This window comes from Phalacrocorax carbo, chromosome Z (assembly GCF_963921805.1).
Source record: "Phalacrocorax carbo chromosome Z, bPhaCar2.1, whole genome shotgun sequence".
NCBI classification, from domain to species: Eukaryota; Metazoa; Chordata; class Aves; order Suliformes; family Phalacrocoracidae; genus Phalacrocorax; species Phalacrocorax carbo.
This window is the reverse complement of record NC_087548.1, coordinates 68829487-68962214: the sequence shown is the minus strand read 5'-3', so window position 1 is coordinate 68962214 and position 132728 is coordinate 68829487. Positions and strand designations below refer to the sequence as shown.

Below are 132728 nucleotides of genomic sequence, written 5' to 3'. Positions count from 1 at the left end.
TGATGCTACGTGGTGTGCTGGCCTTCTCCCACAACTTCTGCACCAGGCAGCCCTGCATCTCAGCCCAACCTCGACTTCCCATGCATGAGGCCAGTGTCACCGCAGTCCTGGCCCTGTGAAGAGGTGCCAGGCACCCCCTATCACCCCGCACCCAGAGGGCTCCTCCTTCTTCTTCTGGAGGAGCATTTGGACTGGTGCTAAGGGGCATGCTATTATGCTCGCTCCAGCTGTCCCGCACAGTCTCCAGCAGTATTTCTGTGCCCCCTTGGTGTCCTCTGCTATGCCACTGCTGTGCTAAAGGCCAGCCCCACCTTGCCAGCCTGATCACTGCTCTCCTCTGGTCCAGCTGACAGAAGCAAACACCCCCTAACCAGGAAACCACTGACTTGGAGGTGCTGTGTTCCATAATGAGGGAAACACAAGCAGGAGAAGCTGGCTATCTGTATCACTGAACAACAAAAAACTGGTCTGTTAAGTGCAAAATCCCTGTTTGTTCCCCCTGGTTACCATTACATATCCTTCTTCTACTCTGTAACAGAGTAAGTCTGTAAATAAAATGCGCTCTGCTCAGTGCAGTCCAAGGTTGATTCATGGAATGATAGATACTGCGAATGCCGCAGGAACTGGTTTTGTAGGTGTTTATTTCATTGAATAATGCAGAGAGGTCTCTGGAGCTCAGGGCAGGGGTAACCTCAAAGTTAGATCCAACTCTGCTGTTAAAGCATTTCCCCGCTTTCTCCCAGCAGGGCTCCTAATCTGCTCTATGACCTTGTTATGAAGACAAAACTTTACAATGTGTAACTCAGTTTAAGATTTTGGGAAGAGTGTGAATTTTCCAGTCCATGCTGCAAGTAAAACAATTCAAAATCTGCTTGCGTGCTCTGTGACATAACTGGACAGGATGAGCAGGCAGTCATGGATGTAAAATAGAAATTTTCAAGGTGTGCAGAGCAACCGATGGCTTGGGCAACAGCATGACATTCTGGAGGCACAGGCAGGGAAGGTAATGTGGCAGTGGCACTTACCCCTGCAGAGCCCGATGACTTTGAATTCCCCAGGGACCAGATGAAATGAGCACCCAATATCAAAATGTCATCCACTGCTAAGTTAACAGGGATCCCACACCTGTGCATCGCAGCATGGGAACAGGCACCAGCACCTCCAGCACCAAAGCTGCAATGGGCCTGGAAGCAACCCCTGGGAGAGAAGCTGAGAGCTCATCTGCACTGTCCCAACCCAGAGACCCCACCTTTTGGTGCAAGGCTGGTTACGGGACAGAAAAGCCACGAACCCTGCAGATTCCTGCCACAGACCAGCATCACAAAAGTCTAAGCACTGGAGTCCAGCCTGACGTTCCCTCAGAGGCCACCAAAACAGAACCATTGCCTTTCAGCCCAGGAATTTCCTTACAAACCACTGCATTGGCCCAGGATGCAGCTCCTGGCAAGACCTCTGGCTGTGGCGAACTCCCAGGTTTCATGTCATCCTCTTCCCCTTCCATGAGCACTGCTCAGCTGATCAGAGAATCAGTTCAGCTTCTGTATTTCTGTAAGTTACACTCAACCTCAGAAATACTTCAGTTATCCAAACAGTGCCATTGCAGGCACTTGGGATTTGCTGGGAGCCAGGCCCTGCTAACATTAGTAACTGTTAGGTTGCTCGGTATGCTTAGTTACTTTAATCTAAATAAAGGGTACCTACAAGGAGGCTTAACCCACACACAAGAGTAAAATATTTCTCTTGGAAATTAAGTCCTTTTGGTTTTTTTCTAATCTTTTTTTTTTAATTATCACATTACTAAGTGCTTATGCTACACTCCATTCTTCACTATACAAGTACAATAACTCTCTTTGGTTTTTTCCTTTCTTTCAATAAAGCAGTGTATTTCATCTTCCCGGAAGGCTCCTCTACTCCCCGACACCCACTCAGAAGACTGGCATATAAAGTCATTCATGCTTGCTTCTGAAAGCTGAGGTTCAATTTACCAACAAATACTTGAGTGCATCATCACAATTATTCTTTAATGAGTTTCAAAGATCAAAGACACATCAAATAATTGCTGAGGTTTGGCAACTTAATCCTAAATTAGTTTCATATGGAAAAAAAAGCGCCTTCAACACTTCCTCCCAGTGCATTAGCATTATGTTCAGGTTGAGAAGGCAAACTTTAGGGTGGGATTTAGGATGGCTTGCCATTTGCCTGGGAGTGTAGCCTGAGGAAAAAAGAATGTGAAATAACAGGGAGTAGTGTTAAAGCACAGTAGATGCACAGCAGATACTCCCCCATTAACTTTCATGTGAATGCTTACTCCAGAGCTAGGGTTCTGTAGCCTAGGTAAGTTTTCTTTGCAAATGGACTAAACTAAGTACCGCCAGTGTAATTTTTAGTGTGGAACATGATCATCCAGATGGGACTGTAGCATGGAACAGCCCGCTTCAGTCATTACCCTAAAATAACACATTTGGAAAATCCTCTAAAAGGTAAAATTACAAAAAGAGCTGCATCAGTCCAATATGGAATGCTTTTAGGAGAGCACCACAGAATTAAATCTGGCTGTTCAGTATCTGCTTGCATAGGGAGCATGACCGAAATATCTCATCAGTGTTTAGTAAATATGTTTTCGGTGGTTGTGGTCAGTTAAGATACTGCATAAAAAAAACCTCAAGGTGAATGGAATTTCACTGATGGAAGTGAAGTATTGAGAGCCTGGTAGCATTCAAATTAACATTTCATAGTAAGTCCCATTGAGTAGATTGCTTTTGGTGCAACCACAGCTTTTAATTAAGGTCTGTGGTGAATGAGGCAGTCTATGTGCTGAGAGAGCAACAGTGGAGGTACTCTTTGCACACAGAGCAGTAGTAGAGGATTACCCACTCTTGTGGCATCTAACTGTTGTGCTAAGAAACAGGATAAAAAGAAACACCAACCTGTCTTCTTCACTTATGTTATCCACATCTGCTATGTTTAGTGTGTGTCCTATTTGTTAGAGCAACCACTGAAGTAGATCTTAATGAAGGCTTAGTTGTATGGAAAGATTTGGACTACTTGCAAAGGGGCAAAAAAGAGACCTTTTTAAATAGAAATAGTATTGCAGTGCCTGGTGTGAGATGCAGTTTAGCTCCATGCTCTCACTTCCGCTAGGGGTCAGAGTATATTCTTCATGATGCATTATTCTCTGCCCTCAGAGGCAGGAAAATATGTCAGAAAAACATCTATCCTGACTGTGCCATACTGCAAGTGATCTGGTCTGGTCAGGAAGCCTTGGAAGAAACTGAGTGGAAGTGTGGAGAGCAACATCTTGTTTAATAAAAACGGCATGAGAAATATGCACCTTCAGCCTGTTTGCTGAAATGGCCAAGGACAATGGATCAAAGAAAGGGCATGAACAAAGCAAGCTCTGCATCTTCCAGCGGTTTGCAAACAACAGGTTGCTAGCTAAATTCCAGAGATAAGGAGCTGAGAAACAAAAGTCAAGCATCTGCCAGGAGGACCAGAAAATATAAGTATCAAGCTATACTGGGAACATGAATTGAATGGTGACTGGGGAGTAAAGGGGCTTCCCCTTCACAGAAATGATATATATAATTAGAGAATTTTATAATTATGTGATTCTGTACCTACACCCTACGGAGTCCATGTCCATCATATGCCACATGGAAGATTCTTGGATTATGACTCCTGTTTTTATTCAGAATGTTAATTTTCTGCAGGAAAATAGAGAAATCAAAAAGCTAAGTACCAGTGCAAACATTTTGGGAAAAAATAGGTAATATCGAACAGTTAATCAGTTGTGTTCAGGCGTAAAGATGAGTGAAGTATTATCGACAACATAGCTTACCATTAGGGTGCAGCAAAGGAATTCCTACTGCTTCTCTCTGCATCTTTAATGCTCTTTAAGCAAAACAAGCATGTATTGGCAGTATAAAATACGGACCTCTTTTCAAAAAGCACATTCTCTACTGCTTTCTATAATGCACCAGCTGTTATTTATAGCTAACATTGTTTGCTTTTGATATGGGTGTCAAATGGTTAATTTCAAAGTGACAGAGAATGTTCCCATTTTCACACCTCAAAGAAATTATTAGAACTTACATCAGTAGTTCTTTGACATGAATATGGAAAGGGGTAATAACAGGAGAGAAATAAAGACTGGAAAGTTATTAATTTCAGTTTGAAAACAAGTTTTTCTATCACCACCCTCATACTTTAGAGACATTAGTGAGATTTACTTCCAGATGCTTCCTTGCCCTCCTCCATCTCCATACAAGTAGGAAGCAGAAAAGAAGCGAGCCTCAGCTCTTAGCTTCTGCCCTGAACCTGGATCTGCTTTCCTCTCAGTTCTGGAAAAAAAAGTTTGGCACAACCTTCTACTGTGACTGAATGAGTTGTCCAAGGGTAAAAATGGTATTTTGCAAATAAGGCCTAAATAAGCCCTGAAAATAATGTCAGCACGTGGATTAAATGTACACATAGGTGAATGACACGTAAGGAAAGTGACATATTTTCTGCTGCTGTTCTTGTATCTTTCATTAGTAATGTAGTAGCTTTTATTTGTTATGAAAGCAAGACGTTAACTGCTCCATATAGGTACAATTACTATCCACAGGGACCCCAGAGGACATATGTTAATGCAGAGCCTTCACTAAGCTAGTAAGACATGTCCAGATGTTTTTCCCCCTCAGAAGTCAGCAACCAGGGATACAGGAAGAGCAACACTGTCCTTTCTACTTAGTGAAGTCTTGTGCTGTTTGACGACTGCGAGTGTGCCTCTTGATTTAGAGTCCAGGCACTGTTCTTCTCCCAGAGGCTTACAGTAAGTTTTGCACATTCACTCCCTCAGTGCAGGGCTAAAGTGTTGTCTCAGCAGTCTATAAAACAAAAAAGTGATGGTGTGCCTTGTCTGGTGTAAGTCACAACAGCTCCACTAAAAGCCGAGCAGCAACAGCGGTGTAGATCTGATCAAGTCAAACTCCAGATTTTGAGTTTTCAGACAGCTCAAAAATAGTTCAATACTTGGTGAATTAATTACTCTGAGGCTTTTCCGTCATTTATGGGTAGTATATTAACCCTTGCAGAATCTATCCAAAAGGAACCCTTACTTTTATGATAATAGTATTATTTACTTAGGAATGGTTTCCTACTCATCTTACTAACAGTGCCCATCTTGAATTTCAACACATTTTCTTTTTGGCCGAGTTTCCTCTATTTCTAACCTGCTTTTTTTCTCAAAGCATTCCTTGTGGCTTGTTCTCATACTCTTCATTTGGAGGAGCATTACATGATGTTTATTTTTCTAAACAATCTTATTGCAATTGACTTGAAAATTACCTTAATTTAATTGCAAATGACTACAACGGTTCTGACATCACCCTTGTGTTCTACGTAATACCTTCATACTTTATGTCAAACTGCTTTTATGTAATTTCTACCAGTGACAGCTTTAAAACTTCCACCCCAGTTGATTCAGAATACTGGAGCAGTGATATTTAATCCATCCAACAGATTTAGATTTTATATTAATGCTTCTTTGCAAAGCGGAAATTGTTCTGAAATTTGAGGTGTGGCCGTCATCTTTGTGAAAATTTTCTCAGTTACACTTAAGTCAGTGTAACAATGACAATTTGCTCCACAGCTTGCCTCACAAAATCCTTCAGGGAACTCAGAAGAACAGAATCAGCAATTGTTTTTCTCTATCTAGAGCTGCAGAAAGACACATTTAACAAAATACCTAGGCCTCCACCAACCTGGGTTAATACAGTGTTTGAGACTGGAGACCGCACTGATTACAGCTGCATTGCCAAGAGTAGGTCACAAAGGTTCCCTCTTCTCCCTGACTTTTTTTTTTTTTGAATGGTAGGGGTTGGAAGGGACCTCTGGAGATCATCTCATCCAACTGCCCTGTTTGACCAGGCACACCCAGAGCAGGGGGCACAGGAACGCCTCCAGGCGGGTTTCAAATGTCTCCAGGGAAGGGACTCCACAGCCTCTCTGGGCAGCCTGTGCCACTGCTCTGGCACCCGCACAGGAAAGAAGTTTTTTCTCATATCGAGGTGGAACCTCCTACGTTCCAACTTGTGCCCGTTGCCCCTTGTCCTGTCATTGGGCACTATTGGAAAGAGTCCAGTCCCATCGTCCCGACACCCACCCTTTAGATATTTATAGCTATTGATGATATGCTCCCTCAGTCTTCTCTTCTCAGGCTAAACAAACCCAAATCTCTCAGCCTTTCCTCATAAGGGATCGGTCCAGCCCCCTGATCTTCTTCATAGCTCTCCACTGGACTTGCTCAAGCAGTTCACTGTCCTTAAACTGGGGAGCCCAAAACTGGACATAGTTCTCCAAATGTGGTCTCACTAGGGCAGAGCAGAGGGGGAGGATAACCTCCCTCGACCTGCTGGACACACTCTTTTTAATACAGCTCAGGATACCGGTGGCCTTCTTGGCCACAAGGGCACATCACTGGCTCACGGTCACCTTGCTGTCCACCAGCACTCCCAGGTCCTTCTCAACAGAGCCGCTTTCCAGTAGTTCAGCCCCCAGCCTGTACTGGTGCATGGGGTTGTTCCTCCCCAGGTGCAGGACCTTGCACTTGCTCTTGTTGAATTTCATGAGGTTCCCCTGGGCCCAGCTCTCCAGCCTGTCCAGGTCTCGTTGGATGGCAGCACAGCCTTCTGCTGTATCAGCCCCTCCTCCCAGCTCGGTATCATCAGCAAACTTGCTGAGGTTACACTATCCCATCATCCAGGTCATTGATGAATATGTTGAACAGGGCTGGACCTAGCACAAGACCCCTGGGGAACACCACTGGTTATGGGCCTCCCTCCACACTCTGCTCCATTGATCAGGACCCTCTGAGTTCTGTTGCTGAGCCAGTTCTCTGTCCACCTCACTGTCCACTCATCCAACCCGCACTTCCTTAGCTTGCCTGTGAGGATGCTATGGGAGACAGTGTCAAAGGCTTTGCTGAAGTTGAGGTAAACAACATCCACTGCTCTCCCTTCATCGATCCAGCCAGCCACGCCATCATAGAAGGCTATCAGGTTGGTCAAGCATGATCTTCCCTTGGTGAATCCATGTTGACTACTTCTGATAACCTTCTTGTCCTCTACATGCCTGGAGATGACCTCCAGGATGAACTGCTCCATCACCTTTCCAGGGATGGAGGTGAGGCTGACTCGCCTCTAGTTCCCCAGGTCCTCCTTCTTGCCCTTTTTGAAGACTGGAGTGACATTGGCTACCCTCCAGTCCTCGGGCACCTCTCCTGTCCTCCACGACCTTTCAATGATGGTGGAGAGTGGCTCAGCAAGAACACCCACCAGCTCCCTCAGCACTCGTGGGTGCATCCCATCGGGGCCCACGGATCTGCAAGGATCCAGTTTGCCTAGGTGATCTCTGACCCAGGCTTTCTCAACCGATGGTAAGTCTTCCTTTCTCCAGATTTGTCCTCCATTCTCTGGGGGCTGAGATGCCTGAGGGCCAGCCTTAGCAGTAAAGACCGAGGCAAAGAAGGCATTCAGTAACTCCGCCTTCTCTGCATCCTGCATCACCAGGGCCCCTTCCTTGTTCAGCAGTGGGCCCACTGCAGCCCCAGTCTTCCTTTTACTGCTGATGTATTTTTCTTGTTATCTTTGACATGCATTGCTGGATTTAGTTCCAAGTGGGCCTTGGCCTTCCTCGTCACATCTCTGCATACCCTGACAACATTCCCATATTCCTCCCAAGTGGCCAGTCCCTTTTTCCACATACCATGAACCTCCCTCTTCCATGTGAGTTTGTCTAGAAGCTCTTTGCTCATCCATGTGGGTCTCCTGGCTCCTCTGCCTGACTTCTTCCTCCTGGGGATGCACTGATCTTGAGTTCAGAGGAAGTAGTACTTTGGGAGTAACCGATGCTTGAAAACCACTGTTTAATAGGAAAAGGCACAGGAATTGACAAGTTTGTATGCTTTTATTCACTTAGGAAAACAGTACATCTTTTTTGCTAAATCCGCACAACTATGCAGGCTCTTGTAAGCTGTTCTTAAATACCAGTTAGTCCTAACCCAGAATTTACGTGTATGTACAAATCATTTTCAAGTCCAGAATTTTGAACGTGAAGTTGTTCCCACAATGCATCAAAAATGTAAATTAAAGCAAAGGCAGTGTTATTGTTTCTCCTTCCTATTCTTGTAAGCAATCTCCCTGCTATTTAAGTGGAGCAACTCCTCAGTTGTGAGCTACGAAATTCACCATTCACTTTACTTGTGAGAGAGAGAACTCACTGGAATACACCCCACAGGAAGTGGGTAAACAAAGCTCTGGATGTCAGGGCAACTAGAAATAATTACTAGTTAGTACAGGGAATGGAAGGGTAGTGCTCTAGTGTATGCTCAAGGCTGCACCTTTACCAGTCACGAAATGCATGACAGCAAGCATGTAGTATGAAATGGTGCCACTCAAGTAGGCGTTAGTGACTGTGTGCAAGTTCTTTAGGCTGGTACAGCTGCAAAGTGAAAACAGGTAGCTTAGACTGGCCACATGATATGTAGCACAGCAGCCTGAGCTCCAGAGTTTGTTTCTTCTACCAACTTTCACCATTAGTTTACTCCCCCCTTCAGCTGTACTAGATGAGTGACATTTTCTGACAAGAGCCCTGAGCTCAGTAGGGAGTGTTAGTGCAACTGCAATACAAACTATGAAGAGCACAGATCCAGCCTGTGTGCAACGGTATCGTACATCGTGTATGCACCAACAGTTTAAAGAATATTTTGAATATAGGTTGGTTTAGGGTGAGCATGCCCAAGAATTTAGGCCAGATTGAAGTCCTCTACACCATTCCAGCTATGCAGGGAAATACACTGGTGGCCAGCAAAGCCTTCTGCATTTAGTGCAAGTCCTATCATCCCTCTCAATAGGGACAATAATTTCCACTTCTATGGTGCACACCAGTTTTCTTTCTGATGCTCAGTGTAGCGGCTATAGGCTGATCAGAGGTTATACACTTCTGAAAAAAATTCTGCAAAGGCGTTATGTAGCCTGGTGTTGAAGGCACAGTGCTGACAGTCAAGTGACATCGGTTTTACTTGTCTCAGTCTCAATTTATGCTTTGATTTTGGGTACATAATCCTGTTCTGAACTCCCTTCAGTTCAGGTGGCACAGTCGAACAAGTGCTTTTATTCTGCAAGAGAGCTGTACGGCTCCTTGACAGTACACCTGTGTGAATTTCAACTCGGGAGAAAAATCAGGATCTGAACTCCCAGTTCAATGCCCTCGTATTAGTGGCGAATGACATCAAGCCGCCGCTAAACCCCACTTAACCAGTAGATGGCAGAACGTAAATCTTTGTTTTGATACTGAAGCTAAACTATGAAGCTCAATAAGCAATTAAATGAAGACTCAGTTATAGAAAGGCATTTAAATAAATCAGTGCTATGACTAGAAGCAAATTATAATATATTTACTAAAATATGCTGACCACATAATTTCCTTTAGAGGATGCACAGTCAGGGAAGCAGCAGGCCCTCACTTATTTACATAACCAGAACCCACTTTGGTATTTCTAACCAGTCTTCTGGGAGATGCTAGATTGTCTCTTTTCAGACTTGTACTACTGTTGCACAGTGACAATTCTAACAGCTTAGAACAGTTGGGTGTATATGACTGATGATGAAATCTGAGCATGAACTCCTTTGTGAGCTGCCGAACAAATCTCTTTTCCTGTGCTCAGGACAAGCTCTAGGCCATAGCCTGCAAGCTACTACCTCACCAGTTCCCAAACTTGTTCACTTCCTGGAATGAAACACTTCTACTGAGTGGTGAATTAATTTGAAAATATTAATTTATATCACGCTCTGCAGAACATAGTATGTTATATGATGCACCTTTAGGTGCTGCTTGTGGAGACACAGCACTCCAGAGCAAATCTCATCAGGCGATTTTGTTATACTGCAGATAGTCAGGCAAAGCAGGAGGACACATGCAGATTGTGCTAGAGGGACACTTGTTTGGGATGCCTACTTCAAAGGGAAAAGAGCTCTCCGTCCTCTAGACTGACAGCTCTAGTTTACTGCCTTCCCCCCTCATCCCAGTCCTAGCCCAGTTTGAGACCGATTGCAGCAATCCTGCAATTGCTGCAACCTCTGTGATCAGCTGAGACTTCATGGAAGATTACCACAACACAGAAGTCTAAGTGCTGTACATTAAGGCTTTATTGGCTATAATGAGCTGAAAGCTGCTCCCTGGGAATCCCAAGTATTTGTAACTTCTTGATAGGATCAGAATGAGTAAAATATGTTTCGAGGTGCAACAGTGAGGTCAGCTAGGGATTGTACAAAAATTATATGCTCCCTGGACTTCAGGACACTGCTTGGTGAATAACCTCAAAGAACACTCTAGAAAGAATCTGAGGTTAGTCCAAGCCTCTTGTAAATGGATTTCCCCAGTAAGACAGAAAAAACAAAGTACTGGCACACAGTTCCTCCTAATTTAATGAAAAACCCTAAAAAACAGGAAGTCACAAGCACTGGGATGCTCATGACTGCAACATGAAAGGCATTGTTACTCGTATTTGCATCCATCTTTGGTGCAAGAACTGAAAGTAATTTCCTTTAACCCTAATTCAGCATAGTGCATGATTGCCCAGGAAACTGTTGGACATCCTTGCAATCTCATCTTAAAATCAAGAGACCATTTCAGTAAACATCTTCCTTACAAACAACATATCTAATGTAGTAACTCACCTCCTAGCAGTCTTGGGAGAGAGACAAACCCACGAACTTTCAATCACCTGCTAAATAAGCCACACTATTGCAAACTCAGCCCTGCTGAGAATGACAGCCTCAAATACTTGGGCTGCAAGCACCAGCCGGCAATAACCTTCAGACAGCATTACTGTAAACCCTTGAACAAACAGCCCATCCTCCAATCCTACCATGGCCTCTGTGTCCTTATACATAGCCAGCAGGTGCTGCAGCAGTGGTGCCTCTCGTTCTGTGGCATCTTCCCTCCTAAACCCGGGGGCCTCCCCTCCACATAGCGCAGAAAATACAAACCTTGCAGACACTGACCGGGAGAAGTCAGAGCTGACAAATGGATTTCCTGTTTTTGTTGCTGACCTGCTATTTCACTAGTCTTTGATCTCTGCCCAGGATATTTTAGGTCAATCAGATTTTGCAGCAATTGCTTTGGTGTCTAGGTATGAAGGATTTTATTAATGATTCAGAACTCAGTGACGTACATGGGCCTTGAATGTCTGTTCTGTTAGAAACACCACCAAAAAAAATCACAATCTTTTTTTTTTTTTTTAAAAAAAAAGGAAGCGACCCAAAGAGTTATTGCAGGACTTTACTTCACCAAGAGGAACAGACTGAAATGCTTTTATTACTATTAATTAAACACATACAAAAATAATAAGAATTCCTTCAATTAATGAAACATTAAGGAAAACTGTAAGGAAAGCACTAAGAGGTTTTAGAAATTCTCCAACTTCTCATACCACTAGAGTCATCTACTATTTTGTGGTGTCCTGAAGAAAATATGGGCCTTCTCCTTCCACTACCAAACTACAAACATGACTTTGTTCTGAAAAACTCAGTCTTGTGAACCCCTCTGGCCAACATTTTGCACAGAATACGATGAAAGAATGCCCAGTTTCATGCCCAAGTTAACCACCCATTAAAGCAAATCATGTGTTCTAAAAACGCATTCAAATCTAGGAGGACTTAGTGCATGTGAATTACTCCATGAGATTTACGCTGAACAGAAAACAGGCCAACCTGGAAAAGATTTTAAATGATAATTCAAAAGTACTGTATTCTGTAGATGACAGGACATTTATAGGTATCAAGCCAGAGAACAGTAGGTTTAACTACAGAGGGGCCCTAGAAGTCTTAACTGTACCAGTAAAATCAGTAGCAGGTGTGCCAAAGCTAGGATTTCAGTATTTAGTTAAAAGAAAAAAAAACCCTACACAATATATCTTGTTTGCTAGACCCTGAGCTCCTACCACTGATTTTTCCTGGTTGGCAAGTTCCAGCAGGACAGTGTATGGGCAGAAGGATCTGCCAGGACAGGTCAGTGTGCTGGAATTCAACCTGCAAAGAACCAAGACGGCCATCTTGGGCATTTTCTGGGTTTTATCCATCTTTCCGAGCAGGGCAAAGGACTTCCATTTTTACTCTGCATCAGCTTTCTCATTTGAGACCTGCTCCTCTGCAGCAAAGTCAGCAAGTAGCCCTGTTTGCTCTGAGCCAGAGCTTTCTTCAGGGAAAAAAACCAAAACGTTACTGATTCTCTTCCTCCAGCCCCGACTCTCAGTGGTTAGAAAGTCTCCTAGCCACTCTCCAGGTCCCCAAGACCTTCCAAGGTCCCCAGACTTCTAAGACACATCTACACTCTTTTCATGGAAATCCTGTGTATCTTTAACTCTCCATTTCCTATTTATCTAATGATTTCCCTAGAATTAGATGCTTTTTAATTTACTTTATTCAGGCCTAAACCATATGTGGGCATGCTGGACACTGCAAAACACCCCGTAGCGCTCGGTGATATTAGGTCATCTAGGACACCCTGTACTCCGACATTGATCTTCAATGTTAGCATCATGATATCGATCTTGACCAGTTCATAAGTAACACGCTGTTTTTGTCGGCAGCCGGACCCTGAGAGGCAACCCAAGGTCCCTCTCCTGTTGCGCTGCCACGAGGAAGCCGTGCCCCGAGCGAGACCCCTTCGACCACCGCCCCCAGGTGCTGGCCTCGGTGAGGGGGCTGCTGTAGCCCCGCCGAAGCCCGAGCGAGCAAGCTCGGAGCGCTCAGGCCCCGGGTACAGCACGGCAGGGCCCGCGCCCCGATACCCGCCTGGCAGCGCCCGCCTCCGCCGCGGCTCGGCCCGCAGCACAGGCCGGCGCTGACCCCGCCGGGTCCCAGCCCGCTGCCGCCACCCCGCCCACGCCCCTGCCCCAGCGGCCGCCCCTCCGCGCAGGACGGAGCTCCCCCGCCTCGCCTCTCTCCCGGGGCAGGCGCCGCCCATCAAGGGCAGTGGCTCCCTGAGGGGGCGAACCGGGGCCGGGGCTGCGGGCGGGAAGGGGAAGCCCCGCTGAGCAGGGAGGCGGAGAACCAGGGAGGGACGGCAGGCAGGCGGGCGGTCGGCCGACCGGCCAGCCGGCCGCTGTGCCGCCGCGGCCGGCCTTGAGGGCGGCGGGGCGGAGCCAGCCCGCCCCCAGCCCTTCCCTTCCTGCGCCCAGCGGCCCTGACGGCCAGTAGCGGCCGCCGGTTCTTCGTAGCTCCCCGGTGAGTGCGGGCCCCGGCACGGCCGCCCTGCTTTTCCCCGTCCCGCCGGCGGCGGCTTCTCCGGTGCCTTGAAGGCGCTCCCCACGCCGCGACGCCCCCTTTCTACGGCGGGGCCGGGTCTTGCTGCCCGCGGGGGATTGAGGGGCGCCCCTCTGCGAGCGCTGAGGCTGGCGCAGGCGCGGGCCTGGGCGGAGGGCGGGGATCGGTGGCAAGGCAGGCTGGGCCGCGCCGGGGCGGCCCGGCGGAGGATCCCGGTGCCTCCCGGCGGCTGTGGCGGCGGCGCCGGGGCAGGGGCTGGGGCGGGGGCGGTGGAGCGGCTGGGCGCCGCGGGGAAGGCGGCACCGGCCGAGCAGCGCGGCGAGCGGCTTCGTGAGAGTCCCCCCGAGCAGCGGCCGGCTGCGCGCCGGAGGGAGCGGGGCAGGGCGGGCAGGCCCGGGCCGGGCCGAGAATCGGGTCTCGCCGAGACCCCGCTTTGAGGCAGCTCACGCCAAGTGCAGGAGTCGGCTTTTGCAGAGCTGAGGATGCAGAGTAGGTTTAGCTAGAGGAGAAGAGCGGGAGTGGAAGGGAAATTGTGCTGCCCTGTCCTCATCGAGCCAAAGCTTTTTCTTTAATCTTCCTAGTGGAGCAACTCCGGCCTTGTCTGTTGGTATTTCAGTAGCATCTAAATAGTAGCGGGTAGTGTGTAGTCTTAGGTAAGACAGAGAAGGGATGGAAGAAAAGCATTAGAAAGTGAAGCCTGTATTAAGGTACAGTGACTGGTTTTAATAGTTTTGGTTTTTTGTTTTGGGTGACAAAATAACCCATTCACCATTTACGGCACAGAGCGCAGGTGCATGCACTCCGTCTCAGTAAGAGTCATGGAGGTTGTGGCACAGATGCAGGTATTTGCCTTGCAGTCTAACCTGGCTGAGGACTGTGGCTGTGCTGATGCCCAGGTTCAGAATCTGGATTAGGTATATGTTCGGATTAGGCCCTGTGTATCTGTTCAGTGTGTTGCCATGTTTCATAAGACCGCCACACTTCCCTCTTATTTTTTAGCCAGAGGTTGTACTTTGATATCTGTTTTCCACCTCTAGAGCTAGCATAGGTGTGAGGTGGGGGAGAAAGACAGAGGTCTGGACTTCAGTGTTCTTTAGTATCAGCGGGAGACTTGTTCTAAACCAGAGGATCCTCTCCAAACAATTGGAATTGAATTGATATCTCTGAGCACTCAGTGCTGTTGCTATTGTTCAGACTGGCTCATTATCAATCCACAATACTGAAGTAAAGGAAGACCACCCTAGAGAAATATTAACACTGGATGTTTATTTAGTATTGCTTTGCTTAAAAGCAATTGTGCTCCATCAGAATGTCCTAATAAACTTCTGGGGATTGTTAGTTCTTCAAAGAAAGTAAGAGGAATTTAATGTGCATAGAGTAGGAAGTGCAGCTGACTCTTGTGCCCTTCAGGATCTGTGGTGTGTCTGAGGAGTTACTCGGAAAACTGTCAATACTTTACTCATCCTGGGCTTCGTAAGATAGAGGAAATCTCTGGGGAGGTTTTCAGTGTAGGAAGGAGTCTGATCACTTACTGATGCTTTGCAGAGTATATCATGCACACTACTGAACTGAAGATTGTAGGGCTTTTGAACTGCATTTTTTTTTTTGCCATATCACATTTATAATTTGGCACTTTTCTTTCTCTCTGGTTCACTTTAGCCAGAGGTTTTTATAGTAATGGTGGAAGAGCTGAAACAATAATTGCAGAAAACCGCAGAAGAAATATTATTGATGTTTAAATGGTAAGAATAGTAATAAATCTGTTTTTCTAGTGTTTTCCAACATAGACTCTCATTGTAGGATTTCATTACGTGATAGCTGGAAATCGTGTGTGTCCCTGGAGTAACGATCCACTTCATTCACTGGAAGGATATCAGTATATCAGTTGAAGAGTGGTCCCTTTCCTTCTTTTGAAACAGAGTGAAGGTAGAGACGAGTTTAATTTCCAGTTTGTGTGAATAAGGGGTAAGAATTTTTCAGGTTTCTTATCTTCAGCGCTACCTTAGGGAGCAGTTAGTTCAGAAGATTTCCTCTAGGTACTTGTCATTTCCTCAGAGGAATTGGGACATCCCACAATTCTAGGGACTCCAGAAGCTTGTGAAAGAGGGTGTTTAGTTTTGCTTGGGGTTTTGGGAGTTTTTTGTTTGGTTGGTTCCTTTTGTTTTGTTTGTTCTTTTTTTTTTCCCCCCATCCTTTTTGTAGAAAACTGTTTTGAAAAAGTCAGTTGAATTAAAAATGTTTTGTGGAAACTTAATTTGCCTCCCTATGGAACTTGGTTAGTAAACTCTGATAAACAGCTAGTTGGAATTTATGAAATCTTATCAGATGCACACTTGTTCTGATTACAGACTGAAGCCATGGATGTTTGAAAGCTGGATTCATCTATATGAACAGCTGAATAGCTGCTTAGATTGTAGGCAGCAATTTTTGTTGTGAGAAAATTATCTGTCATTATTTCCAGAGCACAAATTCAGGATTTGCCTTGAAATGGCATGAAAAGTTAGGACTCTTTCCCCATGATGCCAGATTTATTTCAAAACAGTAGTAATCTTCTTGTCAGTTCTTCATCCTGAAAGGACTCCTTCCACCTATGTAGCTTTGGTGTAGCCCCAGTTCATATGGCAGGTTGCACAAAAGGAGTTTTAGGGGTGCAGAGGTAGCAGCTTACAGAGCTGGTACAATGGTAATGGTGTGAGTAGAGGGCTGATTCACAATGCTGCCATTTTGTTTCCCCTTCCCAGGCACCTCTGCAGTGTTCCTTCCCCTTCACATGAGCCTTTTGAAACAAACAGGCCAATACTGAGATGTCTTTTATTCCTGCCTACTGAAATTGAAACCAAATTTCAGACCAAACCTTTATACATACTTACAGCGCTCTCTGTGTTCCAGACTTCTTGCAGCGCTTCTGTGTTATCAGTGGGAACATGTTTCTGTGTGTTACACTGGATTTTTTTTTTACTAACACTGAAAGCTGGTTCTTTGTTAAAAGTGGTCCATGCAGCATATTTGTTAACGAACAGTCTAAGACTGCTAACAGGGGAAATAGGCGGCGAGTTTGTACAGAGGTAGGAAGTAGGTTAAAGTTCAGAGTTGTTCTTTCAGGGGGGAAAAAAAATTCAAGGCTTCATTTTTCAGTGTTCTGTAGCCTCCAGATAAGCTTCCCTGTATTCTTGGGCATAATACTACTTATTTTCCGGCAGCAAAATGAAAATTGGTCTCTGCATTTAAACTAGGACACTCAGTGGTGAGTCCGCTGACACAGCATTCCCTTAACACTTATGCCTGCTTTATTAGGATCTGGATTTTGTTAGCTGTAAGGCTAGATTGAGTTCCAGAGGCTGTATGAAGATACTAGATAGATGTGCTTGCCTGCGTCACCAAAAGCTGGTGAGATGTGTACAAGAGAAGTGTTTTAACTGTCCCATAAGCAGTAAGTGAACTGTGTTGACGTGAAGTAGGAGGTAGCATTTGGCTTTCCGGAGGGATGACCTCAGGGACTTCAATATCCACATCTTCAAACTAGGCATGCATCTAAACTTCCAGCTCACTTGGAGCTGGAGTTACTTGAAGAACTTAAAGGTTTGATTTCACAATCTTGACCTCTGAACTAAATCTTCAGTTCCTATATGTGCAATGCAAAGTGAAATTGTCGGAATTCTTATGAGAGCCTGTGAAATGTACAGATTATGGAAATATGCACTCAGTAACCTGTCCAGTTCACTGGAAGGGTAGCTCATTATGATTAGGGCTCTGAGTAAATAAATGTTTTAGTGTGGCAGTCAAAGTTTTAGGCATCAGGAGAAAGCAGTAAAGTCTGCAATCCAGAGTCCCATTTCTCTTCCAGTACAGAGTTCCTCTTGAGTGTTAAGGTTGAAAGCAGCTCTCTGAAACTTTGCTTGGAGAGTGTTTAAAAAAAACAAACTCCTTTACATGTTACTGCATTTTCCTCCAGCATGCAATAATGATGTAGTTTATACCACCAGAATAGTCACTCAGTCATCAGATTGTTAGTGGACTTCCCTTTAAGGATCTATGTGTTAACGACGGATCAGAGAAACACAAAGATTCATTTTTGAAATCTCTGTTAGCACTGAAATCTTGTCATTGACTGCTTACAGCAATGCAGCACTGTGTGTTTATTATATAGTGGCCTTATCTGTCACAGGTAGAGTAAGTGTTAAAAAGTAAGAGCTTCTCTTAATCAAAACAAGAAACCTGTGTTTATTGCAACAGTAGTTGTACTCATCTGTTCTGTGTGCATGCAAAAGTAATTATAGCTAGATACAGTATAAAACAAGACTGTTCTTGTTCTAGTAGTGGTGTTGGACTCCATCCAAATGCTGGGGGTATTTGTGGGGGTTTTTTAAGTTTTTTGTTTGTTTGGGTTTTTTTGTCAGTTTTGTGTGTGGTGTTCTTGTGTTTGGGTTTTTTTCCCCCAGGGTAATTAAAACACTTTTCTTAGGCAATTTGGATATTTAAACTAAAATCTTTTTCCACCCCACAAATATCTGTATTAGTTTCTTGGGTTTTTTTCTAAACTGACTTGAATTATGGGTGGATTTACTTACCAAATTTTACTACTGCAGACACCTGATTAATATTGCTGAGGTTGTCTTTCTGTATCAAAAATGCAGACTTCTGGCAACATGCGTAACGTGGGTATTTTCCTTCCTTGCTTTTCAAGCAGGGCAGGCATATACAGAATATGCTGCAATTCCAATAGGACAGAAGTTCCTACACGCTGGACCTGCTAAGAGGTCTTTGTTTATGGCTGAGCAATCTATAACTCAGGTAAACTGGAAGTAGTCATCAACATTTTTAATTAAGGCCTGTTGCTGAGAAGAATGTAAAACCATGAGAAGAACTATGTAAATTGCAGAGACTTACTTTCTACTGGGGAGCTGAGCAATAGCTCTCAGTTTAAGAGGTGCTGTTCAGATATATATAGATATTCTTGGTAATGTCAGAAAATGCATGCTCAATGTTATCTTCATGGATTTACAACTCAGTAGCCTGCTGCTTTGCTGCAACTCCCCTTAGATTTTTTTAGTTACTTGCTTTTGCAATTTAGATGTGCCTGATCACAGTCCTGCCAGCTTACCTCTCCTTTTCCGTTCCCCGTTCTCAGTTTGAAGTTTCTTCACAGATTTCCTGCAAGTAGTGGCAAGTCTGAGCCTTCCCCCTTTTCTTGATGGCTGATAAAACACCATCTTTGCTTTGGCTGAGTGTAACCTTTTCTAGCATTTCTAGCATCCAGCAGAGTGTTCAGATTAAACTGTTCCTTCGCTAAGTGTGTGCTTCTCAGTGGTGGCTGAGAATGTACCCACTCTCCAGGAAAAAGAGCTCTTGTTACTTGAAATCTGTTATAGACAAGCTAGTAGGTGTTTAGTTTTATGAATAGATGCTTAAAATTAACTCTTTCTGTTAATAACGCAGGCACCCTCGCATAGACAGCAACTAAGAAACCAAAGATGGAATAGAAAAGGCAGTGGTAGAGACATGTACACTTTCCCTGAGTGAGATTGGTATGTGTGTACTAAAATGCTGAATGACTGTGCTTGTTCTGTTCCTACTTTATGGCCTGAAGCTTAGACATAAGTTGTTTAATCCAGAGGCTTTTTTTTCTGTTTTTTCCTTTCTGCAGGTCAAACAAAATAAATCTGTGTCCTTGGTTTGTTGTCAGGTACTTCTATAATAAATGTGATCATTACTAATCAGGAGTCTTTTGTCAAGACTCATGTCATGTACCACAGAAAAAGCGTGATTTACTATCAGTGTGTATTTCAGCAGAAAAGTACTCCATGTGCTAAGGCTTTCACTTATTCTGGATAGTGAGAGATGAGTGGGCTCCCCTAAGATCCCTAAAAATCCCCCAAACAATATTGTTGCTGGTATTGATCTGATACAATAAATAAAGATAAGAGCAGATTTGTTTTTAAAAAAGTAATTTTAATTTTTTTTTAGTGGTGTAAAAGAGATTGTTGCTTTTAGCTGGATCAGCCGTATTCATTTTCACGCTCTCCTGCAGCTCTAAAGAGAGTAGAATAGTATGTTAAAGTGATATCTGGAACAGCTCTGGTGTCTTCAGATTCTCTTAGATATAGTGGGAGCCTAAAGAGCACACCTTTTCTCTTTATAGGGTCTGCATGAGATAATTTCTGCAAGAGCAAAACTACAGGATATATCAGGATGCTTTCTCAATTCCATTAATTTCAGTAAAATTTCAGCTTGTTAAAGTTGTTCCAAGTCACATTGCAGCCTTTAGAGGAGTCTGAAGTAGAGTCCAGGACCCACAGTCAATCAAGAACATGCTTTAAATAATACCTCAGTTACTGAATGGAGTCCTTTTCCAATAGAAGGTGTTGTGATGTGACTGGTACTGTTTTATGTTGGGTGCTTAGAGAAGTTACATCAACTTCAGGTTCAAAATCAACACATGCAACATGTGATTTAATCTCGTGAATATTTTTTAAATGTGATTTTAAGTTACATACTTTACTCCTTTTTGTGGAGATCTGCATGAGACTTTAATGTGTTTTGAGGGTACAGACACCTTTCTCCTTCTCTCCCCTTGGACTTGTGCATACTTCCTACGTCGTGCTCAGTAAATGGTGTGGTCTTCAGGCTGCCATAGAGATACACACACACAGTACAGCCAGTAGGCATTTTTGCACTGATGTTTTGTTGCTAGTAAACATCTGAGCTCTCATAGTAAATGCTGAGTTCGCTGACCCACTCAGTACAGATGAAGTGAGTAATGTTGTACTTGGATTTTGATAGTGCAAATACTTTGTTCAAGTATCACCATGTAAAACTTGTATTGCCAGAAAAATATGAACCATCCTGTATCATCCCTAAGGATACAGACAGTATGGAACAGCTGTTACAGCCAGGGGTTCATTGTGAATGTTGCATGCACAAAAGCCAGCTTCCTTTTTTTATATTTGGAAGGTTATGACCTCGTCCAAATAAATTTGCCCCTCCTGGTATTTATGGTTGGAATCCGTCTGCACTTTTGCCTCTGTGGGGGAGAGAGGGGTGGAGCTGGGAGAGAGAAAAGCCAGAAATCAGGCTTTCTGTGATGAGCTGATATGCGGTCTGTGGGTGAATTCAAGGTGTACTCTTATCAGAGGTGGAGCTAGGTGGCACAGTGCTAAGCAACTACATTGATGTAACAAGGTGAGTGGAAAACAATATTGATAGGGATTGGAGATTTAAAGATCAACAGCATTGGGATGAGCCAGATTATCAGCGTTCACAGAATTGTATTAGTAGGCACAGGAAGGTGTAATATAAAGCTACTGTTTGTCTGTTATAGTTTGTCTGTTTTTTAACTCCCCAGTTAAACCATTTTTATAGATTTCAGTCAGCTGAAACCCCTGGAGAAGTGGGGCTGTGTCCAGAATTGCACAAACACTAAAGAACATGTGTCTGGATAATTGGAGGGAGGGAATAGCTTGGGACAGAGTTGCTGCTGTTTTCCAAGACCAGGATGAGCATGGTTTGTGTGGGTGGCTGGTGGCTGTTACCATTAGAAACCTTTTAATCTGTACTTCTGCCTTCCTGAGGGTCACTACGTGAAACCCCATTTCAGATGTGACCTCCACGCAAACAGTTTTGAGGTTGTTAGGCAGAAGATAAAGTGCTTTCTTTGGTACCTGTGATCAGCTCTTGCTGTGGTCATGCAGCAGTGGCCATGGTCAATGCATGTGACCCTGTGCACTGTGCCAACCCAGGCAGACAGACGTCAGCCCCCCTGCGTGCTGGTCTGTTTGCCTATTTACATTTCAGTCTCTGCAAAATGTGAATAAATAATCAGTGCTGCAATCACAAGTTAATCTGTATCTATTGCAGTGATTGCTTAAAAGATTTTGGTGTACTAAGTCTGCAGAGTATTGCTCCCTTGCATCTTTTTGGTGCATTGAGTTCTGTGCTGTGGCCACCTGGTTTATAATTTACTGTTTGGAAATAGTTTGTATGACTGGGGTTTCTCTGGCTCTGTGAAATTTGCCTCTGCAATGCTGCAAGATGCTGTTTTTTCTAGATACTTCACCTCTTTGGGGGGGATTTTTAAATGGCTTGCAAAGTTTTACAAGTTGTTCATATCAGCGTGACCAGGCAGGTGAAAAGAACATTTGTTCAGGCCTTGGTCACGCCACAGTTTGGCATGTTGTGTAACTGACTGGTGAAAGCAGGTTTGCACTGAAGTATCTCACACTGTGAACTAAAAAAGCTGTGCTGGGAAGAGGGTCATGTCTGGCAAAGAAATGCTAACAAGTAGATAATGTGTCATAGCATCTTGAATTGCTGTGGTGGTTTGCCAAGACATTCACTTGGATGGGAAATGTTACAGATGCAATTTATGCTTAGATGAGAATATGTGAACCGAGTACAGTGGACTTGTTATGGTCATATCAAAGTAATGATCTCCTGCTCTATCTGTCAGGGGACATCCCAGTTTTTTCTGTCTTCAGCTACCCTTAGACTTTCCCATGAGAAGTGGATGTGCATAAGATAAAGTTCTCAGCTTAGAAGGCAGAAAATAAAGCTCATCAGGAGCATAGCTGGCAAAGAGAGGAAGGAAGCAGTTTATTTTGATCACACTCAATTGTTGAAGCACAGAATTTGCTTAGAAGAGGAATAGCTAAGAAAGGTCGTGCTGTTTAAAGAAGATAACACCTAAATTTGATGGGCTTGTGTGCAGGATGGGTATCTGTAAAGCTGGGAAAATAACTTGTAGATGGGAAGGTGAGGGGTGATTATGTTTGGGGTGGGGGATATGGTGTTTGCAGTCTTTTCATTTGCCTACCTTTCTGCCTTCCCTGGGCATTCAACTTTTTATCTAGAAACTTACATTGTTTTGTTTGACAGAATTCTGGATTTTTTTTCTTTTACAGTATCTTGCTGCTTTATACACTGGATCTTCCTTTGTCACAATTTCTGCTATCTCTCCATCTCCATCTAATCTCTAATTTGGTTGCTGTCCTCAAAATATGTGAAATGTGAATATTTCTGAAATCAGGAGGGTTCCTTGTGTCTCTGATAGTCAGGATTTGTCATCTTAGTCTGTAATACTTTCTGGCTCAAGCAAAACTATCGTGTCTTCTGTTTTAGTTTTAGTTGAATTGTTTTTAATTTTGAATGCAAATGCCTGTCTGTTTAGCTTTCGACTGATGCCACTTAAGAAATGGGACTACATTATTGTAGTGGTTCGTGGATCACAGAGGCACAAAGGGCTGTCTAGAAGCAGCATGAAGAAGAGAATAGTGCAGACATTGAACTTCCTTTGTAAACCACGTGGTGTATCCATATTTTTCACAATCTTATCTTTATCAAAAGATAAGATCTTCCTGCAGACCTTTTATCTCCGATAGCATGTTACAAGTTAGATTTGTAGGGGAAAGGCTGTGACTAATGCAGACTGTGCATTAGCTTTTTGTCTGGGACAGACATTGTATGTGGGACAGATACATTGTAGGGTTGTGGGACATGTACTTTGCATGTGGGACAGATGTCGTGAAAATGGCTTTGATTTTTCTTTTATGTTTTAGGGACACTAAGGGTCCTGCATAACCATGAGCAACCCTTTTGTATGGATTGTGGAGCCACTCGATCCTAAACAACCCCTGAAGAAGTTCTTTAATCTGAGCAAATTAGAAGATGTGAGATATGGTATGTCAACAACATAAGGAAAGCATTTTGTTAACATTGATGAACAGAACCTGAAGAGATGTTGCAACATTGCATGGTATTTGGTCTCTGGAGAGAACTGTGAATTCAAAAGATGGTTCTTGAAAACAAAATTTTAGCAAAATTTAATTCCAGAAATGAACTACAAAAATACTCACAAGATCACAGTATTATTTTCTCAACATGCTATGTACATAGCAGTCTTGTACGGACTAGGCAAAACTAAGAGCACAAGTTTTCTCATATACTGCTATGTTACTGTGGAAGGTGGGAAGACCTAACACTGATATGGCTGAATAATCTGGGAAGATTGTTCAGCTTTAAGAGAGTAGTGGCTAGAAAATCCTTTCTGAGGAGGCTTTTTCTTTAACTTTTATAAGTGAAGTGTCTTCCTCTGATACTTCCTGAATGTACTTAGGCATCTTCTATGTGGCATTAGTAAAAATCTTACAGTCCGTGCCAATGACTTAGAGAGTGAGTATCTATAGCTTAAAGCTGTCTGCATAGGGTACTTTTTCCCCTTTCAAAAAGGAAACAGGAAAAGGAAACTCAGGAAGCAAGAGGAGGAATATTTTCTCTGAACATCATCAATGCATATCCGTTGCAGGCTCAGATAGTGTGTAAATGGGAAATCAACCAATGTTGGACTTGGTGTGTGTGAAAAGCAGAGATGAGTCTCAAGAAATACACAAATACTTGTATGGTATTACCAGTCAAATCTGTTCCAGGATTCCAAGAGTGATAAACTCCAGATTCTTCAAAGAAAAAATGATGCAATTCTCACTACCCAGCAGAAAAATGGAGTAACTTAGCAAAAGAAGGATGGGGCAGGGAGGTGGGGGAGAAGATTAAAAACACTCAAACCAATACCAACAAAAATTTACAAAAAACAGCCAAAACCCCCCAAATTATTCTGAACACCTGTGTCCTGAATAACAGTTGTGAGTTTTTTTTATAATAGCAGTAATGAGGTCTCACTATGATTAAGTGACTTTCATATCTCAGGGGCCCTGGGTAGAAAGTTGGGACAAACTTCTCAAGAGTTTTTTTGAATGTAAATATTCTGAGAGGAAATCAAACAACTATTTTTAGAGTGGACCAGGGGAGGAAGGACAGATAAACTTTTTTTTTTCTCACCCATTGCTTGTACTAAAGCCGTCAGCACTGCTCTGATAATATTTTGTATCATCATCTGTAAGTATTTCTATCTTGAAGAAAAAGATGATTAGCAGATGCACAGTCTTAATGCTGTAGAGTTTCATTCTCCACCTCTGGAGAAGAGGAGACTGCCTAGACCACTAAAGCTATGCTTTCTAACATGTCAGGTAGAAAATTATGTTTTTCTGTCGCATTTATATGACTCTGTTCAGTGGCAAGAGTGAGGGGAAACTGCAGAGAAACAGGGTAAGCACATGTTTTCAGAGCATGTTTTCACAGTAGTACTGCTGTGGAGGATGGAAGAGCTGTGGAAAAGAGTCCTTTCAGCAAAGATGTCTACTGTCTCACAGGGACTGAGATAATAAATCTGCTCAAAGAATTGAGTGGAACAGGTCAGTTAGCACTGACCTCCTGACAAAGCTGGAGGCTAGAAAAGGGTGTCTGATAATCTGGGATGAAGCCTTGTGAGAATATGGGGACAGCACTTGAGGACCTGTCTGCCCCAGGCGTGGAAGTCTGCGCTTGCTGATATATGCCTCAAGGTAAAAACTGAATTTGTTTCTTGCCTCTTACCCACACAGAACACCTGCCGTTTTCTATTCGAGTCCTCTTGGAAGCAGCAATCCGTAACTGTGATGAGTTCCTAGTGAAGAAGGGAGATGTTGAGAATATCCTCAACTGGAAAGTGGTGCAACACAAGAATGTTGAAGTACCGTTTAAACCTGCGAGAGTTATTCTGCAAGACTTCACGTGAGTCTGATGCTCTCCAAAGCTAGGAAGAGGTGCTCTTGAAAGTGCAGCAATGCTTAGCTTGGGGTGGAGGGGTAAGCTGGGGGAAAGAATAGCAGTGAAATGTTTGGAAAGACCTTTTTCAGCTTTACTGGATGTCATGCTACAGACAACACTTGGGGAGGCAAAGACTCATGACAAAAGCATTAAATAAAGTGCTTCTGAGATGGAGAAATAAATATCTTTATGAAACTCTTCAAAACAGAGGGGAAGAAATTGGGGAAGAACAGAGGGGAAGAAAAATTGGCAAAGCCTCAGTTGAAAAATGTGCTAATTTCCTAGCTAATTTTTTACCCACTGGCTGTTGTTAATGTTTTAAAAAGTTGGAGCACAGAGGAAGCCAAACTTTCAAGCAAACGTTGTTCCCTTTGTTACTGCACTTCTTTCTTGCCCCCTACTCTCCTGCTGAGTTTTAAAAATTTGCCTTAAGTCTGCAGAGCAACTGCATTCACGAAAAACAAGCTCTTGAACAGGCTCTTGAGTGGGACCTTTTGGAAAAGGCAGCTTTGGCAACTTTCCAGAAGCTATACAACAATTACATTCACATGTCCTGGATTAGAATTATGGAACTTCATAGTCCTGATCATTCTGTAATTATCCTGAGTTGTTCTAAGACTGTAGGTGGATGTTGTGTCTGTTCCTTTTCAATTGTATAACGTTTGCAAGCTGGCAAAATAACTCTTCCACTTCTTTTCTCCCACTCTTGCCCTCCCCAAAATCCACTTAGGTAGCATAACATAGGGTTTGCTATTTTCCTTGGAATACGCATATCCTGGGACAACAAACTGCTTCAAACTGCTGAACAATATCAGTTAATCATGTCAAGGTTCAATATAGAAACAAACAGATGTATGTATGTATAGCATACAAACAGAGAGAAAAAGGCCTGTTAACCTTTTTCCTGAGTCACTTGGAGTTCAAGGGCTTGAAGGATTGTCACAAGATTTGCGAGAAAGCAGAAATGTGAATGTTGGCCTATAGACTGAAAATGTGCTGTTTGAATGTAATTTGTGAGATAAAGTCTTTTGTCAGTGGTAAGTACAAGAATTTGTTAGTAAAGATGAATGGTACACCTTATTTCTGCCTTTCATATTTGTCCAGTGATTTGCCAGGGCAGTTAAATCCGCTTCTGAAAAAACAGTTTTTCAGCAAAGGTGTTCTGCAGTCATGTCATTAGTAATTTAAGAAATCTGATGCCCTGCTCTGTCAGTTTCACTTGAAGTGTGGAAAGTACCAAACAGCCCTAATTATGGGGAAGATTCTCCCGTGCTTTGCAAAACTTGGAAGAGATAACCCTTGCCTTAAAATCGGCTAAATAAACATAGCAATGAATCAAAGAAAGGACGTTGTTGGTTCCTCCCTCCCCCTTTCTTTTTTATACAGACTGGGGAGGAGAGAGAGGAACAGTCCAAAAGAGAAATCAGTTCAAGGTCCCAAAGGAATGCTGACTAGGACTAAGTTTCCAGATTCCCAGCCAAGCATGTTCAACTGCTTCTGTAACTTGACAAATGTTGGTTTTAGCTTTTCATTCTTAGAGTACTCAGGATATAGACACAGTTCTGTCCCTTCTGCTCTTCTGACTTTGTCTTCCAAAGGGTACTATCTCTGCCACAGGGTAATGATCCCCAAACTCAGGGTAAGGCTGTGGTTTGCTTTGTATGGAACAGTAGGTGTCTGTTCTGCATCTCAGGATCTCGGTTGTGTTTGTTTTGTTGGTTTTTTCTTTTCCAAATTGTTTCACCTTGCCTATTTCTCTTCTGTTTTAGGGGGGTACCTGCTGTGGTTGACTTTGCTGCGATGCGTGATGCTGTGAAAAAACTTGGTGGGGACCCTGAAAAGATCAATCCTATTTGTCCTGCTGATCTAGTGATAGATCACTCCATCCAGGTTGATTTTAATAGGCGGTAAGGATAAAACATATCTCTTACTTCTCCATGGTAGTAGGGAAGCTGGATCTGGTTACTGATAATAAAGGTAGTTCCATTGGTGATACTCTTAGCATTTGGACTACAACATCCTAGACTTTAAGAAGTATTTAAGTTAGACTGTTGTATCAGCTGCTGCGAATTAGATGGAAGAATTTTGTTTTAACTGTGGTACATCTCTCAGCAACACAAGCCTGGACTAAATATGAATAGAAACAGGCTCAGTCCAGACCTGCAGTGATCATAATTTTCCGTAATAATACTGCATTATTATTAGTGCTCATAAATAGCTTTTTCCACATGCACTTTTTTGACCCTGAACGGTTTTTTGAAAAAGACAAGCGAGGATGTCTTCTTTCTTCCTTACTTATGTAAGACCTGAGCTGCCCTAGCCCAACTCTAAGGAACTGTTTGCTAGTTCAGTGCCTCCATGCTGAAGAGCACAAGACACTGATTAATATGGCTCCTACAAGTAATAGAAAGAAACATGCTATTCAATGCTCAGCATGCAGCAAAGAGACGAGCACTCACTAGACCCAGAGTGAACCACAAGACCTCTGTGCAGGGGTTCTTCTACTCTCTGTGGTGTTTAAACATGGGCCTCCTGAACTACTTTTCCAAACAGATCCTGCAAATACATGTTTCTCAGTGGTTTCCTTCCATCTTCCAAACTCCTGAACTTTTTTTGGTCTGCAGTTACCTTGCATGCTTAAATACTCTGTGTATTTATTATCCTCTATAGGAGATAGTTATGAGGTGGGCCACTTAAGCTGTAGCATTGTAAAGAAGAAAATTCCTAGAAGGTGTGAATTAAAGAACATAGAGTACTTGCTCAGTGCCAATATTTAGAGGCTTCTTTAGAATAAAAATACTGAACTTCTGAGCAGAAGGATATTGCAAAGCCTGCTTCAAAGAAGAATGTTGCCACACAGTTTTCAAATATAACTTTTTCTACCTTTTTTTTTTATCTGTAGACTAGTAAGGATACAAATTCTCACTGATGCCATTTGATAGTTGACAGGAGAGGAAAAGGGCCAAAAAATTTTACTGTTGAAAAATCAACTCCTTTTAACTTTTTATTTCTAGAGATGTTGTATCTATTCATAATGTTAATGTAACACTAAGGAGTTTAGAAACAGGTGCAAAATTAGAAATCATCTAAAGACTGATCTCTGGGGTAATGGGTATTCTAGCACTAATTGATTAAACTAGAAATCTAACCTTTTATCTTTTTAATTTGCATCATATGATTTTTTAAGATCTTTGGGAAACAGTGTATTTCTTTGTGAAAAAGATATGATTTCATCCGTACCATGGACAAAATCAACTATTTTAATTCTTTTTCTGTATCATTTTAATAACATTAATTTTATGTTACCAGTAGTATCTGGGACTTCATTTAGATGATTTTTTTGCTAATAATTGCTTTTTGTCACAGCCTTATTTTATTTTTGTTAGGGTCTTGTATATATGGAGAGAACATTGGCCAGCCCTACGCTTCAGTTCTTTCAAACTCTTCAGGCAGCTGATTCAAGAGAAAAGTTTGTTAGCCCTGTCTGCTTTGAAACACAGGCTTCAGGCAGCACTGTATCCTCAGCGATAACCTCTTTTTGACTGAAGTTGCAGGGCACTTGTGTTCCAGTTCCCTCTACTGCTTTTTTGGTTGCTTCTGATTTAGGTGTTGGAAGCATAGCTCTTAACATGTAGTGTACATTTTCCCAAGCTACGAGTTTTAGGCCTGCCACATATATAATATGCAGATTAGCACTCACATTTGAACCAGACTTCAGGTGTTACCTCTTAAGATTTCTTAAATCTTCCTCATGGTTGCCTGCAGTTCGTAGGTGCAGTGAAATTACAAAGATGAGATTGATCAGCATTAACATTAGCTAATAACTCTTCTTTTCTATCAGCCTTTGTGTGTATCTGATCAGACATAAATTTCGGGTGGATGCTTTTGGTTCTGACAGCTTATTATTTTCACTTGCAGACCAGACAGCTTGCAAAAAAATCAGGACCTGGAATTTGAAAGGAACAAAGAAAGGTTTGAATTCTTAAAGGTACCGAAAAAATTAATCCTATTTGCTTGGAGAAAAGTGCAATGAACCAAAGTTCTTCCAGTGCTCAAATGCATTGAAAATTTTTCACTCTAATTCCTTCTGTTTCAGTGGGGCTCTCAGGCTTTTAAAAACATGAGGATTATTCCACCAGGCTCTGGGATCATTCACCAAGTGAACTTGGAGTACTTGGCAAGAGTGGTGATGGATCAGGACGGCTACTACTATCCAGACAGTGTAGTGGGCACTGACTCGCACACCACCATGATAGATGGTTTGGGAGTGCTTGGCTGGGGTATGTGCAGTAGCATATTGTGAATAGTCTGTTGTCTGATTAAGCTGTGTTTCATACTCTGGTGAGTTGACCCTGGCTGGTAGGTTAGCACCTACCTAAGTCACTCACTCGTTCATGGAGGAAGAGAATCAGAAGGGCAAATGCAAGAAAGAATGCATGGGTCGAAATAAAGACAGTTTAATAATTGAAGGGGCAGGGGGATGGGGGAAGGAGATGAAAGCAAGTGATGCAAAGACAACCAGTCAGTCCCTGGGCAATGGCTATTTTGAAAAAATTCCCCCCACCACCCACCTGCCAGTTTTAATGCTGAGCATGATGTAATATGGCATGGAATATCTCTTTGTTCAATGTGGGCCAGCTGTCCTGGTTGTGTCCCATCCCAGTGTCTTGCCCACCCCAGCTTACATGCTGAGGGGCAGGGTGAGGAACAGAAAAGACCTTGACACTATGTGAGCATTGCTCAGCAATAAAATATTGGTGGGTTATCAACACTGGTTTGGTCACAAATCTAAAACATGGAACTATGTGGGCTGCAGTAAAGAAAACTTATCTTCATGCCAGCCAGATATAGTACACAGACTAACCCCAAATTCAAGGAACCCGATAAGGTCTCTTACAGTTATTTAAGACTGTAACTAAGCTCCCTGTTCTGGTAACAGCCTCACATGATTTCTGGTGCATGTGTTATTGGTTTTTTTTTTTCTTTTATACGTTTTGTATTCTGAATTTAAATCACAAGGAAGCAGGCAAGTAAAATATTGTGTGTTAGTCATTTGGGAAGGCAAGGGAGTTGAAGCATCACTGAACATTCATTTACTCTTTAGTCACTTAAGCTGCTTTCAAAGGGTTGCCTTACAAAAAGTACTGCAAATGCTCTGTTAGACTGAAGATGCTGAAAGTTGAATCTGAGTGAGGTAAATACGGCCAGAGGGGCCATTGTGAAAAAGCACTATAAAGTATGCTGTATTACCAGTAGTCTGCAGGGTATATGTTACAGAAGTAAATACAAATAATACATTTTTTGCTTGTAGTGGCAAACTGCAGTGTTTGAATTATTGACTAAATAGGTATGAAATGAAAGTATTTGCAGTCATGCCACACATGGTAGCAACAGGTGGTTTGGCATACATAAACAACTATTACAGGCAATTTATTCTAGCTCAGTATTTGTTAAGCTAAGCAAAAGGTAAAAGGAGGTTTGAAAGTGGAAGAGAAACATGAAAGGGTATTTCTACAGGCAGAAAGTTATAAAACTGCTGCCTAATGCCAAATTGCTAGTAAAGGTCATGGGTTTTTCAGATTGCATATGACCATGACATCTTAATAGTTTACCTTATTAAATTAGCGAAATGAAGTAGTCACCTAAATTGCATTCCTGTAATCCTGAAGGTGTGCTTACACAAAGGTTCCCACCTGCACAGGCCCAAGCCCTGTTGAAACTTAATAGATGTAAGGAAGATATTTCTGCTTAACAAGTAGCTTTTCTGTAAGTATTCTTTAGAACAGTCTATATTCTCTACTCCAATAATCTTTCCTTCCTTCAAAATAACTTTTAAGTTTTTGTTTGGTGACCAATAGTCACGGTCTGCATACATTTCACTCGCAGCACACCATGTTCAATGCCATCCATGTCTGTCATTCTTTGTTTATGCATGACATGTTTAAGTCATTAAGTAAAACTTTTACATCTGTTATTGTAAAAGTGAAGCATCCTCAGAGTAAGTTACTTAGGTTTACCTAATATCCTATCTAATGGCTGAGGAACAAGGGTGAAAGTATGAAACGGAAAGAAATTAAAAAGCCCAACCTTGCGGGAACTGAAGCAAGATGAGGAGCGCTTCTTAGCAGAAGGCTAAGCCCTCTGGCTGTGTGTGTGCTCTCTCCTTTTACGTCTTATATTGAGTAATCATCAGTCAATTGTACTTTATGGGTTTGTCTTTGACATGTTACTGTCTCTCTGAATAGCTGGATTGTATACTCTTGCTGCGTACAGGTGTAGGTGGCATTGAAGCAGAAGCAGTGATGTTGGGCCAGCCGATCAGCATGGTACTTCCTGAGGTGGTTGGCTATAAGCTGCTAGGAAACCCTCAGCCACTGGTAACATCCACTGACATTGTGCTCACCATTACCAAGGTAATGAACATGTCTCCTGTTTTGCCATTACTGCTGGAAGCTATGTATGTTCTGTAGGACAGAGCCACTGTACTGTATGCTTAGGAGCCCTGTGTGTGCCTCCATATAGTCATTTTAGACATTTTTTATCACTCACTGTCAGTTGGAATCAGCTGCCCGAGGACAACTGCACATTTGCCAGGCCAATCTGTTTGCCAGAAGCCAGATGAAATAGAACAGAGAGCTGATATCTCATGGCCTGTTCAAAACCTTATGTGCAGGCCTGTTTTGAAACAACAGTGCTTGTAAAAGGATCTTTTTTCCTCTGCTGCCTCAAAAGAAACACGATGACTTTCTTTTTTGAAGTCCACCCTTAAAATAAGGCAATGTAAAACCTGAAAACACACAGTAAGCACTGCAGTCTGATTTCTTTGATCTGCAGGTGTTTGGCTCACATGTCATATGTTCATAATATGTTTATTCACTCTGTGGCTTGTGAGTGAATTAAGAGTATGAGTGGGTCAACACTAATGTTGGAGGTCATAGATCTGGTACACATGTTCATCATGGGATGCTGTGTCTACAGAGAGCCTCCAATGGGGGAAAGCCAGTGCTTTTTTATGAGTTCATCCAGAATCTGTGTGTGTTCAGTCATTTACAGTTTGATTCATGTACTTGTGCAGTGCATTCTTCCTGTTTCCCCATCTTCCTGGGTTTGCTGGCTAAAGATCCCACACTGTTCTCCTCTCCAGAGATCATCATGTTGAGAAAAATACAGTTGTTCTAAAATAGATTCTAGTTTAAATGAGAGGAGGAGCAGGTTTAGAAGGAATACATCCCTGTGCTTTATCTTATTACTGAAACTTTACATCTCTGTGTCCCTGTCTTTGTGACTTAGTTTACCAAAGCTTCCTGGTTTCAAATGGCTATAGAAATATTAAAAAAAGGTTTATCTGAAGTCGAAAGCTGTATTCTGTAGCATACATGCTTAGGCCATTTGACACCTAGCAATGACACAGACACCGTATTTTTATAACAGCACCTTCGCCAAGTTGGAGTAGTGGGTAAATTCGTGGAGTTTTTTGGTCCTGGTGTAGCCCAGCTGTCAATTGCTGACCGAGCCACCATTGCCAATATGTGTCCAGAGTATGGAGCAACAGCTGCCTATTTCCCAGTGGATGAAATTAGCATTGGTTACCTGATACAGACTGGTGAGTGTAAGAAGAGACTACAAGTTAAAGGTGTCATTTAAAGCAAGGACTCCAGGTCTATAGAGTGTAGTCAGCAATGTGGTTGAATGTGGTTGAGCCTTCTGAGCTTGAATGCTTTTTTTTTTAATCAATACTTGCTTATTCAGGCTGTTTCTTGCTCTTAGGTTCCATGTGTACGAAGAGCTGAATTTTAGACTATTTCGCAGCTAACTCTCTGCTTAGCCCTGCCCAAACCTGGCTTGTCCAGATGACAGAAACAGGAACCTAAGTTTTGTTCTGCAAAAGCCACTAAGTCTGCTCAATTGCTTTGTTTCTAGTGAATCTCTAATATTTGTGCTGAAAGGGTCTTGTCGTGCAATGTACAGTGTGAACAGTGAAATAGGCTGTTATGCATATTTTCTTTTTCTGTCACATAGTAGTTCCTTAGTTTCGTTTGCATTTTGTTTTTGCTATATCTGGCTTTCACCTTAGGCCGTGATAAAGAGAAAGTTATGCGCACAAAGAAGTATCTTGAGGCTGTGGGAATGCTAAGAGATTTCAAGAACTCATCTCAGGATCCAGACTTCACACAGGTTAGCATCTACCCTGTCTTCTGGCTCCTTGCTTTATGACCTGCCCTATTTTAATGTGACAATTGTCTGTTTTTCTAAGAAACAGTCAAGGGACTCCTTTTCCTTTGGCTTGGTCCACACAGCTGTCTTAACTTAGGGTTCGGTAGAATGAGTCAGCTGGCTCCCCAGGTGTGAAAACTTGGGCATAGGAAGTCCAGTCCAGACTCAAATGCAGGTATGAAGACAGCATGGACCTTACTCTGTGTCCAGGAAACTCAAGAATATTCCTGGTTTTCTCTACAGTAGAATTTATCTTGTAACTTACATTCAGGGTTGCATGATTATTCAAAAGCTTTAGTAAATACAGAAGGATGCAGCACACTATAAAAACAAAGTTGAAACATGGGTGCAGAACAGCAAAGTATGATAAGCTCTTTTCCACAATAGACTGAATGTTTTCCCCAGGGCCAAGATGAACGCTCTGCTTTGGTGTATGCCAGTACCAGGATTTCTTCACATCATTGTTTTCTGAGGAGGACTCTGCTGTTAGCATGTGAAAGGACATAATTCTCAAAATCATTTATATTGTTCAGATGCTTTAGTCACACACTGGGTTTTCAATAACTGGCGTACTTTTGAGGGCCATACATGGGAGCTGGTGGGACTAAACGTGAAACTGTTCCTTTTCTTCTGATATTTCCCTTCTCACATGTCTTTGATAATTTCTGCAAACAAACATAAAGATGTGCAGGCTTAGCCTTGGTTCAGCTGCAGAGGTAAGCATATCAGTGGCTTAACTGGCTTCAACTTGTCATGCAGTGGTTAACTGCTCTCTGATCCTCTTATTTAATAGGTTGTTGAGTTGGATCTCCATACTGTTGTGCCTTGCTGTAGTGGACCAAAAAGACCTCAGGATAAAGTTGCTGTGTCAGATATGAAGACGGACTTTGAGACTTGTTTGGGAGCCAAGGTAGGGACTAGGAACATTTGGGCATACAAACTAATGCATGCTTCTGAAAGTTGTCTAGTGTTCAGAAACTACATTCTGACGTTAACTTGTCTGTTGTTTGTTTGCCTATTGAGAAGTAAATGAGGATGTTTGAATGCAATTTAGATGATGACATCAACAATGGGTAGTTCAAAATTGGGGTGATGCTTCTCTCACTTGAAGGTGTTCATGTCCTGTTGAACTAGCAGTTCCTTCTGATTTTGGATCAGTCTTAGGCCTAACATGGTTTCTACATACACTAGGGATTTCTGGACTGGTCATGATGGGTGTTGTTACTAGAGTGGACCAAGTAGCTACTGCACTGAGCTCTGTGCTAACTACCTAGCTCTTCAGCTTTCCAAGCAGGTTATGCCCTGAGCTCCACAACGTGGTTTTGTATTCAGTACTGAGTCTGTTGAGCAGATCAGAAATGCGCGTGTCTCCATGACTATTTGATGCTGGTGGTAAAGACAGGAGAAAAAAAAGATTTCTTTCTATATCATCCAGTCAAAAATGGTCATTGAAAGAAGAGCAAGATTTTAATTTGAATTAATATGCCCAGACACTTAAGTTTCCAAAATCAGTTTGAATCCTTATCTGATACGGTAACTGCTCTTGTTAAAGGCAGTACAGAACTGTAGTGATGTAAATCAAAAAACTTAAACTACAAGGATTCTCAATAATTCTTACTCTGTTACCTGTCCTAGACTCCATTAAATGACCTTATGCTTTCAGACCTCTAAGCGTAACTTTTTATGGTGTGAAGAGTGCCTTCTTGCTCTTTGTTTGTTTTTTTTGTTTTTTTTCAACTGCCAGGCTTTTGCCTCTCAAGTCAGCTCCTAGTATGTTTGAGCTGTTTGATATTGACAGGTTAAAAATTTTATGTGTTACGGCTAAAATCTTAGGACTAGATTCTGTAACAAGACTATATGTGGTCAGGAATCTGTATAGTATGGGAGCAAGAAGCATCTGAGCAATCTGAAGAAGGATATATTTGTGCAGGAAGAAAACACAGGATAGACCGCAGAAGAATAATGTTTGTCCACCACTTTAAATAACCAGAGATGCAAGTGTTCACCACCAGACCTAAAAGTGCAAGCAAGGGTGTCACTGACAGATACTTCTCATTCATGAAATTCCCAGCCCGTAGTAATTTCTACTCAAAGTATTTATATTAACCACATACTTTTGGTTCTTACTTTCTCGTCTTGCAGCAAGGATTCAAGGGATTCCAAATTGCCCCAGACCGACACAACAGCACAGTCAAATTTAATTTTGAGGGCTGTGACTTCGAGCTTGGTCATGGTTCAGTAGTGATTGCTGCCATTACAAGCTGTACAAACACCAGTAACCCCTCAGTTATGTTGGGAGCAGGTAAGTTTATTTGCTTAATGTGGAGTAGTTTCTCTATAGCTTTGGCTGTGTGTCCTAAAAACAAATACAACACTGGTGTAATTCTACATGCACAGTGCTATTTTTGTCAAATGGATTGCTAAAACTGAGCTTAGTCAGGGTAGCAGCAGAAATTCTGGAAATGGTAGCTAGAAACATGGGTTGAAGACAATGTATTTTTCCTGCAGAGGCTTCTCTACAGGGCAAACTGGAACTGAATTAACCAGTACCTCTGACACCTGTTCAAATGCACAGAAGCTGTTATATAGGGCTGAGATGAGGCTATAGAAAGACAGAGCCACAAGAAGAGGGAGAGTGAAGGACCGTCTGTGGGCTTAAGTCTGAAGGTGCTTTGATCTGGCAGTGGAATACAAAACACACACTTAGCTAGAGGTATATTAAGTTGTTACAGCAAGAGTCTGAAGTCATGTAGGGGGTGCATAGAGGAGGAAAGTTGTGTTCTTGGGGATTACCATCTTTCAGAGCCTTGTCATTTACATCTTTACTGCATCCAAGAAGTGGTCAGAGGTGGACATTATATCCCCCACTTTATCACCGTTAAATACCACAAAACAGTTAGTCTGAGCAGGTTGTATTAAATTTCAGGTCAGGAGGTTGTTCATTTTGAACGTGGCTAGTCTGGGCAGAAAATTTCTCATTCCAAATGCGTGTTTCTTGCAACAAAGTATGAATGAAGAGAGTCAGCTCAAAGGGTTCCGTCTATACTTGCCCAGTTCAGCCCTCTTTCCCAGGTGCCTGGCTACATGCTCACATATTTATTTCTCTCCTCCGCAAACATATACATAGATGTTATCTGTCACTGTAAGATTATCACTGCATTAGGGCTTCCAAGTCTGTCAGACTGTTTGTAGGATACAGGCTTATTTCCTACAAAGTTTGGAAGGGATGTGCAGTGGGCAATGCAAGGGCCCTTGACAAAGATAATTACTTACTGGTTAAAGTCAAGTAATTTGTCTCCTTTGTTCCTGTGTGGTGTCGGGATGATCTCAGCATGTGGACAGCCTCTGACAACAATCGCTTTGTGTTTAGTTTGTTGATCTGATATTTGTCTCCTGTTCTTGGGCTAGCATCTTTCTTTGGGTACTGTACAATACAGGCAGCTCACCCCCTTTCCGGGCACAAAAGGTCTCTTAATTCCTAGCAAGAGGGACAAAGTCCATTGTAAACCATAATTTGGGGTGGACGGGAAGTTCCTTTGAGAGGAACAGAATTAAACAAAGTTCCTCAATTCACTTGCCCTTGACGGGACAGCCAAATCAACATACTTCTTTCCTCAGGTCCATCATGATCACAGAAATAGAGCTGTATTTCTTCCTTCCAAGGATCAAGAAGCAGGTTTCCTCCAGGCAGACTATCGCTGCTCTGTCCTATTCCCTTAGTTCTAGATGGGTGTATCCCTCAGTTGTGCCATCTACTTAGGATATAGTTTCCTCAGGTGTTTGGCTCCCAGGCTAATGGCATGCATTTTTAACTGTTTCTGTGGCAGTGGGGATGCTCATCTTTAAGCCCGCTTGGCTTAATAGCTCTATGGGTTTGAAGTGTAGAACATTCTACAGATAAGAGTAAAGTTGGTACTTTGCATTCACTAATACTTAAGGCACAGCAGCCTGAAGAATGTAATCCTAAGGATCACAACGTATGCACTCAGGTTTAGTGGGTACTCTTACCTTTGTTGCCTTTCTGTACAGCAGCGCTTATGCTTTGACCTTGACGAGGAGGGAAGTAATTCTGTCAGTCTGCGGTAACTGTACACAATAGTGTTGACAACCTCTGAGATACCCACAAGAAATGTTTCAGAATAGGGTTTGAAACGAAAGTAAATAGAACATACAATGCTCTCACACTAAATAACCAAGCTAAAAGAAATAAAAAATATGAATACTGTTTCAAACTACCACTATATATCCTGTGCACCAAATGACGTACAGGGACTGTGTGTCTGGGGATAGCGAGTGTATGCTGTAGTAGCCTTGACAGCCTAATCTGGTTTTACAGAGGTGTTGGATTAAGGTTGCTCAAAGGAATCTAGGTTCTGACATTTCCTTGCAGGTTTTTAGAGTTTGACTTTGCATTCTTTTCAGAACTGGTGTTGTCAGGAAAAGAAAAGCCAGCACTTTCACACAGGCTGTCAGGCTCTCAGGTCCTAGGATGATAATTTATTCATGGTCACCATTTCAAAAGTACCCAAAAGCTCCAGTTTCCACAGCTTTATCTGCCAGCTAAGGAGCCTCAGAAACTTCAGGAGTAGGACTGCTTTTTAAAATTTACCTTTAGGTCTTCAAATTAATCAGTGTAGGCCTTCTCATACAACACAAAAGTAGAGTTATCCAGCTCATGTCTAACAGAGCTGGCAAACAGCTGGCAAAAACAAACCTGTCTGATGATCTTCCAGTTGGAGATCATGTTGGATCTAAGCAGAGCTGCTATATATTTTCTTATCTGAGTGGATGTGTGAGAGAGAGAATGACACATGAGAATGTGATGTTTTGCATAGTTTGCATAGCTGCTGCTTCTTTTATGTCCGTCCTGGAAAAGGACCGGAGGGGGCTTGTTTTCTGAATATTCATCTATGTATGGACAATTCATTTAAAAGGAAGAAATTCAGGATAAATATGTTTCTGGTAACACATATGCTCCACTAAAACATCTCTATGCATGTTATAAATCCAGGAGTGGTAAAAGAGCACTCCTGCAATAAGCTGTAGATTGTGAGACAGCTTGTTTGTGACAAGGGCCAGAGCTGGTGCTCTCATAGCCATCTGCTTCCGAGGGCAGCAAGTCATATGTTGGCAGTTATTTCAGCACTGGGTCCCTAGACCACCATAAGTGGGAAGTTAACAATTCTTCATTGTGTTCTTTGTGGGACTCTTGTCTTATGAATAGTGTTCATTTAACATCTGAGTTTTGAATGTCTATGTGCTGACCCAGTATGAGTGCATCTTGTTGAATGCAACTTCCAGGAACTTTCCAGTGGAGCAGAAATTGCAGAGTGGATCAATAGTTCAGTGGGGCAATTGAAGTCTAACTGGTTATTCTGGGATTAGTGCTGTTGGTTCACTGTACCATTTAATTGCTGAAAATGGAGCCTTTTCTGGTTTTTCATTATTTAATGGTACTTTTGTTGACCTGTGGATCTATCAAACTGTCCCTATTCCAGGAAAATCTGCAATTATCCTTTGCATTTTTCAGGATTGCTTGCTAAGAAAGCTGTTGAAGCTGGTTTGACAGTGAAGCCATACATTAAAACTAGCCTGTCCCCAGGAAGTGGGGTTGTCACTTACTATCTGAGAGAGAGTGGAGTTATGAGTTACCTTTCCCAACTAGGGTAAGACTGCTTTTCTTACTGTTGTTCTATGACTGCTTAACTAAAAGCATTGACAGCAAGTGATGAGACAGAATAACTCTTTCTCTCTACAGCTTAAGATATGGCACGTACCCTACGACAAGATCCTGCATGAGTTAACAGATTGCTGTTGTGCTGGCTGACTGTGCCAGCAAGGGAAAGGTCCCGTTGCTTGCTGTAGCTTCTTGAAGACTTGTGTTCTTAAACAGGAAAATGGCTTATTTTTCAAGAGTAGTGGTGTCAAAATAGTATAGATGACACTATATCATTGTTCATCTTGCTAGATAACACATTTCCCAGATCTTCATTCTGTGTGCACAGTCAGTGCAATGATAAAATTTGAGCATTCTCAAAAATGCTATTTTCAGCAGCAGTTCATTTGTTAAAACAGTACATTTTCAGAAAGTAACCCTAACCAACTGCTAAGGGGTTAAATGTTTTGCTCCAAAATAGCTTTTTGTTCACTGATGATTTTTGTGCTCTGTCTAGGTTTGACGTGGTGGGTTATGGCTGTATGACATGTATTGGCAATAGCGGACCCCTGCCAGAGTCTGTTGTTGAGGCCATTACACAGGTATGCAGCTTTTCCTGTGCACCTTATTTAGGTAAGCTGTTCTCTATTGTGTACTGTTCTGAGCTCTGTTACCCTGCCCACTGACTCTTCTTGGCTGTGTGCGAAGTAAATTCAGTCTATATTTTCTTTTCTATGGGAAGTGCTTTGGGATGGTTTAGAAGGAGACAGTTCTGTGACTGTCCAGTCATTGATGTTGCATCACGGTGCAGTTCTGCAGACCTGCTGGGTGTGTGGAGTCTGCAACCACCTCAGTTACCTTTGTCTCAAACTCTGTTTTGCAGGGAGACCTCGTAGCAGTGGGTGTGTTGTCTGGCAATAGGAATTTCGAAGGGCGTGTCCATCCCAACACCCGTGCTAACTACCTAGCCTCCCCGCCACTGGTAATAGCCTATGCAATTGCAGGGACTATCCGGATCGACTTTGAGAAAGAGCCTTTGGGTAAGACAGTGTCAGGATGCTTCTTTCCACAGTTTATAAACTAAACTGGCTGGCATTAAGCTCTTCAGAAACATTTGTCCTAGGGAGATGCTTCAAATGACTGAGTACATCTGGGATACAAAGCAATTGTTAAGAAACAACAACAAGGAGTCTGTATGATGGAGAAAGGGGAAAGCCAAGCCTGACCAATATTCTAATTCCATGGGGGCATCTTTTTCATAGAATCATTAAGGTTGGAAAAGACCCTTAAGATCATTGAGTCCAACTACTAACCTATCACTGCCAAGTCCACCACTAAACCATATCCTCAAGCACCACGTCTACCCTTCTTTTAAATACCTCCAGGGATGGAGACTCAACCACCTCCCTGGGCAGCCTGTTCCAATGCATGACAACCCTTCTGGTGAAGAAGTTTTTTCTAATGTTCCACCTAAACTTCCCCTGGCACAGCTTGAGGCTGTTTCCTTTTATCCTATCGCTTGTTACTAGGGAGAAGAGACCGACCCCCACCTCACTACAACCTCCTTTCAGGTAGTTGTAGAGAGCGATAAGGTCTCCCCTCAGCCTCCTCTTCTCCAGAGTAAACAACCCCAATTCCCTCAGCCGCTCCTCATAAGACTTGTTCTCTAGACCCTTCACCAGCTTCATTGCCCTTCTCTGGACACGCTCCAGCACCTCAATGTCCTTCTTGTAGTGAGGGGCCCAAAACTGAACACAGTACTCGAGGTGCAGCCTCACCAGTGTGGTAGTCTCTTCTGAGCAACCTGACCTAGTAGACTTTCTTTGAGCAGATAGTTCAGCTGGACAACCCTTGAGGATCCTTTCCAACCAGAATTATTCTACAAATTATTTGGGAAGGCCATTGGAAATCACAAAAGAAGGCATATGTACAGGCATCATGAGTATAGGAGGCCCTCTTCTGTCAGACCCTTGTAGGTGAAATGAAGTGTGTCTTATGAGTGTTGACAAGGTTCAAAGGAACACATAGCTAAAGGACACCATGATAAACTTTTTCTTTCTTTCTCAGTGGAAAATTTATGCAACAAACATAACAATACCATTTTCTACAGGAATAAATGCTTCAGGGAAGAAGATTTTCCTGAAAGATATCTGGCCAACAAGAAATGAGATTCAGGCTGTTGAGCGTCAGTTTGTTATTCCTGGGATGTTCAAGGAGGTTTACCAAAAAATAGAGGTGAATTAATCCCCTGGGCAGTAGTTTGATTTATGTACTGTGCTATTCTGAAGATGTTAAATGAGCTCATCCTGATAATGAAAAAGAATCTTTTTCTTCTGTTGCTCCTGTTCTGACAAGTATTCAGATGAGATTTTTTTTCAAATGGTTTCTGGTTAATTAATTGGTTCTTACAGGCAGTCGTGACCTGAAAATTGTTCCTTGATGATTTTTTAATGTAACATATAGATGATGTGTTTTAAACAGTCATCCCAGGCTATTAGAAAGTGAGGTATTCCAGCTTCACAGATGTTTGGGGCTTTTTTCAGCTGACATAAAATTCATTTGCATTAGTTAATAGCATTCACATCAGAAAAACACTTGTACTTGTTAATGTCTTCCTGCAAGCCTTTCTCAGGTATTGAAACAAAATATTCTTAAGGTTTACATGCTAGGAAAGCTGTGTAAGATTACTGATAAATACACTTGAGAGTTATAAAGTGTTATCTGTGTACATAATACAGGTTATTGTCAGAAAGCTGGTTGAGCAGCTCTTTTGTAAAAAAGTGAGGGTTTTCCTAACTCTTTTAGTATATAGAAACATTAAAAAAAAAAAAAGCAAAACCAAACATAACGTGTGTTGTCATACGAATTTCCCAAAGTGCTTTAAAAAATGCACAAGGCTTTTGCTGAAGTCAAATTTGTGAATTTACCTGGATTCTGAAGTAATTCTATTGCTTCTGAAGACTTAGAAATCACTGGGCTTTTTTGTGTGTTTTTCAGACAGTAAACAAATCTTGGAATGCCTTAGATGCTCCTTCAGATAAACTATATACTTGGAATCCCAAGTCAACTTACATCAAGTCTCCACCTTTCTTTGATGGCCTGGTATGTGCATGCTTTCCCTTTGAATGAAGCCAGAGAGTGTAGTGACCTTGACTAATGTTCAAGGTGAAGCAAAACACTTCAAGGGCCCTGGGACTATCCATTATAGCTTATTAAGGCTTTCATTCTAAATGTTAGAACTGCACTATTGTATTCATTACAAAGGCGTGAGTCAATCTGAAAATAGTACGTATTCCCTCTCACTTCAGGGTTTTTGAAAACTCTCTTTTTCCTTTTAAGTTGGAATACTTTTAAATAGTCACAAAGGAAGTGAGGGAAAAGGACAGGAAACAAAGCCCACGGTTCTGCCTGCCTGCATTTTGCACCAAATAGTTCAGTGTTCAGATTACTATTTCAGTACCATGTACAAGAAAATGCAGATTTCAATGCATGCAGATGTCTGGGAATCCTGGGGTTTTGTCTGTGTTTGTGCATGTACCACAGGAAGCCTCAGCTAATGTTTTTGGTCTCATCTATATTCTTTATGAACTTGCTGACAGACAGCCGGGACATCATATTTTGTTCAAGAACATAAACATTTCTAGTAGGTTTGGTTTTTCTTTCTTCTAACTTGTATAAAAGGGAAGACTTTATTTTGCAATTGGCACTTTTGAGAAAGGTGAAGAAATTGTGTGTCATATTTTAATGATTATATTTGTATTTATGGCTGTTTAGACTTTGGCTCTTCAGACCCCAAAAACTATAGAAGATGCTTATGTCCTGTTGAGTTTTGGGGATTCTGTGACAACTGACCACATATCTCCAGCTGGGAATATAGCAAGAAATAGTCCTGCAGCCCGTTATTTGACCAGCAGAGGGTAAGCACTACTACTTGTTCCTGTTAAAATTGGGAAGAGGAAACAAGCTACAATTACTATACCATGTTACAGGCACACATATCTGCTGGCTGTTCACATACGCTTGTATACCTTGATATATGCCTGGGAAATATATAAAAGAAGAAAGAAAAGCATTTATTTCTGTGCTGTTTCAGCAGCTCTCACCAAGTGTAAGAACTTGTAAGAGTGTGCGCATCTATTACACTGGAGAGCTGAAGACCTTTTTATGGAGAGAGGAGAAGAAGATAACTTTCAGGCTAGTTTTTGCAGTAAGTCTGTTCATAAATGAGGGAATCAGGATTTATCTCCCTATCAAAGCAAAATTATCATGGTCCTGAATGCCAAAAATTGGCTTTATACTCAGCTCTTCTAGCATGTGCAACTATTTCCCAGATCTAGGCTATCAGAAGCTACAGAACATCCAGAAATATAGGTTTTAGTGCAGCTGCATAAATTAGCAAAGCTATTGTGGTTGGAGTCCAAACTGCTGTAAAATGTTAGTCTTTTTTCTATGGCCAGCCTGTCAGCTTAGTGCTCTGGTTTCAATTTAAGGCAATACTAGGACTTGCTGAGTTGCCCTATTCAGTCTTCACAGATAATATTTACTTTTATTCTCTGGTTTAGCACTTCTTACAACTTCAGTGGTGTTTTGAGGAACAGCACTGATATTATTTTAAAAAGTATTCTCACTACACCTAATGATTCTGGAGAGGAAATTCATTAGAATAGTGTAATCTACTGAAAACTAACTGCTCTGGGCTCTTTGGCCCTCTGCTGGCAGTCACTTTGAAATCTAAGTAGTCCTACACACATTACAAAACAGATGTTGTATGTTATAGCTGCTGTTTGGATGAAGCCCAATGCAAACAGTCCAACTTTCTGTCACGTTCCAGCATGTTTTTTGTTTACAGGTTGGGCTGAAGTGTCCAGTCATTCCCATATCTCTGTCTGCAAATGAACTACTTCTGCAGTTCTAACTTGCACTAGGCGCTCTCTGCCTTTTAGATGTTTAGCACAGTGTCTCTACCTTTGTTCTACATGCTATGGTAAATAGTGAGGAGAATTTTCACTATTATATTAAGAAAATAATTATATTGCATCTTCTGACCTAACAGGAACTATATCATTGCATCACTATCAGATACTGTTTTCTAGGGCAAGGGTTGAGAATACTATGGAAGCTGATTTCTGTGACAAAGGTGTAGGCAGACTTCTTTTTTTTATATATATATATGTGTTTATACATATATATATGTGTGTGTGTGTGTATATATATATATTTCCCCCCATTTAAAAAGTTTTAAAAGTAGAAGTACCAGCTAACTGGGTGCTATTGCCATGATTGAACTATGTACATACCTGCCTTAGAAACACCAGTTCATTACTTTCTGGTTTTTTTAAAGCATGGAGTGCTTCAGCCTAAAAACAACAAAGTTTCCTTTTTTTGTCTTTGTGTTTTTTCCCTTAATAGCTTGACTCCTCGAGAGTTCAATTCTTATGGCTCCCGCAGAGGGAACGATGCTGTCATGGCCAGGGGAACATTTGCAAACATTCGCTTGGTGAACAAATTTATTGATAAACAGGGACCTCAGACTGTCCATTTCCCCTCTGGGGAAACTGTAAGTACACATGCTGTGCTACACTGAGGCTCACTGACAATGAAGTAGATTAGTACTGGCTTTCCTTCTTACAGTTTAGGTCATTTACTTAAGTGCCTTTTAAGTAAAGCTAATGAGAGGACAGGAGCTGTATTGACCAAGGGAAGCAGGTCACACGCTGTGTATGTAACGTGGTGCTATCAGGCATGTTAGTGGAGAGTGTAACCACTGTAGAAGCAGTAGTGGAAGGTGCAGGTTTGTCTTGGGCATGATAGGCTAGAAGCCATAAAGCACTGTATGGTTAATATCCTTGAAGTGCTGCTTGACAGAAAATGTGGGCTTCAGCTCTTTTTGTGGGGACACATTTTTTTCCTTGTTTCCATGGAACTGTGTTTCCACCCCCAAAAAGTAGATAAAGTGTTTGGCATTTTTATTCCAGCTGGACGTGTTTGATGCTGCAGAAAGATACAAGCAGGCTGGCCATCCTCTGATTGTGCTGGCTGGGAAGGAATATGGTGCAGGAAGTTCCAGAGACTGGGCAGCTAAAGGACCATTCCTCTTGGTGAGTACAGTAAACTAAGTGGAGGACAGTACTTAAAAATGCATTTGGCAGGAAGACTATGGATGGACTTAACTACCATCATCCTGGGTAACTCATTCTCAGTTTTGGTAGCAAGAGTTATTTTGAAATCTCAGCTGCCTCAAAGGGCCACAGTAGAGTTGCAAAACCTGTTTAAATATTAATAGATCCTGTTCGGACTGGACGCCTTGCACGATCTTCAGCTAGAAATCCACAAGGCTACATCAGAGAGGCCAGTTTCTTTTCTTGTGCTTACCATAACCCAATAAACCTTGGGCTGCTTCCAACTGCCTCCTTCAGCTCATTTAGCAGGGAAGATAGAAAGTGTAAGAGAAAATAGTATCAGTGAAAAGGAAATTTATAATGGTTTCACCATGCAGATTGCAGGGACACTTACCAGTATTGTTATAGGAGCCTAATAGAAATTCAAGCACAGTGAAATATGTTTTGTTCTTTGTCTGTGCTGTCCTACACTATTTACTAGCCCAAACCCTTGATTCAAGCTTTCTTGGTGTGGAATTTGTGAAGGGCCGTAGAGTGTGTGTTATTAAACAAAGTTTTAGGAGAGTTAGTGTTTAAGATTATGTTGGTATAAGTTTTTGGCTTTGCTTTTGTCCAGTGATTTTTTTTTTTGTCTTAACTGTATTAAAATGTAAAAATTTAGAAATTAATTAAACTGTATCCTGGAGCTTGTAGTGTAGAAGGGCAACACTGAATTAACAAGAGTTACAGAAATGACTAGTGGTGCTCTGTGTAAGACACATTAAAGAAGTGTGCAGTATTCCTGAGAAAACATATGTAATTTTTTGACAATCAGACTTCTAAAAATGTTTGAAAGTTAACATATAGCCTAGTAATCCTGGACAGTCAGCTGTCAGACAGATGTGCTGACATTACCAGTATATGGTAAATGAAATGGAGGGGAGCACAAACATACCAATTTCCTTCCTATGAGCACAGAAAGACTATCCTGAATCATGAAGATAGCAGTACCTGTTGTGTATTTCCCAGGGTGTCAAGGCTGTGCTTGCTGAAAGCTATGAGAGAATTCATCGAAGCAACCTAGTAGGGATGGGAGTGATTCCTCTGCAGTATTTACCTGGAGAGGATGCAGGGACTTTAGGACTCACTGGACGGGAACGTTACACGATTATCATTCCTGAAAAACTAAAACCGCAGATGAATGTCCAGATTAAGGTAAGAGACACCTAAGGGCTGGATTTTCCGAATCACTGTAATTTCACTCAAAATTAACTGTCTCTTCAAACAGTGTGCTCTCATATGGGAGTAAGCTTCTCTCACTTGAGGAAGGGAGAGGAACTGAGATGGTGGAGGGGATGAAAACAGAATTGTAATAGGGATTTGCTACGATGGGATATAAAAGCAGCATGTGCAAACTGTCTTATTTAGCACGATGCAGCCCTGTAATTTGGACCAGTCTTTCAAAGTCCACTATAAAGTTTTCTGTCTCGGTTAAGTATTTGTAGCACAACAGAAAGTGAACTGTAAGTATTAGATAAACTAATTTAATTATTTAAATAATTTAAAATTAAAATAATTCCTTGACAATTCAACTGACAGAATATTGTACACTGCAGCATTCAAAGTGAAGTCTAAGCATACCCAGCACAAAGTCTAGTTAAACTTCAGGCCCTGTATTTGAAAGACTGCCTTTTGTTTAGCTTTGCCTCAAAACCTATGCCCTTCTTTGAAAAATATTAACATCTACAGATTGGAACATCTGTAAAACTGACTTACTTAACCTAATAGCATCAAAGTCTGCTTTTTTTACTGCAGTTAGCAAAACAATCTACTTCTTGCATGTTCGTTTAATGCAGGTGGTCTCCTTGGATTAGTTTCTAAGAATAGTTGTTGACATATCCCTCGTTAACTGCCCTGAATCGTAGAATGATAGAATGTCCTGAGTTGGAAGGGACCCAGAAGGATCATTGAGTCCAATTCCTGTCCCCACACAGGACAACCCCAAACTTACACCATGCCTCTGAGGGTATTTTCCAAGTGTTTCTTGAATAGCGTCAGGCTTGGTGCCATGACTGCCTCCCTGGGGAGCCTGTTCCAGTGCTCCACCACCCTCTGGGGGAAGAACCCTTTCCTAATACCCAACATAACCCCCCAGCCCCCGGCACACCTTCCAGCCATTCCCTCGGGTCCTGTCACTGGTCCCCAGAGAGAAGAGATCAGCGCCTGCCCCTCCTCCTCCCCTTGTGAGGAAGCTGCAGACCACCATGAGGGCTGCCCTCAGCCTCCTCTTCTCTAGGCTGAACAAACCAAGTGACTTCAGCCACTCCTCGTATGGTTTCTCCTCTAAACCCTCACCAGCTTTGTGGCCCTCCTCTGGACACTCTCCAGTAGCTTTACACCCCTAATGTACTGTGGCACCCAAACCTGCCCACAGCACTCGAGTTGAGGCCGCCCCAGCGCAGAGCAGAGCGGGACAATCCCCTCCCTTGCCCGGCTGCAATGCAGGGCTTGATGCACCCCTGGGCACGGTTGGCCCTCTTGGCTGCCAGGGCACACTGTTGGCTCATGTTCAACTTGCCATCGACCAGAGCCCCCAGGTCCCTCTCTGCAGGGCTGGTCTCCAGCCTCTCGCTCCCCAGTCTGTATGTACAGCCAGGGTTGCCCTTGTTAAACTTCAAAGGGTTGGTGATTGCCCAGCTCTCCAGTCTGTCCAGATCCCTCTGCAGGGCCCTTCTGCTCTCGAGAGTGTCAACAGCTCCTGCCAGCTTTGTGTCCTCAGCAAACTTCATTAGTATTCTTTCCAGTCCTGCATCCAAGTCATTAACAAAGCGATTAAAGACTACTGCCCCCAAGATGGATCCCTGCAGAGCCCCACTAGTGACTGGCCACCAGCCCCATGTAACCCCATTTACTATGACCCTTTGAGCCTGACCCATCAGCCAGTTGCTCACCCCCTGCATTACGTGTTTATCCAGCTGTGTGCTGGACATTTTGGAGGATATTGTGAGAGACAGTATTGAAAGATTTACTGAAATCCAAAAAGATCACATTGACTGGCTTCCCTTGGTCAACTACATGGCTGACCTTGTCATAGAAGGAAATCAAATTTATTAGCAGGACTTTACCCTCTTGAAATGGAGACAGTATAGATCCCAAAGAGTTGTCAGCTTATTACAGATGAACATTGTGCGTTCATCTGGAAGTACCTGACTAGGGGAGTCTTCAGTAAAACACAGTGGTTTTACTGACTTCATGCGCTTGTCTTAGTGCTTTTCTGATTGCCAAACACTAAGCCTCAAAGCTAATGAAATTAGTCTTGCTGTTGTACCTAAGCCAGAAGAATGACTACATAGAAAAAAATCAAGAATTAGTATGATCACTTGAAAGGATGATCAGCTTTCATGCATCTAAGCTTATACCAACAATAAATCTGAATGAGGCAGTAAGTGCAGTGCAAGAAGTCTTCATACTGTGTTTATTATGGTTTGTTTTAAACCACTTTCCTCTTCAGCAGCTGGCTGTAGTCTAGTGTGGAAAGAAATACTGATGTCCAGTGCCTGTTGACTTCAGTTTTCTATCACAGTTCCTTGAGATGGCAAAACTATCATAGTAGTCTTTATTTTGCTATGTCATATAACACGTGGAAGGTTCTGCTGCTTAAATGACTATCTTTGACCCCAACAGCTGGATACTGGGAAAACATTTCATGCCATCATGAGATTTGACACTGATGTGGAGCTTACTTACTTCTACAATGGTGGCATTCTGAACTACATGATCCGCAAAATGGCATCCTAATCAAAAACATTAAGCAAAACCGTCCAGGTACAAGCCTGCTTCTGGTGAGCACTATAAAACTATGGTAATCATAAATTTGAAAGTGTGAACCATAAAGCGAACAGGTTTTTTTTATGGATTGTATTAGAAGGCTTGTTTACAATGCTGGACTATTCCGTGTATCAGGACGCTGGACACACTTGCCCAATTAAAGTAAACAGCTTTTGTTTTATATGGTGGTTGGCTTGACTTACTTTAGAATACAGTGCAAAAGTCATTAAAATACTGCTGGAATCTGTGGAACTGTTGAAGATCATTTGCTGATTTCATATATTTGGTCCATTTAGTTTGACTATGAAGTTAACTTCTATGCTCATATCAGTGGTCCAAAAATTAACTGACGTATAAAAAATTATTTTTATTTCTTTCTGATTACCTGGTATTGGCTTGCTTTCTTATTCAGTTGACCAGAATCCGAATCTAATACTGATATTATTTAGCTGTTTATTAATTAAAAAAAAATGTGAACTCTTGTTGTTTAAAAGCTAAGCCTTCACAGAAAGGTGGACCTATTGGGGATAATATTTCTAATGGATAAAAATAAATTTATTTTCAAGAACTTTGACGGTTTCTTGTCATGTTATTCTCAGGACTGAGATGCAGAACAAAGCTTTGACTCTGCTTCTACAGAGACAATGAGGAGTTTAAACTCACAGAAGTCTTGACTTTTCATATTTTAATTCTTGTTTCTTTCAATAACCTGCATGAGACAGGATCAATACAAACACTGTCAGATACTGGCAGTCATCTGTAACCCAACAGAATACTGCTGTGATGTACTTTCCTCTATTTTACATCCTCAGAAGGACAATCTACCATAATTTCAGTATCCATGAGAAATTTTTTTTGGCAGTTAGCAACCACTGGTTATAGTAATGCATTCACTGAAGTCATTAACTGCCCAATCCACAATACCAGATTAATCTATTTATGGTGATAACAAATACCCTCTTACTCAGAGATAAACAGGGTTATAGTACTAACTCTTAAATGTATTTAGAGCAACTGCCATAACAATTAACATAGTGGAAAAATTCTTTCAAAGTAATCCCCTAATGTATTTTTAGTGCAGGCGGCTCCAGCTGTATGTGGAAAAAGCAATGAAAATAGTTCTGAAAGAACTCAAGAGGCCTGAGGAGGGGATAGAGATTGCACTGCGACTGCAACAGGGTATTCTTGCTTGACTACAACAAATAGTCCCTGTAGCAAATCCAGCAGAGACCCACGAAGACATTGCAGGGTCTGGAGCATCTCTCATATGAGGACAAGCTGAGAGGGCCAGGACTGTTTAGCCCAGTGAAGAGAAGGCTAGGGACATCTGCTGTTTGTGTACGAGTATCTGAACAGAGAGCACAAAGAAGATGCAGCCAGGCTCTTTTCAGTGGTGCCTGATGACAGGGAACAAAGCAATGGGCAGAAACTGAACTGAGCTTCAGTCTGAACTTCAGGAATTAGAGAGACCTGTTAGTATGATCATAATCTTGAGTATTATTTGGTAATCAATATGCAATTTTGGGTTCAACTGTGGAAAAAAAAATCAGATGGTCTCAAAGGCTGAGTGGTGGTGTTCTTCCCCTGTGTACTGAAGGTAGGGTTACTGTATCAATTTGAATTCTTAGTAATGTGTTAGTTCACTGACCTTTATTACAGTCATTTAGGCTGAACTGGAGAGTTGTTTTACTCCTTGTGTTTAAACAATAGGAAAAGACTAAAACTGTACAAATCCCTTAACTTCCCAGTAGTTTTTACTATAAGCTGTAAAACTTAAGACCAATTATTTTCTATGCCATGAGTCCCAAAGTAGATGGCCTTTTCACCCAGCAAACTGATACTGAAGGACTGTGATTTTTCCATGTACTTTTAATTTTAAAGTGCTACCCCTGCCTTTTTCAAAATCTTTGTTCCTAATATTTTTGGAGGGGAGGCATTATCCAACCATAAATCATCTTTATCCATTTTTGTGTTTCCTTTTTGGAAGCAGCTATAAGAACACCAAATTTACTAGGTAAAAACTAAGCACAGCGTTAAGTTACTGTAGGAGTGAGAGTCAGGTTTCCTGTACAGTGCATACAGCTTTCATAGTAAGAGGGGTGCTCTAGGGTGGAACACAAAGCAGTGCTTAAAAAGTTGTTTTGCTTTTAATACCAGATAATACTGTTTAAAAGAACACCACAAGTCTCACTGACTAGGGTTTAGGTAACTTAAATAATTTTTGGACTCCAGGTTACGGTTCCTGTTCAAGATGGTTTGTTTTATTCAGAGTTCAAGTGTTCCAGACACCATCCTTCTACATACCTACCTTACTGCACTACCAAATGCATAAAGTGAACTGAAAACATTATTGATCTTGGTTCCAGAAATATTGAAGATTAAGCTTGTTAAAGATCTGTAGAATCAGCAAGGGCTTTACAGTGTACAAGTTAAACAAGGTTTCATAACTAACTGGTTGTAGAAATTTGTTTTTCTGAGAGAAGTCTGGGATCTGGGTAGGGAAGGAGGGATTTGTGAAGCCCTACTGCATTTCTCAAACTGTTGCAGAAACATTCTCTGCTAAGGATGGATTTAAAAGATGCAATATCTTCCTTAGAGAAAAGTTGCTGGACATTCAGTCTTCATTTTCTATATACCAAAATGCCTAGAGCACTAAAGGTTATTTTTAAAAAGCTTTAAAAGTAGCTAAAATAGCGCTTAAAGCATCAGCATGCATATGCCATGTTGTTTGCATGCAGGTACAATCCAACCAGAAGTTACCAGTAACAAAGAAGATTCTGATTCACACAGAAATGCATGATGTTGTGGCCTGTCACCTAAAATTAGATGTTCAGTTAGTCATTCAACTTCATTTTGTTTTTTTCAGACCAGCTTCTTCATAGCTGCAAGCATTAAGATCTAGGTGCTTAGGCACATATTTGTCCATGCTTATATTAAAACTTCTGGTGAAAGTTTTAATCGGAGAGCAAATATTTTTTAGTGGCCAATACGAGCCTTTTTTAATCTAGCCAAATGCTGATGGGGCCTAGTATATCAGACAGCATAAAAAGCAAGAATTTTTTATACACAGAAATAGATCATCTAGTATTTCAGTTTAGTGCAGTAGGCCGATACATGCGCTAAAATGCTGAGTTCAGCTGGGTGTTTCTTCAACATCAAAATTCTTCAAAGAAAAATTAATATCTCTCCATTTCTGAAACTCCATTTGTGTCCCAGTTTCAACATTCTCTAGTACAAAGCTTTTGATTTTGATCACTGGTAGATTATCAAACATCTTGTACTTCACTGTGATTCCCCAGTCATGCTGACAATTAGTATTTTGGCAATACATCTTGTTTTTTTTCACGAAACTATCATACTGAATGGGTTTCTGGTGAGGCTTTGTTATATAACGCTCCTTGAACGCATCTCCTATGACAGTGTGATGAGATTCCTGAAACAACACAAACCAGAAGTGCTTAACAGTAGAAACACCATTCCTCTTTTTTACTTGACATTCCCCTTCCCCTCACACCCTGGTAAGGTTCTTCCTATTGTTTGGGAGGCTCATCTTCCAGTGCCCTTGGCTCATTGCTCTTTTTTCCCAATTCATTAAATACCAGGTATTAGAAAGGCCCAGGCATGGGCTTACCAAAACCAAAATTACTACGTCACCAATCAACAGCTTATACATATTTGAACTTACTTAGCTTCTCTAAAAACCGTGCTTGCAGTATTTGAGCCTTGTGCGTAAAACTAACATAAGTCATCCAGACAACTGGAAAGACTCCTGCTTCCCACTCATTTTAAGTACAAGCCTCCAGCTTTCCATGAGGGGTGATGCAATTACTTTGCAGTGGTTGGAAAAGTAACCTTAAAAAGGTAATGGAGTTACAGTTGTTCATAATTTTTTAAATCTTTGATTATATACGTTAACAACTTAATTTGAAAGCATATGTACAATTTGAGCTGGAGTCTGAAAACTATTTCCTCCTGGAAATGAAGTGCAACTTCCACTAAATATACAGTATGAACTATGACAGAACTCATTTTGTAGGGATCATTTAAAATATTGTGAGGGGTTATTTGCAGCGTACTAATCAAAAACTCTTTCTGAAGAGTTTTCTAAACTCTCAGATCTATTAGCACAGGTATAGGTGGTAAGCCAGCAGAACAACTGCTGAAGCCCCATACCACATCACAACTCCGCTCTTCACAGTGGCACAAATATGAGCTTCGAAAGAACAAATTTCAGAACTGGAAGGGCTCAGAGGGCCGAGAAAGGCTCTCTTTCGCGATCTCCACTTTCCATGTGTGGAGTATTGGCTTCTTGGGCCTACAGAGAAGTTCAAGTTCAGAAAGAGTATAATAAAAATGTCTCCATGAGATACACAGAAGCAATGTGAACTACCTGAAGAACACAGAACAAAATAATATTGAAGAATAAAGGGCTTCTCTTCTAAAACTATGGTTTGCCTTGCCTTTCAAAACAGAAAACTGGCCCATAAGCCAAGGTAAACACAGTTAGCTGATCTCAATAGTTTGTATGGATAATTTTCAGTCAAGAGAAATGGTGAGAGATCTCTCAACTGCAGGAAAACTTCCAATCTTAATGCTAATTGAGAAAGTAAATATCCAGCAGTTACACTAGAAGGTTATGTTATCGAAGAGGTTTTCTACAAAATTGATCAATTTTTAACAAAAGAGGGTTCAGGAAAGCTGAACTGATTCCTGTCATATCACATATTCGCACACCTTCAACATCATCAACTACCTTCATAACATGCTACAAGGTAGTTACGACTGGTCCTGTGGTTTACTGATTTACTCAGAATTTTTTTCTGCTCCAATTTGCACAAAATGGCCTACTTTCCACACTGATAAACAATGCTGTTAGTTCAATAATGCTGCCTTCTCTGGTGTTCATGGATGCAGATTACCAAACAGAGACATACCTGTATAACTCTGATGTCATCTGTACTGCAGGCATATGCTTTGCATTTTCCACACAGAAGATTTTTTTTCCCTTCCACTAACTTGGGTCTTGTATCTTTCTTCCTGGAATCTCGTAATGCCTTTTCTTTCATTTGCAGGTCACATATCTTAAATAAATAAATAAAAATCAAGATCATTATGAAATTAAGAGACACCCAATGTCTAAATATGACTCAGGATATGTAATATCTAGGAACCTACTACTTAAAAGCAAATAAACAAAACATACCTTGTTCTAGCAATTTGTACCAAAGAAAGAATGTGGTATATTTGTCAGGTCAAGAATGCAAGGCTAGAATAAGACTACATGATGAACAGCATTTATGCTGTCTGTTCCTTCCTCCCCTCTACCCCGCTACGGCCCCTTTGGTCATAATACTATTAAGTCTTTGTGAAGACTAAATCATGTGAGACTCCCTACAGCAGAAGTAGTGCTACTGCTCTGGGAAGCCCACGGTTTGGAAAGGAGGCTCTATAGACCACAGAAATTGCAGGCAGAGAAAGAAGCAACAGCCATAGCCTGGAGCTGGGAAGCTGCAGCTCCTACTGAAACAGAATCCTCGTGAGAAGAAGCAGGAGCAGCCAAAAAAAACCTCAGAGGTTGGACAAGAAACTTTGCAAAGGCTAGAGAGCCTTAGACATCATTTGTTGCACAGCTCTGTCTCTGAAAGCTTGCCTGGACACATGGGTGATCTGCAAATTCACACAGATTTGGCAGAACTGTGAACAAAACCTTTTTATTTGTAGTGGTTGCCACTGGTTTAGTCCAGTCTTCTCTGGGAAATTTATCACAAAGGTCTAGGAAGATAGAATTATAGAATCATTTAGGTTGGAAAAGACCTCTAGGATCATCAAGTCCAACCGTTAACCTAACACTGCCAAGGCCACCACTAAACCACGTCTGAAATTGCCACATCTACATATCTTTTAAATACCTCCAGGGATGGAGACTCAACCACTTCCCTGGGCAGCCTGTTCCAATGCTTGACAGCCCTATCAGTGAAGATTTTTCTAATGTCCAAACTAAACTTCCCCTGGCACAGCTTGAGGCTATTTCTTCTCATCCTGTCACTTGTTACTTGGCAGAAGAGACTAACACCCACCTTGCTACAACCTCCTTTCAGGTAGTTGTAGAGAGCGATAAGGTCTCCCCTCAGCCTCATTACAGACTAAATAACCCCAGTTCCCTCAGCCTCTCTGTGCTCCAGATCCTTCAGCAGCTTTGTTCTTCTCTGGACATGCTCCAGCACCTCAATGTCCTTCCTGTAGTGGGGGGCCCAAAACTGAACACAGCATCCAAGGTGTGGCCTCACTAGTGCCAATTACGGGGGCACGATCACCTCCCTGCTCCTGCTGGCCACACTATTCCTGATACAAGCCAGGATGCTGTTGGCCTTCTTGGCTGCCTGCTGGCTCATGTTCAGCCAGCTGTCAACCAACACCCCCAGGTCCTTCTCTGCTGGGCAGCTCTCCAGCCACTCTTCCCCAAGCCTGTAGTGTTGCCTGGGGTTGTTGTGACCCAAGTGCAGGACCCGGCACTTGGCCTTGTTGAACCTCTTACAGCTGACCTCGGCCCATTGATCCAGCCTGTCCAGGTCCCTCTGCAGAGCCTTCCTACCCTCGAGCAGATCAACGCTCCCGCCCAAGTTGGTGTCGTCTGCAAACTTACTGAAGGTGCACTTGATCCCCTCACCCAGATCATTGATAAAGATATTAAGCAGAACTGGCCCCAGTTCTGAGCCCTGGCAAACACTGCTTCTGACCGGCCACCACAACTCTCTGGGCTCAGCCATCCAGCCGGTTTTTTTACCCAGGGAAGAGTACACCTGTCCAAGCCGTGAGCAGCCAGTTTCTTAATAAGAATGCTGTGGGAAACAGTGTCAAAGGCTTTAGTAAAGTCCAGGTAAACAATATCTACAGCCTTCCCTTCATCTGCTAAGCAGGTCATCTTGTCATAGTAGATCAGGTTAGTCAATCAGGACCTGCCTTTCATGAACCCATGCTGGCTGGGTGTGATCACCTGCTTGTCCTGTATGTTCTGCATGATGACACTCAAGATAATCTGCTCCATAATCTTCCCCAGCATCGAGGTCAGACTGATAGGCCTATAGTTCCCTGGATCCTCCTTCTGGCCCTTCTTGTAGATGCGTGTCGCATATGCTAACCTCCAGTCAACTGGGACCTCCCTGGTTAGCCAGGACTGCTGATAAATGATGGGAAGTGGCTTGGTGAGCACTTCCTCCAGCTCCCTCAGTACCCTTTGGTGGATCCCATCTAGCCCCATAGACTTGTGTGTGTCTAAGTGGTGTAGCAGGTCGCTAACCATTTCCCCTTGGATTATGGGGGCTTCATTCTGCTCCCTGTTCCCATCTTCTAGGTCTGGCAGCTGGGGACCTGGAGAACAACAGTCCTGACTAGCAAAGAAGGCATTAAGTACCTCAGCCTTTTCCTTACCCTTTGTCACCGTGTTTCCTCATGCATCCAGTAAAGGATGGAGATTTGCCTTAGCCCTCCTTTTGTTGCTAATGTATTTACAGAAACATTTTTATTGGCTTTTATGGCAATAGCCAGATTAAGTTCTAGTTGGGCTTTCGCCCTTCTAAGTTTCTCCCTGCATAACCTCACAACACCCTTGTAGTCCTCCTGAGTTGCCTGCCTCTTCTTCCAAAGATCATAAACTCATCTTTTTTTTTCCCTCAGTTCCAGCCAAAAATCTCTCTTCAGCCAGGCCAGTCTTCTTCCCCACCGGCACATAGGAATGGCCTGTTCCTGCACTTTTAAGATCTTCTTCTTGAAGAATGTCCAGCCTTCCTGGACTCTTTTGCCCTCAGGACTGCCTTCCAAGGAACTCAGTCAACCAGGCCCCTGAACAGTCCAAAGTCTGCCCTCTGGGTGTCCCCCATAGCAGTTCTGCTGACCACCCTCCTTGCTTCTCTGAGAATTGAAAACTTGTATCGTTTCATGATGGCTGTGCCCAAGGTGGCCTTCACCACATCACATCAGAATCCTCTATGCAGAAACAACAGGCCCAGCAGGGCACCCTCCCTAGTTGGCTCACTCCCCAGCTATGTCAGGAAGTTATCTTCCACACACTTCAGGAGCCTCCTAGACTGTCTCCTCTCTGCTGTATTGCATTGCACCAGCAGACAGCTGGTAAATTGAAGTCCCCCATGAGAACAACAGCTAGCGATCATGAGACTTCTCCCAGCTGCTAACAGAATATTTCATCTGTCTCTTCGTCCTGGTTGGGTGGTCTATAACAGACTCCCACTATGCTCTCTGCCTTGTTGGCCTTTCCCCATCAATACTCAACCCTATCATCACCATTGTCAAGCTCTAGACAGTCAAAACAGTCCCTAACATACAGGGCTACTCCACCACCCCTCCTTCCTTGCCCATCCCTTCTGAAGAGTTTATAGCCATCCATTGCAGCACTCCAGATGTGTAAGTCATCCTTCCATGTTTCCCTGATTGCAGCTTTATCATAGTTTTCCAGCTGCACAATGGCTTCCAACTCCTCCTGTTTGTTGCCCATGCTGTGTGTCCTTGTGTAGATGCACTTTATTTGGGCTACTGATCCCACCACCTGTTTTGGGGAGAAGCCTTAATTCCTATGTGACTGTTCTCAGGTGCTCCTGTGGTTTCTAACATATCAATAACCCTTGTATCTTTGATACCATGTGGACTTCCATCCCCTGCCTCCACTGAGATGGCAGACTGAAGGACCTTGCTAGCACACCATCCCTCGAAAACTGGCATGCCACCCTCAGGCTTATCTCTAGTGAGCCTGGTTTTATCCCTTTCCCCCTTCAAATCTAGTTTACAGCTCTTTCAATGGGCCTTGCTAACTCCTGTGCAAAGATCCTTTTCCCCTTTTGAGACAGGTGTACCCCATCCGTTGCCAGCAGGCCTGGTGTCGGGCAGACCAACCCATGATCAAAAACCCCCAAATTCTGCCACTGACACCAGGCTCAGAGCCAGGTATTGATCTCTTGGCTCTTCCTGTTCCTTTCTTCATCATTCCCTGCAACTGGAAGGATAGAGGAGAACACTACCTGTGCTCCTGATCCCTAACCGGTCATAACAAGGCCCTGAAGTCTCTCAATTGCCCTTGGACTTCTTGTTGCAACTTCATTGCTGCCTACATGAAAAATCAATAACAGGTAATAATCCAAGGGCCGTACCAGGGTAGGAAGCTTTCTCTTTACATCTTTAACCCAGAACCCAGGGAGGCAGCAGACTTCCCTAAGAAGTGGGTCCTGTCAGCATATTGGGCCTCCTGTTCCGTACAGAAGAGTGTCTCCTATGACAATGACCCATCTGTTCTTTCTTTATGGGAAGCATTTTGGACAGCGGGCATAGGCCAACTTACCAACTTAACCATAGTAACTCCTCCAAGCTAGATGAACCATCGTAATTGTTCGGTTCCTCTTGCAGAGCCTTGTACCTATTATGCAAGGCCACCTGGGAAGGTAGGGTGGTCCCAGAGGAGACACACCTGCTGTGCCAGGCAGGAACCTGCCTGACTGAAAGTCCATCATTGGCTTAACCTGAGACACCTCTTGCATGTCACCTAAGCACCAGAAGTTCTTGACACTTTTTTCTACCCTTATGATGTTTTCTGGTCTGGTAAGTGCACAGCACACAGCAGGGTTAATGTAAAGCACTGAACACGTGCTGAGGTGTCCTGCTAGGTTTGCTTATCTGTTTGAAGCAAAGATGAATATCACTGTAGGCAGTACAAAAGAAATCACCAGCAGAAGAGCATATACCAACCCAAATGTCATCCTGTTAATGTCCCAGGCAATGGTTTCTTGAATCTCCCAGAAACCACTGCTCAAAAATCAACAAGTACTTGGCATGACAACAAACAGCTTTAGAAAAGCACTTGTACTGGCCTGGAGCAAAGATAAAGTGCTTCTGAACATGAATATGGATGGACATAGTACCACCATTTGCACATTTGTCCATCTTCCTGTCCACTATCCATGCAGGCACAGCAATATTTTCCTTCTAGTGGACTGAATAGTTTATATTTTACTTCTAAGCTGAGTTTATGTAAATTCTACCTCAACTTCTTTTTACAGTTACAGTAGAGATTACATTCTGCAAGCTAGCAATACGTACTATCCCTTCTCTGCCAATCTAGCATTAGTCTGAAATGAACACTTCCCTCAGGTTATCACTTGGTCATAGATAGAGCACCAATATACATTATGCCTGTATATTTGAGTATGAAAATTCCACAGAAGTACAAACCTTTCTTGCAAATGTTGTTTCATCCCAATTCTGTAGCCTTTCAATAGCTTCATTCATCATTTCTTCCTTATAACGGTTGTGTTTCTCATACTCAACCACTTCTGCTTTGCTTGTCACAAGGATGCACTTGCTGTTTTTTGCCCTTCCACGACCTATACAGTAATACATTTTTCCTCTTTAGTTACTCTTAACAAGAAGTGCAAAAGCAGCAGCTATGCCATAACAGAGCTTTAAGGACTTTCTGTGTGGCTGCTTTTGTTTCCCACATTCAGATTAAGGTAATGCTCTTTCTAAATAGTGTTCTCTCAGCTCTGTCTCCTTTGATCACAAACCAGAAAAAGATGCCCCCTTCCACGTATCCTCATGGATACGCCCCTGCCAGTGCTGTACTGCCTACTTCTGTGCCTGCCCCATTTAATCTCAGGCATGCTTGACACTTCAGTTATTGTGCAGCATCTTGGTGCCTTCTTGTGGAAACAAAAGGTAGAGGAGAAGAGTTCACCTTAGTCTTAATTACTAGGCTTCTGCCCTGCTAATCAGTGTCTATGAAAAGACAAAGAAAAAAAAAAATCAATCACAGAAAACCTGAGGAACTGGAAATACAGTGCTGGCAAGAGGCACCAAGAGCAAGTGCCATCTCTTCCACCTGTCTATGCCTACTGCCTGCCTGCTTTTTACTGCTGTGACACACACAAACTAAGAACTATAGGGATCTCATACCAGTTTAGAAGTATTTCAGTTACAAAAAAAGTTCACATTTGCTTTGAGCTCCCATTCCCCGCAAATCATGACTTTATGTGGTTTAAAACTGACACAACCTATTTTCTTTGCATCTTTAATGGCTTGTTAAGAATAAACACTATCCTTTCACCCATAAACATGAATTCTGGACCAATTATTTCATTATAAGACAAAAGTAAGAAAATCAGAGGAAAATCAAACCCTGAAAGCAGAGGACTCAGTACAATGGAGATCACTTCCCGTCAAATTATGAAGTTAACTAGTTGGGTGATATGACTAAATATTGTACCCTGAAAGAAGTCGGCAGTTTTAGAACATTTAGGAATGTTAAACAGAAACCAGTACTTAATGTGGCTCTTTATTCCCCTCTACTGGCCCTATTGTAAAATCACCAAGATTCAAGAACAAAGTCTTGGCTTGTCTAAAGAAGCCTGTCAAGACAGAAACAGGGGGATTTGGGGGGATTTTTCGGTTTGGTTTGGTTTTTTTGTCTTGAACGTTAGAGGTCTGCATATGCAAAGGCCTTGGGTACCTGTGAGTAGCTGGGTTCAGAATAAGCCACTGGGCAGGGGAAAGTTTTCAGAAGCCAAGGAACACATGAAATTCCTTTCAGGTAAGGACAAAGAACAGCAGTCCTTTGTAAACTGCCACAGCCAGAATGCCTTGCACTATTTCTGACTACAGCTCTTCTAGCCATAATTCTGTTTATAATTCTCCGCTTGAGGGATCAGTCCTCAACAGTTCAATAACCTTGTGCAGCATGGCTAATTTGCATGGCAAAACAAAAGTCACACAACATCAATGACTCAGTTCTGTGAACAAATTTGTCACGTCCAGTGCCATCATTCATCTGACTTCACTCAGGGGCACAGAGGAACAACAGCAACACATGCACATATTACTACAGTATTTCCAAACTGCCATTCAGTATCACTTTATGTCCATTTCTAGGCCAATACAGGTTTCTAAAATAATTGCTCTAAAAGTCCATACCTCTGACTTGGATCATTTTGGTGACATTACCGAAGTATTCATAGAGTACGACAAGGTTGCACTCAGAAATATCAATGCCTTCATCAGCAACAGATGTAGCAATTAGCAGTTTGCTCTCTTTGTTGGTTTTGAATGCATCCAGCACACCCTTCTGCATTGGGAGGGTCATACCTACAGTATCAAGAAACTGTGTCAGGAAAAAAAACACTAAAGAGTTCCTTGAGCAAGATACCGGAATGTACTCTTACTTAAGTGATTAGAAATGAGCATGTCCTTTTGATCTAGAAAAGTACTCTATGTCTGCATATCCAGCTGGCTGCATGCTACACCCATGGAGCAGGAATTCCTGTTCATGCACCACTAGAACTGTTACCCTGGGAAACACCATTTCAGACACAACACTTAGCTGATCATTGTTAGAAACCCATACACCTTAGTTATTTTAAGACCAACTCTTAATTTAAGCTCTTAATGTAATTCATTTCAGTGGTAGCTTCCATTCAACCTTAAAATGTCTTTGTGCCACCAAACACAAAGTAAGAATCTGTAAAAGGAACAGGAAAAATACCACTAGAAGTAATCAGAAGAAGCCATGATAGTGAACAGTTTCTAAACTCCTTTTGAACTAGCAAAAGAATCCTGCAGCAAAGGGTCACTGACAGTGTTACTGCTGCTTTAACCGAAGATTCTGGATGGAAAAAACCAACCATCTCCTTAGGATTGGTTAAAGGTCTTCTAGATATGGAAGAAAGCATAGCACAAACTTGCGTGACCTCCCTCTGTTTAAGAGCACAGTCGATGAACACAGGGAGAGTAGAACCATTTTAGCAGTGTAGCCACCATAGGTCTAGCAACTGGTATTCCTCAGTGCAAACCTGCCTACCTGTTTTTTGATCTCTTCTTCCACGACCCATCAACACTTCTGGCTTTATGTGGCTAAGTAGAGGGTTTGCTTCTATCCACTTCTTCAAAGCCTAGAAAGCAAACCAGGGAGTTAGATCCCTGCCCAGATGAAGTGCTAGTTTTGGATAGATAGGTAGACCCTCCCAGGCTTGCCTAGACAATTAATACTTCCAAGAACCAAAAGCAGAAAAGAAGGTGGAACTTGTACATCAGGAGGGAACATCTGTTAATAGGTGAGAAAGCAAGGGTCACAGCTGTGATACCAGATCCAACCATGCCACAACTGATTTCCACCTTTCCATCCCCTGCAACTTAAAGGTTGGGTAGAGAGCAAAGAGAGCAAGCAGCCTTTCACTGCTAAAAAGTATGCCTTTTTCTCTTATAAACCAACAGATCACCAAATACTACACCTCTGGGATCCCAAGGAAATGAGTTGCTAATGACAAACTGAACTTTTTCACGGCACCGTGAATAGCACTTTCAGATTGTTTTTACATGAGAACAACATTCAGCTAAGCTACCGTAAGCTTTTACATCTGTAATGGAAAATTGCCAGCAGATGCTTGGTGTTGTTAGTTTGGACTTTAGCCTGCCTTTTTCTCTGTTTTGCAATTCATCCAGCATGTCTATATCCATGGATAAAATGGGGGTTGGGACTTTCAGCTGATAAATTGTTTTAGAGTAGCCAGAGACTATGATACCTTCCAGCAAATGTTTAAAAACTACTAAAGCTAATGATTAGCAGCACTTCAAGCATGAACTTTTTCTGGCATCGAGGTATTGGAAGGGAGAAAAAAAGATCATCCAGCCTAGATCCTTGATCCTAGGCCAGCATGAAATAGACCACTGCATCAGAAGGGTCTGGAGAACATCTGGTCCACAAAGTCTTTCCCTTTTCTTCATCAAGAACACATGCTAGGGCACAGACCTCCTTTGGGCCCATGGGAACCCTCCAGGAAACCCATAAATACCTCCTGATGTGCAGTCAGTAATACAGCAGCACTGCTGTTTATAACACTGCCACATTAAAGCCAAAAACCTTGTAAAACATCTTCTTAAAACTGACTTCAGACTTAAAGTAAGAATCTGATAGCTTAATGATCAACTATGACATGTAGCAAGAAGAAGTGATGAAGGACACCATCCCTAAACCGTCATTTTTAGAAAAAAGAAAAAAAAACCCCTCTCATCCTGTCTCAAAGCATCAGTGCTTAGGAAGCTACAGAAAGAGAAATATTTTCTTAGGAAGATAAACTACACGCATATTTTTCTATTTCCAAATCAAAATGGGAAGGGTAATAGATGAGGCATTTTATTTTCTCACTTCCAATTTTAGGAGCTTTAAAAAAAAAAAAAAAGTCTTACAGCTACTAAGGCTCTTGTCTTAGCAAAGAGAAGAGTGCGAGTCTGTGGGTTATAGCGGTATGCTTCATCCAGGATGCACGCAAGCTCTTCCAGCTTGGGATTCTCATTTGATTCATCTTTTGAAAGGGCAGTCATTTCTGGTTCTTTCTCTGGAAGAAAACAGCAGTGCCTTGAATAATGTACCTCCTTTAATGCAGAAAACAAAATTCTTACCCAAACCTACTTTCAAATGCCACCCACATTCTCTTTAGCATCTATTTTTATTTTCTATACCATTCTTCCAGATGCAAACAAAGAAAGCTATTGGTTAAATGCAGCAAAATCCCCAGAGAAAAATTCTGAATGTCTCACATTTTGTAGCAAACTGTCAGGAGAACCTCTGTGACATACCGTGCATCAAAAGACAGCAACATAGCAAATTCAGGTCTTGCAAAGCATGGTGCTGTTTCTTCTCAGGAAATAACTCACTCTAGAGGGCAGACGGCCCAGTAATTTAAAATTGCAGTAAACACTGCAACACACCAGCCTGCAAACCACAGGCTGGTTTACAGCACACTGCTACCAAATCAGAAGTTAGAGAACAGTGTGACCTGCAGCTTTTAATCAGAAGGGCATAAGAGTCACCTGCTTCTTCCCAGAAGTTTGGGATTTGTCCAGGAGCATTGGGCAGGAGGAGGCTAAGCACGGAGCAGTGTACGTTGCCTTATCTAATGCTGCCAGCATCTGTGATTGTAGACCACCCTCCTACTTGTGGGGCACACCCTTAAGGACACAGCTGCCTTATCTCCAGGTCAGGCATGTAAGAACCTACTACAGCATCTCACTACAATTACTACTACTTCCTTAGCTCCTGCCCTAGAAGCCTGAAGTCCCAGCAAGTAAGTTCCCCCCTGCCTACCCTAACACTACATTTGCACCCACGTGGACACTAGTTCTTCTGAAAAGTGCAAAGTTTCTGGAAAAACAACCACACTTATTCTGAACACTTGGATCATCCTCTTCTCCCCTGCAACTGTCATAGGTACTGTGTGAAATACCTTGAAAGTTGGCTGTCAGTCGCTTCTCTATCTCTGTATACGGTCCATTTTTGACATTTGTGAAAAATTCAGTTAGGTAGGCTACAGCATCTTCGATGCGGGCGTCTTCACTAATAATGAGAGCATCGTTGAATTTCTGCTCAGAAAGAGAGATATGCAAATTTAACCCTCATTTTCTGTGAGACAAATTTTATTTAGCTAGATTAGGTATTACAAACTTGTGTTGTTCTTCCATTTGCATGACGACACAAAGAAGTCTCCTCTGCACTATACTGTTCTTAATGAGTATCTTAAGACACAACTCTTACACACTATGCTTTAGGTTGTGTCAAATAAAATTATTAAGTTCAAAACCTGCTCCTACGTGGACATACCTGTATCAGAAGGAACAGGATGGTTCCACCTTTGCGTGGAAGGAAAGAGGATATACACTTACCCGCAGGTGTTCAGTGCAAATGAAAAGGTCTCTACAAATACTGCTTTCCTTCTCCTTATCCGCCAGTTGCAACAGTTTGCATTTCTTCTGAGTGAAAACTATCCAGTGTTCATATTTCTGTGTTCCAAAATCTTTCTTGCTGATTTGAGACATAGTATCTAGTAAAGATCGAAGAAACAAACATTTGTTCATCTTGACTTACAAATAACCAGAACAGTGAGCTAGAATATAATACATTTTCCATGAATGTTAGGTCTAAGAAAGCTTACGCAGAAGAACACTGTATGATACAGTCACAGAATCACTGAGGCTAGAAGGCACCTGTGGAGGTCCTTAGTTGAACCCTCTGCTCAAAGCAGGGTCACCTAGAGCTGGTTGCTCAGGATCATGTCAAAATGCATTTTGAGTACTTCCGACAACAAGAGACTCCAGAACTTCTCTGGGCAACCTGTTCCAGTGTTTGACCACCCTTACAACAAAGGCTCTTCCTGTTGTTTAAGTATTCCTGTTTGTGCCCACTGCCTCTTGCCCTGCCTCTGGGAACCATCTGAGAAGAGTCTGGCTCTGTCTTCTTCACCCCCCACCTTTCAATGTATACTCAGATGCTAGGCTAAAATTAATGCAGTAAAATTCAACTGAAGATCTGTGTAGACACGCACATCTGCAGAGTCTTTAGCAATACAATTAGAGCTCACTTACCCTATGAGAAGCCTACAGTATTCAAGACAGGGCATGTGCATTGCTCCTTAATTACCAGCTACTCAATAGTTAAGTATTCATTTGCTAAACGGTCCATGGTACTTAAACACATATTACCCAAGGGCCTGTTCTTGAGGCAGAATTACTCAGTGCTCATTTGTCACCTACATACTCTGAATGCTTCAACAAACTTCAGTAATCAGAGGGTCCACAGAACGGAAGCCTTATTTCTGTGATGCAGAAATAAGCTTCATAAGTGTTCATTTAATTTAGCGTGCAGTTTGAAACTCCCACTGTATTTGTTCTTTTTTGGGGTTTCTTGGGTTTTGCATTGGGTTGGGTTTTTTTTCTGTTTGGTGGGATTTTTTTGTTTTGGGTTTGGTTTTTTTAATTCTTCCTTCCTGCCCCAGAATATAGTGCACTCTCCAATATCTAGAAAGTGGGGGTGGGGGTGGGCAGGGCACAGGGCAGGAAATCTAGGAAGTACAGAACTGAGAAAAACAGTCTTAAGGCACCCTAGTCAGTTTGCAGAAGACAGTCTAAGCACAGGCAAAATCCTTTAATTCAGAGCTGGATAGACCAAAGCTGATCCTGAGAACAGCCATCCACGGGTCTCTGCTTTGTACCCCCTGTAGCTCTCAAATTTGCTGATAAAAGCCACTTAGTGGATACCACTTAGGAACCCTGCAAAAGCAGAAAAGATCAATTGATTTCTGCAGGGGTGCAGAATTAGGTCTCGTGACCACGAGACCCTTTCGCTTTTCTCAGCCACACATGTCCTCTCCTCAAACCTTCACACCACCGCAGCTCCTGAGGCTGGAGCCCTACAGACAAATGTTTCCTTTCTTAGACAGCCTTATCCCCTCTCTGGTGGTGTTCATGTTCCACAGATCCTCCTCTGTAAAACTACCTTAAATGCTTTTCAACAGCAAACAACGGAGACCTGGTAAACAGTGGAAACAGGCTACCCAGAGGTATAAAGATAAGAAAATGCTCATCAGAAAAGGTGGCCAGGGCACCCCTAGATGTAACTCTGAGCACAAATCAGAGAGGCCGGAGAAAATATGAGAATTGTGACAGCAGCAAGAGTGAAACTTTGGCTGAAAGGAAGAAATTACAACATTCACGGTAACACCATAACTGAGACTCTCCTGTTTTCCTTAGCAGAGACAGATTTAGGTATGAATCATGTGGACAAATGCTTAAAGAAGAACATACAGCTATCACACATCAAAGAAATTCAGCTCATTGCATTTTGAAAGCAATCCCTTTGGTAGTTTTGTTTCAGATCCTTTAAATATTCAAAATGGTTTGACAGTGTCAAAAGCACACCATCCTTAAGTTGCAGGAAGCACAGGTTGAAATCCAAGCAAAATTATTTATGATCATCAAACTAATTATGTATAGCAGGAAAATAGTTGACTCTTCTACCTGTAATCTCTTATTTAGGAAATATTGGTTAAAGGTAAGTAAAAAGGAAGGAGGAGAAAGGAAATGGAAAAAGAGTGACTGTTCTAGGAGCCATGAGGATTAACACTCGTAATTGAAGACTGAATCCCAGTTACAGGCATATTACATTATCTTACCCACTGAGTAAATCTTCCTCATCAACGCCTCTGTCTCAGACATCAGACCTGAGATAATGTCTGCAAAGTGATTTTGAACTCGCATTTTAACCTGTCTGACAGCTAGAGACAAGAAACAGAAGTCAGTGGCCTGAATAAGTAAAACATTTCCCTGGTCAGTGCAGAACAAGAACATGTCTAAGAGAATGCTACATATGGTGGTCTATGCAATCTTAATAATGTTTATTTTTAATGACCATTATAGCTGCACAGAAAGAAATAGCCCCCAGTCTTCACTGGCAGAACTACACTGGCTTTTCTGCCTTGCTAAATAAAAAACAGAGATTGTGGAGCTCAGCAAGGAGAAAAATTTCCCAAGTGTGCACTGTCTTACTGCAGGCCAACAGTGAAGTGCATGCTTAAGCTCCTATCAATCCAGCAGGAAGCAAAGCTCCAGCTTAGTTTTAAGGCTTTAACTACAGCTACCAAAAGAGAATTGGATAGCTGCCTTAATTATGGTGCTTTGCATCTCACAGGAAAATAAAAATGAAGCATGCTCACATGTTTCTGGCTTGTTTCCGAATCTCTGCAGATCCTGTTTGTTCTCTCTGACAGTGGATATGGTCTGTATGTCAAGGTAGGAGCAAATGGTGCAGATGTGCTCTATCGTTTCCATGATGGTCGTGGCATTACCTACTCCAACAGATGCAGTTAAACCTACAATCTGAGCACACACATGAATAGCAGTGGTTGCCTCTTTGTCACAAACAAAAAAAACCAGGAGACACTGTTACCAATCGCCAAGTTGTCACTGTCTTCAAAAACAAGGAAACAAAAAAGGCAGCTGAAGTAAACATGAGTGCAACTACTAAATCCTGAGGGCTAAACCTTGTCCCCACTTGTGTCCTCTCCAAGGCACTCAAGCTTAGAGTATTTAAGTGGAAATAAACTATCCACCCACTTAAATCCATAACCAGCTGTATTTGCCAGTGCTCATCATACACAGAAACAGTCCTCCACATTAATTCAGAAGAGATGTCATCTCAGCTGGACCAAAACCCCGTCAACAGAGGCAGTGGCCTCATTTTATTGTTGCAGAAGACAACAACAGAGAGGTGATAAGGAGATTACCAAGTTCTGGGGCACATGCTTTCCTCCCACCCCAGAAATCCTGTTTCCTCTCAAGTACTCCAGTCTTTGATCAGTCCTTCCTGATGGCTGGAGGGAAGATACAACACTGGAAAAAGTGCTCCAGATGCTACCATTTCAATCTGCAGCCTTTGTTAAATGGGAGTTTGAACTGGCTTAACATGAATGGCAAGACTTCAGGCTTTGCTGACTGCACTGCAAAACACTTCTCTCTAATGTTTCCACCACTGACAGGCTGGGCCTTACCTGAGGCAGCTGGTTTGCAGGGGAGTCAAATTTTTCTTCCAGGTATGTGGTCATCAACACATTGTAAGGGTGGTTGCCCAAGGTATTGTGGCACTCATCAAATATCATGAGAGTGAAGATGGAGAGGGAGCTAAGGATCCGCTGCTTGATGCTATTCACAAGAATCTGGGGTGTCATTACAATGATGTCACTGTCCTGTATAACCTTTTCTACAGAGACATTTGCAACGGTATCACCACTAAGTCCTTGAACAGAATATCTAGGAAGAAGAGGCAAATGACAGGGTATGAAAAAGTATGCCTTGCAGGGCAAAAAAAGCTAGAAGGATAGACTTTTCAGCAAGCCTGAAGGGTAATGACTAAGTTCAAAATGTCAAATTGTTGGGGCTGGCAGTCTGACCCACAGAAGCTAAGGAAAAACTGCTGAGGGTAAACAACTGGATTTTCAACTCCCATTAACTAAAATGTATTAGATTTGAGGGTGGTGATTTTGTACATTTAAACTGCATCTGTCAGTTCACAGATAAGCTCTATTTGCAGATCCTGCCCTTCATCCCTCTTCTGTATACATCTGACAGCACAGGACCATTTTCTGTCCAGCAGACTCATTTTCCCATAACTATCAGGATTCATATGTGGACATTCAGTAATCAGTTCCTTCAAGATCAGAAGCTATAGGTTGTCAATACTCCCCTAAGCAATTTTCAGTCACATCTGAAAGATAGACCATCATTTTCTGACTAGATGGTATCTTGCTGCTCTTACCACTAGGCATCATCCTTTTGTTAACACCAAACACTCTTGTCACCAATAAACCCATTACATTATGCCCTAGCCACAGGTGACCTAAAGGGCAGTTTATTTTCTGTGGAGGAAGCCACCAGGTAGAATTACACTTACCCATTTCTTTCAAAATGCTGCTGGAATAAATTTTTTTGTTGTTCGTACACTGGCACTTTAGTTACAAGAAAGACAACTTTTGCCTTTCTTCCTGTGGGCATGTTTTCGAAATGATGTTCACAAATCATAAGTGCCACAATAGTTTTTCCAGATCCTTTAAAAAAAACACATGAAAGGTAAAACACCAGTACAAAAGACCGTATTTGTAAGCAGGACCCTGTCTCATCTTGATGGCCTGTAACAACAAAGAGATGACAAGGGGGCTATAAAACTTCCAGATTCTCTAGGGACAGATTGGAACACATGCTTTCTGTTTACTCAGGTGGGTAATTATCCCTTTCTCTCTTGCAGTCTCAGTCTGTAAAGGCCATGTGGCAGACTCTGGGAATTGATGAAATTTATGAAAATCCATTTTCAGTTTTATTTGCGTTCTTTGAAATCACCATGTCTATTTCTGCTCTTAGGGTGTGCTCCCACATCAAATCAGTCTTTGGTATGGGCACCAGCTGCTTTCAGTTTCCATCCTTCTCCATGCAGCCTTGCTCCTCTCACACTTCTTTTCCTTCAGCACCCAGGCTGACAGTGCAGGCCACCCAGAGCTCTTCTGTGTCCCTGCCCCTGCTACCCTGCCTGCCTCTCCAGGGCCCAGCAGAGAATTGGGCTATCAACTTGGAAAACACAGGTGGAGAGAAAGAGCTCATTGATCTCAGTTGAGTCCTGAGCTACTTGCTTAAGTTCCCTGTGCTGTTTTGATGCTGTAGGCATTGCAGTACAGAAGACAGGAGTCTCAGGGCGACTCATCCTATTTCTCCTTGAACTTGCAAGCCAAATTCCTTAAAAATCTGCAGACATCAGTGAGTGATTTTAACTCAAAAATCTAAACCGAGGAGTGAGAAAGCAGAGCTCAGAACATGGAAATCTGAAATTGAGCACTGAAGTGCCAAGAGACATGTTTGTCTTGCTCAGTCTCTGTGCTGCCCTTGGTCATTAATTTCAGGTTAGAACTGGATCTACTCCTGCAATGAAGACTACCTTTAAATAAACAGCTGGGAAAGTTTGACTCAACCTTTACTCTTCTCTATCCTTCATAGCCCTCTCCACCAAGAGAACTTTTCTAAGCAACATTTGTTTTCTCACCTGTTGGGGCACATATCAATGTGTTTTTCCCATTGATAGCAGGCTGTGCAAGTTCAATCTGGTAGCTCCGAGCCTTCTTTGGTTCACAAACGTATGAAGACTCATAGATCCCTTCTAGGAGAGAACCATGTTTTTATGAAGAGTGTTGCAACACAAATGCATAAAATAATTGTGCCTCATACAGCTGTTATCTAAAATGACAGTCCACGCAGCCTACACAGAGCATTCTCTGACAGACAAGCTTACGCACCAAACAATAACTTTGTGTAGGTTTGATGGCATACTTCCGTTACTGCTCGACTGTGCTTCCTAAAATGAACTGATATCAAGATCTTGGCTGACAACTCTCACCTCAACTGGTCTTTTTCAACTCAAAGAAAACACAAGGGCTTATTTTCCCCAAAATATATGCACAGTATTGCCTTTAGCTTTCTGCTCTACAAACTTTTGAAGTAATACTCTCTTAAACTGTAGCCTTCTCAGAGGGTTTGCACTTATGGAACAGGAACTAGAAACCACTGGTGGAAAAATACATGCCATGTGAGACATGACAGCCACTGCACAGATCCCCCTCAAGCACACTTAGCTCTCTAAACTGCCTAATGTCAGGTGTCGTGAATTTGTTACATCAGAGCAGAGGTACATCAACAACAGTCTGGTGTTTAGAGACCTTCTTGATAATGTGCTGTCAGAACAACTTTGCACTAGCAATGTGGTAAATGAGAGGCAACCCCTAACATGTGCAATGCCCAGCACGAGATCCTTTAAACATTACTAGGAAAGACAGACAAATCAAGTCAGAGTTCTAGTTCCTCAGTAGCTTCCTTTGTGGTACACTGCATTCAGATCCTTCAGGAGTCTAAGGAAATTGAGAATTCCAGCCACAAACTGGTTTAAGTTGCTAAGTCTTACCTGAAGCTGAACAGAGATTTTCACTGAGATTATTATCACATTCTGCTTCTTCAGAAAATGTCATCATGGTTTCAAAGCTGTTCTCAAAGGCATCTGTCATTTCACCATCAACATCTTTGCCATTATCTGTACAATCACACAAAAAAAGGCATGTTATTGCTCCTTTTGATTTTAAAATGTTGTATTTGCTGGGATGGCAAGGTGAAGGAGTTTGTTGCTAGCATGGGCAAACTACACGAAAGGGAACCTGGGTGCAGCATCATTTTAAGTAAGATGGGTAGCACTGAGAGTCTTGAGTTTAGAAGATCCACATACTCAACGCACATTTATCTATCCCTTAAAAATCAAGGGAGATAACAGATTGAGAGGAAAGTTATACCCTCTGTGGTTAGTGACAAGATTACAGATTTAACATGGACATTAACCACAAGAATGAAAAATACTTAGGAGTTCAAAGAAGCTTTGTAAATTCAAGCCTTTGTTCTCCCTTTCCCCCCACCTTTTGGAAGGACCTAGAAATTTTAAGACTCTCTCTATTCTTTATCTTACATGATAATCCAGAGAGGTTCCAAGATGCTTGCTAAAATTTTCTTTGGCCCATAATTATTACCTTCTCAAAGAACTGTCACTGGGCTTTGCATGAAGAGTCTCATTGCAAACAGAACACATGAACACAAAGCGCTGCTTTTGGAGAGGGAGAGGAGTATATTCACACCCTAATCCAGCTCCAGAAAGCATACGGTATCTGCGATTAACTTCTACTAACAACTCTTCTTAACTGCTAGCATTAATGGGCAACATTTCTTCATTAGGCTGACATTGGCTTTATTAAGTTGGATCTTAGCAGAAGCCACCCCAAAAGACAGTGATGTCTAACTTATGAAATGTAACTGTTAACCAAATAATATATATAGCCATCAGCTACATAAAATAATATCTATATATATTATTCCTATTATTCATATATATTTAGATATAATTATTTCTAAATTAACTACATATATAACTTTATACATATATAATAATTAAATCTCCTAATAAATAATTAAAAATAAAATTAAAGATAAGAAATTACACACTTTTGGCTACAGCAATAAAAACATTTGCAATCAAGAAATATGGTGTAAGAAGCCACTTAAAAGTAGCTTGTCCCACTTGCTAATTAAAAAAAATTCAAACAATCACTTGTGGTTTGGGAGAACGCAAACGTAGATATAAAGAAATACAAATCAGTTTATCTAAAATCACTTGTCTGTCTTAATTGTTTTGTAATGAAATACTGTATTCCGCTCTAAATTCTCCCATGCTGCAGGGTACTCATATAGGTAATTTTCAAGTGGAAAAGGGTAAATTCAATTACAAAAGCAAAAATCTTATTAGGGGAAATTCTGCATTTTTACAACGAATTAACATAGTGACTTGGTAAATGCTGCTTATCAGTTTCTCAAAGAAAAAAATATATGATCTGCTCTGTGGATCACAGAAGTGTATCAGTTCCTAGAATATCAAACCACTAATCATATTTTATCAGGAAACATTGCATCTATCCGAAGTCAAGCAGCCAAAAAGATGGCAAAAGGTGAATTACAGTAGAGGGGAGGGAAGAAGATAAACATTTTTGTTACTTTTGTACCTTCAGAGCCTTGTATACTGGCCAATTCTGTTTACCAAAAAAAGACGTCGTTCATAACCATATGAGAAGAAAAATACTCAAAAAGCAATTCCCGATGGTTTGTAGGGTAGTGCCTAGATTTCATTCTGTATATAAAATACATTTTAATTTAAAAAAAAAAGGGGTACTTTTAAACAACAATAAGCAGTACAATTTGATGGTATCCTTTTAAATTAGCCTTAGTCTCCTGAAAAAAAAAATTACTGCCTGGTACAAAAAATTAGGAAGAGAGCATCACAAAAACAATTTGCACCTTACCTTCTCTCATATCCCACAGCTCACTTGCATTGTAATATCCTGTGGTATCTAGTGCCAGCTGAAGGTTTTTCGGCCAGTTTTCCTTATCCGATCGACAGAGGCATTCAATGAGTTTAGTTATCCCAGCTGCTTTGCTTCTGTATTCACAAAGCTGCACACACAACAAACAGAAGTTGCTGTAGCTTCCGAGTGATCAAACCCACTGCTCTTTGACTGATATTTTGATTTGTTTTGTTTGATGTTCAGCTGAAAATTGCATTTTCTTCTCACAGAATAAAAGGTTTCCAATAGAATTCATTTACTTTCTACTGCTTCAATTCTGCCAACCTAGGCGTACACTAAACTTAGCTGGACTACATGAACAGGTAGACTATTTGCTTAAATGTTTACAATGTCTGAAACATTGCAGAGCTATTTTGTGAATGTTCATCTGGCAAGGTCCTTGTAATAAGCCATATCTGCCATAAACCTCTGAGGCCAAACTGACTAAAAACCATTCCGGAATAGGAAAATAGGAAAATGCAGAAGTACAAAATCTATGGCAGGCCCGATGCAATAGCTTTCTACATGTTATGTACCTCTATAAAGAAATACAGCTTTAAAATTAAAATAGCTGCAAACAATCCTTCTCAGGAGTCACAAGGAGTGAGAACACCTATGGGACTCCTTCACCCAGCATCAATAATTTATTATTAACCAGCTGTAAATTATAAGTGATCATTTACAGCTAGTTATCAATCATTGTAAGTGATAGATGAGTTATCAGTCATTGATAACAACATTAAGCTAGAACTGGGTAACAGTACAGAGGCTTCACATCCAAAGGCAATGAAAATGTCGACTTCTGTGACACAGCATTTAGCTAACTACTTCAGAAGAGAAGTTTCATCTCACCCTACGACCATCCCTTTGGGTGCTGACAAACCATGTCAAATCCCATGACAAGCAGGAATCAATTTAAGCAACACCTAAATGCCACTTGACCTACATCCATCTGTATTTTTAGGAGCATTAATGCAGTGTGAATGCTCCAGAAAAGGGTCTATTTCAAAGACATAGCAAGGCACCCATTTCACTGAAATGTGGCACCTTCCAGAGCCCCTGAGGTCTCTTCACGGGAACCTGGACTCCGCAAAGACATACAGCTGAGCACTGTCAAGGCCAAAGCCGCCCCATCCTGCTTCCCTGCCTGCGACCCTTTTGCATGCCACCTTACCCACCAAGCTGGACGGGTGAAGAACAAGATGTGCAGGTGTCACAGACAGCGCTGCTGTGGGAAGCTGCAGCCACACAGCCAAGCCTCCTCTAAGCAGAAGAAAGCAAAGTGCCTCCCCAGAGGACTGTGGGTGACCATCCTCCTCACTCAGAAGCCTGACAGATGGGCACCAGTTCACCTCACAAGTGAGGCAGCCAGCGCATCTCCACAGCAGAATTAGGCAAACACTGGGATTTTACCATTAACCATACCTGCAGGATCTCTTCACACTCCCTTTCTATCAGGCATGTGTTTATGTAGGGCATGAGTGCTACTGGATCAACTTCTAGCATTGTTGCTTCTATCCGCTTCAACAGCTGTCTGTGCAATTCCAGTTTTTCCAGTTTGCTGAAGTCCCAGTTTTCAATTGCTTCTGCCAGTCCAGTATAACCTTTCAGAAAAAAAAGTGATGAATTGTTACTATGAATTTAATCTCTAGCTAGAAGAGGCAGGAACAAACTGAAAAAAAAAAACCCAAACACTTTCTCAGCCACACTGAAGAAATTAAAATTATTTTGGCCTGTAACTAACAAAAATCTAGGTGAACCACAAACAGTTTTTATGTATTAAGTGACTGTTTTCCTTTACAGCACTGGTATGTATAATATGAAAAACCCTACGTTAGAAGAGCAGTAATACTTGCAAAGAGAAGAACACTACACAGCCACAGCTCACATCACCCAAGCATCCATAACAAACACCTTCCTTTGATCCAATACAATCTCTGGATCTCTGCAGGCCATGATATGCTTCCACAGGAATTCCCAGAGCACAGGACACTACTCAGAACGACAAACACCTCTGGTCCCCTTTTCTTTTATTTACCAGCCCTTTACCTTTCAGTCCTGTCCTTGGCCCCACTGTCCTTCAAAAACGCTTATATTGGATTCAAGCCAGTCCCTGACTGAAAGCAACCCAGACACTTGCAGCCTAGACAGCCAGCAAACAGCTGAAAATACTGTCCTGGAACAGGCAGTGGCAGGGAATAATTTTTAAAGGACTTGTGTGACTTGCTGTGTAGGCTCCAGGGTGGAAGGAAGCAGGTCAGAGTCCCAGAGGAACTGTGGGCAAACAGAAGGAATTTGGCTAACTTTCTATTTTCTTTTGGAGGAGCGGGAGAGATGTGTGGGTATTTACCACCACAATGTCTTTAATCTAATTATCACCTATATCTGCGTCTGCCAAATACAAGAGTAATGATATATTCTAATCTCAGATTCAATTAGTAAATACTTGGGATAGCACTTGGAGTCAGCAGGTTAACTTTTTCAGTTTTCTGCTGAAGATACAGCAAACTGAACACTATCAACATGTTGAAAGAAAGTATTTTTGCAATTTGGAAATTAGGACTATCACAGGCTGGTAAAAAGTTGCTTAGGACCTAGTATTCACTTTAATGGGAAATTGGGCTACATCCAAGTGATGAGAAATAATTGCTCACTGAGATTCTGTAACTATCCGCAGTTAGTAGTGAATAAACTAAAACAGAAGTGGCTTATGGCATGAGATTTTGGCATTCGAGATATCTAACAAATCAGCAACAAGGATCTATGACAGAACCAGCATATATAAAAGAAAGCTGGCAAATCCTGGTAATTTTACACCTTCACAATGTCTTCTGTCACGTTTTGGAAAGGAATTTGCATTAAGACCTCACACATCAAGCAGTCATAGCTACTAAGGAGCAATCATCTCATTTATAAACTATTAATACTTGGTTACTTCTTGAAACATAGGACTTTTAAGACCTCTGAATAATTTTTAAAAATTCAGCTTCTAATTTAAGCCTATGTCCTTGAATGAAGATATGCCATGCTACCAGTTAACCCCCACACACATCCTCAAACCCATTTAGTCTTCTCTTTCAGAGGATTTGGCTTCCTTCAATTACAGTTGGTGAGAACCATGGCTGTGTTATTTGCTCTCTGAACGCTCCGAGGCTGACAACCCTCCTGTCGAGGAGCCTTTATCCTGCATCCCTTCGTCTTTCATTGACTTCTCCATAGCAGAAACTGTTCCAGCTGCTTCTCAGATGGCCGTTTCCCCATGCCTTCCAAGAGTTTCATCTCCAGCCTCTGCCAACCTAGTTTTTCCTGCCGCGACTCACCCGACGTGACCAGACCCGGCGGCAGAAGCCCAAGGGTACGGGAGCGACCCTTCACACTCCGGGGTGCGCCTGGCCGGCCTGCCCAGCTCGGGAAAACGAGTAGCGGAGGAGACCACGCTTGCGAGTGGGAACTCACCTGCTGCAACCAGGGAGTCCAGGAAGCCCCGCAGCCAGCCCTCCGCCTCCAGCTGCAGGACGGCATCCAGGAACAGCGCGGCGGCCGCCGTCACCCCCTTCTCCTCCTCCTTACGGACTCTCTCCTTCACCTCTAGCAAAAACCCGAAGCAGGCAAAGAGTGAGGGAGGGGAGTGGGAGCGGCGGCGGGGAGAGGGAAGCCCCCGGGCCCGGGCGGGCGGCGGGCAGCGCCGCGCCGGGGGGCGCCGGGGGGGGGGGGGGGGGGGCGGCCCCTCACCGTCGGACAGCCAGGGCGTCATGTTGCTCAGGACGTAGACAGGGTTCAGGCTCTTCTCGATGTACCGCCGGTAGCACCGCAGGCTCCGCTTCTCCTCCGCCGTCATGGCCAGGCCGGCTCCGCGCCGCCCGCCTCGGCCGCGGCACCGCTCGGCTCCGGCTCCCGCGGGAGCCAAAGGAAGCCCCCTCCCAGGCAGGGAGCGGGCAGGAAACAGAAACTTCGAGCTAGCGGGAGAATCGAAACCGAAAGGTGCCCCAGAGAAAGCACGGCGCTGCTCTCAGGGGGCGGCTGCCCTCCGCAAGCGAAAACGGGGGGTAGCGGGGGAAAAAACAAAAGGGAAAAAAGGCAAGCATGTGCGCATGCACACGGTTGGAAAGCCTGTGATCGGTCTGTCAGGGTGAGGGAGAGCACGGCGAAGTAGTACAAATAAAGGCATTGCTTTGGCCCCGCTTCCCTTTTGCCCCCAGAAAACCGTGAACTGTATTTACAGGCTGTATCCTTGTTTTCAAAAGACTGAAAATTAATTCTTTACACCAAGGCAAGACGCTTGCGTGCTCTGAGCGACTGCTTACTCGGCTGCTAGCGTTAGTATAGCCTAGAAACCTACAAATGAGGTGTGCCTGACTGCCCTATAGCAGTGAAGTGAGCATCAAAGATAAGGCTCACAAAAGGGCCCAGCAGGTTGCAGAGCTGAAAGCACCCAGAAGAGCTGCTAAACATGATAACTCCATATGCAAACCTCCCTCTAACCATTAACACATAGAATGGAAGCCTCTAGCTGTTTGCAGCTCCATAAATCTCATTTTCAAATAGACAACTAACAGGTACTGGCCCAATACAAGATATCTGTCATCTTAAGTCATGTCAACACAAGACCACTGAGTGATGGGCTTGTACTGGACGGATGGGGGTGGGAGCAGAAAGAAGTGCTACCATTGGCATCACATTTTCTACTCTGTTCTAGTCCATCTTTACTCTCAAGTATTTAATTTTCTTTCTCTTCCTTTTCTTGAGTCTTCCCTTATCTATTCCATCCAGTTCTAAAGGGATTATAGGAAATCTCATTTGAAACATCCCCTGTACTACCATGACTTAGTATCATTGTCCTTTCAAAGGGCCCTAGGATAGGAAAGACTTGCATTTGGATTTAACCCTAGTTTTAACCCTATGCAGTGAGATGAATGTCACACTCAGCTGAAGGTTATCCACCCCTAGCTGGGGAAATGTCAAACAACTGGGAGACAAACAGCTTCTATGTCAAGAAAAAGACAGGTGAATAAGCCCTAAATGGCAGCACCTGTCACCCCTCCATTCTTTGCACATCCCTCCTGTGTCTCCCTCCTGTGCTGTGAACAAAGCAGGAGCTCCTGGCCTTGCTGTGCCTGAGCTCAGTTTCCACAGAAAGGCACATCAGCCCTCAGTTACAGAACGGAAATAACAGCTGGTGAGTTTAGCATTAAAAGGAGCAAACAAGTGGGTTAAATTTTTCCCCTTGATCATGCCTCACGACCTCCCAGGGGGCACCAGGTTTCCTAGATTGAAGAACTCAAGCTGCCTTCTCCTGCAAAACCCTGAAAGTTATTCTTCTCCCTCCAAACAAATGGCAGGGCCAATATTTCCAGGCAGAGACGCAGGCCACCCTGCCCCGTAGCTCTGTGCATACCCCCAAGTGCCACATGCACACCTCTTGAGCACACAAATGGTTCAAAATAAATCAATCATATACAGTTACAGAATTGGTCCAGTAATAAGTCTGAGATTCTGGTTCTTATCTGGTATGGAAAGGAAGGACACTGACTGTCTTTCTTCATATCTATAAAATAAGTGATATTGGTTAATTTGCAGCCTAATGATATGGCAAACAGCCTGCTTTTGATTCTTGATGCCGGCTTCAGAAGAACATATAGCCTGCTCTAACTGGAGCAACATAGATAAGTTTGAAATACTTGGAATACTTTATGAATAAGATAGTCTTAGAACTTGCTATATGTGATTACACAGAAGGGAGTCTGGAGACACTGTATCCTTGAGTAGAATAACAAAGGAAGATGTGCTAGAATAAGCTAGTTTAATATCAGTAAGAACTGTGTAACCCAGCCAAAAATAAACTGAACATGCCTAGAGACTGAGTTCAACCAGCGGACTCAGTGAGGAAGACTATCAGTGACCACCAGAGGACCCTGGAAGACCACCAACGAGTATAAATGCACATGTCTTTATGAGTTCCAAGAATAGTATGAATATGGTAATTATTTCCCAGAATTTTCATTAATACGTATATTTCGATTGCCTATAAGCAATCTGTAGTAGAGCAACTTGGCACACACACTAGGTGGCGCAATAATGAACGCCTGTTTTCTAAAACTACAAACCGAGTTTTAAAGGGTTCTTATATTTGCTGACTTACGGTATCACTTTGACTGTTCAGGGATCACTTTTGCAGCCTGATGCAGTAAGAAGATCCCTTAGGGCTTAATTTCCTTGTGTGTAACAGGGCGGAAGTGTCAACCTTCAGGCTAGTCACCCTGCAGAGCGCAGCTATCAGATGGGCCAGTTACAGACATAGCAAAGAGCATTTCCTGCTCAGCAGCTGACTTCACAGGATTCCACTTATGGCCTATAATGCCTCTTACAACATTCACTTTACCACTGACTGGTGATTTTAGCACTCAAGCTCCGTCTAGCACAGAGAGAGTATGTTCAGGGACTGAAAAATCAGTGTCGTGGCTGGGTAGGAAACACCCTGCCGTGCAGACACCCAGCTCCATACTTTGACTGACAGCAAGAGGGAAACAAGCTCCTTGCCTGTTTCTTCTCCAGCCCTGCAGATTGACACGCTGCTCCTAAACAAAGCTGGCATAGGGAAAAAGCACCTGCATACCGGAAGTAAGAAGGCACCTACTGAGCAGGGTGCTCCAGGCTGGGTCCTGCAGAGAGTGCAGACCGGTCCCACTAGGCAGGAGATGCACCTGGTGAGAGCACGGGGCTCTCCCAGGCTTGTGTCTGTCTTTAAGTTTGTAGGGCAGCGGTGCAGCAAGCCAGGCTGTGGCCCGTTGAACCTCACACGCTCATGTCCATGGTGGCTGTTTTATGCTGCTCTTGCGCTTGGTGTCTGGGTACTGCAGCGCAAGCAGTGGATTGCGGTGGCTGGGAGAGTGCTGCATTGCTGTGTAAGAACAAGCCACTGTGCTGGGAATGCCTTAACCTGCTCGTGCTGCTACAAGTCATGGTGCTGAACAGTTTCTTGGAGATCTTTCTAGGACTGGCTGTAGCAAGAGTGTTATTTTTTTTCCCTCTGGAACTCTTGTGGTGCTTGGAAGGATCCCCATGTGACCCAACAAATCATGCCTTAGAGTGCAGTCCAGCAGCTGATGGGGGGAACGCTGCTGCTGTAGTCCATAAGTCACATTTTTTTTGCCATTTTGAGAGCACAGCCTGTGGTGTGGTCCTCAGCTCTAGATTTTGCAGGTCCAACTTTTCTCAGGTTGCCATCCATAGGTTTTCCCCAGGACAACCACCTAGAGACTGCCAAGCAATTGTCCACATGGCAGAGAGCAAAGCACCACAGGAGGTCTTGAGGCCGATCGCCAGCCTTAGCCCAAAGTTAAACTGATGGGAGCACAAAGAAACAAACTACCAGGTATGGCAAACAGATGATGAAAAAGTGTTTGGCCAACTCTGACTTGCCCCTGGAGTAGTAAGGCAGTGATGGGAGAATGAACCACAAAAAAGGTATGAAAGGAGGCTACCAGGGAGCCTGAGGGTGACAAATGACAGAAGATGTTGAAAGGGGGAAATGCTGACTTACTGGTGTCACTAAGCATGGGTGTAGTGAGCAAATAAAGGTGCTGAGTCAGCAGAACAGGGGAAAATGAGGAAAACATGAATGGGGCAGGCTGTTTATTTCAGAGGGCAAAAATGGGGGAAAGGGAACATGAGGCCAATGACTTTAACTGGATGGACTGAGTGTGTCAGGCCAGTTACTGTGGAACCTACAGAGTGTGTGTGTATATATGATGGTTTTTAGCCCAGACACAGGTGCCCACTGACCATATATTTAACTACAGTTCTGAATCCTGGTGGTTCCTAAAACATCAGAAGATTAAGTAAAAACATCTACTGAATTGTCTTAGGAAGTTTTCACCAAAAGATCACCCCTCATCCCTAAAGCATACTGAAGTCTTCCACTGCAAATAAATTGTTCCATACTTTAGTAAAAAGAAATAATTTTTAAATACACAGTTTAACAAGTACTGTTAAATACAATCTTTTTCATAGCCTATTAATGCTTTCCCTTTGCTTGACTGGGTCCACTTAAAAAATTCCTGACACTTGGTGGAGACACTAGCTTCCCAAATGTTAAAAACAAATAAAATAAGCACTGATTTATGGAAGCTTATTAAATAGTCACACATAGGCACCCACACTTTTTCCTCGGCTTGGAACAACAAAAGTAGCTTGAAAGTGCAGTGATAGCTGAATGCTTAACAGCCCTAGGGAGGAGGTAGCTTTATGTCTCCAGTTTTGTAACACCTTATGAGCACAGGACTTCGGTCATATAAATGCTTCCACCAAAGAGGGTGACTTAACATGCCCAAAGCAAAATATTTGCATGACACGTGTCGAAGCACCCTACCTAAAAGGCATTTTCACTAGTTACAGGGATCTCGCCCAAAAGCCTCAATTCAATGGTATATTATGGAGAAAAAGGAAGGGGCAGCAGGCATAAATCCTTTGCATCAACCTTGTTTGCTGATCATTACGTTTCTTGACAGTATAGTTCTACCAGTTGCTACTGGGAACTCCGTAACTTAATCATGGAAGAAAAATTTCCAGTACCAGTGTAGAAGAAACATCTACCGCTCTGCAGGTAAAATAATCCTTGCAACCCAACGCAGCTGGTTGCCGTGAGCCGCAATGGGCAGGAGGTGGCGCTCACTTTCTGTAGGTTTTCCCAAGGTTTGAGTCGGTCTGCTGCGCAACACGAACCCTGTAGAGAGAAATGCTTTAAAATATGGTACTGTCTCACATTATTTAATAGGCAAGAAAAAAAGCCTAAAGTAGACCTCAAAGTATGACTTCTGACCAAAGCCAGTATCATGGCTATTCTTTCAGAAATTGAGATTTCTTCTGAGTATCTGCTGCTTATCTCCCTGGTGTCAGGTACTGAATATTCTTGCTCAGAAATCCAAGTCAGCCCTTCTCAGGACTTGTCAAAAGCAGCCACTTTCATAGCTAACCTTTTCCTGACATTTTTTCCTCCAGTTACCCTTGGTAAAGTTCCATTGAGTTATCAGAGGGGAGGGCCTGCCCCAAAATATTTTAGTACCTTGCCTTTTCTCATTGGAATTGAGGTCAGAATCAGGCCTGAAATCAGAACAGTTGGGGTTTTTTCCCAACTAGACCTTGGTCAGCAACAAAACCCTGATGAAACTCACTAATGCATTGAGATTATGGCCAATACAAACCTTAATAAAGGATAAGAATAAGAATTAAATATCAAATCAGAAAGAAATATTGGTAATGTTTCTCTTTGTAGATAAAATATGACAAGTTTGTAGCTGTATACAAGCCAACTTGCAATCCAAGACACAGTTCAGTACTAGAAGGGGTTAAGTGAGTTCTGCAAGTCTTTCCCACACTGGTCAAAATGGGAAAAAAAATCCATCTTGATTTATTTTCTAAATCAAGTGTTTTTGAATAATGAAGGAAATGGTTCTGTTCAGAAGTTATATAGACACAGGAATGGATGTATTCTCTGAGTAAAGGGTACTTAAAGTGGCATGAAGGAATTAATCGCTTGGAAATATGACTTCAATAATTTTACACATTTCAACAAGCTAAAAATCTTAATAGTGAGGCCATACTAGGAGTCCACAACAGAAATGAGAAATAAAATGCCATATTCTAAATGAGAAGCTTTGAAATGTCATTCTGATACTTCAAATATGACAAACTAAACAGAATCTGGATCCTGATGTTCAGAAAATACATCTTCACAGCTTTGTGAAATCTCTTGTAACAGACACCCAAATCATGGCAGCCAGCCTTCATAATGCCTTCTCCAAATATACGCTCCTGTTCCTCAGCCTTGAGGTTAGCTGTGTGTCCCCTTCTCAGCACATCTGATTATTCCTGTTGATTTCTGAAAGACAGTTCTCCACTGAAAAACTCAGGTTTTCAGTGTGTTTAACCGGAGTGACAACATTTAAAGAAATACATGGGGGGTTTTATCTTATCATTAAAACTGAATGAAAGTGAGGATTTGAGAAACTGGTGTAAAATTGGTTTACTTCATTCAACTTAGTGAACAAACGTGTATGAATAGAACTGAAGCAAACGTTGATATGAGTCTGAAAACTAGCCTGAAATTTAACCTTATTCTGCCTGAATCATTTGAAGATAACAGAATTTTAATAGATTAATTGTTTGGCTTTTTAAAATGAAACTGTCTTGAACTAGTACTTAAAATCCTCTGTTGATCAATAATGGAGATGATGACAACAATATTCCAACTGCAACTATGGATCACACCAAGGGAAAAAAAGGCCAGGGAAAAAAAAACCCAACAACACAGAGACAGATTAGAAAAGGTCTGAGACAAAAATCTATTAAAAAAGCCTACTAAAACTCAGTGATTTCTGGTGGGAAAAGAAATTGTGCTTTCCTGTATTCTAATACTAAGTGTTTAAAAATGCCACTATTCGAAAGACTATTCATTTGAAATATTTGATCTTCAGGGTGGGAGGTAGGAATATTACATATTCTGCAGCCCAGCACTTGCCTGCAGATGCTTATCACTTGTTTAATCATCACACCACAAAAGTGTCATCATCATTTGGATTCCAGCTTTTTGCATCTGTGTAATACCTGCTCAGGAAATACCTGTGATCTGTGAAAGCTCCAGCTGTGCTCCAGTGAAGTCCCTGTTCACTTCAGCATTTGTGATGACAGCAGCCCCCGCAGAGAGTGCCCAGAGTCCTCACCCATTCTCAGCTGAGAGGGGCAGTCATTCCTCAGGTTTTGTTAATCCAAGGGAAGAAAACACCTGATCACCAGTGGAAATATGCTGTTGGAAGGAAGAAATCACTGCTCCAGCTGTGTCCTGCCAGCAGAAGATCATTCCTATGAACAACACGTGAGGCAGTTTGAGAAAATCAGTTCTTTTAAAGCTTGCAGTATAAGAAAACTATTTTTTTACTGATCAGTGAAAGTAGAAATCACTTTTCTTTGTTGGAATACAAATACACTTATACACAGGGAAATAAGCTTCCCTTAAAGGCTTTTTATATTTTTAAATCTCCATAACCAGGGAGCAGCTGCTATACATGTGCGGCAATGGTGTCTGGAATCCTCCTGTGCTTTTTCCTATAAATCACATTTCTGTGAGCTTAAACTTTGCTGATGTATGAGAAGAGGTTTTGACTAAATGTTGAAAGCCTGGCAGCTTTAACGAATCGGTTAATAACTAAGGATTTCTCATGTGTGTCATGTCTTTGGAAGCCTTAGGAGACTCTTTTATATATTTAAGACTGGTGAATCTTTGGATCAGGTACTAAAACATTGTTCTAGAGCAAAGCTAGACTCGTAGAAAGCATCATAATCCATGTTCCTGTAAGGCAGATAAAAGCAAGAGAAGAAAAGAGATTATCTCTTTGGGATACTAATTCATCTAGGTGAAACATATGTGTTTCTAAGATATGGCATTGCCCTGGCAGTCTATGACCAGTTGCTTTGTCTTGGTCTCCAAGTCCTTTCCTTTGCTTACATGGTGCAAGCAGTCTACACAGGTCTGTAAAACCGGTTCAGCCTCATGGCTGTTTGTTAAGTCACTACTTCAGGGACACCAGTGCCCAAAACACATGTTGATGGTCTGATTTTTGGTTGTCCTCTGTCTTTTGTGGTCTTTCACAGAAGAATTTGCTTGGACCATGAGGCCCTTCAAACTTCACAGCCAATTGCAGATGTCAAACAAAAGTATAAGAAAAAGGCAGCCAAACAATGCTACCTCTCAGGTATTGCTCTCCTAGTTTCTAGTCACCTGCATCTTGGACTTCTTCACCAGAGCTGGTATCTTTATGTTTTATAGTCTTTAATGTTTTTTTCTTTCATGAACTTATCTAGAGCTCTTGGAATCCTTATACAGTTTCATCATCCACAACATCTTGTGGCAATCACTTCCACAGATTGACAGCATGTTGTGGGAAAATTGTTTCATTTCCTTTTGAACCTGACATCTTTTGTTTTCACCTTCTGTTCCTTTGTTTCCATACATGAGAACATTTTTTTTTTGTCTTCTTTTTTCCATCCTGCTCATGACTTTATAGGTTCTTACCATAACCATCCCTTATTGTCTGCTTCTTTGACCATAGCCTGCTTTTCCCAGGGGAATAATCCCACAAATTTAAGCTTTCTTGTTGCCACTCTGAGAACTTGAACAAACCTTCAAGAGTCGTCTGGACAGGGTGCTGGGCCATCTTTTTTAGACTCTGCTCTTCCTAGAAAGGTTGGACTAGATGATCCCTGAGGTCCCTTCCAAACTATGATTCTGTGATTCTGTGTGAAACCTTTTTTATTACTGCTTTATCTTTTTGCAGTGGGGTGGGGATCAGGCCTGCCTACAGCATTCAGAGGCAGACACACCATGGAGCTGTACAAGGACATAATAAAATGATCTGTTTTGTTCTTTACTCTTTTCCTGCTACTTTCTAAGGTTCTGGGGCTGGGGGGTAGGTGTGCTGATTTTTTTCCTAGTGGACACTTAGCTACTGTTTTCACATTGGTATTTTTTAGGTGAGAGATCCTGACATTCCCATTTAGAATGATTCCCTGCTCAAACAAAGGGCCTGAGCAATTTAGCTGCCTCCGTCAAGAGAGCATCATACATCATAGCAGCACTGGCAAACTGGTTTGGAGGCTGCTGGGCTGTGCAGATACCCAACGGTGCACAGAGGCAGGGCTTGCCAAAGCTGTCTTTACTGGGCAACACTGGAAACTGGGCATGTTTTAGGCCCCACAAACCATGGGAGAAGGGAGTATACTGTGCCTCTGAGGTTCCCCTCACCCCAGCACTCCCTGTGATGTGATATTTATCAGGTATCTCTGAGCTGTGTTAGGAGGCTGCAATCACAGTTATTGGCAAGGCTGCTGGTCCCTTCCCCCGTAAGTGCAGCTGCTGACAGAGGAAGGCAATGGGATGGGGGCAGGTGTTTTATGTCAGAGTTAATTAAAATAATGTGACATTAGAAATTCCAACACACACATCAGTCTTTGTTTACATTTTGTCCTCATGTCATGATCTAATATTTCACTGGTACCTCAGGAGACAGGCAAGGAAAGTGCACAAAAGGGGGGATTCCACAGCAATTTATCATCCTGATTCTTCTAAAATGTCATGGTTTTCCAATACAAATTGGGAAGAAAACCTGCCATGAAAGGTTTTATATTTGCTTTCGTTTGAAGACCCAGGCAATTGTTTTTTAACTTTCTGAAGTAATTATGGCTGCATGCCAAGAGAGATGTTCACTGTTGATGTATTCTTAATTGGAAGGAAAGCAGACAGGGGAAATTAAACTTACACCCTCCCCCAGGCTGTACGCAGCCATCACTAACAAGACGAATGCAAGTATCGGGAGGCAACAGAGACTTCAAACTGCAGACACATCTAATGGACTGACGTGTCTTTTTTCGCTTGTTACTGTTTTCTCATCCTACGGTGGTAGAGTGTGAACTATTTAACATGATTGACAGATATTGTACAAGGACTTGTGTTGTTTACCAGTGGCTTTCTTTGGGGATGCTGGAGAAGCCTGAAGAATTTCTTAAATTCTTTTTTTTTTAAAAGAACATCTTTATATTCTATGACCACTGCAATCAAAGTATTCAAGTCCAGATTTGTAAAATATATATAGAAACTGTATCTTGCCATCCAAATAAAACACACGGACAACTGACAGCATGAAGAGTGATGAGAAAGTGCATCCAAAGATAAGAATTTTAGGTAGATTTACTGAAGTATAGCAGAACACTGTTGTGAATACTCTTACTCAAAATTAAATGGCTTTGATTCAATTTAATTTAACATACTTCAGAACTAAAGAAAATCTGATTTAACACTGAATGAGAGTCCACACAAAGGTTTAATTTAATCTAGCCAATAGATTTGAAGAGTTCACTTAAAGTAATTTCTTCTTGGTGCTCCTAGATACTCAGAATCATGTATTTATACATTCACTGAGTGTAAATAAAGCTGAATCTACCTAAGTCAAATTACTTGGGTTTTTTTTTATCTTTCAATTTTTTTACTAGGCTAGTGGTCCTTATTTATCGGTAGCTCCTGACACTATTCTTCTGTCTCCCCTCTCTTCTCTCTTCAAGATACACCTACGTTTTTTATTCCTTCTGAATCATAATGCTTCACAAATTCCTATTAATCTAAAAAGCTTTATCTAGGCTAATTGTAGGGATCAATTTTAAAATTCTTTTTCAATTAGCATAATAAGTTGTTGGAAGTAACAATAATTTCCCAACATTTTGTGAACAGCCTGCAATCTGTTACTGAAAGGAAACTTGTAGTAAGGAAGCATGCTTAGTAGTTTTAATGTTATTGCAGTTTGATGGAGTAGTTGCAGAATGACTTGCGGTTGCATAGCTCTCTGTTAAACGCGGTCCCGCTCTACCCACTGCTACTGTCCATGTTCTTGCAGACACGCAGTTGTGCAAGTCTTTGAGGAAAGGGAGGAGTTTTGTTTAAAATTTCTTCCCCTGTTCTAACTATGACATAGTTTTGTGGTTTCTATTTTAACAAAGATGGGGTAAATGAAATAACAAAAGTATGAAGCACAATATTTATTTTATGACTTCCTGTGCTGTTTGAAGGCAGAGTTCTGGAGGAGGTTGCTTTCAGAAATTCAGCGTTGGTGATTTTGGTGGATTTTATAAAATAGAAAGCAGTTGCTCTTATTGCTCCAAACCAGAACCTTTTGGGTAAAATTCCACCTCTTTCAAAGTTAACATGAATCACATTGGCTGTTCAAGAGTTTTCCCACTGAATGTAAGAGAGATGAAACACAGCACACTCAAGAGCACTCTTTAGACTAGCAGGAGCACCTTGTCTGCAGAAGACATCAGATGTGCCTAGCACCTCTTCTTCCTCAGAAAAGTCCAACAGTTTGAGCAGCTTACAAGGAGGAAAGAGCTCCTTCTGCCTTTGAAACTATCACTGGTCTCTCTACAGATCAACCCGGTTTCCCTTTGGGCTAAGCAGAAAATAAAGATCTAGAAAAAAGTCCATTTATTACGTTGAAAAAGTATATACTTTATATAACCCTCAACTGCCATCTAAGATTTGCTGTGACGCAATTATGTGTGAATTAGTCCTAAAGACCACTCCCTCCCTCATTCCTTGCAAGCCTTTATTAAACAAACACATAGTCATAGCAGAAGGTGGTGAACCTGCTGTTTGAAACATCAGCAGACACAAGCAGGAGAGGAAGGAGAGAAGCGTTCTTTCATGGTTCATTTACAAATATAGGGCAAGGGAAAATATGAAGAATAAAGGAAAGAGCTAATTTAGTGTTAGTGTGTTCAACAATGATTTAGTAAAGATCAGATATAACAATAGATGTAAAAGCTTAGATTTTGCACAGGATTACCTTCAGAATACCTCCCCCAGTTACAAGTCTTCAAGCTTTACTGATGTGGGAATGTTAAACAGAAGAAACAACAACCCAAGATATAATTTATTCCTCAGACAGCATGATAATATCTGAGAGAAAATTAACTGCTGCTTTTAAAATCATGCTTTTTTTGCCAAACACAATGTGTTATTTGAAAGGCTGTTGATCTTCCTTTTGTGTCCCTACTATTTTCTTCCTTTTACATCCTTTGGTGTCAAAATTTCCCATAGGTCTAAAGCAAATCCTCCATATAACCCATCACAGTTCACATCTGTCCTCAGCTTCCCCTGAAGCCCCGAAACTCTAGGGACAGCAAGATACAACATAACCCTTGAAGTTACATGACCTGCTTCTGGCTTGGATCAACTGGGGAAGCTGCAGCTGATTTTCAGACAATGACTAAGGACAGGAGTGAAAAGCCAAATGATGAGACAGCCCTAAAACCTGGGCAGTATGTGCAAAAGCTCAAGGAAAGGAGCACGGAAGTTGCTGCTCTCCATTCTTGCCACAGAATAAAGCCAGTGAGGCGGGAAAGGAGGCAGGAGAAGAGACAGCGGGTAAGGCAGTAAGGATTATAGTGAAAATTTGCTTCTAAATGACTGAAAACTTGCATCCTCTTACAAATACCAACTGTATTACACCTGACAGCTTTGACTAATCCAACCTACTCTGTAGAGGTAACTGGATTTTATGGAAAGACACAGAGTATTCTTCCCACCATGACTTTCTGAGTGTCCATCTTCCCCAGTAGTTGTCTGCTCCTTCAGGTGAAGAATATACAAAAAGTAGCCCCTACTTTAATTTTATTTTTATTTTTGGTTTGTTTAGGCTTGTCAGCCTCTTTTCCTCTGCTACAGTTTGATATCAACAGATTATTCAGTGGGGTACAGGTATGCTTTCCAAATTTCTCAGAGAACACATGCATACCTGGTCAAATGGGAGAAGCATTGGTCAATTTGTTCAGTTTCAGATTAGCACATAAGTAAAATGAGTGTGGAGGCTGAAGCTTAATAGCAAATTTTCTGGAGCTGCTACTAAGTGCAGGTACCTGCAGGTACAAAGTGAGTACCTTCAGGTACCTCCTTGCACCTTGAAAGAATAAACAGCTGGGCATATTCTGGAAGAAAAAAACCCAACCAAACCCAACCCAAAAACCAAATCTTACCATTTTGGTGTATTTAATATTTGAATTAATATCTACATATCTTACTTGGGCCACCAGCATACAAAGAAGTTAATGTAATTTCCTTTGGTAAAAGTTGAATTATAAACTGTTTATCCCTGGGCAAGATACACAGGAAAACGCAGAATGCATTTTTCAAAGTTATATAACTGAGTAATATTTTACCATGTTTTATTTGACTCTCCAAACAAGTGAATAGATCTGGATTTTTTTCTAAACCTATTGCTTGTTTTAATTACTGCAAGCCATATTTTTTTCTCTAACTAATGCTAACTACAGTAGTGCATTACAGCCATTTTTCAACAGTTGCATTAAAAAAAGAAGAAAACAGCATGCAATAGGCACAGCTCTGTAACAGGAAGAAGGTTGACCAGCCTTCACCAGCAACTTTCTGGCTGATGCCCTCACTTCAGAGTCCCAAATAGAAAAAAGCACCCAAATCCCACTGAAATCCAGTGGGAATAGTGCACCCACCAAATCATCTTGAAAGTCCTCTCTGCAATCACCATTTCTAGTGGTGAGAGTCAGGTGCTTATTTTGCAAACTGACCTCATCTGAGAAAAAAAAAAAAAGGAAAAGAGAGAGACTGTTGATCAGAAGTAGCACTGTGCCAGGACATGCACTAGACAAGTAATGCTGGCTCACAAATCCCATGTGCCCCATACCACATCTACTTGAAATAAACCAGGCTAAAAATTACTCAGACCAAACAAAACACCCATTAGCTGAAGTGGCTTTGTGTCAGCAAGTTCCTTCAATGCCTACTTGGGTAAGCTGAGGACACACCACGCTTACATGACCACTGTGAAGAAAAACTCTGATCTGCTTTGCCAACCTACCAGCAGTTCTAGGTTATCCAGCTACCTACTACAGTGTCAGCTGTTTTACAACCTGATATAACTGAACAGATCCATTACTGTATGATCTCAAAATAATATTTTCATTTCATAAGCCCTCACTGCCAAGCTGTTAAGAAACATGATCAGGAGAATGTCTCTGCTTTACTACACTAACTGTTGAGGACAACCACATAATTATTGTCTTCATAACCATCAGTGGGAATATGTAATACTACTCCAGTCCTACAGCAAACTTTATTGGCATTAAAATGCTAAAGTTTATTTTTCTTCTTACAGGTTGTCAGCTGCTGGGAAAGCATCCCATTTTGGGTACATTACCTGGACAACATAAACATGCTTTATGTATACTAACAGTACTCGTTGGAAACACTGAAGTATGATATACACTTTTGCTTCAAGAAACAGGTTTCATATTGTGCCATTGAGAGAAACACAGATGAAAATATTTAACTGATCTTGGCAACTGTGCTTAACCCTTGTGGTAAAGTCAAGACATATATATTAGGCAGCACTAAGACTGTTCAGGTCCTTACATGAAAAATTTTCTATGCATTACACACAAAAATCAGTCGGACTGGGTTTTTTCCTCCATGGTATCTGGAAAATTCCTGAGCATGCAGGTTGAGACAAGTCCCTCACAGGGAACCCTCAGCTGCTGTATTACTTTTGATGTTATTGCATCCCGTTTCAAGAGGCTGAGCACCAACATCTCACCTTAATCTCAACTAGGCTGTAATTATTCCATAAGTTTGTTAATTGAGTATTTCTTGAATATTCAGCCAGGTGTTAAGTGCATTGATTTTCGTAGGTGGGAAAACAATTTTAAAAATACATTTTCTTTGTCCTGTTTACTTTTAGATCCCAATCACCTTCACACCACTTTCACATCACCTCCATTTTGTAAAGAGGAAACCAAGGTATAATTAATGCCCAGAGATAAATGTCCATATTTTGCACTCTCTGCCATTTCAGTGGTTTCCAGCCTGTGGACAGGGGCAAGGTACTACATGTTGGGTTGCCTGTGCTGCCACAGATAGTTTATTGCTGTGGCAGAAAAGCTTTGCTAATTCTCTATCTACCAATTTAACTATCTTGTTCCAGTATAAGTCAACAAAGAATGCAGTGCAGAGCAGATGCCAAAAGCAAAAATCAAAAGGTGAGGCTATGATGTATAAAACAGTTTGTGAATTACAGAATCACAGAATCACAGAATGGTAGGAGTGGGAAGGGACCTCTGGGGATCATCTTGTGCAACCCCCCTGCTTGAGCAGGCACACCTAGAGCAGGGGGCACAGGAATGCGTCCAGGTGGGTTTTGAATGTCTTCACAGCCTCCCTGGCCAGCCTGTGCCATTGCTCTGGAACCCTCACAGGAAAGAAGTTTTTTCTCGTATTGAGGTGGAACCTCCTGTATTCCAACTTGTGCCCATTGCCCCTTGTCCTGTCATTGGGCACTATTGAAAAGAGTCCAGTCCCATCATCCTGACACCCACCCGTTAGATATTTATAGCTATTGATGAGATCCCTCCTCAGTCTTCTCTTCTCCAGGCTGAATAAACCCAGGTGTCTCAGCCTTTCCTCATAAGGGAGATGCTCCAGTCCCCTGATCATCTTTGCAGCTCTCCACTGGACTTGCTGGAGCAGTTCCACATCCTTCTTAAACTGGGGAGCCCAAAACTGGACATAGTACACCAGGTGTGGCCTCACTAGGGCAGAGCAGAGGGGGTCAATAACCTCTCTTGACCTGCTGGACACACTCCTTTTAATGTAGCCCAGGATACTGTTGGCCTTCTTGGCCAAAAGGGCACAGTGCTGGCTCAGGGTCACCTTGCTGTCCACCAGCACTCCCAGGTCCTTCTCAACAGAGCTGCTTTCCAGCAGGTCAACCCCCAGCCTGCACTGGTGCAAGGGGTTGTTCCTCCCCAGGTGCAGGACCTTGCACTTGCTCTTGCTGAATTTCATGAGGTTCCCCTGGGCCCAGCTCTCCAGCCTGTCCAGGTCTCGTTGGATGGCAGCACAGCCTTCTGCTGTATCAACCCCTCCTCCCAGCTTGGTATCATCAGCAAACTTGCTGAGGTTACACTATCCCATCATCCAGGTCATTGATGAATATGTTGAACAGGGCTGGACCCAGCACAGACCCCTGGGGAACACCACTAGTTACAGGCCTCCATCCAGACTCTGCCCCATTGATCAGGACCCTCTGAGTTCTGTTGCTGAGCCAGTTCTCTGTCCACCTCACTGTCCACTCATCCAACCCACACTTCCTTAGCTTGCCTGTGAGGATGCTGTGGGAGACAGTGTCAAAGGCTTTGCTGAAGTTGAGGTAAACAACATCCACTGCTCTCCCTTCATCGACCCAGCCAGCCCCGCCATCACAGAAGGCTGTCAGGTTGGTCAAGCATGATCTTCACTTGGTGAATCCATGTTGACTACTTCTGATAACCTTCTTGTCCTCTACATGCCTGGAGATGACCTCTGGGATGACCTCCATCACCTTTCTGGGGATGGAGGTGAGGCTGACTGGCCTATAGTTCCCCAGGTCCTCCTTCTTGCCCTTTTTGAAGATTGGAGTGACATTGCCTTCCTCCAGTCCTCGGGCACCTCTCCTGTCCTCCACGACCTTTCAATGATGATGGAGAGTGGCTCAGCAAGAACACCCACCAGCTCCCTCAGCACTCGTGGGTGCATCCCATCGGGGCCCACGGATCTGCAAGGATCCAGTTTGCCTAGGTGATCTCTGACCCAGGCTTTCTCAACCGATGGTAAGTCTTCCTTTCTCCAGATTTGTCCTCCATTCTCTGGGGGCTGAGATGCCTGAGGGCCAGCCTTAGCAGTAAAGACCGAGGCAAAGAAGGCATTCAGTAACTCCGCCTTCTCTGCATCCTGCATCACCAGGGCCCCTTCCTTGTTCAGCAGTGGGCCCACTGCATCCCCAGTCTTCCTTTTACTGCTGATGTATTTTTCTTGTTATCTTTGACATGCATTGCTGGATTTAGTTCCAAGTGGGCCTTGGCCTTCCTCGTCACATCTCTGCATACCCTGACAACATTCCCATATTCCTCCCAAGTGGCCAGTCCCTTTTTCCACATACCATGAACCTCCCTCTTCCATGTGAGTTTCTCTAGGAGCTCTTTGCTCATCCATGTGGGTCTCCTGGCTCCTCTGCCTGTCTTCCTCCTGGGGATGCACCAATCTTGAGCTAGGAGGAAGTGGTCCTTGAATACTGTTCAGCTCTCTTGGACCCTGCTGCCTTCCAGAGCCCAGCCCATGGGATTCCTCTTAGCAGGTCTTTGAAGAGGCCAAAGTTGGCCCTCTTGAAGTCCAGGGTTGTAACCTGACTCATAGCCCTGCTTCTACCTCGCAGTATCGTAAATTCAACCATCACTTAGTCACTGCAGCCAAGGCTACCCCCAACTCTCACATCCTCAACCAGCCCTTCCTTGTTTGTTAGGATAAAGTCAAGCAGCACATCTCGCCTAGTTGGCTTCTCCACCACTTGCATCAAAAAGTTGTCCTCGATGCTCTGTAGGAACCTTCTGGAATGTGTGTGGCTTGTTGTGTTGATTTTCCAGCAAATATCAGGGTGTCTGAAGTCCCCCATGAGGACCAGGGCCTGTGATTGTGAGGCTACTTCCAGCTTTCTGTATAAGGCTTCATCAACTTCCTCTTCCTGATCAGGTGGACTGTAGGAAAAGCCCACAGCAGTGTCACCCATATTTGTCTGTCTCTTAATTTTTACTCACAAGCTCTCAGCCTGTTCCCCTTCCACTCCAAGGCAGAGCTCGATGCATTCCAGTTACTCCCTCACATAAAGAGCAACTCTCCCACCTCGCCTTGCTGGCCTGTCTTTCCTGAAAAGCCTGTAGCCATCCATGATCACATTCCAGTCATGCGAGCCATCCCACCATGTCTCTGTGATTGCAATGAGATCATGGCTCTGCGACTGCACAGAGACCTCTAGTTCCTCCTGTTTATTCCCATGCTGAGTGTATTGGTGTACAGGCATTTCAGAGAAGTAATTGATCATGCAAATTTCCCTGGAGGGGTGTACGAGGACCCACTATAGCTATGCAAACCCCTGAGGTGGTTGGTCTCCTGGTTGCCATGGCATGAGGCCACCATGGCATTTTTATCACTGCTCAGGTTGTCCTGTCTTATTCCCCCATAGTGCGTGATGGCATTAGCATTGCCAGTTTGTCCTCCTCCCCACAATTTCCTCAAAGCCCTCCTCACCAAGTTTGCCAGGCTGCTGCCCAAGATTCCCTTGCCCCTTCCAGACAGGTGGAGTCCATCCCTCCCTAGCAGCCTATGGTTGCTGAAGAGCATCCCATTGTCATAAAAGCTAAAACTCTCACTTTGACACTAGCCACGTAACCAGGAGTTGATTTGCATTATTTTCCTATTTCTAGTCACCCATTTTTCTCCAACAGGTAGTACAGAGGAGAAGATAACTTGGGCACCAATATTCTTCACTTGCTTTCCCAGAGCTTTATAGTCTTGCTTAGTTCTGCCCAGACTCTGGCTGGCAGCATCATGTGTGCCCACATGGAAGAGTAGCAAAAGAAAGTAATCAGTGGTTTTGACAAGTTGTGGCACGCTCTCAGTGATGTCTTGGATCTTAGCTCCCAGAAGACAGCAAACCTCTTGTGACTCCCTGTCAGGTTGGCAGATGGGTGCCTCAGTGCCTTTTAACACAGTCACCCACCATGAGCACGCGTCTCTTCTTTCTGTGGTATCTATCCTGTGCTGCTGGTACAGTTGCACCTTGTGGACCCTGCTCGTGAGTGCCTGCAGTCGCTAAAGCTACAAATCTGTTGTTGCTGGTGATACTGGTGGGGGCTGAGGCAGAGCCCTGCTTCTGCGGGTCGCCAGGGTCCAAGGTGGCTCCTCCTTCTTGGTGTTGTCTGCTATGGGGGTGTGGTTCCGGGGCTGCCTATCTATCTCTGCCTCAGTTCTACTAATATTAATATTACTCAGCCTTCTAACTGCCTCCTGCAACTCAGCCACCTGGCGCAGCAGATCATCGACCTGTGCACGCCTTGTGCAGGTACTTACCTTCTCACCAGGCGAGGGGTTGAGGCACACGTTGCAACCTGCCATCTGTACTGAAGCCTCCAGATCCGTCAATAGGAAAAAAATACTTGCCAGTCCTTTTTCAAAAGGCTTTAGGCATGTCTCAAGTCTCTGCAGTTTCAGTCAACTGAAATTTTAAATTAAGATCTTTTGTGATAAATGCAAAACTATACCTATGTCTTCATCTAAGTTCAGAGGTGCAGACAGGTTTGCAAATCAGACACAAGGAAAATACCAGACACAAGAGTTATCCTAAGTTTTCCAACCCTGAGATTACTTTATAACATGCTGCAAACTTTAAGAAAGAGGCCATATATATTCCTAATTTGTATTTTGTTTGCTTTAGAGCCTTGAGTGACTCATCGGCTCCTGGTTCACCTCAAATGATCCTTTCTCCTGTCTCTACGTCAAAGTTGTAATGAGGGCTAACCACTTTATTTAGAGCAGTAAAGACTGTTCAAAAAAATAGTAGTTTTTGGGCTCAGCCTGACTTCATTGACATGACAAGATGAAGGTGAGACAAAAGTCATCTTAGTTTCTTGTAACTGCAGCTTCTTCATATACTAGGTAAAGATGCAGAGTGAGATGATAAGCCATAAGAAAAAAAAGGTGGTAACAAAACATTGCTTGTTCATTTTTTTTCACCTTGTCTGCTCTGTCCTATAAAAAATAGGTGATTGTTACTTGGTTTCTGTTTTACATGTTAGCCTAAAAAATGCTATTCATTCTTTCAGGACAGGACATAAAAGGAATAGGATCTAGTTGTGGGTCTAGAGGATATTTTTAAGTGAGTGAATTTTTTGGCACCTCCATAGATAATATTTGGTGTTGAGAAACCTGTGCTGCCAGCTTTCACTGGGGAGGGGTTGCCCAATTGAGACATGTTTTTTCAGAGCCTCTGGTCAACCTAAGAAAGATGTGCAATACCTTAGGTTTGAACAGTCTTGCACATGAGTGTGTTATTAATTTTAATAACAGTGAAATGAAGAATAAAAACCCCTACTGGAAATAAGGAACCTGTTTCTTTAACAATAAGGTCAAATGGAACAGTTTACCAAGAGAAGAGGTGGATTTCTTATCCCTTTGAAGTCTTTAAACAAAGTTGGATATGTCTTTCAAAAATCATGTTTATAGTAATAAAAAGTGTGGGATATCTGGAAAGCCAAGGACACACAGTGAACAATCCACACTCAGACTGTGTGGACTTAATCTGCCTGTGAACAAGAAGGCCTCAAGGATGTTGTAAGTTAAAACCAATGTATGTAGCTGTTACTAACAAATGTGATTTTGTATTTACCAAAACTTACAAAGTGGCATTGTACAAACTTACTGTGGGGACGTGCACGATGGCATCACGTCTTCCTAATAGGTTGCAAATTCCAAGGTTGGCCACGGGCGCTACTCTGTCAACAGGGGCCGCATCCCATATCGCCGCCGGGAGTGTCTCATTACAGTGTAGCAAAACCAGGGCAATCCACATTCGGGAGTTGCTGGTGCTGCTAGTGGCTCTCCTTATGATAAAGCCCAAGGCTATACTGACCAATTAACAATAGGCTTGTGTGTGATGAGCTGGTTAAAGAGCTATATTAACCGTGCTGTGTCTGTAATACACTGGCATTTGCTTGATCATATTGGTCGTGTGCTGTGTCCGTGACTTCCGCGTCAGCAAAAAAGTATTTGACTTGAAGGGAAGGTTTGTGTTCTTCAGCCTACATTTTACAGGATGTCAGACTAAATCAACTTAATGGTCAGTTCTGGGGCGTTTGTGTCAAGAGCATATATAGTAGCCTTACATCTGCTAAAATTATCAGGGAAATGCTAGACTCTTGGTTGTAATTTGGCATCTGTTTAACAGGAACATTTTCATTTGCAAGCTAAGATGGAACAGTGCTCCAGCTGACGAGGACCAGAAGTCTTAGGAAGAACAGAATGAGCCAAGCTCTGAATTTTGTCCAGGACAGTAAGTTAAATTTTTCCTATTTGGGTTTTAAGTACTCACATCCCATCAAGAGCCAATTCTGATATTGTATGTCTCACCAAATCAATTAAACATTAATCATTTACATCCCATGTCAGTGGCTTCATTTGATCAGATCTTGTCACCTCTGGGGATATGGAGCACTGACCCATAGAGAAGATGCTCTTTTCTTAAGTACAGCTTATTTTATCCTGAAGGATAGACACACAGAGATTTATTTCCTCTCAGCCCTTTCCGTCAGGGTAAGTGGTGGCAGCCAGCCACATTTTGATTCAATACAGGAACATGTCTTTCTTCCAAACCTATTAAGTCTGTGAATTACTTTTGCTTTGGGGTCACAGGAAAGGGAAAGGAAAAGACATGTTTTTTCTTATGGAATCAAGTTATACAGAAATGCTGTTAACAAAATATTTTAGCAGCATTACACCATTTGTTAATTTGTAACTAAGATGCCACTTAGAGAAGGAAGATTGCTTCAAGGAAAGCTTCCTTTCAGTGTTTGGTCAGCACTAATCTGAAAAAACCCCACAGTACCAGAACCCAGACAAGAGACAAATTACATGGTTGTTGAACAGCTTGTTTTTCCCAGTTGGCCAACCCACAGCTACAGTTCATGGGTACATAAAGTCTAACTTGTACAGTGAAAACAGCCCTATAATGTCACCAAGTCAATTTGATATTAAAAAAAAAAAACAGACAAAACAAAACCAAACCACAAAGTGTGTTCCTCAAACAAAGTACTTCAAAGTTTGAAAAGTGCTTTTAGGTGTAATGTAATGGAAAATGGAGTCATATCAGTAGAGCTGAATGAAACGCTCCATCTGTTGCCAACAAAACAAAGCTGTAAGCGTTTCTTTCCACTCACAATTGTCTTTTGTTTCACCATCAGTAACTCAGAGATTATGATTATTCATCACATCTGAAGATAGTGACATAGTCAAAATCTCTACCAATTTTACTCTATTGGGATTTTTCAAAACTTCTTGCATTTTAAAAAGTAAAGTACTTCACTGCAGGAAAAGTTCTGTGCCTCATTTTGGAAAAAACAAAAGGAGGATTTTGTGATTCTGTGATTCCGTGATTTTATCTTCACGCAGAACAAACCCTGAGAAGCCATATCACTACATCTGAAATCAGCCTTCTCTTTTTTTTTTTTTTTTTCCTGCCAATTCCCCTTCTGATTATCCTCACAGCTGGGTCAAAACAAATCAGGTCTTGCTCTTTTTTATGTTTGGGATTTGTGGCACGGTGTGATGATATTAACAGGATGGACCTTGTGTGATCTCTGGTGAAGTGTGCATCAAATATGAAGTGAAAAACTATGTACAGCTCAGATTTCATACTGCTCTTGTCCCCCATCACCGTTCCTTGGGACAGGAAGATAGTGGTGTGAGCACTAAGCGTCTGGAGTTGCTCTGGTCACAGAGGTACAGACACAGGCAGCATAAAAATTCAGTATCTTTAATGCCTTGTGCCTCCTCACAGTAGTAACCTGGTCAGCAATGCTGATGCATAATGAAATATGACTGCTTATTTCAAGGGGCCACAGATAGACTCAGCAGCTTCTGTCAATGGGAATGCAAATCTGAAAATCAAACAAAAAATTTGCTTAATTTTTCCAAGATTTTAAAGCCAAACTACGTATACAGCTTCACCTCAAGCATATAAAGAATAGCAACTACAACATCTGTAAAGTTTGCAATATAGGATAATTTTTTAAAATTGGAATACATAGGCTATATATATATATCCTATTTATGTTATAACCTAAGTATAGGATAAGTTTTTAAAATGTTGTCTTGGTATTTCTCATAAAATAGCTTTATATATACATAAAACCCCCCAGTTCTTTAAACACTCATCCTATTTATGATTTCCAGAGAAGTCTTTCTCATTTGTTAATGGGTACACGTGTTTAGATTCACCATGAAGTGGGAAAACATAAATTGCAGCATCTCATCCTTTCTTCCAAGAAATTTCAGGCAGCAAATTTTAAGGTCAAGTTTTAAAAATGTCTTTCCAAAACCTCAGAAAAAAATTAGCCTGCCACCAGGAGTGTCCATACAATGTAAACACACTTCCTCCTCCACGGGGGAGGAGGAATTAGATCTTCAGTCTCTCAACTACAGATAGATGGAGGCAATGACTAAACCATTATTCACATTTAAGACTGTACAAGACTGATAATTATGCTTCAGCAGCTCTCCTCCTTCTAGTGATCAAGAAGCTAATTATTAGGAAATGGTATTGTCCCTGCTGTAGATGGAGACGTGTTTGTGTTTTGTGGAGACAGATGACTTGAATGGCTGTGTAAGTAATGACAATATTCAAGGTGGGTCTGATTATGTCTCCCTAGGTCTCTAAACTGCAGAGACTTGAGACATGGCTAAAGCCTTTTGAAAAAGGAATGGCAAATATCTTTTTCCTATTGAAAAGATGGGGGGGAAGATTGATATGAAGTGTTATGTTTCACTTTCGTCCTCTCAAAAGCAAAAAAAGAGAAAACCCTGCATTTCCTCATCTTCCTTTTTTTTCTGACAAGTTTGTTAGGTATTATTGTTTCATCTCTGCTGTAGTATATACATGAGGTTCATACAAGCACACTAAACATGGATTATTGAAGCCATTTGAGCAACTACCTATATCCTAAATTCTTTTGTTCAAACACACCAAAGTCTAGCAAAAAAATTGCCACTTTATTTTGGACTAAATAGTTGCAAAGGCAAAGACAACACTGAAGCTTAAATTCTACACTGGTACACAGTGGCATACAGAAAGGTGCGCCACAATATGCACCAAGGAAAAAAGATATAGTCTTCCAGAAAGGAAATTAAGTATCTGTAACACTTCTACACAACCACATATTATTCTTTCTTTAAAATTAAGTTTTTTCTTCCCCAAAATTTTCTGCATTTGGAACTGGGCAGTGCAAGTAGCTGTCTATTGGTCATTACTCAAACACATGCCAGTCTATAAAATCACTCCACATGCTTTTCAGATTTGTTTAACCTATCTTCAGCTGCAAAAGATCCCTAAAATAAATGCTTGTACTGTTTGAACTAGAAATATAAAATTGTGCTTGGTTAACTTAATGACTTATGAGTCCTAAACCACTATATCAGACCAGACACAGACACAATACCTTTTACAAGCGCCGTCATTCAGGTCTGTATAAATAATCGCACCTAATAGTGGTAACAGTTAAGAAGCTGTCTGAGTTTATTCATTCTCAGACAGTTCTTGACCCAGTCACCTCTGTTTGCATAATTGATGTTATATAATTGCATAATTATATCTGTTCTGTGGTGGTGATAAGTGGAATGTGCCCAGGAACGGCTATTTTAGCCTAGGCATTTGCATAGTTATATTCTGGTGTATCTGAGTGGATCCAACTCAAGGCTTCTCAGCAGAGTAGGTCAGACTGAATTTTGTCACTTCTGGGATGAAAAAAATGGTACCAGAGATTGTTTACATGTGCATTAAGGGCTTCCATGGGTAATTGCATTTCCATTCTGTAAGTCAAGAAGGCATTAACAAGAAAACCCAGGAATTTCAGAGGCCTTCTTTCCATCATAGTAGTCACTTGCAATAGGGCTGCTTGCAGGCTGATGACTCTGTTTAATTACTAGACTGGCTTGGAAATGCAGGAGTGGGGCTGCCGAGGAACAAGGGCATCTGGCAGCAGGTAAGGTCTCTGTGGAAACCAGAGTCCTTTTTTCCCAATCCAGCTCTTTACATACATCCCCACCTCTCTCCTCAGGTGTCCTCCATTCCTCACAGTGTCCTTGGCTGTTTGCAATGTGCACAGACTCCTGCTTAGGTTTTCCTTGCCTAATGCTGGTAAAAGTAAAGTACTCAGTACAAAGCACTTGTTTTGCACTGAGACCCAAAAGAGCTCTTTGATGGTCCTGACTGCATAACATTGTATATATGGTGTGTAGTTAAGAAACACTAACCATGAATATCAATACAAAATGAACTAGGTCTGTTAAGTCCCTCGTGTTTAGTGTGGAAGACTTGAACTGACTGTATACTAGCCGGAGAAATACTTTAATAAATTGTGCTGTAACTCCCTCTGGTGATCAAGACTTGTATCAGACCTGAAAGTCAAGTTAAAAGCAGCTTTCTGAGCATAATTTTATTTCTACAGAATGAATCTAAGGTGATCTTTTATACTGCCCATTTTTATAAGTTTCTCAATAACCATCCGCTATGCAGAGAATAATTAATTAGTAAAAATTAACTAAGTGTAATCATTAAGTAGTGATTAATGTTGTGTGAGACCAGATGGTAGATTCCATTGTGGCAGGAGAAAATGATAAAATTTTTAATGAAGGACAACACACGAGAAGAGCTGCAAACCTTTATCCTTTTATTACTGCAGGATGCACAAAAATGCTTCAAAATAAGCTGCAGCACCTGGGCAGTATCTAATGTCTCTCCAGCACCCTCCACTTGCAGAATCCTCACAGTTCTCTGACTCTAAGCCAAGGTTCCAGAACAGCATTTGGACAAACACTGTCCTTCTCCTTCCTTGGTGACTCCTCCTTTTGATCCCATTGAGCCTCCCCTCAGGTTAACCTGTAAGAGGAGCCAATGCCCTTTGAAAGTGACATTTTGCATGACATTTTATGTTTCATGGGAAAATCATGGTTTCTGTGGTTTAAAATTTTCTTCTCCACCTTAAAAATTTGTTTCTCTTTTCTGAAGATTTCTGTATCCCATCATTCATGACGGCATAGGAAGGCACCATGCAAAGCTCTTAGAAGACAATAGATTTTTGCCAGACCTTATTTTTATGCTTGGCAAGGCAAAGGATGAGAAATGAAAGAAAAAATTGTTTAGACTACCTTTGCCTATGCTATGCCATGGAACACAGCACAGGTCATAAGTAGCTTTGTGACAGAGAAATGAGCCTTATTGCCCTCTTTTGTCCTCGCCTCCAGGAAACTCTTCAAGGTACTGTCATTTGAAGAAGTCTTGAATCTCCTCTAATGCTTCCAGCATTCCTCAGTAAAATTAACACATTTTTTTCATTCCAGTATATTTTATCTCAAGCCCTTTGAGTCCTGATACAGTGAGAAGGAAACTACACCTAAACCCAGGAGTTTAACTTAGAAAAACCAGAAGGAATTGCACAGGAGCTCACCACTATCAATGTCGTTTGTGGCCTAAGGAGCAGACCCAGTGGGTGCTGCTAGCAGTGCTGTTCAGTACCACTCACCAAAAGGCTCTGCCCATCTGTAAGCTAAATTGATTTTTCACAAGATTTCTAAAGCTTCTCTGTCAACCAAGGCGTATATTTCAGTTGTGTTTCAACAGATGTTTGGTACTCCACAGTCGTCTCCTCCAAAATACTGTAGTATCTGTTGGTCTAATCTATCTTTTTAAATCCTGAAAAGTAGTGCAATAGAATGATAGCTGGCATTTATGACTGACAGCAACTGAATGACTCAATGTCTTCATGATAATTATTTTATTGTCCACTTTTCGTTAGAAGGCTCGTCCTGGAAAGCAAACCTCTGGGGATAATCGTGCGTATTCCCCACATTATTCAATGCAGACATATCCCATAGGCAGCAAGAAGCAATTATGTCCAACTAATTAATGTGCATTAAAGAGTTTACAGGATTTATAATCCAAAAAGACTCCCTCCCATGTGAGGAAATGAATAGGAAATAGTAAGAATTATCAGCCAAATCAGACCTCACGGACTCTACCTGTGGTGCAAGCAAACATAAGTGTATAATGCCTGACTTGCAGATTAGCCACAAAACCAAGCTTCAGAAAACACACTGGGGAGGATTTGCTGCTAACCTCATGGTTAGCTGTAACAGACTTTAGAAAGAGAATACCCTGTTCACTAATTTCTCAAAGACATATATGTTCACACCGTGGGACCTACATCCCAGTCAGTGTCTTTGGCAGGCAGCATTTGCTGAAAAAAGACATTACCACTTTTATCAGCTTCCACCTAGAAAAAGTACATTGGCAGGAACTACCTATAATATTTCCATGTTATGATCTTTCTTTTTTAATAAGAATTTGAATTAGTGTAAAAATTGCGAGACATTTTCAATCTGAGGACATGAGTACATCTAGAAAGGTATATACCTCCTCTTACAGTGCAGACTGACGGAGAGATGTGAAGAGGAGCAGCCTGAACCCTGTGGCTTGACAGGTGCTCAATTTGTTAAGTAAATCCTAACATATAGGGTGTCATATTTTCAACTCATAATCTGATGTCCCTTCTGCACAGTCCTGCTTACTGCATAGGTGCATTTAGGCTAAGTTTCTTGCAGATCAAGTGTTTTCATGATACTGAAGCACACCTGCACCCATGGGAATACTCGATTTCCACAGACACCATAGGTAAAGTCAATGCTGAGCCAACCATCACAGATTTCAGGTGCACTGCAGTACCACAGCTATTACAGTCATGTATAGCCACTGTTTTGTTTGCACCATACTGTTGTTCACATGATAATTTGGTTGGATACTGTGAGTAAAACTTGCTGCTATAGAAGTAATTGGGAGTTCTATCCACCCTTCTCAAGGGCAGCAACACTTCACACAATAAGACTGTTCATGTCAGTAAGTTTGTCTGTGTGTATAAACATAACTGTTCCTCGCTGACCCTCCTTTGGGTTCATCTTTGAGTGAATGAGTGAAAAATGCTTACATTGAGTAAGCATACTACATACTTACTCAAAAACCAATGATCCAGAAAAGTCAAGATGTCTTCTATTGCTACTAGGTCAAAAAAGGAAGAAATGTTGGCAATTATATTATTAACTGCTTAATTGTTTTATTATATAAGCCCTATTAAGAAAATTTCATGACACCCAACTCTTGTCAGTTAAATATTTCATTTATAAATACTTTAAAGTCAATAATTACTTGACTTGATTGCAGAGTTCATAAAAATATCTATTTCTTTCTCCATTTTCTGACTTGCGTCCTGTAATAAAGTAATTAGATATTTAGAATGCAATGGCTTACAGGAGGGACACAGCTTTGACATACAGCAAGAACAAACTGTACAGCTTCTGTTATGAAAAACTGGAAGCAGAAAATTGTAGCTGTCAGCGTAGTCAGCTTCTGTCATTATGCAAATGGAAAAAGTATTTTTCACTTCCATGTGAAGGTCAAAGGACATTTTTTTGTCTGAGATCAAACATCCTCAGTCTACTCTGAAATATTTAAAACTGGAAGAAAGCTGGTCATATGGCAAGAACATGTTGCACTTCCAGTTTTTGTACTAGACCCTGAAGTGTGGTGTTCACTACATTATGTTCAACTCAGTGACGTATGCACACACATATTTTAATCTCAGAATATCGTTTTCCTCTTACAGTGGTATGAAAAAGAAAGATCAGTTCATATCACCAATTTTTAAAGGAAACTCTTAATTCCAATCTGCAGATTACAGTAAAAGGGTTTTTTTTTAGAATCACAGAAGATCTCAAGTTGGAAGGGACCTGTAAGGATCATCGAGTCCAACAACCTGTGCCTCACAGTACTGCCTAAAAATAAACCATATGACTGCAAGCATTGTCCAGACACTCCTTGAATTTGGGCAGGCTTGGTGCCATGACCACTTCCTTGGGGAGCCTGTTCCACTGACCAACCACCCTTTCAGTGAGGAACCTTTTCCTAATGTCCAGTCTGAACTTCCCCTGACACAGCTTCATTCCATTTCCTCGTGTCCTGTCGCTGGTCATCAGAGAGGAGACCAGCACCTCCCCAGACGCTGCCGCCCTTGAGGAAGTTACAGACTGTGATGAGGGCACCCCTCAGCCTTCTCTTTTCCAGGCTGCACAAGCCAAGTGACCTCAGCCCCTCCTCGCAAGTCTTAATTCCTTTTCCTTTAATCCACATACAATTTCCCACTTACCATTTCTATTCTCTGATTTATGTCTTAGTTGAAACCAGTTCAACCAAACCACGCAATACATTTCACCCCATGGTACATTCAAAGCTTCAGCAAACTCTGGTACTGAGGGAGCTGTCCTGGGAAAGGACAATATTGTCCTGTTCTTGCCAGAAACCATTAGCAGATTTATGGAAAATAAAAATTAATTATATAATTTAAAATAACAGCTGTAGCCATTTAATACAGTTAAGCAGATGCTCATTTATTAACTGACCATTGGTTAGTGACCTGAATCAGAAACTGAACTTAACTGTATGTTATGTTATTCAAAGCTGGCAGGTTATTCCTTCAGCCATTATCCTGAGTATCTAAATTTTCCCTTCAATATTTATCACAGGATGGTAACAGGTTTTATTTCCAAAGTGTAAGGGAAAAAACTCAGTATGTCCAGAGCTGTCATCAGGTTTTTTGATTTATTCAGAGCGAATAATTTCTGCAAAAGTGGGAATTGTTTTCTCAGCATCTGTGCTTAAAACACAGTAAAAGTAGTCACACTGAAAGCACAAATGAGTCAGTGGACTAAGCACAGGATGACTCATGTGGGTCTGACAAGTCCTTTAACCTCTGACTATCCCCTCAGGCTACCTTTCTGCTGTTGTGACACCACTGACCTCAGAGGATGTACCCCTGACCTGCAACCCAAACAGCAATCCGAGAAGCAGTCCCAGGGTCCCTCGGCAATGACCAGCAGTGTAGTGTACCACCCTGAGAGTGTACGTTGTTATCCTCCAATAGAATTTCTCTCTGTAAGCATACGTGCACTGGTGTCATTAAGTGAACTTACCCAGGAACTTCTCATGTTTCCTGAATTCCCCCTTGTAAGCCTATTGCTCCACCACTAAAAGGTGGCTTACAGAAATGCCACAGCTAACCGCCCTGTGAAAAACAGGGTGCCAGCCTATTAAAACATGTGGAATTTTGATTTTGCTGACATCTAATTGTACATGCTAATCCAATTCTGTGTGACTAATAATTTAATTCATGTTCACAGTGGTCTGCTGGACAGAAATCTGTGATATATCATGAATTATGGACTTGGAAACTCAGAAACCAATGGTATCTGCTGGTCTCAGTGGTTTGTACACAACAAATTTTTATGTATCTACTAGGCAAGGTCTTCCCCAAGAAAACAGGCCAAGAAATCAGCTGTGAGCACTGAAGATCTGAAAGACTTGGCAGGGAAGACAATGTAGCATTTCCCACAGTGTCCTGCTCCCATGGTGTAGGTGCTGCCTGCCCACATCTCAGCAGGGGTGAGGGCCAGGAACACACCTGCATGATTTGGCAAAGGCACTCCCTGAGGACTGCCTGCCCACAGGTGACAGACCTCCATCCACTAGAAGCATGAATTAAACAATGAAATATTTCCAAAATTTTCATGTTTAAAGTATGATGTTTCTCATACTGACACTGCTAATGAGCAGGTATCCCATGGCATTGAATCAGGGGACTTCTTCAAATGCAATACTTCTAACCACCCTAAAAATGTCAGAAGTTATTTTTCAGCCAGCATAAATACTTTGACCTTTGATTCCATGACATCATTGCACACAGCTCTTGCTCTGTCGCACAGAAACATAACTGTACATGGGAAAATACCCCATCACATTGTAATTCTGTAATTACAAGAATTATTAATGTCCTGATCAGTCATCATTGAGTTTTTAATGGAAAATGAAATTAAGGAGCCAGTTAGTTACTCTTCTGAGAAAATATCTTTAGAGGAAAATGTTGAAATACAATAAATCTGCCCCTTTTGGCTGAGCTTGTGGCTGTAAAAGCTCTTCTGAACAAATTACAAAGCCCAAAGTAATCAGTTAATCATTTCAAATGTCACAGCATCAGGTGATAAAGTAGTGTGGGGAGAAATGCTTTTTGTCAGAATTAGGGTTGGATCAAGTAGCAGTTTATGATGTGGGCAGCACACCAAGCCATTAAAGCATGCCTGAAAGAAGTGCACTGCAGTCAGAGCAGAACTTCACTGTAAAGCTCAATTCCCATACAACTCTGGGAAAACAGCAGTTCTGAAGTATGTTTTTTCAAAATAAGCTAAGCTATCAAGGAGCCAAAGTCCAGATTTGCAAACTTATACAAAGCCAGATGAGACACATGTTGAGCTCTCAAAACAGACTTCTGACGCTTAGGTTTTAAAACCCCAATCATAAATTTTTTAATTTTTAAAGTTTTTAATTCCCTTGACCACTTACTATTAGTGTATCAAGTGTTCTTCTCTTTTTAGTACTGTGGTTAATCTAAAGTCATAAAAGCTATTCTCTGTGAAAATGTATTTTACACAATGACAGAATAGCTGGGTTTGGGAGCACCTCTGGAAATTGCCTAATCCAGTCCCCTGCTCGAAGCAGGGTCAATCAGGGCAGCTTGTCCAGGTCTATTTCCACTCAGGTTTTGAATATTTCCAAGGATGGAGACTCCACACCTCTCTAGGCAATCTGCCTCAGTGCTGAATTACCCTTGCAGTGAAAAATATATTGTGTTTAAGTAAAATTTCCTCTATTTTACTTTGTGTCCCTTGCCTCTTTTCTTTTCACTGGGCACTATTGGGCAGAATCTGACTCTTAACTGACATCTCTAACCAGATATACCTGTAAATATTTTAGTTATTTCTCTTGAAATCACAGAGATACAAAATGCAAGTTATGGGACATTACCTTTTCCCAATTGGCTTTTTTCCATTTAAGAATCCATTGTAACAATCTCAAAGTGCTTAATATTTATCTCTTATTCCCTTCTTTGTTCATTTAACTTTTGGAAATCCAGATGCTAAGGTCTTCCAGGCCATTAAATGAGTCACTGCCTTTTGCATGGTTGTATTTAGAGAGAGGCACACACAACTTCTGATCAGTCTTTGACGATTTTTTAGAATATGCATCTGTCCTCTTATTAAGTGACACATTGATAAGCCAAATCTGCAAAAATGTGGGCTTAAGAGGTAGAAAACTAGTGTAAATCCTATTTACATTTGTCTCTCTCAACAAAAAAGGAGACCACCTCTGACTCTCTGGAGGAACATATAACTAGGAATCACAGAATCACAGAATCACAGGTTGGAAGGGACCTCAGGGATCATCTAGTCCAACCTTCAGTCTATTTAGTTTTGTCCATGGCTTATAAGCTGATCTTTGTGGACCCACACAGAACCGCCAAGGACAACCCAAGAGTTCAAAAGGTGATAGGTGAAGTTAGTTTCAGTAACTCAGACTTGGAACTGCATTTTCCCAGGGTATGAGGGAAATATATGGGGAAATGTTCAGCACAGCAGAAGAGACCCACTTTGCAAATATACCTAAAACAGTTCTTTAAGCTCCATTACTATGAGAAGTGAGAAGCTTACCATTTCAATGTCAAACAGGGAAGACATACTGTCTCCATTCTCTTGAGCAAAGAAGCCAAATGATGCTGCTGTATTTCACAGCCTCAAATTCAGTTTCAGCTTTTCCCTTTTAGTCTCTGTTGGCAAAATGAGATATTGCAAGTAGTTGTATGCACAATATTCCTTGCATTGATAAAGTTGCCCATTTTTCGTGTCCATTTTTCATTTTCAAGAGCCACCCATATTCTGAAATACACATATTTAGTAAAACATGCCTTTAGTCTGTTAACATATTTTATAAATCAAAAAGCTAGTTCAAATTCTGACCCCCCAAAATTAAACAATGCTCAAACAATTCCTACTTTTTAAAAGCAATTTTAATCACAACATATTGATGGTTAAATAACACTATTGTGAGTATTTAATTTCTAATGGTCAAATTCTAAGACTATATCCAAAAGCATGACAAACATAACACCTACAGGTGTTTTGCTGACTTACAAAAGTAAAAAATGGAAAGACTCAGTGATCAATCTTGCATGATGATATAACTAATTAGAAGTTCAACAAAGTTCTCCTAATGATAATTTTCCTTGCTTGTCCTACCATATTTGGTTTTATTTTGCTTACTATGCTTTTCTGAAGGTCTCTTAAAAACTTAGTGCAATGTGTAGTAACTGGGACTCACAAGTGCATGCATCTCTCACATATGGTACTCTTAATGAGGTGGTTAATGTGTGTGCTTACAATTAGAGTGCAAAATTTCCACTATCAATGTCTATAAGCCCCATGAAACAAGCAGAAAAGAAATAGGTAAAAAGGGAGAAGTCATGTGCAGCACTAACACTCCCAAATTGCTTCCCAGTGAAACCCTCTAACAGCAAGAGTTTTGCACTCAGTTTCCATCAAAGGAAAGGTCATAACAGGTCCTGCACTAGTTCCATAGTTTGTCCTTTAATAGATCCTCAGCATAAGAGTTTGGCCCAACTGTAACCTCAAACTGCAGAAAGAAACAGCAGCCAGCAAACCCTTTTAGGGAGCAGGTGTTAAAAAGGGCTGCTTGCCCCTTTTGACCACAGCACAGGCCTTTCTGAATGATGTCCAACCTCACTTAAATTCAGCTTTGACAAAAGTGTCAGCGAGGGCCTGCTGAGTCAGCCCACCCCAGAGAATATCCTGAAGACCTTCTTTGGTGCCACTCTTAAAATTATCTGTATCCAGCTTTGCAAACAAATAATATCTCCATGTTTTTACCATTCCTAAACCTACCCTAAGCTTAACCCACCAAGTAACCTCTTAACTCCAGAAGGGATCATGGCAATTTGTTAAGATCCATAAAAGGGACATGGCTCCCCTGCCCATACCACCATCACCAGGATACCTTTCTTGCATCTCCCCACAGTACTCCCTTTCAAAAGAGAACTAGCTTATCCATAGTGAGCTATTTCAGCCCAGGTCTGACCATTGCTCAGTAATCTTAACTAGAAATAGTCCTGAATTAGGGTTGCCTCCACTTTTCAGAGCACTTTAATAATGCAGGCTGTAATCCCTACCTTAGAGTTTACCTATCATGTCTACTCAACTGAGAGAGTGGGCAATAAGAAGACAGCTTTTTGGTAGGAAATATAAGTGGATCCTGGTCTCCCCTTCACGCCTTCCCTCTCCCTAAGGCAGCTGCCAGTCCTTACTAGCATCTTTGCATAGTCACCTCCTCCAACAAGACATCAGCACCTTCTAATCCCAAGTATGCTATGATCAAATCACATTGCTTTACCAACCTTAATCTGATTCCACTTCTGAAACTAAAATAAAATAACCAGGATCACACTTTCTATCCGTACAAAAATCTAACCCTAAAGCTCACCAGGTCCTTAACCTTAGAGATATAAACCGGCTGTAGTTCCTAGAATTAGCAGTGAATGCTGTCAGAAGAAGCAGCTGCACAGCCCGTTAGCCTCCTCTGCTTACAGCAGTTACTTCATGTCCCCTTGAGGTCCAGCACAATTATCTCATTCAAGCAGCTCTCATGGATGGAGTTAAGCCACAGAGCACCAAGAGCGAGGCTGTACAAACAGCAGGAGCACTGAAATCAGCTGGCACCACCTCTGGCCTCAGCACGGCTCACCTTTCGAAACACACCATGACCACAAGCAGTTGGGCAGTTATCAACCCTTTGAAGTGCCTGGTGCAGACATGTGAGAGACATGTGTGGCTGTGGGTCATGGGAATGGGAGAAGGAGCCCTCAGCATGCCAATCAGGGCAAGCCATGCACAGGGACCAAAACTGAACCAAAACACATTCAACCTCATTGCCGACTGCTGTGTTTCATGGGCACTGGAGGCATGACACTGGCCTTTCATCCAGAGGTGTCAGCCACCACTGTTCGGTCAGCAGGTGATGCCCTGCATTTTACAAGACAACTACAGAAATGATGCAGAACATGCTAAAGAAAGTGCAGATGTGCCACCTACTGTGCTGGTGATCGCGAGCCAGTGCTGAGTTGCTACCTGTGCTTTAACCTCTGTTGATCTCTCCCCATCACTTCCTTCAGGGCTGTGTGGGCAGCAGAGAGTGATCCTGCATGAACGACCCGGGCTCGCAATGCAGTCCTGGGCTGATCCAGACTCAGGATGAGAGCTTGCTGGGTAGTGCAGGAGGTGCTCAGGGCCATTTGGCGGAGGTGGGGTGTAGTGTTGGCAGCATAGCAGGCTGCAAGGGGATGTGAAACAGAAGGGTGCTCACAGTACCAGTGGCTGCCAGCTCCCATCTTTCAGATATTAAAAGGCCTTCCAAATCAATCATGAAAACTTGAAATGATCCTTTTCTTTCTTGAAATTAACTAAATAAGAAAAAAAGAGATTATGCCACAAGGTCCCTTTTGCAGGAGGTAAGTCTTGAAGAAAACCTCTAAGTACAACGTCTTGCAAAAAACCTGAAATATTTGACTACAAGGCAACACCAGTCTAGTGTACTAGCAGACAGTAAAGCCTAACAAGAGTTACAAATACATCCTGCAGTGAGTAATAGGGTGAATGTCAGTCATTTCACCTCAGTTTACATAACTACTGGCAGCTTATCTCCCTGGAGCTCCCCCCTTGTACTCAGAAGAGTTAAACTTCTTCAGATCACCTTCTGTAAGTACCTGTCTTCCCCAGCATATTGTCTATACAAGGAAATTAGCCAGCTGGTTTTACTGGTCCAGGTGGGTGCCTTGACTTACAGAGATTGGATTTTTACACGCATTTAAGACTGAACTGTCTCCTCTTTAAAAGATGCTGCACCTTAAGGAAAGGTGCAATAAGAATGCAAGCGCAGTGTCTATTCCTTGTTTATCCACACTGCAACCTGCACACCTTCCTGCAATTTCCACACTGCTTGCTGAAGACCAAAAAAACCACCAAAACATCCAAAAGCAATGCAAAACCAGAGTGAAAAATCCTTCATATCTAATATTCAGACACAAGCATGCCTGTGGATTTTTCTCTCATAAATGAAGTTATGTATGCTTTTCTTAGGTATGAGCAGAATCAAGCCTTAGGTGTGTATTGCCATTAGGTTCAGCATGGTGTGCAGAAAACATTATATTAGAGAGATATTGCAAACCTGCAGGTCCTGGTCTGGCAAAGATACATGCACACAAACACCACCATGAAATTCAAGGAGGCAACTTGCATTAGGAGAGCTGACCCTTACATGGAGACTGCGCACTTGATTGAGACCAGAACTGCTAACATCTGTCCTGTCTTCTGGAAATATCATTAACATGTCCACAAGTCAACTGTCCTCCAGTTCTGTGTGGGTGTTTGGGGAAAACAGGAAAGGAAAAGCATGTGCCTGCTTAAAATAATTATTACCAGGGACTAACACAGAAAATTGTTTCACAATTAACTAATAATAGTGTGTGTGGATTTAAACACAGACACACATACAGACACGCACACACATCACACCACATCACATCACATCACATCACTCCACTCTTTTAACTATTGCTGAGACTTCCAAACTGAAAATAGGCAGACTGGTTTTTCGGGAGGTTTAGGGACACCACCTAGCGTTGGCATTTGGAAAACTCAGGGTGTGACCCAGCCCGGTAAGGCATAGACCCACCACGGTGGGACGGACGGGTCGAAAGGTGGCAGGTGGAGTTACCCACTCTGTTACTACACCGTTCATCAGGAAAAAGTGTAAAGCGAACAACCGGGATGACAATAAATGACCTGGAGCCCATCTTTCGAGGAAACGAGGTACAATGCAGTGATAATTTAAGTGCTCACCTTTTAGCAAATCAGGCAGCTGCCAGGCTTGGACAGTTTTGCTAAACTTTGGGCTTACTGTCCAGACTGGTCTCAATGAAGCCTTTGGTTCAAGGATAAGAGTTTTCTCTCTGATTTATTTATATTATTTAGAAGTAAAGAGGAAGTTTGTTTTCATAAGTTCTGGAGACTAAGCATTAGAACATCTAAATGCATGTATATTTTGCAGGTAAGTCTTGCAAGAGCAGTGTGTTTCATATGTGCGTTTGTGCACAAAGCAACCATTACAGCAAGAGAGAGGTCTTTTTCCCTGCACCAGTCCCCCTCACAGCAGACAACAAGCCTGGCAATATCACTGCTGTCCACTACAGTGACATCAGAGAGTGCCCTGCAGCAGCATTACTGTATTAGCACAGAGGTCTGAGGGTTTAATGACTCTGTTAGGAAGGGAAATGAGCCAAAGCAGAGACTCCCCTGCTCCTGTGGCACTTCTGTTTAGAGGCCCCTGAGGTAGTTTATATCAGTATCTCTCCACTACCATGCTATGTAGTTTTATTTCTTAGATATCTCTGCCCCAAGCAGTCTTGAACAAGAACACAGAAAGGCTCAAAGCCACACCATAATTCATGCCCTCCACAGTTTTATTCCTCTGTTGATAGATGTGCATCAGACCATCTTCCCCAATCTATCTTGCAAAGCAAGGTGCTCATGACCAAGGAATTAAAAAACCCAAAAGGCCAAAATCAAAAAAGAATTAGTATTATGCATTATTGCATCTTTCCCCAAGAGTTTTGGGACAGTTTCCAGGCACTTTAACACTATACATAGTCTAAGGACAAGCAGTCAAGGAGAAAAAGACTTGGAACAAACCTCCACCAGCAGGCATCTCAGGCAGAGGTCAGCCTGATTTGCTCTTTGTCTACAGAAATCTATACAAGGGATTCATATGTGCATACCAAAGCACGAAGGTGACTGTGCTGTGCAGACAGTGCAGAAGACAGCACCAAGCCAAACAGGAAAGTCAGCGGCAAATGCACAAACAGGAATTCCTTGCAGCTAAATGAAATAATTAAATAATAAATTAGCATTATTTTAAGCCCTCACATTCCCTAGGTGTAGACAATTAGCTCACACATAATTCCACTAATACTTTAGCACAGAACTTTAATCTTTTCTTATTTAAACATATAGAACTCAGGACTCAAACATAAGAGGAAAAAGCTCATCCTATGATTAACTCCATTCAAATCTGACTTCCTAAGGTTAACTTGGCCCATTATTCTCAAGTTGTGCCAAAAATTAGTCATTTATCGTTTGCTACTTTTATTCCTAAATATGTAAGTAAGCTTTTATTTTCTAACATTTAATTTGACATATTTCAAGCTGGCTGCAGTAAATTCCAGCCCTTATGAGAACAGATTTTCATCTAGAGTCAAAGTTGCTATCTTTGTTTCATTTTCATATGCCTTACATTTTAAAAAGTTAGTTTAAAAGTTATTCAGGGGCAAATGGTTGTGTTTTTTCACAGTTCTCAAATGGACTGCAACCTCCTTACACTGCTGAAAACTGAAAGATAATTATTATGATCAATTGTGTTGGCTTTTAAATTGATATCAAAATAGTGTGAGACTCATTGAAAAAAAGGCCAAGTATGAAGATAGCAGGAAGTAAAAACAGCGTAAAACTACTTACATGCTTATTTTTGGAGGTGTGGTCAGTCCCACTCACATCAAACTTTGGTGGGAAATGGACTTCTTCCATCATAATTTCACTTTTGTTCTAAATGCATGAGCAAATAAGTTGTACACCTACACTTTGCCTGAAAGAGTTCCCACCCCTACTGGGTTATAAAAACACTGATATATTTATTTGTTTAAATATTTAAATATTAATGTAAACTCACTGTAACTAATTCCTGGCTGAAAGACAAGGTTAAATAGGTAAATAATTTGAAATCCAGAAACATCATGGACTGGTTAATGGTATGAAAGATACATTCTGGCAAAGTTTATGCCTATTTCTTTTTCCACCCTAGTATTTCTAAGACAGATACACTGTCTTTTGGCAATGATTGAAAGTCAGCATTTCCAACATTGTTGCTGTTGGCAAACAAACTAGCAATTACCCACTACATGTGAAAATACCTTCACTGGGTATGGCATTCTCTTCTACTACATTTTAGGGAAATGTATGTGTGCGTAAACATGCCGTTTCTTTTAACAGCCTGGTGAGCTATACGGGGCAGGGCCAGGCACTCCAGATGCATAGGTGGGAGACCTGTGGTTCCTGAAACAGAGAGCAAACTTCAGAACTGGGCTGTTCTCCTGCTGAATTTAATTAACAAAACAGACACAAATCCACACTTCAGCCCAATGCCCTCAGTTTGGCTTGAAAGATCTATGTTGTTTGTCCTTAAACAAGCTGATGACACAGATAAATCTCAAACAGGGCAGTCAGGCCTATGTCTAATTGATTTTGTTTTAAGACATCTCCCTGACTCTATTCTTTCTCCTACTTACCTTGATAGAAAAAGTACAGTTATAAAAGCACAGATTCACTTTCTTTTATTCTCCAGCACTCTGTGTTGTATGGTAGAAACTAAAACCTTAAGTTGTTTTATGAATGCTATTTTAATTAAACAGTTTGTAAAATAAGCTTGTGTTCCTCCCACTTCTATTGTTTCAATAATTCTATTTATGGCCACTCACTTGCTTAAGCTTTTAAGTGTGATGAAGAAGCTGGACACATCCATCAGCGTATAAAATACTTTGATCCTTGTTTTTCTGCAGTAGACTGGGAAATCCCCATGAGTAATAGGAAAGGAAATCTAGGGGTTTCCCTGAAAATCAACAGACTGTCTGAGCATCTTCTAAAGTACTGTGCAGCAGGAACACTAACAATTGAGCTGGGAATAGTATATACAAGTAGGAGTGGTTCAGTGGATGTGCTTAGGCTAAGTTTTTGCAGGAAATTAGTAATAACTAACACATAGCTCTTCAGTTAAGACAATTTCACTTTCCTTGCTCTCCACCACATCCAAGGAACAAGGAACCACAGGTAATACTCAAGTGGCTTTCAGATTTGCATGTGGCAATCAAGAGACTGAAACAGAGCTGGACAAAACATTCAAATAAATTGTCACTTCACTGGAAAAAGAAGTAGCATAAGGAGAAAAACAATTCACAAATCATGAGAAAATTTATCCAAATGTATCTTTAAAAAAAGTATAGGAAGATTTTTAAAAGTTCACAGTTTGCTTTTCAACATGTACTCCGTTTGGGAGAGGTCCACATTTGTTCCTCTTTTCAAAACAGAACACTTTTATTCCTAGTTCTGAAATGCATTTTTTTAAAAATGGGACCAAATGTAAGGAAAAAAAAAAAAAAAGAATGGAGTTAAATAATCTAGAAACAAGGAAGAGGTGCTTGTAAGGAATATGCAAAATATTTTTTCTGAGGGAAAACCCAAATAAACCTGGGGGTAGTTCGTGGTGTGCTTTGCAGAAAGTAGTTCTGTTTCAGTCAGACTTTAGTTAATTTCTATTCCTGTTCAGTCAGCAGTCCCTCCCATTCAGTCATCATGACAAAAGTGAATTAATCACCCAGCCCTAGCCTGGAATAACCTTTCTAATTCCAACTGAAATTTTTTGTCACTCCTAAATGCGGGGATCCATGCCCTGAAGAAGTGATAATTGATTTTGCTGCGTATCCCTGACTTCAAGTGCCATGAGGCCTGGATGAACTTCAGGTTCCCACCAAAGTCCTAAGAGGTGTTGCACAGCTTCCACCATGCCATGTGCATCTGCATTTCAAGTAAACTTAGTCTTTTCCCTTACTGAGCAGGTTGAATGTTGCTAAGTAAGGGGAGGGGCTATTGTTGCCTCATACTACTGCGAGGCAGACAGTATCTGATAAGAGCAATAAAAAGACCTATATGTTACAGACAAGCTGGCATGAAAACAAGAACAGATGACAGAGCAAAGTGTGGCATCGTACAAAAGACTATTTGTTATATGGCTATTTGAGGACTTGTGCCAGTAAATACTGCCAATAGCAAAAGCAATGTAATGGGTGAAAAAGAGTTCAGTGTGTTTTGCCCAGCTTCACCAATGCCAAACACAGGTCAAAGACAGATGACACATTTCAGTCATGAACAGTGTGTGATTCCTTGTTTTTGTAGTGCCTCCGCCATTTTAATGAAAATGCTCCCTCAAAACAGTTCTAGTGGAAAATGAAGAATGCCTAACTGGACAGTAATAACTGTGTGTCTCAGCCCTCATGCAATTATCATTTTCTTACTCTATATTAAACAGATTTTTAATAAAATGGAGAGCAATTTTTGGAAGAATTATATGCCTTCTTATCCTCTCTGAAGGCCACACTCATCATGTTCCCTTCCCTCTCTGTCCTTATACATGCTCTTTTGTGCAATGGCACAATTTCAAGTATGTTTTGAGAGCAACTCTGAATCCGAATTCTCCAGGAAAGTAGACATGCCCCGTTTCTGGACTTAGGTGAGGCATGAAATACATGGAAAACAGCCCCCTTCACATTAGGGTTGGTCTTGGGCTGTTCGGCAATGCAACCCCTGGTTTCTAATAACTCTCAGGTAAAAATGTGCAAGAAACTTGCAGACTTGGTGCTAGAGAACAGGTCACAGCATGTAAGCAACATCTAGTTCTCAGTTTAGCTACCAAAATAATTATTTTAGACCTAGCACCAACTTCCAACTTCAAAGTCTTCCTTCTTTTATTGGAGGGAGCGGGGGGTGGGGGTTGGTCACTGAAAATTCGGAGACTGTAAAAGCAGAATCAACAGCAAAATTTGAGGACAAAGAGATCCAAGAATATTTAAGGTTTAATGTTTATTGAACACTTAACTCAGGATTTCTTGCTATAATGAAAAACAGTGTTTTAGGACAGAACAAAAAGACAGTTACGCAGTTTTAGGTTTATATAAGAGAAGACAATTAATGGTTATTAATCTAACTCATTGAAGGTAGTTTTCCAGTATTGGGTAATCTTATTTGTTGTACTACCCTCCTGAGAAAGTCTTTAATGAATTATTTCTTTGATGTTCTTTTCATTTGAGTGTCTCTCTGTCTGAGCTCAGCTTTGTGGAAGCTATCTATATTTTCCAGAATTCTAGGGGTTGTGGTCGCTAACACCTAAGTTAGTTAAAAGATTTTAAACCTGCTAACATTTATTCAGTTGCACCAATTAACACAGCATGAATAGAAATACTATGTAATTTGGAGTGTTAGTTCATACATTTAAAGGACACATGCCCTTTATTTTTAAGCCAAGTGACTGATCTAATAGGTATCATCTTTATACACCTCAAATCCTTCTCATAAATACCTTTTATTTTTGTTATTCACAAGGATTGTCTTCCACAAAAATCTACTGCCATTCACCAAGCAGCCCACAATACTTCCTTTTCATAGTCACTGAACTGTATATTTGTTTCTCTGTGAGAAGCGTGCTCTCTCACACAACATTTTACCTCCTTCTTTACAAGGAAACTGATCCACAGTTTCAAAGCATGTACATCCATATGTGCAGAAATAAGCTTGCCTTGATGTTGTGTTGGGCCTCCTCAATGTGGAGGAATTCAGGTCTCAGGGTATTGTTATCTTATACTATGCAGTGGGAATTTACAAACTAACCGCAACAGACTCTGATTCATCTTTCTACTGCTGAATTTCACATTCCTTTCTCAAACACCTGAAAAGAACATTCTTAATCATAAAGCAAACTGATTTTCACTCAGACACCCAGGGTAAAAGTGGGAACTTAACTGTTTACCTTCCTTCACAATAACATGTTGGCTTGGTCTCTCATCTCACACGCAGTTTGCACTTTGCTGAATTTCCTTGCTTCCTTTCCCTGCTCTTACAGAGTGTACATGGTGCTGTCTCTGCTCATCTGTCTGGACATTGCATGTCTCATACAGCACTTAACTGCAGTCCCTGCTCTTGCTCTGTCCAATGCACAAATGAACAGGTTAGGGATGTCTTTTTGCTGAGGAAGACTGGTGTTTTGGGAAGGCTGAGGAAGAGCCTAGAGAAACAATACATGTGGTGGAAGGGAGGGATATCTCCTGCTGTGGGAACTGGTCAGAGACCTAGGAGGAATTGTGGGAAAAGCCAGGAAAATGAATCCATGGACTCATGAATTTGGTACGTCTAGTGAAAAGAAAGAAGATATGAAGGTCATGAGGAAGACAGATGATCCAAATTCAAGTCAGAGATACTCATGGCCCTGGTTGTAGTAGGACTTTCTATATTTAACAGAGATCCAAGGGTGGGGCTTAAAAGGGATTCTCAGAGGAACATGACCAAAGACAGAATAAAGATCACTCTGTGGATGAAGCTGAATGGCTATAAGAAAGAGATCAGCAAAGTCTGAAAAAATCTTCCATTGAAGTTTTTCTTTGATTATTGACAGGAACATGAGATGCTCCCCAGCTAGCAGGTAACAGTAAGAAATGTAGAAATTAAATGTATCTTCTACATCCAGACCTAGCAGTCATGAAGGCCAGAGCAAGTTGCTCTGGAAGAAGGAAAAGAAGCTTTACCATTGTTTGCTTCCTTGAATTTATGAAATAAGAGTAGGCTTCAAGCAGTAATTTAGCTGCAGTACCTGCCTAGTTTAGGAAATATGGAGGAACAGGTATGTCTGAGGATGCGTCTCTGCTTAGATAGCTCTCTTCTTGATGCCTATTACTTTTACTGCTCATAAAAACTAGATGCATTATTGTTTATCTTATAACCTATTGAGTTCAAAGAGTAGTGTCACTGTTAATACACATGAAAACCTGATAGATTAAAGAAAATGGAGGACTAAGTAAACATCAACTGTCAACAAGGAGGCCAGTTTTGATACGAAATCATTGCTTGATCCAGTATTTACTGAACCTGAATCAAACATGTCTGCTCACTCAAATCAGCACACAAACAGGTTTTCTAATTCTTCTGAGACATTCTGTTACTTAATTTCCTACAATGAACCAAATTGCATGCAGTGAAGAAAACATCAGTTATGCTTTTCTTCTGACTTCACTCAATGGAAAGAGAAAGTAGGACAATCAAATAACACAAGATCAGCTAGTCCTTCACATCGATATCAACGGCCTTCATTTCTAGGGCTGTCATTTTTTCTTATAACTTCAAATTTCTCCAAAATGTAGAATAGATTGCCAACCATTTCATGTCAAATTCCTGACCAATACATGTGTGGCAAGTGACTAGCAATGGCATAATATTACCAAATAGTTTATGAGACTGCAAAAGTGAGCCTTATACTTTTATAGAAGAATGATGAACAACTAATCCACTGCAAAAGTTGTTGCATATTTCAATTGTATCAGTCTCTGTGTGGGAAGTTAAGTGTTTAGTTACAGTTCTAAGGTTACTGAAGAAGCCTCTAACACAGCACGTGACAGGATTTCTGTGTATGCCTTGGGAGGTTTATGGAGAGTCCCTATCAAATTTAAGAATGAATCAATATCCTGTAGAAATCTGTATGGTCCTCTGTAATGGAATCCTAATTACACAAGATCCTGGGTTAAACAGAGTTCAACTTCATCCTCCTGGGTAATGCTTCATACAAATTTTTGCCTTTTTCCAAATTAACCATATTTTAAGTTTCTCTTCCCTAAATTGCTGGGTTCAGAATTAAAGTGAAACACTGCCCAAATGAAAATCAAAGGGTACTCTGCCATTTTTACCTCAGCTGAGAAGAATTTCACCAACTGTACTTAACTTTGTTATTACTACTATTTTATTGGCTGCAACTCTCTTCTTCATTGTAATTCTATTTAACCAAAAACTTTGGATGTCACCCAGATGTTCACATAAATTACATTTTATTTTACTTGAGACTGACCTCATTTATATCCTATGGCCATAAAAAGTCTTGGCAGTCTTTTATAACCCTCTATTCTTTCTAAGATCAGTATAATCTCTAATCATATTTTCTAAAAATGATGTGCATTCTTATTGTTATTGATAAAGTGACTGTCAAGATAAAGGTCACGTGGAAAATAAGCTTCTTCTAAGGTACAGTACACAAAGAAAAACAGTTATTATTTCAAGCTACAACACTCTTCACTACACTGGGTATGCTGTTGGTCTTATTCATAGTCTGAGAGACTCTCCTTAAATAATACAGCACACTGCTGCTTTGCTCTAAACTTAAATGCCTGGGATTTGGTTTTGTTTCTCCAAATACCTGTACAGGCATTGCTTACAAGACGCACTGAGTGGTGCTGTGGTCCATACCACTGCAACACTGCTCCAGTTGTCAGTTCCTTCACAAAGTTATTGTTAATGCCAGTGTGCCTGTGTGCTTGGGTAGGAGAGAAAAGGGTGCATGCACATATTCTGTAGTGAAACAGCAGCTTGGTTGCTATCTATAAAGAATCCTTTTAAACAGAGGAAAAGTATTGTAAGAACATCACTTCAGGTTCAGCCTACAGACTATATCACTCATCCCTCAAATATTACACAAGTCTTGATGTTCCCAGCACTTCCTAGAATTTGGATTTTCTCTAAATTTTTAGGTTTGCTTCTGTGGGATGAAAGCTCATTGAGAAGGTTACAAGACTGTTTGATTTTTCTAAATAAACTCATATACCACAGTTCTCCAACATGTTGTCCAGCTTTACAAGTTTGCTGAACTAGTCAGCAATAATTAGTTCCATGGAGTATTTTATGCCTCCTTTTTCAACTTTTTTTTCCCCTGGTGTTAGGAGGAAGAGAGTTTTCTCAAAGGGCACTTCTGTTCACTCAATGAGCAGCCCCTCAGGCAAATACACCCCAAACATGTCAGTGAGAGCGTTCTCCTAATGCTCTTTTGTGAAATAGTTTTTTTTAATGTTGGAGATCCCACATAGTGATAGCTTCATTCTGGTCATAACAGGAGATTAAAAAACCTTAGTTTTAATTCTGCATCTTACTTGCCCATTTTGCTAATGTGTCTGTCACAACAATCCAACACAATGACAGGGCCCTTAATGCCCCCTGATTTCAACAGGATATAAAGACAAAGAAATCAATGGGAAATGCTGGAAACATCTTGAGAAAGCACCACAAGAAAGCCACATCCCTTCAGGGAAAAATATTAGGTTTGGTCTGCTTATGTATCATTCTGTCACTAACAGAAAGTTGGTAGCAATGGACATCGCCCCATCATGTCTTGTGAGATAAGATGAGCCTTGATAGCTGCCTAACAGTATCACACAGTGGCACAGATCTGCACATCAGTTCAGTATATAGACAACCATTCAGGATGACTCCCTTGTTTCAAGGAGTCTTATTTTCTTCAGCTCAAAAGGACAGCCCCCTCCTAGCAACCAGCTGCACATCTGAAAAATGATATGTGCTTGTGAAGCAAAACCACAGAGGACCATGTACACTCATAAGACCTCCATACAAAACAGTAAAACTACAGAAGAAAAAAAACCATCGGCAGACATTTCCTATGAAATAATGAATTTCCTTATAATTTTATTTTCAAACTGCTACTTTTTCATGGTGTCTGATAATCACAGAGAGCCCTTCTCCTCTCAGGATACACAAACCACAGGATTCCGATGACTCACACCAAAAGAGCTTTCAAACACACGGAGGACGGAAGGGCATGCTGTTTCTGCATTAAAGCTTCCTGCCAAAGCCCAAAACTAAGCATACATAAATATATTTGGACAAAGTTTTAGCAACAAAAAGAAATTCACCTCACTGTAACCCTTCCGGTGAGACAGTCTTGCCCATCTTATGAACTGGCCGATTGCATCCTGCTTGCCATACACTTCCTTTTTGACAATAACAGCTGAAAGCAAAATACTTGTGAAGCAGTTGTTTGCACAGAAATGTGCAATATTGACTTTTTGATGCAAGGACATAGTACCTCTCTTGACTGACATACAGCAGAAAAAAAGTGACTAGTCTGAAATTTTGTGTGTTCTTTGGACGGGACCTGTAATTTATTATACTTTTATATGACCTTTATCATAATAAGCTCCTAACTGGTCAAGCTCCTGGTCTAACATAAAAGTATATTAAAAAGTAAAGTGAAGTTGTCTCTTCTTGGAACTGGAAAAATAAATCCTACAGCTGTGGCAGCATCTCCTCTCCCAAGTAGAAGTACTTAGTTCAGTGCTTTGTACTGTATAAGAATCCTTATGGGGGAAACCTTAAAGAAAAAAGGTCTGGTGAGACCAAACATACATGGAGGTGAAAGTACAGTCTGATGCTCTTTCTGTCAGAAAAGCCATCTGGCCTTTTCCACAGTGCTTCTCTGGAGAAATGCCATCACACTCACCTGCTGTTTAACACCTAGATAGCACTTCAGGGGAAATAATGAAGTCTGTCCAGTCACATCTTTCTCAAACGAAAGGCTGAGTATCACTGAAGTATCTGTTTCACTGAACTTAGGCAGTTTCTCAGCCCACAGCTTGGACTTTGATGGCAATTAGTCAGCGGAAGCTCAAGCAAAATAGAGCAGATAAGTGTGAATGGTTTGCAAAACAGTAAATGTCAGATTCAAACAAACACCAAGGTGCAGCAAAAAACTTGCATTCTCAAAGTCTTAAACTAGATTTAGTTGATGACCTGTACAAGAGTGAATGTCTGCCTTGAAGGAAAATTTGAATGAAAGTCATGCAAAACTCTGAGCTGCCCAGCTTGTCCAGAACACTCAGAGTGAGACACCAATGGGACTACAGAGGACTTCAAGTTTTGCAACCTGCATTGCATTCTCTGCAGCTGCAAGTGCAGTGCTTTCAGTAATTTGAAGCTAATTTGGGTATGCTGCAGTCCCCACATCCCAGGTGACAACCCCTTACTGACTGCAGCTCCTTACTGAGGACAGAGGCAGGTGCTATAGACTACACCCTTCATATAGGCAGAATTTCCTAATAGGGGCAGAGCAGGTGGCATCCCAAGCAAAGTGAATTGGTGATTTGTGGGGTAGGATAATTCATATTTGTCGGGAAATTTTGCGTGGCTGACAAGAAAACTATGTGGATAGAGTACGAGCACTGCAAGGGTACAGTGAGGACAAGAGGCAGGAGGTCTCATGCTTTAGGAGGATGATAACCATCTTCTTTATCCACCCAATTCGCAGCCCTATTATTATTGGTGTGTGGAAAGCAGATCACAATTTCTCTGGGGTGATGAGTATATCCAACAATTTATGCTTTTGTCACTCCCACAGAGAATTACTGTGCTCTTTCCCCTCCTTCTATCAGCAGCATTGGCAGCTGATGGAACTGCACATGATACATCTTTCTATTCTTCTTCTAAGATATCAATGTAAAATTCAGGGAATATAGACCACCATACATGAAAGATTTAATGGGTTTTTCCTGTTGCCATTCTTGCCTTTAAATCTTTCTACCCCATTCCAAGTTATTATAAGATATTATTTCTCCTTTATCCATGTAGATTCAGGTATATTTTTGATGCAATTACTACATAAGATCTATAAAGGGCCTTGAAGAAAATAATCTTATAAATGCATAGTATTATTACCAGAACAATGGGTTTCTTTACCCTATCTGTGTAAAGCTCCCAGCCAACCTATTCCCTATGCGAAAATTTTCCTAAGAAACCAAAATTATAACCTGATTTTCTTGTAGATAATGTAAAGCAATGGTTTCAGAGACCATGGTTAGTTCCCTGTTTTCTGTGTCCTGTTTAGTAGTTAAAAATCTGCATCATTCTGGATATTTGAAGGAAGCATAAACTTAAATTCAAAGCAAAAGGGGGCATGTGCATGACATCGCAGAACAATAGTTCCTGGAAATAAATTTGGTCAGTCTTGAAGGCCATGTGCCTAGGTGCTCATCCAAAATGAGATCCTCGAAAAAGACCAAAAATCAATTCAAGTGAGAAGATCTTAGTTTTAATGGAGCTAAAATTAGAACACTCCACTTTATATTTGGCAAAACTCTAAGCAACTAGGTCAGACAGTCTAGAAAGACGAGGGCTAAGAAACTGCCTTTTCCAATGCTTCTGATGCTTGGACATCCCTACCTAAGCAACAGCAACCTACACTTCTTTTCCTTCCAGAAGGTTGAAGCCAACCTCTTCTTAATGGAACACAATATATCACTGAAAACACCCAAGCATCAAAACCAACATCCATTACACCTTCATGTTGAAAAGCATACCAAATTAAGATGACAGTAAACAAGGACCAAGCGTTTCTGGAGTATAAGGACAAAGGGAATCACTCCTGTCATCCAGGCTAACCTCTTAAATAACACAGATCTCCAAATTTCTCTGCATTGTTTTTTATCTGACAAGAACAGATATTTTTCTTTTAACCATCAAAATCCCAAGTTAAAACTTTCAGCTGAAGAACCTGCCACATTTTTTAATATGTTTTTCTAAAGATTAGTTAGCCTTGTTGCTGAAAACCTGCACTTCATTTCTAATCTTCATTTGTGTTTGCTTATCTTTGTGTGTATGCATCTGCATGCAAAGTGTTAGCCCAAAAATCTTTTGACTAATCATTTTGATAGAAATATTTTTTTTTGCCGAAATCACATTTCAAAACTGGGCCCATACAGGTAAGATTTTTAAGTGTTGTGTTTTGGTAGTGTCAAAATTTGCCATTGACATTTTAATAAAGGAAACTCTGCTTTTTCAGTTCAAGCAATTTTCATTGTTTGTTTAGGAGGTGTTTAGAAACCTTAAAACAACTAACATCAGAATAAAATATTTTAGTATCGAAACTGCCTCAAAATTTTAAAAAAAGCAGTCCATCAAAGGTGCTTTCGAAGTGTTAATTCCTGTAGGCTATTTCAAAGGTTTCTTTTATTTCATTCCTCTGTGAAACAGACTGTAATGATGAGATTTCCTATGAAACAAAAAATACCGTACCCAGACAACTCTTATATTTACACCTTGGTCAGTTTTTGAAGTGCTGTGGGCAGGTCACAAGGATTACAAACCCCCAGATGCTGCAGAACAGGAAGGAATTGTAAAGTATGGTAGCAAAACAATGACTCACATGGATGCCAAGCATTTGGGATGGTATGATTCACAATGTCTTATCATGCCTGCTTGCATAACACCATTTCACAAGGGCAGAGAAACTCGCTCAGCCAGCTGCCCACTTCCAGTTGCTAACAGGACGTTTCTACTAATAGCAATTTCAAATAACACTTTTGGAAGAAAAACACTATTGAATGTACAGTGCACTGCCTTGTGCAGCCTGTAGCCCCACCCCCCCAGGCCTCCCTGCAGAGCCTTTCCGGCACCATGCATAGACACCACAGAGCATGACAGTGCTGCTCTCTCAACACCGAGTAGTGCCAGGGTGCTGTGAAGACCCCACCAGATGCCCTTTGTCTTGCTTGCCTGGGGGCTGCCTGGAGTACATAACTAGATCAGAGAAATCAAAGTAAAACTCCACAGCTTTTTTTTTTTCAATCCCTCAGGACCAGCAGCCTTGTCCCTTGTCTTTCACACCTCCAAATAGCATTTTGCATGGGTGAATGAGAAAGCCAAGGGGCACAGTCTATATGGGGAAGTCTGAACGGCTCCCAACACTGTGTGTTCTTTCTGTTAACTCCACTGTAGCTGATAGGGCTTTTTATTTGGTTTTCACCTTTCTTATTCCAGAGGTCCCTTTTCCACCCCACAACACAGCCAGAGACACCACAGCCATCTCTAAGTCTTCCCGTGGATTCCTCCCTTCAGCAAAACACAAGACTTGGGCTCCTTCCTCCTCCTCCTGTTCCTTGCACATGCCTGCTTGAGTTTTCCAGACTGACAGTCTCATGGTGAGATCCAGCAAAGAACAAGGTTTTTAGGCTGAGTTCACCTGAGTTCATGCATGCAAGTCCTGCAAAATATGCAGAACAAGAGCTATTTCCGGGCCAAATTTTTCCTTCAGCTTGCGTTAAGCCATACAGGCAGTAAGAGCACGTGTGATATGCTGGGCAAAGCCAGCGTGGTGGGCTGTTTACAGGATTTGTGTCTACCAAAGGTGCAGACAGAGGCCCCTACTCCTCACAGTGTTTTTCAGATGACCAATGCGATATCTTATGCCAGCAAATGCTCAGCCTGCTTCTCTCTCCAGTCTTAGGAAGCCCTTTTGCTTTCCCCACACCCTGCTGGCACAGAGGGACACCAGCTGCCAAAGGGCTGGAGTATTTTTCCAGTGAACATTCACCTAAAGTCTTTTTTAGGTGGCAGGATTTGTTTATGTATCTACTTTCTGCATACAGGACAGGCATCTGGTCTCCACAGCAAAGAAAATCATTGCCAAGGAGCAGTGAGGCAGAGGGGTTTTGGTAAGACAACTCCAGGAGCAAAAAAATGTCTTTACAGGGTTTGTAGAGCTCAGTGCAGGGTATGCATACATGCTGTTAGCAGCAAGGGTCCAGAGAAGACAGCAGTCTTTTACAGGCCATGTTATCACATTCAGTGCTGAGAGGAAGTGTGGGGGGAGCAAGGGGTAGCAAAAGTTCCTCTTTTTATAGTTGGCCAATCCCACCAACATTAAGAAGACAGAACTGTCCCCATTGATTTGATTTTTACCACAGAAGTCCTACTTGTTACAGTTCTGCTCAGTGCCAACTCTTCTCCCTGAAGGTTGTTCCCACCAGCCCTGAAACACTTCCTCCACCTGAAAATTTTAACATTAAGTCCACAACACACCTAAGTAGCCAAACCTACTACTTATTTTTCCTGCCTTTTTTTAATGAATGGCAATATGTTTTCTTGTGTTTTCCACTGTCTGTAGACCGTGATTCCTCCTCCTTCTCTCAAGGTTCCTGTAGCCACAGAGATCTGTAAGAATAAGTCCCATTAGTATTGTTGTGTGCTTGAAGCAACTTCAGAAAATTACACAATAGGCAGCTACATCAACAATTACACTAGATATAAGTGACAAGCCTAGAGACCCACTTTTAAGACTCACTCATGTATATTACTGCACATTTTTTGGCTTCAGATGCATGTTTCTTCAGCTCAAAGGAAGACAAGAAATCTTGAAGTGAGTAACTAAGGCTTACTGTTATCAGACCATACACCTCTCTACACATGCAAATAATTGCTAAATATTAACGCTTTTTGGTAAGTCACAAAAGCACAGTCCTACATGCAGTTATCTCATAAGCATCTTTTGAGGCTCTTTCTTCTTTTTTTCCCCTATATGCTTTTTGCATTCATTCAAATATTTGGATATTGATAATGAATGAAACTCCCCTAGATTTGAAGTTTTCATCTAGGAAGACAAAATTATTCATTCAGATAGATTTTACAAGAATAAGTTAGCTCAAGACTCAGACAACATTTGCATGACTGACTTTCCAAATCTTCTGCTTCTGGTGGAACCAGAAAATATTGCAAGAAAAGGTATTGAAATAAAATTAACCAAACACCTATAAAAACATTGGGTTTCAGTCACTTGAATGTTTGGCTGAGCATGTCACTCAATACATATATCTGAAGGGCTTCCTAACTAGTAATTGGTGTTTTCAAAATAAATGTTGCCTTGCAGCTACATTTTCCATGAATAGATGGGGCCATGGGCAATTTTAAGAGATCCTTTCCATGATCTCAGGAAATAGCCTGTGCATTTCAAAAGTTAGGTGATTTCAGAAGCATTACAAATTAATTAGGAGGTCTAACCCTTGTCTCTCGCAGTAAGATTCAAAGAATGACCTCAATAATTCAGGCACAAAGGAAACTGAGGACAATGCCAAAAAATCCCACTTAATTCACGTAGTCCATACTTAGAGATGGGTCTGGCCTCTTATGGGCTTTTTTTGAATTTACAAATACACATCAGTCAGAGTAATAGACCTAGGACTATGTTGGATGTTTTGACAAGTCAGAAAAATGTATTAAAAAACATCCTTGAGATTGCCAGAAAAAAAAATAAATCTGACCTTCTTGACAATTTGTGCTGAGGCTTCTTCTCATGACATGTCTATTTTATTCTTAACTATTGGTAATTACCTCTTAGTAAATGCACTGAAGCACTCTGTGCCCTGTAGGAAGTGCAGGTATAAAAAACCTCAGGGTTTAGTATTTGTTTAGATTGACATAAAACCAAAACAAAAGCAACAGGGTCTCATCTGATCCATATCGGATTAAATTCTGGACTATACCATATTATACACCATCGCTACACAATATTTTACACCACCTCATCACTCTTGTCACGTGAGTGCCTTCAAAGAATGTCATTAAACATGACATTAACGTGTTAAAAGCTGCCTCACCTTCTTCTGAGTACCCCATCAGTCTCCATCACTGCTTTGAAACTGCAGTGTCTCCTCCCAGCACAGAGAGGAGATGTGGTGGGAGCTGTTCCTCCAGGTGTAGTTTCCCATGCCCCCAGGCACCTGTTGCTGGTGCAATGACGGGCAACCTGCCACTTGGCCAAAAGCCACAGATACTCCCTTCCCCTCTGCACCCGCTTTCCACTGCACCTGAGCTTTAGTAGATTGAGCTTTGTTGAATTTGCAAGGTTATCATGTCTATAATCAAGCCCCAGAAATCAAACTTCTGTCTAAGAGGATGGAGTAAATGACAGTCATTTTAGCTGTTAACCACGATAACCACTTCCCTGACTAACCACACATATGAAAGCTGATTTATCAAACACCTGTCCATTTCCAGCTGCTGAAATACATGCAATGCTCTTCCCACCACTGTGGATTCTCAGAAGAGTCATTCATTGGTACTAGTATGCAAAGGGTGTGTCAACTTTAACATCTGCATTTAGGGAAAAAAAGGCATATATTGAGCTGAATTCAGCTGTCTTCTGCCAATTGGCTTTCCCTGGGTGAAAATCAGCATTGAACACAGCCCCAGACAGACACAAAGGCAGTCAAGAGCAGATACAGACATGACAGGAGAATATAGAATTTCTGTGAATGGCACATTTGTGTGACCAGACAGCAAGTACAGCAGGGAGGAAGGTCAAGTAAACACTAGCTAGCTAGCTCTCAGACTGAAAGTGTAATACACACTATCCAAATCTAATTCATGCAAACAAATGCCTTGTTGCACTCAATGTATCTCATGGGTCTAGTTTTTACTGCTTTAGGAAACAATATTGTACATGCTTTCTTCCTCTTCCTATGTTTTGGATTTACAATCTATTTTGGATTTAAAGAGAGTCCTGGGATTTTTTCTTCCTGTTACTCACAATAATTAAATACTGTTTATGTACTTCAGAGTGGAAAGCTTTCCAAATTATTTTTTCCTTTGATTTTCAATCATTACATGCTAGAGTTTTTATATTTTCTTTTTTTTTTTCTTTTTAATTTCTTTTTCTTTTTCTTCTGTTTCTTTTTCTTTCTTTTTTCTTTTTCTCTCTTTTATTTTTTCTTTGGTAGCTTTCATGATTCTGTCTTTTCTTTGTGCACATCTGGCTGTCCCTTCCTAAGTTGCATGATAGGCTTACCTTCACACCTACAGCTTTTGGCACTTGTTCTTTAGAGCTTGTTTTTAATCCCTGTGCTTCTGCCTTCTCTTTAGGCAGTAAGATCAGTTCTGTCATCCTGTTGATTCTATCCATAAGCACCTCTGATTTAGGCTCTGTTCCAGAAAGGTTACATTTTGTTTCCTTTCTCATCTTGTTCCCAACATTCTTCTAAACCATTGTTAGTATCTTTATCCACTCCTATATCACAGATGATATCTCTGGCTTATTCTGCTCTGAATATACAAGCCATTGCTTCCCCTGTTCTGTTTTCTTTTAGTCCATTGCCTTCCATCCCCTCTTTTGTTGGGCCTTGAATGCTGAAGAACCCTCCTATATGATTTTCTCTGAATCTCCAAGACCACTCAAAATGCTAAATCAAGATGATATTCCAGGCTTACAATTTTCTCCAAGTCTGTCCTGTTAGCTCTAATTCCACTATAAAATTTTCCCAGCTTCCTGTTGTAAGAGTATTCCCAACACTGTTATTCGTCTGCTTTCCTGTCTTATTCTGCCATTTCGCATCCAATGTACCTACCCTTTCTGTGATGCAAAACTGCCTTGCTCATTTATCCACTGTGATCTGTGAACTGTGATCTTTCACAGTTTTGCCCCATGTAGCTTCCTCATTAAGATGAGATCTGAGAAAGTAAAAACATTGCATACATGACTCACAAACAGTAACCCTGGATATACCAAAATTTTTCTTGTATCCTTTTTGGATGAACCCTTTGCCTTGATTTTCCATTTGTTCTCAAGCTGTTTTGGCTACAAGGGCTCAGCCCATGGCTTTCATCAGCCCCCAGGAGTGCTACTTCTCCAGAGCCCACTGGGGTGTAAATCACCTGTATAGACATAAAGGGTGGGCAGCATCCATTAACATACCTAAAGGTTCTGTGCTTGAGGTTATCTGTCTGTTGCCATTCAGTTCTGCAGTGCCACCCACATAGGTTCCAAACCTGTGTGGAGCTATTTTCATCCAGCTAATAAAGAATAAATATAAATAATTCAGGTTACTTAAAAATTCTGCAACTCAAACCTGTGTGCTTAGGTGTCATTATATCCTATTAATTTTGGAAAAAGACTCATGTAAAGCAAATTGTAGGCAACTCCGGCATTAAAGAGTTTTTATTTAGGTCATTCAGTCATTAAATGTTTACATTTTCAGATATGTACAGTCTTTTTCATTCTCAGGTGTTAAAAAAGAATATGAGACTGGGGATATGAGACCCATGGACTCCTTGCTGATGTTCAGTGGCCAACTGGAAAATATTGTTTGTTTATTTACACGGTATGGGAAAACATTTTGAACTGAACTGCTGAACACAAGTGCTTGGCTGTTTATGCCCATTCATACACCTCTAAGCCTTAGTTACACACGTGGGGAAAGGGTTTCCTTGATATTCAAGATGCCAGGACCCTGGTGTAAAGTGTTGCTCACAACATTTCTTCGATCTTCTGTCCTTCCTAAAAGATCATGCATCCAGAAGCAGAATCAAGGAAATCCAGAGCTGGCAAGACAAAATTTCTGAAGCCAGAGGTAGCCAAAACCTCTACAGATCATAAAGAAAAATATATAGTGAAATAACTACCTAAAAATAAATGTTTTATAAGCTAAATCACAGGATACCACTAAAAATCTCCAAATTTTTCTTATTTACCCCTTTTATTACCTGTATGGAGGATCATTCCTTTACAGTTTTTGAGGACTTAGCAGAGCTTTTAAATACATTAAACTTCCTCTCTCCTCCTGACTGTTTATTTCCCCTGAAGCCTCCGGATATTTTTCTCTCAGTAATGATACAAACGGATACAGCCACCCACAGCCTTGTGGTCAGTCCTTCAGAGTCATTCTTGTCTTCTATGAATGCCTACATGTTAGGACCTCTTTCTAATCCTAATTCCTAATTATCTGCAATGTCTGATTAGAGGGGCACTGCTAAGATCAGCCAAGGAGAAATTATGAAACATGCAAGCAGAAGAAAAACTGCCATTGATACTGAAAGTCAGAAGACGCAGTGTTAATAGCTGAAGAATCAGTGTTAAAAGGAGAAAAAAAGTTTTGCCTACAGATGTCCTGTATGCAAGTATCTATCTTGTTTGGCCATACATATCTCAGCTTCAGATTGCTCAGAATTTTGTGTAGGCTGTGTGACCTAACAGTAGAAGACTTCATTAGTTCATCTAGTAGTAACGGATATCAGATTTCTCATTAATGG

The 132728-nt window shown here is 41.6% G+C and overlaps 2 protein-coding genes across 5 annotated transcripts; one reads left to right on the top strand and one right to left on the bottom strand.

Moving 5' to 3' along the window:
• The first annotated feature begins 13080 nt into the window (after nt 1-13080).
• ACO1 (aconitase 1) lies at nt 13081-49309 on the top strand. Of its 3 annotated transcripts, none has more exons than XM_064438834.1 (21): nt 13081-13268; nt 22859-22979; nt 24737-24905; nt 26711-26848; nt 28860-28929; nt 29038-29221; nt 31215-31354; nt 32373-32544; nt 33016-33116; nt 33949-34065; nt 35298-35457; nt 38686-38821; nt 39329-39413; nt 39695-39851; nt 40922-41046; nt 41809-41913; nt 42586-42728; nt 44221-44368; nt 44787-44909; nt 45939-46124; nt 48594-49309. In XM_064438834.1, exons 2-21 carry the CDS (start codon nt 22883-22885, stop codon nt 48705-48707), a joined length of 2670 nt encoding a protein of 889 aa, XP_064294904.1. In that variant the 5' UTR covers nt 13081-13268; nt 22859-22882; the 3' UTR covers nt 48708-49309. The 3 variants fall into 3 exon arrangements, with proteins under 3 accessions (XP_064294904.1, XP_064294903.1, XP_064294905.1); XM_064438833.1 differs by lacking the exon at nt 13081-13268 and adding an exon at nt 14961-15049; XM_064438835.1 differs by lacking the exon at nt 13081-13268 and adding an exon at nt 18812-18832.
• Nucleotides 49310-50372: 1063 nt separating this feature from the next.
• Nucleotides 50373-77080, bottom strand: RIGI (RNA sensor RIG-I). Of its 2 annotated transcripts, none has more exons than XM_064438830.1 (18): nt 76757-77080; nt 76481-76612; nt 74450-74628; nt 72983-73133; nt 71053-71178; nt 70141-70254; nt 69004-69157; nt 68105-68363; nt 67271-67433; nt 66731-66832; nt 64446-64603; nt 64010-64145; nt 62973-63121; nt 61588-61678; nt 60705-60875; nt 58971-59122; nt 53672-53818; nt 50373-52170 (listed from the first exon to the last, which is right to left on the bottom strand). In XM_064438830.1, the coding sequence occupies exons 1-18, from the start codon at nt 76860-76862 to the stop codon at nt 51871-51873; spliced, it is 2790 nt and encodes a 929-aa protein (XP_064294900.1). In that variant the 5' UTR covers nt 76863-77080; the 3' UTR covers nt 50373-51870. The 2 variants fall into 2 exon arrangements, with proteins under 2 accessions (XP_064294900.1, XP_064294901.1); XM_064438831.1 differs by having other exon boundaries at nt 70141-70251.
• Nucleotides 77081-132728: the final 55648 nt, after the last annotated feature.

Coding starts and splice junctions, on each gene's coding strand:
- ACO1 (XM_064438834.1), top strand. CDS start 22,883: ATGAGCAACCCTTTTGTATGGATTGTGGAGCCACTCGATCCTAAACAA. Junction 29,222..31,214: donor TTTGGGAGTGCTTGGCTGGG/GTATGTGCAGTA, acceptor TGCTGCGTACAG/GTGTAGGTGGCATTGAAGCA. Junction 41,914..42,585: donor CACCTTTCTTTGATGGCCTG/GTATGTGCATGC, acceptor ATGGCTGTTTAG/ACTTTGGCTCTTCAGACCCC.
- RIGI (XM_064438830.1), bottom strand. CDS start 76,862: ATGACGGCGGAGGAGAAGCGGAGCCTGCGGTGCTACCGGCGGTACATC. Junction 64,146..64,445: donor TTTGCACTGAACACCTGCGG/GTAAGTGTATAT, acceptor CTTTCTGAGCAG/AAATTCAACGATGCTCTCAT. Junction 61,679..62,972: donor AGACAAGAGCCTTAGTAGCT/GTAAGACTTTTT, acceptor TTTGCTTTCTAG/GCTTTGAAGAAGTGGATAGA.